At 46.2% G+C, this 144179-nt stretch overlaps 2 protein-coding genes across 5 annotated transcripts in view; both read right to left on the reverse strand.

The window, feature by feature from the left end:
* Window positions 1-1187, reverse strand: part of LOC143802541 (uncharacterized) — a 2378-nt gene extending 1191 nt beyond the window's left edge. Inside the window, exons 1-3 of the mRNA XM_077281337.1 lie at window positions 1044-1187; window positions 443-558; window positions 169-315 (exon numbers count right to left, since the gene is read on the reverse strand). Coding sequence (XP_077137452.1) covers window positions 169-315; window positions 443-558; window positions 1044-1139 — 359 coding nt within the window. The 5' untranslated portion in view covers window positions 1140-1187. The remainder of the gene's footprint in view (window positions 1-168; window positions 316-442; window positions 559-1043) is intronic.
* A 6204-nt stretch (window positions 1188-7391) lies between these two features.
* Window positions 7392-89919, reverse strand: CGN (cingulin). Of its 4 annotated transcripts, none has more exons than XM_077255372.1 (22): window positions 89811-89919; window positions 25758-26854; window positions 25596-25678; window positions 25450-25519; window positions 25227-25322; window positions 24969-25111; window positions 24407-24542; window positions 23905-24117; window positions 23505-23653; window positions 22329-22470; window positions 22031-22243; window positions 21729-21941; window positions 21423-21629; window positions 21052-21309; window positions 20799-20969; window positions 20555-20716; window positions 19994-20083; window positions 19211-19294; window positions 14084-14202; window positions 13821-13929; window positions 13568-13731; window positions 7392-8348 (listed from the first exon to the last, which is right to left on the reverse strand). In XM_077255372.1, exons 2-22 carry the CDS (start codon window positions 26841-26843, stop codon window positions 8213-8215), a joined length of 4044 nt encoding a protein of 1347 aa, XP_077111487.1. In that variant the 5' UTR covers window positions 26844-26854; window positions 89811-89919; the 3' UTR covers window positions 7392-8212. The 4 variants fall into 4 exon arrangements, with proteins under 4 accessions (XP_077111487.1, XP_077111507.1, XP_077111496.1 ...); XM_077255392.1 differs by lacking the exon at window positions 89811-89919 and adding an exon at window positions 31306-31368; XM_077255381.1 differs by lacking the exon at window positions 89811-89919 and adding an exon at window positions 26961-27098.
* Between the last annotated feature and the right edge of the window lie 54260 nt (window positions 89920-144179).

Consider the following 144179-nt stretch of genomic DNA (forward strand, 5'->3'; position numbering starts at 1 on the left):
ATATCTGTCAACATTGTGGCGCAGTGGCAGCATTATGGGGGCAGGCACTGGCAGCATTGTGGCGCAGTGGCAGCATTATGGGGGCACTGTGGCATTAACTATGGGGGCAGTGTGTCAGGGAGTATGTGTGTAAAAAAAAAAAAAGAAAAAAGAAAAAAGGCCTATTACCGCAAGGTGATGAGCAGCCTTTCCTCTGCAGAGATTGATCTTCGCCTGACCGTGTGTTCATAGCTGAGGTGTGGAGCCAGAATTATCAGAAGGCGATCAAATGCCTGAATCGTAAGCCGGCAAAATTGGATAAATTTCTCCGGATAACTGAATAATAATAAAAAATATATATATTTTAAACACACAGATATAATGTAACACAACATTGTATAACAGCAATAAAAAAAAATAAATGAACACAGCTGACAATATATCTTTTCTCCCTATATCTTACCTCCTTAAATCTTGGTAAAGGACATGGAAGTGTCCCTTTTCCTCACGCTCATGAATAATGGGATGAACCCACATCCGTTTTGGATGTCTTCTACTCCTTCTCCTCCGAGATTGCTCCTATGGGAGAATATAGTCTTTATTATTACATGGTACTGTACAATGCATGGAAAATCGCTGCTAAGGCTACTTTCACACTTCTATCGGTACTGGCCCCGTCGCAATACGTCGGGCCGACGTACGTTGTGAAATAACTGCACGACGTGGGCAGCGGATGCAGTTTTTCTACGCATCCGCTGCCCATTCTGCAGTCCGGGGAGGAGGGGGTGTATTTTCTGCCGCATATGCGCAGTCGAAAATGACGGACGCGATGCACAAAAAAGTTACATGGAAGGCATTTTTGTGTGGCAATCCGTCGCCAATACAAGTGTATGGGAAAAAAACCCATCCTGCAAGCACATTTGCAGGATCCCTTTTTTTCCCCAAAACGAGATTGCAACGGAGCTCAGACGGAAGTGTGAAAGTAGCCTAATCTACAGCATCAGAAACGCTGCATATCCGCAGCCTAATCCGCAAAGTGTGCACATCTAATGACATTCTCTTACCTGCTCGCTGTGGTGGTGCAGCAAAAGCAGTGCCGTCAGCAACAAAAGATGGTTTTGTTGTGGGGAAAGACGCCAATGGGGCTGAACGTGCGGCATGTTGAATGCAACAAGAAGGCAAAATGGAGAAGAGGGGTTGGAACAGGAAATGACCTCATGAGAGCCTTTTTTTTTTTTTACCAACTTTATGTGTGGTTAAAAACGCTTTAAAAACGCACAAAAAAAGCATGCGGCTTTCCTGGGAGTGATGTCACGTTTCTCTCAGGAAAAATCTGCACACATTCCTGGAAGTGTGCACATAGCCTAAGGCTCAAATGATCCCTTTGCCAGTGATAGAGGAGCCTTTCCAGAGGATCGCGGTGGACATTGTAGGCCTGCTGGCTGTCCCCAGCAGCTCTGGAAAGCAATACGTCCTCACCGTGGTAGACTACGCTACCCCGTACCGAGGCAAAGGCTCTGTCCTCAACTAGGGTGGATAAGGTGGCGGATGCACTGTTGGTCATCTTTTCACGGATAGGATTTCCCAAGGAGATGCTTACCAACCAAAGGACCCAATTCATGTCTCACCTAATGGAGGCCCTCTGTGAGAAAATGCAGGTGAAGCGTCTGGTATCGAGCGCATATTACCAACAGACCAATGGTTTGTGTGAGCGCTTCAATGGTACCCTCAAACAGATGCTGCGCATACTGGTTGAGACCCAAGGATGCAACTGGGAGCAGTACCTCCACACCTGCTATTCGCTTACCGAGAGGTTCGGCATGCCTCAACAGGGTTTTCCCCCTTCGAGCTCCTGTATGGCAGGCGAGTCCATGGACCCCTTGGGTTGGTTAGGCTACTTTCACACTAGCGTCGGGCCGAGGTCGGGGGCAGCGGATGCATTTTTCCAGCGCATCCGCTGCCCCATTGTGAGGTACGGGGAAGTGCGGGGAGGTGGGGGCGGAGTTCCGGCCGCGCATGCGCGGTCGGAAAAAGCGGACCGTCGGGAGCAAAAAAACGTTACATGTAACGTTTTTTGCTCCCGACGGTCCGCCACAACACGGCACAACCGTCGCACGACGGTTGCGACGTGTGTCAATGCGTTGCAAATGCGTCGCTAATGTTAGTCAATGCAGAAAAAACGCATCCTGCAAGCACTTTTGCAGGATGCGGTTTTTCGGCAAAACGACGCATTGCGACGTATTGCAGTTAACGCCAGTGTGAAAGTAGCCTAAGGGAATCCTGGGAAGAAGAGCCGAACCTTTCAGAAGTGTCCATCATAGATTGTCATGCGCCTCCGTGACAAAATGCAGACCTTGACGCAGTTGGTGCAAGATAACATGGCGCAGGCCCAGGCTGATCAGAAGCACTGGTATAAACAGAACACCCAGGAGCGGACCTACCAGGTGGGTCAAAAGGTGTGGTTGCTGGTCCCCGTACCAAAGGAAAAGCTTCAGGCATCCTGGGAAGGCCCATACGTCGTCCATCAACAGCTCAACCCAGTCACCTACGTGGTCACGCTTGACCACGCTCGGGGTAGGCAAAAGGCCTTTCACGTCAATATGATGGCTCATCACGAATGTGAAGACTGCATCCTACCGGTCTGCAAACTGCCCAAAGACGAGGAGGAAAACCCCCTCCTGGACATGCTGACTCAAGCCAAGGCCAGTGGGTCCAGAGGACATAGAGGTAAGCGCCTTGCTAACCAAACCCCAGAGGTTGCAGCTGCGAACCAGGCTGGAACCCTTCCAGGCCGTGTTCTTCAACCAGCCTGGAAGGACTGAGTTAGCAGTCCATGAGGTGGACATTGGGAATCATACCCCACTACAGCAAACACCCTACGGATCTCCGACAAGGTGCAGCAGGTTATGCGCCAGATCGATGAGATGTTACAGCTGGGGGTGATTCAATGGTCCAAAAGTGCATGGGCCTCCCCTTTAGTCCTTGTGCCAAAAAAGATTGGACCACCTGGTTCAGTGTGGACTACAGGGGGCTCACTTCCTTCACAGCCTCGGACGCGCACCCAATGCCGCGCATTGAGGAGCTGCTTGAGTGGTCAGCTGGCGCAAAATATTTGTCCATAATTGATTTGATTCGGGGATACTGGCAGATTCCCCTGAGCCCCGAGGCGCAGGAGAAATCCGCCTTTATCACACCCTTTGGACTGTACGAGTCCACGGTCATGCCATTCGACATGAAGAATGCCCCTGCCACTTTCCAGCGGATAGTCAACCACCTGCTTCAGGGACTGGAGAAGTGCGCGGTGGCGTACATGGATGACATTGTCATCTTCAGTCTCTCCTGGGAGGAACACCTGCAGCATCTCGAGAAGGTGCTCCGGTAAATTCACTAAGCAGGCCTGACAATCAAGCTGGGAAAGTGCCAGATGGGCATGAGAGAAGTCCTCTACCTGGGGCACTGGGTAGGTGGGGGCTCCATGAGGCCAGAGCCTGGGAAAGTAAGCAATCGCGTCCTGGCCCACTCCCAGGACCAAAAAACAGGTCATGTTCTTCCTGGGTACTGCAGGGTACTATAGGCGCTTTGTACAGAACTATAGTAGCCTGGCAAAACCGTTGATGGACCTCACCAGGAAGAAGCTACCCCAAACAGTCAACTTTATGGGCTTTAAAAACAGCCCTGTGCAACTCTCCCATGTTAAAAGCAGTCGACAGCAGTCGAACATTCCTGGTACAGACCGATGCCAGTGAGTTTGGCCTCGGCGTTGTGCTCAGCCACGTCGACTCAGGGAACCAAGAGCACCCCGTGTTGTACCTGAGCTGGAAGCTTCTACCGAGGAAAGTGGCCTATTCCACCAATGAGAAGGAGTGCCTGGCAATGGTCTGAACCCTGCAATGTTTGCAGTCCTACCTGTATGGTGGCACCTTCACTGTGGTGTCCGACCACAACCCTCAGTGCTTGTTACAATCCGTGTCTGGTACCAAAGGAAGGTTACTGCGCTGGAGCCTTGCCCTCCAGCAGTACGACTTTACAGTCAAACACAAAACGAGCAGTGAGCATGGCAATGCAGATGGGTTGTCCCGTTGGGGGACGAACCTGCTGATGTGCGCATGGAGGAGTACCGAGAGGTCCTGCCTCTGTAGCGCAGTCTGAAAGAGGAAGGTGTCATGATAATGTAAATATGCCATATTCTGAGTATACTTCTAGAAGGTTCCATGGCTTTACAGACACGCTTTCTGACCCCCCCCTCCCCTCTGCATAGAAAACTCTTCTAGCTACACACTCTGTGCAACTTGATACCAGTGTGCAGCAGCCCCCATTGAGTAGTTTATGGCCTTGAGCTGGCTGAAGGCAGTTGTGGTAACGTGCTATTTTGTTCATGTAAAAACTTAATAGTAGAGCATAACTTGACCCCAATTAGTGATAGAGATATAAGGTACATATTCTGAATGTCTACCGAGAGATCTATAACCCACTGAAGTCTCTAGGATCCAAACCCAATGAAATTCAAGGAACGGATTTCTCCGTAAGCAGGTCATGTATCCACTTCGTGTTTATACTTAAATGAACCCCCATGTCATGCTGAGCATAATGATGATTGTCTTTTTTCTATGAGGTTCACCCTAAAAGATATGAGTAATAGCAGGATTTCATATCTTTCAAGAAGGGAGGTATTCAGCCACCCAGTGAGGTCAGCACAGGGGGAGTGCCTTGGTTTTGGGCACAGGTATAAGATAGTGGGAGGTCATTTTGCACAAGTCTCCAGGGAGCTAGCTGAGAGACGCTCTGCGATGCATTTTGATGCATCGCCCCTCCCCCACACCGCATGGTCTGCCATGAAATGAAATGACCTAAGCAACTGTTTTTTATTCCGTTAATCCCTTTTTTTTGCAATTGTCTGTACATACGATAATTGTCTCATTTTGAAATATCTTTTATATTGGTTTTGTAAACAGTGCCTAACCTTTTTTTTGGAGTAAAATTTATAATTTTTACTTGCGTTGTTTTCCTTGCTCTAAAACTAACCCTAAAGCCTCTGACCTAAGCCATTGCTACTAATTGGGTGGGCTCCTGACCCGTTATTAAATAAAAATAGGAGATGGTGGCAGCGGAAGTGTCCTGAGCTTTTGGGGAAACTGGCAGCGACGAACGGCGTTGATAATTACTGGTCCCGCCCGAGTGGGAGTAGTTATATCGCCCTTACTGCAGTGTGCCCAATAGCCAGTACATAGCTAGGCAGCCTTTCTGGCGACTAATTATCCTAGGTGCAGTTCACTGTCTGAGCTGAGAGTAAGGAGGGCGCCAGAGAGCTGCGAGTTCCAAACCGGAACTGGGAAGTGGGATATAAATAAATCCCCTTCAGAAAGTAACTGGGGGCAACCAAAACAACCCCGGTTCATGACATCTCCCCTGATCACTAGTGATGGATAGGAGGCATTCTCATTGATGTCACCACTGATCACTAGTTATGGATAGGCGGCATTGTTAGTGATGTCACTTCTGATCCCTAGTGATGGATAGGAGGCATTCTCAGTGATTTCACCGCTGATGTCTAGATAAGGCATGATGGGTTAGCGCTGGACTGTATAGTGTTAAATTGCAGTAAAGTAGCTCTAGATGTGTAAAACAGAGACCGAACCATTAAGGCTATGTGCACACGCTTTGGATTTTGCTGTTGATCTGTAGCGGATTCGCAGCAGTTTTCCATGAGTTTACAGTACCATGTAAACCTATAGAAAACAAAATCCACAGTGCACATGCTCAATTCTTTGTGTGGATTTCACAGCGGTTTACACCTGCTCCTCAATAGGATTCCGCAGGTGGAATCCGCACAAAAACCGCGGTAAACCCACAGTGCAGATTTCCTGCGGATTTCCCAAAATCGGTGAGGAAAAGTCCACAGACAATTCCTCAACCTGTGCACATACCCTAAGTGTTAAGTATGTAGTAAACCAGAACACACAAAAAAAATTTCATACAGAAAGTATAGTTATTTACTTTGAGCTCTTCATTTGACCAGTAATTTATAAATTTATTTTTACATGTAATATTTTTCACTGAATTTCTCTTATAAAGTCTACATTTTTCACATCTTTTGTTTTTTGATTTTACTAAAAAGAAAACAAACCAAAAACTATTTTTATATTTATTTCTTTTCATCACATTTTTTTGAGGTGATGTAACCCAATAAAAAGCAATTTCGGCCTCCCTGTCTTCCATGCCCAATCTTGCGCTAACAACTCCATGATGGTAATGTACCGTATTTTCCGGCGTATAAGACGACTGGGCGTATAAGACGACCCCCCCAACTTTACCAATTAAAAAATAAAATCTTCTTAAAAGTCGGGGGTCTTCTTATACACCCTATGTCGTCTTATAGGGCCGGTGAATATGTGCCTTTTGGGGGGGGGGGGGGGGGGGGGAGTGATCCTGATGACGACGAGGGGGCGTCTCACAGGAAAGTGAGTATCCCCCATTACCTTATCATAGCGCTGCAGCGTGGGGTCTCTGCTGGGAGCGGCGGCTGCTGTGCTGTGGTGCGGTGGCTCCTCTTCTGCAGTGTGGGGCCTCTGTGCTGTGGGGTGGCGGTGTATCTTTATGCAGTCGGGGCTCCTCCGGCATCTCATTAAAGCCTGGAGGCCCCGCCGGCAACTCCATCGGTACAATGCGGTGGCCTCCGGGAAAATGGCCGCTGCTCAGATTCAGATCTCGTCCCGAGATCTCGGGAGACGAGATCTGAATCTGAGCAGCGGCCATTTTCCCGGAGGCAGCTCAATAGGTGCGATGCAGTGGCCTCCGGGAAAATGGCCGCTGGGGGCTGCGCATGCTCAGATTCAGATCTCGTCCCGAAATCTCGGGACACGAGATCTGAATCTAAACAGCGGCCATTTTCCCGGAGGCCACCGCATTACACCGATGGAGTTGCCGGCGGGGCTTCCAGGCTTTGAGATGCCGGAGGAGCCCCGACTGCATGAAGATACGCCGCCGCCACCGCCCCACAGCACCAGAGGCCCCACACTGCAGAAGAGGAGCCGCCGCACCACAGCACAGCAGCCGCCGCTCCCAGCACAGAGACCCCACGCTGCAGCGCTACGATAAGGTAATGGGGGATACTCACTTTCCTGTGAGACGCCACCTCGTCGTCATCAGGACCACTCCCCCCCCCCCCCCCCCCCACCATATACACCCGACGTACAAGACGACCCCCCGACTTTTAAGAAGATTTTCAGGGGTTAAAAAGTCGTCTTGTCCGCCGGAAAATACGGTACATATAGATCGGCTGCCCCAGGTCAGGGCTGAATCACTTGTTTCATATAATGGAAATGCTCTATTCCTGGCCTGGAAGAGAGAGGACTGAAAAATACCAAACATTATGCATTATCTGTACACAGCCCAGGCTTTCTGAAGAACATGTGTCATCACCATGTAGACAAGCAGCAGGCCTTTATTTTATGGTGAATTATACAGAGAACATCATATCCCATTATATAAATCATTACTGTGTAGAGAAGACAAGCCACTCTTCTCAGAAACACCATGCATGCAGAGGGGACGAGACACCCAAGATGAGCAAAACATGCAACTCCTAAGTGAGGATATTGACCTGGTGATATATATATATATATTTCATTTACATGTCTTTGCTTCTTAGGGAATGGAGAGATCGATACACTATGGGAGTGTTCTTACCCCATCACCCATACAGTTATTTGTGACCTCTGCCATATAATAACATGGATTGTACAGTCATTCCACACACTCCAACACAAAATTACAAACATGCAACACATGTGACTCGGATTGGAAAATTTAAGTACAGACAGTAAATGAGGATCCTCTAGTCTCTACTCAGTCATTAGCGCAGTGGTACTGAGGCACGCATTGGAAGGAGCTGGACACATGGCATCTAGCACCTTAAGAGGTCCCTACTGAGGCACAAAGGATCAGATGTAGGGCCAAACGCAGCTGGACGGGCTCCACAGTTGTACAGTGCGGTTACAGATCAGCAGTGTCCATAGACTCAGGGCTCTGGCTGCAGTGGAAATACTTCCCGGAAGGCACAATGGGCTACATTCTCCATGCACCGGCCCAGCACAATGACCAGCTGTTGGAGGTGCAGTAACATTCAGAAGGGACCAGTCTCCTTCTCCAGGCTTCATGTAATGGTTAGAAATCAACAAGGCAGCACAGCGGTTGGGGTCCTGTCCAGCAGTCTAGCTGGTCTTCTAGCACATGGTTAACACGAACTGGTTTGGAGGTTACTCTCAGTGAGAAGTGAGGTTATAGAGCTGGGATCATATGATCTATCAAAGTCACCATCAGAGCTGAGGTCATCATCATCATCATCTGCGGCAGGATGGACTGGCTTACGCCTGTGAAAAGTCACAGAAGTGAATATTAGGAGAGGACATGAAACCACTATCTCTACCAGGATGTCCTGCATCCAACACCTACAGTTTCCACTGGCCTCGTATGTGGGGCATTTAACGGGATATCCGGGACTTTGGGGGAAAAAAAAAGAAAAAAGGCATACAGTTGCAAACAGGGGCAATTACATGCCTGTTGTACCCAGCGGCAGTAATAGACAGCTCCTGCCAGAGATTCAGCTACTCCCTGTCAGAGCAGCAGTTTCTCTTCCTGTTGACAAGGTGTCATGCTGATTGACAGCTAGCTTCCCCCAATTAGGCAGCGGGTGTCGGCTGTCAACCAGCATAACACCAGTAGTCCTGCCCCGTCAACAGGAAGAGAAACTACTGCTCTGACAGGGAGTAGCTGAATCTCTGGCAGGAGCGGTCAATGACTGCCGCTGGGTACAACAGACACGTCGTTGCCCCTGTTGGCAACTATAAAAAAAAAAAAATAGCATAAAGTGCCAGATATCCACTTTAATGACCTTGATCAGGAGGTTACCCTATTTTTTGGAAACTGAAACCTTTGTAAACTAACACTTGCATTTACTCTTCTGAAAGATGCCAGATAAGCGTTCAGTAAAAGTAGTTAAAGGGAACCGGTCAGCAGAATTGTGCTCAGTAACCTACAGACACTGTCAGGTTGGTGCTGTTATACTGATTAACATGATACCTGGTGATTAAATCCATCTTGTGGTTGTTGTGTAATCTGTATTTGCAGTTTTCAGTTAATGAGATTCTGGCGCTCCAGGGCGGTCGGTGCTGGGATCTGCAAAAGGTAGGGCTGTAGGCAGGGCTTTATGTGGTGCTCTGCTTACATACGCATCCTTATTAAGGGCTTATGACAGGTTACTGATCCATCAGTCACCTGTACCCTATTTTACATACTGTATAGGTTATTGTTTTGGGGGGTTGGGGAGAATTACATTTAGCATGCCAGCATTGTAGCATGATCAGAACTATAATAGCCATATTTTCATTTTAGTCAAATTTCTTTAGAAAGAAAAATAAAAACTTCTTTCTCAAAATGGTGCTGGCTGAAGGCACCTGCACGATGAATGTAATTTTTTTCCCCCTCAAATAACATACAGTATGTAAAATAGGAGGCAGGGCAGTGAGGGATCAGTGACCTGTCATAACCCATACAGATGAATATGTAAGCAGAGCACCACACGAAGATCCCCATAGGCCACCCCAGAGTGTGAGCATATCATTACTCAAAACTGAAAATAAAGATTATACAACAACCACAAGACGGATTTCATCACCATGCATCATTGTAATCAGTATAATGGCGCCGACCTGACACTGTGTGTAGTCACTGTGTACAATCCTGATGACAGGGGCACGCTAAGTGGCAGAGAAGTTAGGATGTGTGTGGTCCTTTTTTTCACTCAAATGTTTTTTTATTAAAAATAAAAGTCCAAAAAAACATTTCACATTAAGACATAAATTTCCATTTTCCCCACTCTTACACCCCCCCCTTACCCAACCCGCCCCCCTCATTCCCTTTTAGACAGCTCACGCTTTCCTCTTAACATATCCTGTAGTATTATATACATTAACTATATACAATAACTTTTATTTGTAAACGAATACACCGTAAATATATAGGCGAACCCTCCTCAGGCCTAACTTCTCTTAGCCTCCTCTAGCCTAGTTCCAACCAAGGCGTCCACAATTTTTCGAACAGGCCCATCTTCCCTCTTTTCTGATATACACCCTTTTCCAGGGTAATGACCTGCTTCACATATTTAAGATATTCTCCCCTCGAGGGAGGTTCCGCTTTCATCCTATTTCTGGCTATGACCTTCCGAGCCATGTATAGTAGTCTGGCGATTGCTATTTTCAGCTTGTTATCCACAGCTATCTCTTCCACGTACCCCAGCACGCACACCAAAGGTTCTCTTGGAATTACACATCTGTATGCCCCTTCTATCCGGCTTACAACCACCAACCAAAAAACAGTCAATCTCTGACACAACCATAACATATGAAACATTCCAGCATTATCATTCCTACATCTAGGGCATTCCAAGTCAGAACTCAGCCTAGCTCTATACAGGACATCCGGGGATCTATACACTCTGTGTACAATATAAAGCTGGGAAAGTCTATATGGCTCATTCAGTGATAGTTTCGGTATCCATTCGAATACAGATTCCCACGTTTCACCCTCTAACCGACCCAGCTCTCATTCCCATTTAGCCCTCGCGCCAATCAGATATCTCAATAGGTGAGTGTGAAGTAGATCCTTATATAAAGATGAAATCGCTCCCCTCGTTGTCCCCACTCCACAGATGTAGTCTAATACTAAGTCGTTTTGAATTTGGAAACAATCTCCCTCATTCTGGGCCACAAAAGCATGCCGTACTTGTGCATATTGGTACCCTCCAGATGTCCTAAGACCATATTCCAACTGTAGCTGGGAAAAGGATTTCAACTCCCGTCGCTATAAAATCCGACAGGCATACCGGATCCCCCTGGCTTGCCATTCTGGTATATGTCCCATCGCCAAAAACTCCGGTAGATTATTATTAAACCACAGCGGAGAAAACCTGGTCAGACAAGTAACTCCGCGAATTTGTTTAACTCTCCCCCATACTTTATATATCAGAAATAATGTTGGGTATTTCTTCCCCAGTATCCCTAGGGATCCATCTTCCAGACACTGTTGCACCGGACTTCTCTTCACCACCTTTTTCCATCATAAGTTGTGCTACATTGGAAGACGACTCATGTTCCCAGCCCTTTAAATGCGGACATTGGGCCGCCAAGAAATATATTTCAGGTTTAGGTAAAGCCAAGCCTCCCGCGTCCTTAGGGTGTTGAACCGTCTCCAATCTAATTCGCGGGTGTTACCTCCCCCACACCAGGCCTCTAAATAAAGAGTCAATCAGTTTGAATTTTACACGTGGTATCCAGATAGGTGAGTTATCAAGAACATACAGTATCTTAGGCATCAGAATCATCTTAATGAGATTAATTCGGCCTACAACAGATAAATGCAACTTAGACCAAGCCCCTACCTTTGCCTTAAGAGTTCCCAGCACCGGTGTAAGATTCGTATGCAAGTAATTCGTGATCGGCAAAGAGATTAGTATCCCCAAATATTTGAATTTATCTGCTACTTTAAGTCTACCCCCTTCCATAGAATCTCCCAGCTCACCCCCTGCATCATCCACCATAAACAGAGTTGACTTATTCCAATTTATTTTAAGCCCCGACAAAGCACCAAATCTCTTGATGAGCCGAATTGCATTACTCAATGAATCATGAGGATCACTCAAGAACAGCAGTATATCATCCGCATAAAGCGCTATATTTTCCTCTATCGATCCATATTTAAACCCAGAGACATCGGTGGACTGACGTATCTTGGCGGCCACCGGCTCCACGGCTAAAGCAAACAAAAGAGGGGAGAGAGGACACCCCTGTCTCGTCCCTCTATGTAGCCTTATCGCATGAGAAAGCTTCCCATTCACTCTCACCCTAGCTGATGGTTGCGCGTACAATAGCTGAACCCAGGACACAAATTGTGGGCCGAAGCCAAAGCATTGCAATACCTGCCACAAGTATCCCCATTCCACAATGTCAAATACCTTATGGGCATCTAAAGAAGCAATAACTATGCCCACCGTTATCAGCCCCCAATTGTAAATGCAAAAAAAAGCCTTCTAAGATTGACTTCCGTGGACCAGTCTGGCATAAAGCCAGACCGATCTGGATAAATCAACCTAGAAATAACACCCGACAATCGGGCCGCCAACACCCCAGCCAGAAGTTTAACATCCGTTGTGAGCAAAGAAATCGGGCGATATGATTCAGGCAGTCATAGATCTTTATCTTCCTTCGGTATTACAACTATTATGGCCTCCCTCATGGAGGCTGGAAGAATCTCCCCATTCCTAGCCTCATCCAAAACTACTCTTAATCTGGGTAGCAACACCTCCTCCATCTCCTTATAAGTTTCAGCTGGCAATCCATCTCATCCTGGGGCCTTACCTCTTGCCATGGCTCTTAAAGCACAACTTAGTACTTTGTCCGTGATAGGTCCCTCCAAACTTTCCCTATCCTCCTCACTCAGTTTAGGTAAGACCATACCTTCTAGAAATGCCACGTTCTCAGTCCCCGATGGGTCCACACCAGAAGAGTACAGATCCGTGTAGAAGTCCTTAAAAACCCTTAAGATCTCAGAGGTCTCCGACACTTTTATACCGTTAACAGGCTCTAGTGAATGTACGAATAGTGTACCCCTCTGGGCCGACGCAACCAGCGAGAGCATATGCCCCACTACCTCCCCCTCCTGGTAAAAGGGCTAGTCGTTGGAACTCTCTTCCTCCCTGCCCTTTCCAAAAGAATTTTATCCATATTATTCTCGGCTTCTCTTAACCATTTCACAGCCTCAGGGGAACCCAGTGTGGCCATCTCATCTTCAGCAATTCTCAGCCTTTCCCTTGCGGCATTCTCCGCCTGTTTTGATCACTGCTTACATCTACTGATGTCCCTGAACAGCAAGCCTCTCAAATATGCCTTCATCGTCTCCCATATAGTGGGTATGTCCGAGCTGCCCTCGTTAATCTCAAAAAACTCCTCCACCTCCCACTGTATTCCCTCCAAACTCACACTATTCAGCCAGTTAGGGTGAAATTTCCACTCTCCCCTATGCCATGCTTGTGTCCCCATTGGGGACATAACTCCACCTCTATCGGATTATGATCAGAGATCGCCCGTGGCAAGTATCTCACTTTTCCCACCATAGAATCAAACATATTGTTCCTGAGCGCCATATCTATTCTGGATAAAGTATCATGAGCCGGTGAATAGCAAGAGTATCCCCTCTGCCCCACGTGTCGCACTCTCCACAAATCAATCATACCGATCTCTCGAATATATGTTACGAACGGCGTAATATGGCTTTCCGACCTGTTTTGTGTATTTGTTTTTATCCTAGAAATCACCACATATATTGTTGAGGTCTCCAATAATTAAAAGCGGCATTGGATCTCCCCGACCAATCAATTCCAACGCTTCTCTAAGTTTTTTACTCGAATAAGGGGGAGGAATGTACATAGCCACCACACATATCAAAATACTAAGCATTCTGCATTTCACTACCACATACTGTCCATCCACATCAGCATACACCTTCAGCTCTTCAAAGCGATGTGTCTGGTTCTTACCGGGACTCTTTGTCCATGGATTTTAGGCGACTCTGGAGTTGCTCATTAATCTCATGCTGTTCTTCCAGCTCTCGTTGAGCTTTTTTCTTCAGCCCCTCCAGACGCTCGATCTCCTCCTCAGCCTCATCCACCTGTCTCTTCAGAGCCTTCACCCTTAAGTTGAGCTGAGAAGACCAAAGAGAATATAAGTATTATTACTCAGTTGTGGTGAGAGCATAATGTTACGGTCACTTAGTATGTATATGTGTCCTGCCTGGTCCTTCTGGTCATTGACTTGGAGTCTCTCGTCCTCCAGCTGAATGTTCAGCTCTTTCAGCTTCCTCTCCAGCTTACGGTTTGAGGACAGCAACGTGTTCTTCTCCCTGGGAAGAAAGGATCAAATCATAGATGCCAACAAATCAAATGATTTCTATCATAACCTTGTGTATCGGGAACCAAAGGGATTCACACTGTGCCAATAAGGAGGAAACTTCCTCTATTACTGAGCTACGCATCACAGTCTGGAGATGCCACTACCTCTCCTCCTGCTGCAAATGCTCTTGGAGCTCTTGTAGTTTAGCCTCCAGCTGGGACACACTGGAGCTGGGTTTCTGTTGCCCCTCAATTCCTGACAGACGGTTCTTCAAATCTTTATTCTGAAAGACAAATATTGGCAATTATATAATTACTACAAAAGCAAAGTAATCTGATCACATGGGCGCCATTCCACAAAACAGACTTCTGAACAATAATCATGTCCAGCAAAATGACATGCTATCGCATCGGGTGGTCGGTAATGTCACGATGGGGGCAGGCATGCAGCGCTGTTGTTGTCTAATGGCATCCTGTGATAAGCTAATGACTTTTGCATCAGGGGACGCATGTGCTTGACGCCTACGCCTATGTATAGTTTTTGTCCCAGTGATGGTGTTGCGCTTCAAGAGTCTCATTTGCCCTTTGTTGTCAGTCAATTGTCAATGTCAATGTCAGTATTGTCTTTTGCTTCCTCCCCTGCCCAGATGATGTGGTATACGCCGTACACGTCAGACACACTCACCCCTGTATCTGACGGAATACAGAACATACCACAGCTCCTGGGCAGGGGAGGAAGCAAAAGACAATACTGGCATTACAGCAGATCGCAGAGGATACATATTGTGAGGTAAAATATTTTTTAAAAACAGTCAGTGAAATATTTTACCTCACAAAATGAATCCACTGTGATTTGCAATTCTTTATGAGGTAATAACTCAGGAACACTTCAACGGATCCTAGCGGTTCTGAGACTGTTTTTTCGTGACATATTGGGCTTCATGTTAGTGGTAAATTTAGGTCGATCATTTTTGCGTTTATTTGTGAAAAAAATGATAATTTGGCTAAAATTTGGAAAATTTTGCAATTTTCAAATTTTGAATTTTTATTCTGTTAAGGCTACTTTCACACTAGCATCGGTACGGGTCCGTCGCTAAGCGTCGGCCCGACGTACCGACGCACGTTGTAAAATTAGTGTACGACGTGGGCAGCAGATGCAGTTTTTCAACGCATCCGCTGCCCATTCTGAAGTATGGGGCGGAGGGGGCGGAGTTCCGGCCGAGCATGCGCGGTAGAAAATGGCGGACGCGATGTAAGAAAAAACGTTCCCTTGAACGTTTTATCGTGACGACGGTCCGCCAAAACACGACGGATCCGTTGCACGACGGACGCGATGTGTGGCCATCCGTCGCTAACATAAGTCTATGGGAAAAAAACGCATCCTGCGGGCACATTTGTAGGATCCGTTTTTTGACCAAAACGACGGATTGCGATGCAAGTGTGAAAGTAGCCTAAACGAGAGTTATGTGACACAAAATAGTTAATAAATAACATTACCCACATGTCTACTTTACATCAGCACAATTTTGGAAACAACATTTTTTTTTGCTAGGAAGTTATAAGGGTTAAAATTTGACCAGCGATTTCTCATTTTTACAACGAAATTTACAAAACCATTTTTATTTTAGGGACCACCTCACATTTGAAGTCAGTTTGAGGGGTCTATATGACTGAAAATACCCAAAAGTGACACCATTCTAAAAACTGCACCCCTCAAGGTGCTCAAAACCACATTCAAGAAGTTTATTAACCCTTCAGGTGCTTCACAGCAGCAGAAGCAATATGGAAGGAAAAAATGAACATTTACCTTTTTAGTCAGAAAAACGATCTTTTAGCAACAATTTTTTTATTTTCCCCAGGGTAAAAGGAGAAACTGGACCCCAAAAGTTATTGTACAATTTGTCCTGAGTACGCCGATACCCCATATGTGGGGGGAACCACTGTTTGGGCGCACGACAGGGCTCAGAAGGGAAGGAGCGCCATTTTACTTTTTGAATGAGAAATTGGCTCCAATCTTTAGCGGACACCATGTCGCGTTTGGAGAGCCCCTGTGTGCCTAAACATTGGAGCTCCCCCACAAGTGACCCCATTTTGGAAACTAGACCCCCCAAGGAGCTTATCTAGATGCATAGTGAGCACATTGAACCTCCAGGTGCTTCACAAATTGAACCGTAAAAATGAAAAAGTACTTTTTTTTCCCATAAAAAAATTTTTAGCCTCAATTTTTTCATTTTCACATGGGCAACAGGATAAAATGGATCCTAAAATGTGTTGGGCAATTTCTCCTGAGTACACTGATACCTCACATGTGGGGGTAAACCACTGTTTGGGACACGGCAGGGCTCGGAAGGGAAGGAGCACCATTTGACTTTTTGAATGAAAAATTAGCTCCAATCGTTAGCGGACACCATGTCGCGTTTGGAGAGCCCTTGTGTGCCTAAACATTGGAGCTCCCCCACAAGTGACCCCATTTTTTGAAACTAGATCTCCCATGGAACTAATATAGATGTGCGGTGACCACTTTGAACCCCCAAGTGCTGCACAGAAGTTTATAACGCAGAGCCGTGAAAATAAAAAATAATTTTTCTCTCCTCAAAAATTATATTTTAGCACACAATTTTTTATTTTCACAAGAATAACAGGAGAAATTGGACCTCAAAAGTTATTGTCCAGTTTGTCCTGAGTACGCTGAGACCCCATAAGTGGGGGGGAACCACTGTTTGGGCACACGTCGAGGCTCGGAAGGGAAGTAGTGACGTTTTGAAATGCAGACTTTGATGGAATGGTCTGCGGGCATCACATTGCATTTGCAGAGCCCCTGATGTGCCTAAACAGTAGAAACCCCCCACAAGTGACCCCATTTTGGAAACTAGACCCCCCCAAGGAACTTATCTAGATATGTGGTGAGCACTTTGATCCCCCAAGTGCTTCACAGAAGTTTATAACGCAGAGCTGTGAAAATAAAAAAATCATTTTTCTTTCCTCAAAAATTATGTTTTAGCAAGCAATTTTTTATTTTCGCAAAGGTATCAGGAGAAATTGGACCCCAATAGTTGTTGCCCAGTTTGTCCTGAGTATGCTGGTACCCCATATGTGGGGGTAAACCACTGTTTGGGCGCACGTCGGGGCTTGGAAGGGAGGGAGCACCATTTGACTTTTTGAACGCAAGACTGTCTGGAATCAATGGTGGCGCCATGTTGATTTAGAGACCCCTGATGTGCCTAAACAGTGAAAACCCCTCAATTCTAACTCCAACACTAACCCCAACACATCCCTAACCCTAATCCCATCTATAGCCATAACCCTAATCACAACCCTAACCCCAACACACCCCTCACCACAACCCTAACCCCAAACACACCCTTAACCCTAATCCCAACCCTAATCCCAACCCTAACCCTAATCCCAACCCTAACCACAACCCTAACCATAACCCTAATCTTAACCCTCTTTCCAACCTTAACTCTAATTCCACCCTAACCCTAAGGCTATGTCCCCACGTTGCGGATTCGTTTGAGATTTTTCTGCACCATTTTTGAAAAATCCGTAGGTAAAAGGCACTGCGTTTTACCTGCGGATTTACCACAGATTTCCAGTGTTTTTTGTGCGGATTTCACCTGCGGATTCCTATTGAGGAACAGGTGTAAAACGCTGCGGAATCCGCACAAAGAATTGACATGCTGCGGAAAATACAACGCAGCGTTTCCACGCGGTATTTTCCGCACCATGGGCACAGCGGATTTGGTTTTCCATAGGTTTACATGGTACTGTAAACCTGATGGAAAACTGCTACGAATCTGCAGCCAAATCCGCACCGGATCAGCAGCCAAATCCGCACCGTGTGCACATAGCCTAATTCTAACCCTAACCCTAGTTCTAACCCTAACCCTAGAGGAAAAATAAAAGTAAATACATTTTCTTTATTTTATTATTGTCCCTACCTATGGGGGTGATAAAGGGGGGGTTCATTTACTATTTTTTTTATTTTGATCACTGTGATAGGTTTTATCACAGTGATCAAAATGTACCTGGAATGAATCTGCCGGCCGGCTGATTCGGCGGGCGCACTGCGCATGCGTCCGCCATTTTGGAAGATGGCGGCGCCCATGGACAAGACGGACGGACACCGGGAGGCTCGGTAAGTATGAGGGGGTGGGATCGGAGCACGGGGGGAGCGGACGGGGGGAGCGGACAGGAGGACGGAGGGGAGTGGACAGGAGGACGGAGGGGAGTGGACAGGAGGACGGAGGGGAGCGGAGCAGTGTACAGGACGGAGGACTGAGGAGGAGATCGGTGACGGGGGAAGATCAGGGTTTCCAGCCATGACCGATGATATTGCAGCATCGGCCATGGCTGGATTGTAATATTTCACCACTTTTCACAGGTGAAATATTACAAATTGCTCTGATTGGCTGTTGAAAGTGAAACAGCCAATCAGAGCGATCGTAGCCCACGGGGGGGGGGGGGGGGGGCGAAGCCACCCCCCCTGGGCTGAAGTACCACTCCCCCTGTCCCTGTAGGTCAGGTGAAATTGGAGTTAGCCCTTTCACCCGACCTGCAGGGACGCGATCATTCTGTGACACAGCATATGCGTCACAGGTCGGATTGGCACCGACTTTCATGACGCATACGCTGTGTAACAGGTCGGGAAGGGGTTAAAACTGCGTATGAGCTTCTCCTGTACACAGATGGCGGCAGTCAGTGAATCATTTGGCTGATCCCGGTGGCGGCGTGTTCGCGACAGTGTTCCTCTGGTGGTACCGCGCAAGAGGCTGAGTGAGTGTGTGTGCGAGTGTGTGTGAGTGTAAAAGTGTGAGACAGTGAGTGTAAAAGTGTGTGTGTGCGCATGAATTGCGTACGGCGTATAGAGGTTGGTACCAGCAGCAGTTTCCCTATTGAGACACCAATCACTTGGGTGTCCCAATATGGCGGTCGGTGAACTTCCTCCACTTTGAATTCTGGGATACGGTGACATCTGGACAGAACAGGAAATGAAAACATTACAAGGCAATTATATAAATAGATGGGGAATAATACCCTGGGAACAGGGACTTATCACATGACTCTTTCTGGTATGGATCACTCTCCGCAAACTACAGGGATATGAGATTTCTCTCACTTCCAGACATAATATCACATGCAGATGTGGTGACACGACACTTGTAACAGATTGTTCTGCATTCATGACTAAGTCATTTCCAGTGCACTGCTGCAATTTGCAAGTGGAGTCAAGTTCTAAACTTTTAGGTCTAAAAAGTTAACATGCAACGCCGTGACAGATAAAGCCACTACCTGTCTCTCCAGGGAGATCTTATCACACTCCAGGTCTTGACGTCTGGTCCTCTCCTGCAGGAGCTCTGCTCGTAACTGCTCCATCTGTTGACATGGGTCAAATGAAGCATCACCAACAGGAAAGGAAGAATTGCCAGAAAAAAAAAAAAGAATAAGGCAGAGAAACATTGTGTAGTCTATCAATTACTCTTCCTCCGAAGCCAGCCCCTTTCCCCTCGTGGGTGTTATCCTACTCTCCGCAGCCTAACTCTTGCTCCTTCATGGTAACGTTTTCCTCCACAAGCCCAATTCTTGCCCTCCCTGGGTAACATATAGCACCGTAAGCGCATACTTAATTTGTCCCTTCCAAGGGGCCATCTAGCATACAGGTTTAATATACAAATTGCTAATAGATTCAAATCTACAAATGAACCTGGAGAGCTGAATCTGGTATTTGACCAGTTGGAGCGATCTCATGTTACAAGGAATTTCTGGATTAACAGATGTAAAGGTTGTGCTGGGTGTACAGAGCAGGTATGGTGTTATGTTATAGTTCAAGCGTCAGCACACAGGACAAAGACCTATATTTGCTTGAGTTGAAATTTGCCATTTTCCTGTACTTGTGAAGGAAGAATAAGGAACTCCTTATGTTTTGGATACTGTCACCACCTGATGTTATTTCTTGAACTATTCTGAGGATTGGGGGTCTTCTTGTTGTGGCATACGTGAACATTTGGACACCACATGACTCAGGTGTGGTGCAGTCCTACATGCGTATCCATTTTGTACTGCGGCAGCTATTACCTGGTCCCGGCAGCGCTTAATCCGATCTGTGAGGAGCTCTACAGAGTTCTTCTCCTCATCGAGCTCCACCTCCAGACGCTTCATCTTGTCCTGTGCAGAAAAACACTGTTCTATAGAGCGGTTTCCTCACAATCACAAGGCCAGATCTGGGAGCACTAGTCCTATGTCTACCAGATACAGCCATACAACTGTATGAAGGGCCTACTGAATGGCCACTGCCCTGGCAGGAAATACTACGGGAAAGGATTGTATGGCATTGCTATTTGGAACAATTGATTCTACGGTTACCGTTATGCGACTTATAAGTGGCCAGTTCTTTTGTTACGCAACTTCAAAATGTAGCTAAAATCTAGGTTATAAAGTTACGTTACAGTTTATACAGGAGGAGAGCCAAACAATCCTCATCCTGGATGCAACTAAACCCAAGCTGTGATACGTTGTGCTGCTGGGGGACACTGCTCTTCACACAATGTAACCATAGCCTATGATCTCGCACAAGGTCAGCACACTCCTCCCCAGAAATCTTCTCCAGTCCTAACCACATTACCCCCTCACACTCACCTCCAGCACTTTCACCTGTCGGGAACGGTCATCTTGGACTTGTTTCTTGGATTCAATGTCCTGCTCTAGGCTCTGGAGCCTCTGATTGACCAACTCCTTGTCCAGCACTGCGCTCTCCTTTTCTGCCTGGCTCTCTTGATGAGCTAGCTTCAGACGCTGCACCTGAGGATACAGTTACACATTATATTATTATGAGTACCCCCTGCTGACATACATCCACAATTGTAGACTGGCGGCGCAGTACCTCTTCCTGCAGCCTGTTGACATTAAACTGTAGTCTCTCTGCTTCAGCCGCTTTTTCCTTGGCTTGCTTTTGAGAGTCACTCATCTCCTTGCGAGCTTTTTCCTTATATTCTTCTAACTGCGCCTGCAAAAGCTCCAGAGAATCCCGGGACTCATGTGACATACTGTCCAGCTGAGAGAAGGGGCAGTGGTCAGGGAAACCTTGCTTATATTTCACACCTACTGCACATGCAGTGATCCTACCTGCCCTTTACCTGTTTGGTCAGTTTATCCATAGACTTGTCCAGTAGCCGCTTCTGATCTTCCAGCTCATTCTTGGTCTTCTTCAGCTGGTCCTTCTGCTTTATCTCCTCCTGGTAACACTCCTGCAGCTCCTCATATTCCAACGTCAGGCGCTTCAAGTTCCTCTGAGCCTCGTCTAGCCTGTTCTCCATTTCTCTCCTCGCTGTGGCAAACTCCTGACTCTGGTCTGTGGCTTCTCCGAGAGACTCCTCCATCTTCTTCCGCTCAGTCTCAAAGACAAAAAGCAAATATTTTACTACTATAAACAGCCTTGTGGAGTTAGCTTCTAATACTTCTTCCCCTCAATTAATCAGGGTACATGGTAAATAAAGGCTACACTTACTTCCATCCTGCCCATTCTATCTTTAAGTCGCGTCTCTGCCCTCTGGAGATCATCACAGAATGTCTTCAGCTCCTTCACCTGAGCTTCCAGTCCTAGGATCTTTCTGCGGAGATCATCGTTCTCATCACGGGTGTCTTGCAGGGTGGTCTCAATCACTTGGTGCATGTGCTCTGCATGAGCCTTCTCATCCTCTAGTTTTTTCTTAACCTGAAAATGGACCATCTACATTAATAATGTCCTCCAGAATCATCCTCTTCCTGTCATTTGATCCCATATCAGTCACATTGCATGGACATGGGTGCTCACCTTGAGGAGATTCTCATAGTCTATCTTGGTTTGTTGCAGGTCCTTATTGAATTTTTCACGCATCTTTTCTGCCTCACGGTCGTGACTAGACACTTCCTCCTTTAATGCCCCTTTCAGGGCGGATAGCTCCCGGTCTCGCTGGTATATAGAGTCCTCCAGCTGCTCCTTCTCCTGCATTAGAGGCTTTACTTTGTCCTGGAATTGCTGCAGCTCCTGTCAGAAACAATTGAGACCCACCACCATAAGCCAGGGTCAGTGGTGCAGTCACCAACTATGCTGCCAACATGTGCAACTCTTCTTACCCTCATGTGCTCATCATACTCTTTCTTGGATTCATGCAGCTCACGGTTGAACTGTTCGCGCAGTTGTTCTATGTCTTGGTCACGTCCAGACACTTCGTCCTTCAGAGCCCCTTTTAAGGCAGATAGCTCCCTATCCCGCTGGCGTAGAGTCTCATCCAGCCTTTGCTTCTCGTACATCAGCTGCTTCACCTGCTCCTGAAATCTCTGTAGTTCCTGATGGGGGTAAGGGATTAATCAGAACAAAACCCGATTACAGCATCCCTACCACATTACCAGACTGTATGAGGAAACAACAGACCCTTCTTGTGACCTCAGCTTCCTCGGCATCCACAGAGCCTTTCCTCACTTGGTTCAGCTCTGACTGCACCAGGGAGAAACGATTTTTCATCTCATTGAGCTCATCTTCAGACTCCTCTTTCTCAAGCTTCAACTGTAAAACCCTGAATCAAAGAAATTCATGTGAGAGGACCTAAAACTATAATCAGTTTACCCAGAACCCTGAGGTGATGACTGCTAAATCATTCCACCACTAATCACAGGCGGAGTAATGGAGAAGTCTTTTCTGTAACTTCGGAGCTGACAAACACCCAGCATCTTCTGTATTGACTCTTTGGAAGTCCCATTTACCACATCATTATGTAGCATTATGTGTTGGTTAGCGGGTTGTTCTGACTAATGGACAACTTAGTGACCCAGGGGGACAAAGAAGCTGTACACATAGGACCAATGGTCACCCCTTTCCACTTACCTGCAGGATGCTACAATGTCCTCCACCTCTGCCATCTTACTACACTTATCAGACCATGCAAGATATTCAGGCTTATGAATGTTTAAGTACCTAAATAAGACTTCACTCATGACAACCTTAAATGCTAACTTGTGCGGTAGGCAGCGTGAAAAAAATTTTTTTGTTCATTTGGTCTCCAACTTTAAAATTTTTTTATTGAACCTATATCTACCGCAAAGTGGGAGCAATTAATCATCTCATCCTGGGAAAAACAAACTGTCAGCGAACATGAAAAATGTTAAGTTCTGGCTCGATGAATAAAGCCACACAAAACCAAATGATTTATATAAAATAAAAAAAATTAGTTTTAGATCGAAAGTATACAAATGTAAAAGTATCACTGTAATCGCACTGATCCCACAGAATAAAGTTACCACTTAATGAACTACATGGTGAACGACACAGAATTCAGTGTGAAAAATGATATTATAGAAATAAATTCTATATATTCCAAAACAAAGTAATTGAAAAATACAACTCGCCCTGTAATAAAAAGTGCTCAGACAGTTACATCTACGGAAGAAAGAAAAGTGGACACTTATTGGTAAAAGGAAAAAAAGTACAGCTTTGTTTTTATGCTTAGCCAACAGCGAGCCAAGTTATAAAGTTATTTACTATCTGGATTCTGGAAGCCATGGATTACAGACCTTACACTGGGTCTCTGCCCAACCCCTTGTCATACTCAACTCCTCCTTTGTTTTGCGGAGGTCCTCTTTATTTTTCTGGAACATTTCCTTCCATTGGTTGATTTCCTCACTGCTTTCCTCCAGTTCTCGCTGCAAGTTCCTCACAACCTGATTTATTTTCTGCCGTTCAGACTCCAGGCTCAGTTGGTCCTGGGGGAAGAAATACAGGTGACTTCTCCTTCGGACACTGGACTGATACAGCCCAATGGAAAGGTGATTCACAGAACACTCAAAAATGAGAAAAGAGGAAGGAAAATGGAGATGGATGCAGAGTGAGGGTTCATGTATAGATGGCAGGGAGCAGAGGGTGAGCAGACACATGGCTGTGAAGTGTGCATAGCCACTGCAGCAGATCAAGCCATACATAGACTGGAAGGTGGGTCCCTGGCACTTTCTGGTACCTGGGATACGTTGTCCATATTTTTCCTTAGTTGCTGCACGTCACTCTGATACTGCTCCCTGACGCGCTCCAGCTCTTGGTCATGACTGGCCACCTCCTCTTTCAGCGCCCCCTTCAGGGCTGTCAGTTCCCGCTCTTTCTGTCTCAGTAGATCATCCTGCTTGTACCGAATCTGCAGAACTGCATCCAACTCTTCCTGCATTTCTTGCAGCTCCTAAAGGGGCGGAGGGAGTTTGGTGCAACCTAACACATGCAGAGGGGAATTTCATATTGGTGGGCCTGATTAGACCAGTCAAGGCCCGGAAAACAGGGGGTTGCTCATCTTGTCCACTCAGGTGATGGGGACAGTTTTCAGGATGTCTGGAGGCGACCTAAGTGCTCAGAATATTAATGACGATGCACAGGCTCTGTTTTAACCAGCAATGTAAAACAGGCAGCTCAAGCAAGCCAAGTTATGCTATAGAAAAGCTAAGGTGAAAGGGGCACCAGGAGACACACGTTACCTTAAGCAGAGAGTGCTTGTCCCCGGTGGCTCCCTTTACACGCATTTGGTTCACCTCTTTGACATCTTGAAATTTCCCTTCCAGGGATCTCAATTTAGTTTCTACCTGTTCTTTACTCATCCGCACTTCAATCAACCTGTGCAAGAGAGAAAATTCATTACACAGCTAAATACACAGACCGCAGCAGTAGGGAGTATAGGGGAGTGCTAAACCAAGTGTATCCAACCAAAAATTAAACCTGTATGATTAGCTCATGCAATATCCAGCATGAGCTAAAGACCTGTAGTACACTTGTTGAGATTGCAGGTGGCGCCACAGACTGTATATTCGGGGAGACATTTGTATTCTTTGCCATGAGCTCAGTTTTTTTTCCACTGCATAAAATATTTACCAGAAGATATAAAGTTATAAATTGACTTGCACAGTGAACTGAACCCATCCCAGAAACAGTAAATGCCTCTTTTCCACCTTGGTGGGTCAATTTAGGACATTACTAGAAAGTTTGAGCTATCTGGCTCCCCTCTCATTTACATAGAGAAGGACTACAGATTCCAGGACTTACTCCTGAGACATGGAGTTCAGTTCATTCTTTTTCTTTTCTAGAAGTTCCTTTAGCTTCCTACATTCTTCTACAGACTCCTCCAGCTGAATCTCTAGTCTCTGAGTTGAGGCCTTTGGATGAGAAGCTTCCTGCCTCATTCTTTGCTATGAAAAGAAAGATAGGAACGTTCAAGAGTCGATGAGAAATATTCAAGACTGTGCATTCATTTGGAAGTCTCCACAGCCAGAATGACTAGTGAGGGCCCATCTCAATTCTCACCTTCATTTCATCCTCCAGCTGCTGCTTAAGTTCAGACACTCTCATCTCCAAGTCCTTCTTAGAGTCCAGTGTTCTGGTGTCATCTCCTAGGGAGGCCTGCAGAGATATCACCAAATGTTACCAAAAGTAGTGGCCACCACGGCAGCCCACCATCTTGTAGCCACTTCTACTAAAGTCAGCTATAGTCTAAAAGGAAAACCCTTCTGGATTCTCACAAACTTACTTGGAAGGACTGAAGCTTTTCCAGGAGGAGACTGGTCTTCTTCCGCAGAAAGGCATCACTCTCATTAGACCTAAGTGGTTCAAGAAATGCATTTAGCATAGACACTTCTGAGACCAAATACCATGGAGTAAAAGACAAGTACAGACCCATCACGAAGGATGCTGTACACCATCTCACGAGTGGGGTCATCTTGCTGCTGGCCCTTCAGAAGATCTGGTGTGCTCTTCAACTAGTGACAAAAAATGAAAACATCAGTAAGCCACAGAGAATGATAACTATAGAGACATTGGCGCAACAATTTGTGATACCTGCAGCTCTGACTGCACTGTTTGCAGAGATTGAGGCAATGGATCTTCCAGAGTTTGTGCCAACCATTCTTTAGTCAGCCGTGTCTTGTTGACACCCTCCCTTTCTATGGAAGCTCTATCAAATGCCAGGTTGTCTTGGCGATGAATCTGCTGTACGCTCATTTCTGTGGTCTGCACTTCTCTATAGTCTGTGGTGCCCTGCCGAGACTTCCGTCCATCCAAACTTTGTGATCGCTTCCGCTCATCTTTCATGGCCTGGCTCCTTCTTGCTGTCCGTCCCCTCATTTGGACCTTGTCAAATTTATTGATTAGATCGTCCACAGAGGAAAGCGGCTTTGTATCTATGTCATCACTTGGCAGCTTTGGCGATGACGATGTTGGGAAGCCGTTCCTCCTCTGTAGTGAACCGGAGAAGGAGGTAGGTTGTTGACTAGTTGCCGGCTTATATTTACCAGTTGTGACCTCCCCATTGCTTGTCTTCTTCAGGCTTCCACGGCTGCCAGATGATTGGGAGTATGTAGTATCGAGGGTGGAGGATCGTTCACTGTAATGTCCATCATAGCCACAGGAGTCTTCCTGTTCTGCATCTAGTAAAGAGCCATGGGACTGGGACCTCCTGAGCTCCTCCCAGCGTGCTGGCTGTAGTGCTCGCGGCTTGCTGCGAGGTCTGGATGTTTGCTCCTCATCTGAGGTACTGCTGCACTGCGAGCCAGTTTGGTGGCATGACCTATTGCTATACGGGTTGTCTGGCATTTCTAACTCTGAACTATTAGAGTGGACGGTCCGGCTCGCCCTGGTGCTGAGTCCCTGGTACTCGGGCGTGGAGTTAGGTGAGGCATTTCCATAGGCACTGTTAGTTTTGATTTGAACCCCATATGAAGATTTAGTTTTGTCTCCGCTATTGAGAACCACAAAAGGCTGTCCGTCTATGCCCTGAACCCGGATTGCCACCCCGTAGGAGTCTTGCTTGGACCTTATACTCTTTGGCTTCCTGTTTTCTTTCAGGTCATCGATAAAACGGATCTGAACACCCTGGCCCACGGGTAAGTGCTGCTCGGCCATTTCTCCATGAACACGTCTTTCCATTCACCAAAGAACTGGAGGAGATGAAAATACAAGACAGTGAGAACCTGGGAAAATACTACAAAGCCCCTGTGTCCATCATAACATCTCTGTACATGTCAGACTGAGGAAAATCATTACCTTCATTAGCATAATCTCTGTCTGCGGACAAGCGTTACCTGCTCTGTCTGTTCTGCACAAGAATATAATAAGAACTGGCCTCTCATCGGAAACAGAAAACTAGGATATTAGAAAATGCAGAAGTACTCCAGATGCAAGGGCAACATAACAAAAGCCGAGGGGTGCAGCTTCACCCCTAGCACCATGGCTGCTGGATGGGGGAGTAGCTCAGTCCAGCCACAAACCGGGTGCGCTGCATTTTTCCCTGAATATATTTCTACGGCCTGTAACCTGGCGAGTTTTACAGCTGCATTCTTAGGATTCCCACATTGTGCACAGTGATCCACCAAAAGGAGTGTGCATTGTGGTTCATTTCTCTTACATCATGTCGCTCTGGCCCGTCTGGGCTCCGCGGAACACCACTGTCTGATGTAGTAAACATGTTCTCCAATGCTGCTGCGTTAGGCATTTTGTGTTTTTCATTATTCAGTGCCTATATACAGTAGCTCCCCCTATGGTAGGTGACGGAATGAAACAAGTGCAATGTCATGACAATAAACAAGGAGAGCGGTAATGAGCGCTGCACTACTTTCTGCTGCATCAGTCCAGATTCCTCAGCTCATTACACGACCCAGTTGTTTCCATGAGGCCTGATCGGTGAACGGCTGGCTGCGGAGGTTTCCATATAAATGTGCAGTACAGGGGGCTGCACGGCTGCTGGCAGGAGATAACATTCTGCCCACTTAAAGGGAACCTGTCACCTGAATTTGGCGGGACCAGTTTTGGGTCATATGGGCGGGGTTTTCGGGTGTTTGATTCACCCTTTCCTTACCCGCTGGCTGCATGCTGGCCACAATATTGGATTGAAGTTCATTCTCTGTCCTCCGGAGTACACGCCTGCGCAAAGCAACTGCGCAGGAGTGTACTCCGGAGGACAGAGAATGAACTTCAATCCAATATTGCAGCCAGCATGCAGCCAGCGGGTAAGGAAAGGGTGAATCAAACACCTGAAAACCCCGCCCATATGACCCAAAACTGGTCCCGACAAATTCAGGTGACAGGTTCCCAATAATAATAATCTATTTTTTTATATAGCGCTAACATATTCCGCAGCACTTTACAGTTTGCCTACATTATCACATGAAGTCATCTTTTCTCCTACCATCACGTAGCTTGAGCTAGAAAATAAATGACTGCAGCTTAGAAGGAGCAGGCGGCACAATGAGGACACGCCTGTGGAGCGAAGCACCACCCAACCCTTCACACTGACATGTGTATGGAGAATTGGTGCAGATCTGTGGCAACAAAATAACGGTGAAGTCATAGATGAAGGTGCCACTGTCTGCGGACATGCAAAGAACAGGTCAGGGGTGGATATTGGGCAGCTGCTGCAAGTACATGACCCACTTTTATACTTTGAATTCTATCATTTTCCAGCACAAACTTCCCATGCATGGTGTGTAAACAATCACCTGGTTCCTCTAGGCAAGGAGAATACGGTAAAGCTACAGTACAGGGAACACCAGGCAAGAGCCTCCGAAAACCATTTTACTCCTACCAAGGTGTCTGCTGGATGAATGCTTTTTGGACAATTGGTGAATAATCTTGTGTATGATCTATGGCCATCGCTGGAATTTTACCCTAATGGTGACATTGGGAGGCGACATGGGCAGAATGTTCTAGATTTCACAGGGAGTGCAAATGGCGTCAACTACAGCAAAAGTGTCCATTAATCTCGTACTGCAGAACGCAGCACATTCATCTTGTGTGAACATGCCTTTCAGGGTGTGGTTCACCATGGACTACACCAATACCTATTACAGTAGAAGGGTTTCACCAGATCTCATCCACACCCGAAAAAAATAAATTAATACCCCAGTTGAAATTGCACGGCAATCGTGGCTGATTAAGGCAAACAGCAGTCAAAGGCCAACTCCAGGAAAGTAATATATATATATAGTATATATATATAAAATCTCCCTATCCCAATTTGTCATCCTCGTCTTGTGCTCCATATGTTCATTTTTTCCATCTATATGAAATTGGTTTTTACTTCCAGAATTAAAAAAAAAATGTTTTCTATACAATTTCTGTGACTGCTGCAATGTGAATGGTGTAATTATTTCTTACCTTTCTAGATTTTTATTTATTTTTATTTTTTTTAAACAGTCGTCCATCAGCCCACGTGAGTTTCTCCTTGGCTTCATTTACAGCTTCACTTTTCTCTCTCTTGTAAACTTAGAGAACTATTTGCAGAAAACCGAGGATGACCACTGACTGTGTGATTGTACCCCAGCATTACCAAACTGATTTGAGGACAAAAAAATCTGTTTTTCAATTCAAGAAAAGTGTATGAGAAGTTACAGTCGGCATCCAAACACTGCAGGGGATTTTCCTCACTGACCTACTATAATTTAAAAGAAAAAAAAAATAAAAATACTCCCCTCAGCTGCAGATTTCTTTGCTCCTAGCAGGCTTTCCGTGCTTGTCACTGTACATCCTAGCATCCTATATAGCTGGAAGATAATTTGCAGCGCTTCAGAGCCACCATCAATGTCCCCATTGGGCTCACAATCGAAATTCTCCATTAGTATTGTCTTTGGCATGGGGGAGGAAGACGGAGAACCCGGAGTAAACCAGTGTAAAGACAGGGAACATCTTAACTCCAAGCAAAGGTTTCCCTTGTGGGATCTGACCTTAAAATTACCCAACAATGCTAATCATTGATGTAGCGGTTACGTTGGACATAACATGGCAGACCAGGATGCACAGAGACTGCGTTCATATCTTGTGTCCATACCAGAAAGATGTGTCCGTTCCACTGTCAGACATTACAATCAGTTGATTAAAAAGAAAATCATATTCTCGATTGTATAACGAATTTTTAAGATGGACCTAAAAAGACTGTTTCCTTTGGACCATGTGTACACCTTATCGTTTTAGAAATCAAGAAAACCTCTGAAATTTAGATTTTTTTTGTTTTAATAAGTTTCTTCTGATGAGTTTAAATTGTCCATCAGTTTCTTCATGAGCCAATTATACTGAAGGGTGTCAGATTTTTCCAGCTCCCCTTTGACCATCATCAATGTCAACTTTTAATTCCTTAAGACTGTTTCTTCATATGAAACATCAAATTCATCAATTTCAATGAACATTGTGCCAAAATAGTGTTTCAATCAGTCTCAAAAAAACAGTACAAGAACATGTACGTGGGGGATTTGTTAATACGCACACCACCGGGAATCATGCTCTTTTCAACATATTTCTTAATTGTGTCGTGGTCTCACCATGTACGCAACTCTTGGACAATTTTTCCAACCTCTGAAGATTGGTTAGTATGACTGTCCACATTATCATAGTAAATATAGGTAAACTGACTGAACAGCAATCTAGTCTGAACTGGTGCATAACCAAAAAAGACTTACATAGCAAATAGATCAATGGCTGCATTCCTTGCTTTAGTACATTTGAGTGCAGCCATTTATCTATTTGCTATGCAAGTCTTTTTTTGGTTATGCACCTGTTCAGACTAGATTGCTGTTCAGTCAGTTTACCTATATTTACTATGTACTATTTTTTCTGACTTGAACGCCCCGCCCTTCACCATGCTGTGATTTTAATTACATCCAAACACAGTTGGTTTCGACCTTCCTAGAAATGCAGGCTTTACCATGATATTAGCCATAGGTAAGTGTTCACACTAGGCAGTCAGGTCAGGGTCCCATCCGATCTGAGATTACCTTGACGTTTGGTGGATGGGCTCACATTTTTTGGCCAAATCTTGTGCTAAGCATCTCATGTGTTTTTTTTATAGATTTCACAAGCCATTATGCTATCCACATTTCATGTATCGCACATTTCCTTGCTTTAATACAGTTGAGTGCAGCCATTGTCCACATTATCAAACATTTTGTGCAAATTTGGCCAAACGTGAATCCGTAGCCATATTGTGGTTATTGTACAGTAAATGTTAGACTACCAACATATGTAACTTGGACAAGAGAGTGTAGCAGAAATGTTAAGTCAATAAATTAGAAGACTCATTGATGTTGACATAAACATCTCCCAAGTGCAAATGCCACACTTGGAATTAGCTCCAGACCTTTAATCTGATCCACCAATGATGGATTAACAAGGGAATAAACCCTTGCAACCCATTAAAGAGCTTTTGCGATATTTGTCCAACTACTTTTCATCTCTTTAAAAAGAGGCAGCATATTAAAGATCTAGAATTCTTAAACCCTTCCTTAATTCGCCTCTACAGCTGAAGTACCAATTACATTCCAAATTCTCAATACAGTCTCTGAAATGTGATTAAAAAAAAAAAAGAACTAAAATTTCCAGTAAGGAAGCAGGATAGACTTACATGTCTGGAAGGTGAAGGTGCGCCACACACACCTCGCTGACACATTCCTAGCACCAAGGCAGTCAATCATTAACCTGATTTTCTCCATACAGGAAGTGCTAGTAGGTCTCACCTCCACCTAGGTAAAACTGCTCAGTGGGTTACATATCCCTTTCACCAGCCAAAAGCCTGAAATGTCAATAAGAGGGAGGTTGCCAAACCACAGAAGGCAACACAAGGAGATCAGCAACTGGAGCTTGTGCCACGTCACAATCTCAAAAGCTGAGTGCAATGCAACATCTCGAAGATACAATCATACATTTGAAAACCTGATCGTGCCACTAAACAGTAGCTTGCGAAAGTATTCACCCCTTGGCATTTTTCCTGTTTTGCTACCTACCTCACAACCTGGAATTTCACGGTTTGTTTTTGAGGGCTTGCATCAGTTTATGTAAAGAACATGCCTACACTACAGCTGTTAACATTTACTTCTTTTTTTTTTATTATTGTGAACCAAACAAAATGGGGCAAAATAAATGAAAACTTCAGTATGTATAACTATTCAACCCCATAAAGTCAGTACTTTGTATAGCCTCCTTTTGCAGCAATTACATCTGCAAGTCGCTTTGGATAAGTCTGTGAGCTTTCCACATTTTGCCACTGGGATTTTTGACTATTCCTCAAGACAAAACTGCTCTCCAGCTCCTTCAAATTAGAGGTTTCCTCTGGTGAACAGCAATCTTCAGGTCTGACCACAGATTCTCAATTGTATTAAGGTCAGGGCTTTGACTATGCCACTCCAAAACATTTACATGTTTCCCACTTAAATCACTTTGGGTCATTGTCTGTTGAAAGAAGAACTTCCATCCCAGTCTCAAGTCACAGACTGAAACCGGTTTTACTCAAGAATATCCCTGAATTTCGCATAATTCATGTTACCTTTGACTCGTACCATTGTCCCTGACCAAGCTGATGAAAAACATCCCCGCACCATGATGCTGCCACCATGTTTCACTCTGGGAATGATGTTCTTAGGCTGATGAACTGTGTTGATTTGGTGCCTGATTAAGGCAAACAGCAGTCAAAGGCCAACTCCAGGAAAGTAATATATATATATATAGTATATATATATAAAATCTCCCTATCCCAATTTGTCATCCTCGTCTTGTGCTCCATATGTTCATTTTTTCCATCTATATGAAATTGGTTTTTACTTCCAGAATTAAAAAAAGAATGTTTTCTATACAATTTCTGTGACTGCTGCAATGTGAATGGTGTAATTATTTCTTACCTTTCTAGATTTTTATTTATTTTTATTTTTTTTAAACAGTCGTCCATCAGCCCACGTGAGTTTCTCCTTGGCTTCATTTACAGCTTCACTTTTCTCTCTCTTGTAAACTTAGAGAACTATTTGCAGAAAACCGAGGATGACCACTGACTGTGTGATTGTACCCCAGCATTACCAAACTGATTTGAGGACAAAAAAAATCTGTTTTTCAATTCAAGAAAAGTGTATGAGAAGTTACAGTCGGCATCCAAACACTGCAGGGGATTTTCCTCACTGACCTACTATAATTTAGTATGTATAACTATTCAACCCCATAAAGTCAGTACTTTGTATAGCCTCCTTTTGCAGCAATTACATCTGCAAGTCGCTTTGGATAAGTCTGTGAGCTTTCCACATTTTGCCACTGGGATTTTTGACTATTCCTCAAGACAAAACTGCTCTCCAGCTCCTTCAAATTAGAGGTTTCCTCTGGTGAACAGCAATCTTCAGGTCTGACCACAGATTCTCAATTGTATTAAGTTAAATTTTGGTCTCATCTGACCACAGCACTTTCCTCTATCCATTTTACACACAAATTGTAAGTAAAGGCTTTTTTCTGCCCAATGTTCCATAAAGGCCACCTTTATGGAGTGTACGGCTTATTGTGGTCGTATAGACAGATACTTTCATCTCTGCCTGGGAACTCTGCGGCTCCTTCAGGGTTACATTTTGCCTCTGTGCTGCCTCTCAGCTTAAAGCCCTTATGCCCGGGCTGAGAGTTTTGGTGGGACTCTTGGGAGGCTTGTTGAAGTACCATGCTCTTTCCATTTGATGATAATGGATTTGATGGTGCTCCGGTGGATCAGAGATCGGGATCAATATATAATTTTTTAGAACCCAACCCTGACTTGTACTTAACAACTTCGTCCCTGACTTGTTTGGAGATCTCCTTGGTCTTAATGGTGGTGTCTGGATAGTGGTGCCTCTTGTTCATGGTGTGGCAGCCTCTGTGGCCTTTCAGTGAATGTAAAGTGTACAGGTTACAGATTGCACACAGGGGGATGTCCTGTCTCTAAGCATGGGGACTTACGAAGGGAATGGATTGCGCCAGACATTTTTTTTAGGGGCTACATACAGGTGCTTCTCATAAAATTAGAATATCATCAAAAAGTTAATTTATTTCAGTTCTTCAATACAAAAAGTAAAACTCATACACTACCGTTCCAAAGTTTAGGGTCACTTAGAAATTTCCTTATTTTTGAAAGAAAAAGCATACTTAGTTACTTACCGATAATTTTATCTCTCAGAGCCCATGACAGCACCACGGAGAGAGGGGATCCGCCCTTCAGGGGCAGGAAACCTACAGGATAAAAAAGGCGGTACCTCTCCCTAGCATCAGTTGGTTTACAGAGCATCGAAGGTCCTCCAGGTTAGTGACAACAAAAATATACTTATATTGCTTAATAGGAGAACTCCGTGTCTATACAAAAAACACACTTCATACTATAGAACGTGCTCACCGCATACATGATGAGAGGGGGAATAAGCGGGTGCTGTCATGGGCTCTGAGAAATACCGTTATCGGTAAGTAACTATGCTTTTCTCAGTCCCCCATGACAGCACCACGGAGAGAATTACAGAGATTGTTGCTTAGGGAGGGACCACAGCCTGCAGAAGCCTTCTTCCGAAGGTTAAGTCAGACGAAGAGGCTAGGTCTAGACGATAGTGCCGGAAAAAGGTTGAAGGTGATGACCAGGTGGCCGCCTTACAGATTTGTTCTATTGATACCTCCGACCTCTCGACCCAGGAGGTCACCATAGCTCTTGTGGAATGAGCTTTCAGCCCCTCTGGAATTACATTTCCAATAGATGAGTGTGCCAAGGTTATCGCATCTGTTTTCCAATGTGCTATAGTGCTCTTGGAAGCCTTGAGTCCTTTCCTAGGTCCCTGAAAGCAGACAAAGAGACCCTTCCTTCTTATACCTCTGGGTGGACTCTAGGTACTGAACGAGACACCTTCTCACATCTAATGTGTGAAAACTTTCTTCTTCCCTATTCTTAGGGTTTGAGCAGAAGGAAGGATTTTCTCTTGGGACCTATGGAATCTGGATGCTACCTTTGGAAGATAGGCAGGGCCAGGTTTGAGGATAACTATCGTCCAGAATTTTTGTGAAGGGAGGACTCGCAGACAGGGCTTGGAGATCACTTTATTCTCCGGCTGACGTTAGGGCTATCAGAAGAGCAGTTTTAAGCGATATAGTTTTAAGAGGTATTGACTCTATAGGCTCGAATGGGGGATCTGTTAGAGCTGATAAGACTAGGTTTAGGTCCCAAGGTGGTAGCCTTTGAATAGCTAATGGTTTAGACCTGGCAGTGGCTCTAATAAATCATGTTACCCAAGGGTTGCCAGCTATATTTTCATTGTACAATGCTCCAAGAGCTATCTGTACCTTTAGGCCATGTGCACACGTTCAGGATTGTTAGCGTTTTTTTCGCGTTTTTTTCGCTATAAAAACGTGATAAAAACGCGAAAAAAACGCTAACATATGCCTCCTATTATTTACAAGGTATTCCGCATTTTTTGTGCAAATGTTGCGATTTTTTCCGCGAAAAAATCGCATAGCGGAAAAAAAAGCAACATGTTCATTAAAAATGCGGAATTGCGGGGATTCCGCACACCTAGGGGTCCATTGATCTGCTTACTTCCCGCACGGGGCTGTGCCCACGATGCGGGAAGTAAGCAGATTATGTGCGGTTGGTACCCAGGGTGGAGGAGAGGAAACTCTCCTCCACGCACTGGGCACCATATAATTGGTAAAAAAATAAGAAATAAAATAAAAAACAGTCCTATACTCACCCTCGATGTCCGGCGCTGTGTTCCCGCCTCTGTGCTGCACGCTGGCTGGTTCCTGTAGCTGGTGTGCGCTGAAGGACCTCGCCGAATGACGTCACTGTCCTGTGATTGGTCGTGAGCGGTCATGTGACCGCTCACGTGACCGGACCGTGACGTCACGGAAGGTCCTGTGCGCACACGCCAGCTAGAGAAAGAGGAACGGACGCCGCTGAGGAGATGTCTGGGTGAGTATAAGCATTTTTTTATTTTTTTTATTATTTTTAACATTCTATCTTTTACTATAGATGCTGCATAAGCTGCATCTATAGTAAAAAGTTGGTCACACTTGTCAAACGCTATGTTTGACAAGTGTGACCAACCTGTCAGTCAGTTTTCCAAGCGATGCTACAGATCGCTTGGAAAACTTTAGCATTCTGCAAGCTAATTACGCTTGCAGAATGCTAAAAAAACGCGAAAAAAACGGAAAAAAAACGCAAAAAAAAAAATGCGGATTTCTTGCAGAAAATTTCAGGTTTTCTTCAGGAATTTTCTGCAAGAAATCCGCAACGTGTGCACATACCCTTAAGGTACTTACTGACCGGTCCAGTTCTAGTCCCTTCTGTAGAAACTCCAAGATCTCAATAATTGGGACCCCATCCTGTACTCTTACCCCAGAGGTAGAAAGGATTTTTTTCGAGGTCTTGCCATAGATTTTAGTGGTGACGGTCTTTCTAATTTTCATTAGTGTAGAGACTAATTTATCCGAAAAACCTCTTCCCTTCAGAAGCGTTCTTTCAAAATCCACGCTGTTAGGTGGAGATTCTCTGACTGAGGGTGGAGCACTGGTCCCTGAGACAGAAGGTCTGGGAGATCCGGAAGAACCCAAGGATCGCTGACCGATAGCATCCTCAGCCAGGAGAACCAAGTTCTTTTGAGCTAGAAGGGAGCTATCAAAATTAGCCTTGATCTGTCCTCCCTGACCTTCCGCAGAACTCCTGGGATGAGGATGGTTGGGGGAAAGGCATATGCAAGATTCTGTGTCCAAGGGATCATGAAAGCGTCTAAGGCCTGAGGGTTCCCCCTTGGATCTAGAGAACAAAAGGCTTCCACTTTCCTGTTGTCGATATTAGCAAACAGGTCTATTACTGGAGTCCCCCAAAACTCTACAATCTGATTGAAAATGGACTGATTTAATATCCATTTGCCCTGTCTCAATTGAGTAAGGCTCAGGAAGTCTGCCTTCTGATTCTCTACTCCCCGAATATGCAGCATGGAAAGTGATAGAAGATTGGCTTCTACCAAATTGAAGATTTTGGAAGTGGTGTCCATTAGGGTTCGGGATCTAGTTCCCCTCTGGTGGTTTAGGTAGGCTACCACTACCCGATTGTCCGAGAATACTCGAACATGATGCCCTTGTAGAGTGTGTAGGAAAGCTGATAAGACATGGCCCACTGCCCAAAGTTCTTTTTGATTTGAGGATGCCTCATATTCCTGACTTGTCCATACCCCTTGAGTGACCTTGTTGCCCAGGTGAGCTCCCCACCCCGTGGGGCTTGCGTCTGTGATAACTATCTGAGATATCTCTATTACCCATGGGATTCCTTTTGACAGGTTGTTGGTATTCATTCACCAAACTAGGGAATGAGTAGTGGCTGAATCTAGAGTCATGTGACCCTCTAAGCGACCCCTTAGTGTAACCTGGTTTCTTAAAATGTCCCACTGGAGATCTCGTTTGTAGTTGTGCCCACTGAACTGCTGGTAGACAGGCAGAAAGGGAACCCAGTAGTGACATCGCCCCTCTTAATGTCATGGAGGGGTTTAAGAATGCCTTTGATACTAGATGCAGGTTTAGAAGCCAGCCTAGATTTATTAGGGTATTCATTACTCTGTCGCACTGTTGTCTGCAGTGCTGGGCAGAGTTGCTCACAATCAAAAAATCGTCCAAGTATGGAATTATCAAGATGTCCTGCTCTCTTAGATGAGCCATCATTTCCGTTATTAATTTAATAAATATGCGGGGTGCGACTGATATGCCGAAAGGAAGGGCTCTGTATTGGAATTCCCTTATTTCTCCTTTCATAGACACAGCTAGTCTGAGGAATTTTTGTGAGTCTTTGTGAATGGGGACGTGATAATACGGGTCGCTGAGATCCAATACGACCATGAAACAGTTCGGAAACAGAATTTTGATGGCTGATTTTATTGATTCCGTCTCGAATTTCTGATTCTGTACATAACTGTTTAACTTCCGTAAGTTTATTAATGTTCGGAAGGACCCATCTGGCTTTGGAACTAGAAATAATGGGGAGTAAAATCCCTTCCCTCTTTCCTGAGGAAGGACTTCCTGGATGACAGCTTTGTCTATAAGTTTCATTATTTCGTGATCTAGGGCTTCTTGTTGTTGGCGGGGGGGGGGGGGTGGGGGGGGGTGGAGGGGGAGGACCTCAGGGAAGTTACCACATAGTTTGGGGGAGGCAGGAAAGTAAAGTCTATCCGAAGCCCCAACTTAATTAGGTTTAGTATCCAGGGACTGGTTGATATTTTTTCCCAGGCCGGGAGGAACTGAGATAGCCTTCCTCCAACCCTGGAGGAGCTGTCACTTAGGGGTCTTTTTATCTCTTGAGGAATTACCAAAAAGAAAACCCCTGTCTCTTCTCTTCCCATCGTCCCATCTGTTCTGCTCCCTCGGGGGTCTTCTCCAAAAAAAATGTTCTACTCCGAAAGGACCATCTTTATTAATGGAGGGGCCAAATTAGGGAAATCTTTTTTCTTATCCCCCGCTTTTTTCAAGATAACATCCAGGGTCTTCCCAAATAGAAATTTACTTTCGCATGGTATTGAGCAGAGTTTCAATTTAGTTTGCAAGTCACCCGGCCAACTCTTGAGCCATAGTGTTCTACGGGCTGCATTCGAAAGGGCTGCAGATTTAGATGTGAGTTTGACTGAGTCAGCCGATGAATCCGCCAAAAAAGCTGCCGCGCCTCTTATCATATGGATGGATTCCAACACCTTACTCCTAGGTACCCCATCCTGCAGTTGCTTTTCTAAGTTATCCACCCATACCATTAGGGATCTAGAAGTACATGTGGCTGCTATGACTGGTCTCAAACGTCCCCCTGCCGATTCCCAAGCCCCATTAAGGAAGGTGTCAGCTCTTTTGTCAAGGGGATCCTTCAGAGTTCCCAAGTCCTCAATGGGGAGTGAAACATTTTTTGAGGCCTTAGCCACCGCAACGTCAAGTTTAGTGGCCTTATCCCATGAAGTGGAAGCTTCCTCCTCCTCAAAGGGATATTTCCTCTTAAGGGAGGGTACCGACGAGTTTATTCTATCTGGTTTCTCCCAATCTTTTTTGATTAGGGCTTGGATATTCTCGTTAAGGGGGAAAACTTTCTGCAGTTTTTGGCCTAACCCCCCAAACATTATATCCTGGACCGTCTTGTGAGGGTGAGGATCCAGTACTCCCATAGTAGGTCTTACTGCTTTCACCAGTGCATCTACTTCATCTAGGGGAAAACAGTGACGGCTCCTGCTTTCATCATCCGAGGAAGAGAGGGAAGCGTCCAGTATCTCTGAATCCCTACCCTCGGAACTAGAGGAATCGGTGTGGGAATAAACTATAGCTTCCTTCCTCTTGACTTTCTCCCCTTCTTTAAGGGACTTAAAACACAGTCTCGACTTCCGACTTGATTACAGATCTTAGTTCAGAGGCAAAGTTTGGGGTTTCCTCGTAGAGAATCCATCCTATACCGGAGTCGCAAAGCTTCTTATCCCAGGACTGTGGTAGGGATTTTTCGCACAAGGGGCAGGACCTGTGTTTTGTCTTTCCTTAAAATAAACAGAAGAGAGGAGACCCCAGTTATAACAGTGAACTTTCACGAAGCTCACTCACCACTCTGACGCAGCTGCAGGTACACCGGTTCCGGAGAAGGGGTAGTATCCTGCAATGTGAGTTCTGGAGATGGTAACTGGTTCACCACACTGGAGTTCTTGCTACGTTGTGTGGAAATGACTGCTGGACTGAGTACTTTGGTTGTCAGCAGAGGATCGTTTCCTCTGCACATCCGATTTCTGTCGCTGATGGTCGCGCTGCTGCGGCTGGAGCTTCTGGTTTGTAGTCCTCCATGGTATCACCTGGGACGGCATGCAGCAGGGAGCTCCACAACTCACCGCTTTTTAAAGCTTGGCGCCTATTACCAGCCCCTCCCCCGTCGCTGCGTTGCTGGGGAAGAATTTTCCTCTTTTTTTTTTCTCCTTACTGCGCATGCGTGCGCTGACCAGGGTCCCGGAAGTGCCGCTTTTAGATTTGGAGCGGCGGCCATCTTGGTGCACCCCGGGCACACACTGCGCATGCGCCCACCCCGAAACCAAAAGTTCTCACTAGTTCCGGCGAGTCCACCCAGGGTATACCCTGCTCCTCGTGTGCGCTGGCCAGGACTCAGAAGCCCCTCTCTCCTATCCGGAGCAGCGGACACGCTTTTCGACCCCCCCGTTCACCCTGCAGACCCATCAGTCCCAGCAGTGGCGGCTTCGGATACCATACCAGCGTGGCAAGGGCCTCCCTGCTGCCAGAACCCGGACTGGCCGGCTTCGAAATCCCTCGCTGATCTTCGGATGGCATCTTACAGGTAACAAAACCGAATAGGTTCCCAGTCAGGGACAGGAAACCAACTGATGCGGGGGAGAGGTACCGCCCTTTTTATCCTGTAGGTTTCCTGTACCTGAAGGGCGGATCCCCTCTCTCCGTGGTGCTGTCATGGGGGACTGAGAAAGCACAGTTTTCTCCAATTAAGCTAACATTAAGGCTATGTGCACACGCTGCAGAATTGCCGTGGAAATTTCTGCGGCAATTCCGCAATTCCTGCCACGGGTATATCGCATGCGGAATTGGCATGCATATTCCCGCTAAACACTAGCATTTTGCAAGCGTAATTAGCTTGCAGAATGCTAGCGTTTTCCAAGCGAACTGTAGCATCGCTTGGAAAACTGATTGACAAAAAAAAAAAAAAAAAAAGGTTATTCTCACCTTCCGATGGCCCCCGATCTCCTCAGCGGTGCACGCGGCGGCTTCCGTTCCCAGGGATGCTGTGTGCGAAGGACCTGGGATGATGTCACCGTCACGTGATCGCTACGTCATCCCAGGTCCTTCGCACACAGCATCCCTGGGAACGGAAGCCACCGCCTGCACCGCTGAGAAGTTGGAGGACTCTGGGGGCCATAAGAAGGTGAGTAGATCACGATTTATTTTTTTTTAATTTATTTATTTATTTTTTTAACAGTGATATGGTTTCCAGTCCATGGAGGAGAGTCCCCTCTCCTCCACCCTGGGTACCATCCGCACATGATCCGCTTACTTCCCGCATAGTGGGCATAGCCCCATGCGGGAAGTAAGCGGACCAATGCATTCCTATGTGTGTGGAATCCCCGCGATTCCACAAATTAATGAACATGCTGCGTTTTTTTTCTGGAATGCGTTTCCACTCAGGAAAAAAACGCAGCATGTGCATACAAAATGTGGATTGCATTCTTTTAATAGGATGCTTAATGTGAGCGGTTTTTTTTTTTTTTGCAGTTTTATCGCGTTTTTATAGCGAAAAAACGCGACACAAACGTGAAAAATCCGGAACGTGTGCACACAGCCTAAATGATTCAGAAATACACTCTATACTTTGTTAATGTGGTAAATGACTATTCTAGCTGCAAACGTCTGGTTTGTAATGCAATATCTTCATAGGTGTATAGAGGCCCATTTCCAACAATCATTACTCCAGTGTTCTTATGGTACTTTGTGTTTGCTAACTGTGTAAGAAGGCTAATGGATGGATAAAATACCCTTGAAAACCCTTGTGCAAGTATGTTAGCACAGCTGAAAACAATTTGGCTGATTAGAAAACCTATAAACCTGACCTTCCTTTGAGCTAGGTGAGAATCTGGAGCATTACATTTGTTAAAAGGCAAAGATCAGCTCACCTGCTCTCTAGTCCCACTGCGCAGATCATGCAGTGCTGCAAGTAGTATAAAGGTGAAGCAGAAGTCCAGTGTGGGCGATATCCATAAAAAAATAACTTTTATTCCATTTTCATTAAAAGCACACAAGTCCAAAATCCATCTTTATATCCAGAGACACAAAAACAGGTGATTCATACCAGTGACAGTCACAGGCTTAAAGTGCATTTAAAATCATTTTGACTGTCACTGGTATGAATCACCCGTTTTTGTAGTCTCTGGATATAAAGATGGATTTTGGACTTGTGTGCTTTTAATGAAAATGGAATAAAAGTTATTTTTATGGCTATCACCCATGCTGGACTTCTGCTTCACATTACATTTGTTGGTTTCATTAAAGGGAATCTGTCACCCCAAAAATCATATATGAGCTAAGGCCACCGGCATCAGGGACTTGATAAGCCCCCGATGTAACCTGAAAGGTAAGAAAGTTGGAATTAGTCCTACTGGTAATAGTGTTTCCAGGAGTCCATCATGACAGCACCACCAGGAGGTTGTCCTTCGTATCCTTAATAGGGACAGGAACACAGAAGAGCTTAAATAGCCCCTCCCCACCTTTCAGTGATTTTCCCAAGTACCACACCAGGATGGGTGCAACTCTATTTTATTGAACTTACTTTCTACACATGTTTACATCACATATCAGACAGGAAACTCAAGGGAGGGTATATAAGGGGTACGGTCATGATGGACTCCTGGAAACACCATTACCAGTAGGACCAATTCCTACTTTCCAGGAAGTCCCTCCTGACAGCACCACCAGGAGAAATACCAAATAACTCCTATTTTAGGGCGGGATTACAGCTTGGAGGACTTTCCTCCCAAATGTAGTTTGTTAGTTTGCCATAACATCCAACTTATAATGCCTACAGAAGGTATTTGATCTAGACCAGGTTGCAGCTCTGCAGATCTGGTCCATAGAAGACCCGGCGCTTTCTGCCCATGAAGCCGAGATTGCTCTCAACGAGTGCGCTTTGAGGCTTTCCGGTTGGGGTCTCCCCACTGAGACATAAGCTGCAGTGATAGTTGACCGAATACATCTAGCTAGTGTAGCTTTGGACGCCTTCTTCCCTCTGTTTCTTCCGGCCATCTGGATGAAGAGGTTAGAGTCCACTCTCCAACTGTTTGTTATTTCGAAATAGTGGAGAATCGTTCTTTTAACATCTAAAGCGTGAAGGGAACGCTCCTTGTCATTACTCTAATTTTGGCAAAAGGTAGGTAGAACAATCTCTTGACTCCTATAGGTAGGTAGAACAATCTCTTGACTCCTATGGAAGTCGGAAACCACCTTAGGAAGAAAGGCGGGATCCAGTTTTAGGATGATGCAGTCATCTTGTATTTTCAAGTATGGGTCCTTTATGGAGAAGGATTGAATTTTGCCAATACGTCTTACTGATGTTATTGCCACTAAAAAGAGGGCGTTTTAAGGGTTACTGCTCTTAAGTCTGCCTGATTTAGTGGTTCGTATGGTTCTTTACAAAGTTCGTTCAAAACCAGGTTGAGATCCCAGGGAGGTACTGTACTGCGAATTGTGGGCCTAAGCCGTTGGGTGGCTTTGATACATCTCATCGCCCAGGGATGAGCGGCTAGCTGGAAGTCATAGAAGGGAACTGAGAGCTGAAATTTGTACTTTTAAAGTACTAGGTTTTAACCCGTTTTCGAAGCCTGATTGGAGAAAGTCTAGGATTCTAGGAATATCTGGGCCCTGAGAGACAGATACAGGAGTTGTACTTTGTGAACAGAACTTTGTCCATATTTTCCTGTATATTGCAGAAGTCACCGGCTTCCTACTGTTCTGGATGGTAGAAATGACTGGATCCGAAAGACCTTTTTTTACCTCAAGATCTCTTTTTCAGGATCCAAGCCGTTAACTGTAGCAGGCCCGGGTTTTGATGAACTAGAGGACCCTGAACTAAAAGATCCGGTTTTGCTGGTAGATGGACTGGCTCTTCCAAGGACATCCATTTTAGTAGAGGAAACCAGCTCCTCTTGGGCCAGTATGGCACAATTAAGATTAGTTGTCTGACTCTCCTGAATCTTCCTTAAGACCCTCGGTATTAGCGCCAATGGAGGAAAAGCATAAGCCAGATTCATATTCCAATTTTGGGCTAAGGCGTCTATTCCTGACTGCCTGTCTCCTGGATTTAGGGAGAAGAATCTTCTTGTCTTTGTATTCTTCCTTGAAGCAAATAGATCTACTTCCGGGATACCCCAGTGTTGGGTTAACTGAACGAAGATGTCGTGATTTAAGGACCACTTTGTGGGACATAGCTTTTGTCTGCTCAGGAAGTCGGCTACCTGATTATCGGTACCTTTCGGGTGAACTGCTGTTATTGATTTTACTGTGAGTTCTGCCCAGGAGAATATGGTGTTTGAGAGATCCTGTAAATGATGATGTTTTGGACCTCCCTGATGTAGTAGGAAGGCTACTATTGTCGAATTGTCTGAGAAGATACAGACGTGTTGGTCTTTTAGCTCCTCTTGATATCTTTTTAAGGCTTCCCAAACTGCTCTGAGCTCTCTGTAGTTGGAAGACCTGTTGCGTATTGACACGGGCCAGATTCCTTGGGAGTAGTTTTCCTTCATATGTGCTCCCCAGCCCCTGAGGCTTGCATCCATAGTGATGTTCACGCATGGAGATGTTCTCCAGGGTCTTCCTTTCTCAAGGCTTGCCGTCTTGGTCCACCATGACAGTGAACTTTTGGTCTCCGTGGATAGGTGCACCCTGTTGTCCAGAGATGTGTCTTTGCCGTCCCATAGAGAAAGAACTTCCTGCTGCAGGTCTTGAATGATATTGACTCCCATTGAACGCTGGGAATGCACAATGTCATTAACCCCTGCACCCGCATGGCTTTTCTTATGGAGGTGTGTTTTTTTTCTCTGTAAAATCTGAATATCTTTTTTGATGGATTCCTGTTTGTGTTGTGGGAGATACGAATGTTCCAGAGTTGAGTCTAGAATCACTCCAAGAAACAACTTCCTGGTTTCTGGTTTGAAATTTGATTTTTTTTAGATTTATTAGCCATCCTACGCTTTAGGATTTACACGGTTGTCGTTAAATGATCTTCCATTTGTTGAGGGGTCTGCTATAAGCAGAATGTCATCCAGATAAGGAACGATGAGTATTTCTTTTTCTCTCAGAAAGGCCATCACTTCTGCTATAAGTTTGGTGACGATCTTGGGAGCGGACGAGAGCCCGAAAAGTAGATACCTGAACTGGAAGTGTTCTATGCGATCTCGGTTTTTTAAAGCAAATCTGAGATATTGTTGATGGGAGGCGTAGATGGGGACCTGGTAGTAAGCACTTTTTAGGTCTAGTGTGCTCATTACTGAGTTTTCCCTGATTAGAGGTACTACAGATTTGAGGGACTCCACCTTGAACTGTTTGTATTTTACCCACTGGTTTAGTGGTTTCAGGTTTATGATCGTACGATATTCTCCGCCTGGTTTCTTTATAGAGAACAGGCTTGAATAGTGTCCCCTGAATCTTTGAGAGTGGGGTACCGGGATAATGGCTTCTGACTGGAGAAGGTCCTGTATATCCTTTAGAAGTCTCTGGTGAACTGTCGGAGACTGGGTCTGAGTTAGACAAAATCACTGGCTGAATTCTATTCTGTACTCCTGTTTTATTGTACTTAAGATCCACGAATTCTGAGTGATCTCTTGCCAGCCCTGAAAATAGAATTAGTTCTTACCGGTAATCCGGTTTCTAGGAACCTTCCACGACAGCAGTATCGGAGGATGTCTCCCCGCCCTAATAGGGGACAGGAAACAAAGAGGTTAAATACCCCTCCCCTTCCTGCACCACCAGTGTTTTTTTCTGGACACAGTAGCATGTATAGTTACCACTTAAGTGCAGGAATCATTAAATAAATAAGATAGGGAGGGAAATTAGTGCGGTCGTGGAAGGTTCCTAGAAACCGAATTACCGGTAAGAACTAATTCTATTTTCTCCAGTCAGCTTCCACGACAGCAGTATCGGAGGGATACCAACCGCTAATTTCTTTAGGGAGGGACAACCGCTTGCAGAACGCGTCTGCCAAACGATAGATCCCTGTTGAAGTTGTGCCTATAGTGCCTGGTGAATGTATGGATTGACAACCAGGTGGCGGCTCTGCATATCTGCTCTGCTGATGCGCTTCCCCTCTCTGCCCAGGAAGTCGAGACTGAGCGGGTGGAGTGGGCTTTCAGTGAAGCTGGAGGTGTAAGCTTCTGAGAAGAGTATGCCAGGCTAATGGCCTGCTTAATCCAATTAGCGATTGTGCTTTTGGCAGCTTTCTTGCCCTTATTTCGTCCTGACCACTGAATGAACAGGTTTTGATCCAACCTCCAACCTTCCGTTTGCTGGAGGTAGAACAGGACCACCCTGCGGACGTCCAGGGTGTGAAAGACCTCTTTTGGATTAGAGGGATTTGGACAGAAAGAGGGTAATATGATGTCCTGATTTCTGTGAAAGTCTGAAGCTACCTTAGGTGTAAAGGAAGGGTCTAATTTGAGGATTATACTATCCGTAGTTATGGTCAGGAAATGGTTCCTGGAGTGATAAGGCCTGTAACTCCCCTATACGCCTGGCAGTAGTGATAGCTACCAGGAAGACAGTTTTCAGGGTCAAGATCTTTAAGCTGGAGACTGAAAGGAGTTCAAAGGGGTCCCCAGTCAGACCTTTTAATACCAGGTTTAAGTCCCAAGGGGGGGTATGGACCTGGAGTCTCGGACGGATTCTGGTTGCCGATGATATGAATCGTTTAACCCATCGGTGGTTTGCTAGATCCTGGTCAAAGAAAGACCCAAGAGCTGACACCTGAACCTTTAGGGTACTAGGTGAAAGCCCCAGTTCTAAGCCCTTCTGGAGAAATTGATGAATCTGTGCAATATTTGGGTTGAAAGGATCCGGTCTGCTTGGGGAACACCATGATGAGAATTTTTTCCATATTTTGCCATAAATGGCATTAGTTATTGGCTTCCTACTCTTCTGTAGGGTTTCGATTACTTCCTGCGAGAGTCCTCTGGCTTTCAGGATCTCTGCTTCAGTAACCAGGCTGTCAGCTTTAGTTTGTGTAGGTCTGGATGGGTCAGGGGACCCTGTTGAAGAAGGTCGCGTCCATGTGGAAGCAGAATCGGGCCTTCTAGACACATGCTTGTCAATGCGCTGAACCAGCTTCTTCCTGGCCACAATGGGGCTACCAGAATCGTTGTAACTTGATCCATCCGGATCTTCTGCAATGTTCTGGGTAGCAATGGTATTGGCGGAAAGGCATATGCCAGGGTAAACTCCCAGGGGTGGGAGAAAGCGTCCAGTCCCTGTGCCTCGTTTGAGGGGGTCAGGGAGAAGAAGGTGTTTGATTTTGTGTTCCGATTGTTGGCAAACCGGTCCACATCGGGAGTTCCCCACTTCTGGACTAGGGTTAGGAATACATCCTGGTTTAGGGACCACTCCCCTCGATGGAAGTCCCTCCTGCTGAGATAATCCGCCTGGGAATTGTCTAATCCCCTTATATGTACTGCAGAGATTGACAGAAGGTGATTTTCCGCCCAGGAAAAAATTCTTCCAGCAGTTACCTTCAGGCTCGAGTGTCCTGTGCCCCCTTGGTGTCGGAGATAGGCCACAGTGGGCATATTGTCGGACATCACCCGTACATGGTGACCTTGGATGATGACAGATGTGGCTCTTAGCGCCTCTTCCACTGCTTTCAATTCCCTCAGATTTGAGGAACTGTGTCTTACATCTGGGGCCCACAACCCCTGAAAGTGGGAGCCTTCTATCACGGCGCCCCAACCTCTCTGACTTGCGTCCGTTGTGAGTACTCTGAGAGGAGTTTGATCCCAGCTGAATCCCCTATGTAGATTTTGGTAGTTCAGCCACCATGATAGGGAGGATCTCACACGAGAGGGAAGGGGAATCTTCCTGGTTAAGGCCATCTGGTGTCCTCTTGAGTACGTCAGGATGTGTGATTGGAGTATTCTCGTATAGGCTTGGGCCCAGGAGACTGCTTGTATGCATGATGTCAATGAACCCAGGATTGACATAGAGTCTCAGAGTCGGGGTTTTTTGATTTCTGAACCTGGAGATCCTGTGGACAAGATCGGTGTGAGGGTCCTTGGGTAGAAAGGACATTCTCTTCTCCGAGTCTAGAAGGATTCCTAGGAATTTCTTCCGTGGAGAAGGCTGGAGCTCTGATTTTGCCAGATTCGGGATCCACCCGAGCGATCCTAGGATGTCGAGAACCCTTGCCACATCCTGATTGAGACGTGAAGCGGATGGGGCGATAAGAAAATCGTCCAGGTATGGAATGATACAGACCCCCTGTTGACGAATAAAGATTACCGCTTCTGACATGATCTTGGTGAAGACTCGTGGAGCAGACGAGACTCCGAACGGAAGAACATTGAATTGGTAATGGCTGATCCGTTTGTTTTGGGAAATCGCGAACCTGAGGAACTTCCTGTGGTCTGGGTGTATGGGCACATGGTAGTATGCGTCCCTCAGGTCCAGCGTTGCCATCACCCAGTCTTGACCGATCAGCGGGATTGCTGATCTGATCGATTCCATTTTGAATCTTCGGTATTTTATTACCCGATTTAGAGGTTTCAGGTTTATAATGATACGGTGTTTCCCGGAGGGTTTTTTCACCAAAAAGAGGTGGGAGTAGTGACCTTCTCTTATTTCCCGATGTGGTACATGGGAAATCACCTCCGCTTGAAGCAGGTTTAAGATATCCGGCATCAGAGATTCCCGAAGTCCTGGAGATTAGAGAGAAGTGATAGTCAGACGGTGAGGAGGAGGGCTCTCGAACTCCAATCTTAGGCCCTCCCGTATGGTATGCAGGACCCACGGATTTGTGGTGATCATCTGCCACTGGGAGAGGAATCCATCCCGAGAGATTACCTCCGACCGGAGAGCAGTCATTGCTTCTCAGAGGTCTGTTGAGGCTGGGGGACCAGGATATTTCTGGCTTTTCCTCCCTTGGGGTAACTCCACCGTCCCGATTTGCCCTTACCCCTGTAATTTTGCTGGGGGGTTTGGTCACGGGGGGAACGAAAAAAACGCTTTCTAGGGTTCCTTTGTTCCGGAAGGACTTTCTTCTTATCTGAAGCTTTGTCCAAGATTTCGTCCAGAACTGGCCCAAATACATAGTGACCCTGGAAAGCAATACCGCAAAGTTTAGACTTTGAGGTAATATCGCCTCCCCAGGATTTAAGCCACAAAGCCCTTCTAGCTGAATTAGTGAGAAAAGCTGATTTAGCGGCAACTCGTACTGATTCGGCGGAGGCGTCCGCGAGGAATCCAGTTGCCTTCTGGAGCAGAGGGAGAGAATTAAGAATCTCTTCTCTAGGTGTACCTTGTACCAGGTGATTCTCCAATGTACGCAGCCAGAGGAACAAGGATCTGGCTACACATGTTGAGGCCACGTTAGAGCTCAGTAAATTAGTTGAAGTGTCCCAAGATTTCCTCAATAAGCTCTCAGTCTTGCGATCCATAGGATCTTTCAGCTGGGAGGAATCTTCAAAGGGTAGGGCCGTTTTTTTGGTCACCCTTGACACTTGAACATCAACCTTGGGCATTTCAAAAAGAGAACAGTTTCCCTCAAGGGGAAAACGGTTCTTGAACTCTGATGGGACGTTTAACCCTTTCTCCGGAAGGCCCCACTCGTGGAGGATAAGGCTTTCGATATTTTCGTGTATGGGGAATCCCTTCGCAGACTTAGGTTTTAAAACCCCAAACATGTCATCCTGTACAGAATGGCCCTCCACCTCCTCTTCCACCCCCATGGTGCCCCTCACCATAGACACTAATTCCTCCAAATCCTCGGAGGAAGAGAGATATTTTTTATTGTATGATTTGGGAGCAGAAGTAGAGGCAGAACTCTCATTCTCCCAAATGTCCTCTGAATCTGAAGTATGTAATTCTCCCGAGTCAGAGTCAGACTACCGGGGCTGTCTTCCTTTTCTTAGGAGGGGGAGGCTGCGGTGTCGGAGGCTGGGAAAAGGCCGCCATGGAGGACTGAACCTCCTGCCTGATGAGAGTTCTGATGCTGTCCATAAGTGAGGGCTGTTCAGTACACAGAACATCATCTGTGCATGGCTGGCAGAGCTTCTTTTTATATGCGGAGGGAAGCTTAGACGAACAAGCAGCACACTTGCGGCTGGGCACCTTATCCTTCCTAGGGGCAGAGACCTTGTCTCCCTAAAAAGAGAGAGAAAGTCGGACCAAGTCGCTTAAATGTAAAAATGGACAGCAAGGGACATCATCCCACTACTTACAGCAGGAGGGTGAGCGCTGGGCTCTGCAGAAGCAGAGTGAAGGGGTTTGTCGCCGTCCATATGGTCAGAGGTCCTGACTACAGAGGGTCACAGACAGGAGGTCTTACCTGGAGGCTTCCCTAGCCAGGAATAAATAGAATACCTAGGCTCCCAGCGAGATTGGTGGTGCTCCTCCTCCTCGTTAGGGTCCGTTTGGGGGGGGGGGGGTCAGAGACGCCCGTCCATGTTGCCGCTGGATGTCCTGGGTCAGGACGCTGATCGGCGCGCACGGGAGCTGCGGTGTATGGCGCCGGGGAAAAACCGGAAGTTCAGGTGCACGTCACTTCCGGTGCGCGCACGCGCCAGCACCAGCAGCAGCGTGGAGGAAGGAGGATGCCAGTGAGCTGCAGGAGGACCCCGGAGCACCGCACTGCCCTGCTTTGCCTCCCGAAAGAGGTGCGGGTAGGGCGGGTGAAGGTCCCAAGTCGCGTGGTGGTCACGGAGATGGGAGCAGTCTGAAGGAGGAGGAGAGCGGAGCCCCCGACCTTGACTGCCCAGCTAGAAAGGTAACAGTGCTCCCGATCGCCGGCCACGGCAGCACTATCAGAGAAACCTCTTCATGCCCCATAGGGGACAGGAAAAACACTGGCGGTTGCAGGAAGGGGAGGGGTATTTAACCTCTGTTTCCTGTCCCCTATTAGGACGGGGAGACATCCTCCGATACTGCTGTCGTGGAAGGTGACTGGAGAAAATAGTATTGGAGTCTTCCACCCACTGCTCTGGCGTCATTGTTTGTTGGATCTTGATTTCTGATCCTGGAAGGTACCTCTACCACCTTTCGGGTAGCTCCACCTTCCACCTTTCCCCTTCCCTCTATAGTCCTGACTGGGATGGGAACGTGTCCTACGAAAGGGCGGCGTGTTTTTTTGTTTCTCTTTAGGAAAGCCCTTCTTTTTGTCTGCTGCTTTTTCAAGCAGCTCGTCTAATACTGGACCGAATACATGAAGGCCAGAGAAGGGTATTGAACAGAGTTTGTTCTTCGATTGTGTATCCCCAGACCATGACCTAAGCCAAAGAGCCCGTCTTGTCACGTTGGATAAAGCTTTTTTTCTTGCTACAAAACGAACTGATTCTGCCGAGGCGTCGGCCATAAAATCCATCGCCATCTTCAACAATGGTAATGATTTTAGGATCTCTTCTTTAGAAGTCTTATTGTTAATCTGGTCTTCTAGTTTTTCTACCCATAAGGACATTGATCTGGCCACTGAGGTTGCCGCAATGTTAGCTTTCATGATGGCTGATGATGCCTCCCAGGCCTTCTTGAGGAAATCTTCTGATCTTTTGTCCATAGGGTCTTTGAGAGCAGACAAATCTTCAAAGGGTATGGCAGTCTTTTTTGAGACCTTAGCCACTGGGATATCTACCATAGGCACAGATTCCCATACTTTGGTTTCATCTGGATCAAAAGGGAGTCCGTGTTTAAAACCTCTTGGGACTATGAATAATTTCTGTTATATGGTGATTTACTGGAAACACCCTGTTCCTGCAAGCTCTAAGCCCGCCAAACATTTCATCAGGAACAGTCAGAGGCTCTGTGGCTTCCTCCACCTTCATGGTGTTTCTGACAGCCTGTAGGAGTATGTCCGTGTTTTCAGAAGAGAATATATACCTCTTCCTCTCTTCTGGGAGCAAAGCTGAAGAACATTCAGCTTCCGCAGAATCCGATATAGGAGTAATTAGTCGAAACCTCTCCTTCTTCTGAGCTAATATCCTGCTCCCACCTGGGTTTTTTTAGGACGGGGGATTTCACCGGCATCATAGAAGATACTGTAGTCTGTACCTCCTCTTTGATCATAGCTTTGATGCTATATAAAAAAGGTCTGCTCTTCTTTAAGTAGCCCCGCCATACAGCCGTCACACAGTTTGTTAAGGTGTCCGACTGGGAGTCTGCTTGCGCATAAAGGGCATCTATTAGTCTTGCGTTTAGTTGCTGCCGCCGCACGCCTGGGCGCTTCCTTGTCCTGAAATAGACACATAAGAAGGCCCAGGAGTTTGTAGCTGACCGGCCCCAGGAAACCTTATTATGCATCTACTCACATGTTCTGGGGCGAGCTCTGAGGACTAGACATCTGGACGATTAGCACCCTCCATGCTTACAGGGTCAAGTGTGCTGTCAGCTGTACGTGTCTAAATAGTCTGCCTCACCTGGCTTAAAAACATCTGACACGTCCCCTCCTTCTGAGCTCAGCTGCTGCAGATTTTGGTGATTGCAGGTCCCAGCTGTACTGCACATGCGTAATATGGAATGCACGCTGACCAGCCTGTGACCTTGTTGTCAGCGCCACCATGCCCCCCCTTTACTCCAGCGATCCGCCCGGGTCCATTACGGCAGAAACCGCCAGCGTCGCTGAATCCGAAACTTAGTCACACCCCCCTAAGCAGACGCCGGCGCGCTTTCTCCGACGCGAAGCGCCGGAAGTGAGGGAGATAGCCCCGGCGCCGGAAGTCTCAGGGAGGCGCCGCCTGAAGGTCGGGGAAATGCCGCCGGCACTGGCCCACGTGGAGCCCAGAGCCGGGAAGCCAGACCCTGCTGCAGCAGCTGCTGCCTCAGAGCCCTTTACGAAGGGATGAGGCAGCGGATGGGAGCACAGAGCTCTACCTATAATACAGGAGGGACCTCCGTCGGTATCCTGCAATCTGTATGAGTCCCATCCATTGGGACTCCCGCGGTCCAGAGCCCCCTCCAGGAGGAAAGGACTGCCTTCGGGAGCCTCTGCTCCCCTACCAAATATCCAGGTACTCTGTCTTCTGGAGAGCACTCTCCTGCGTCTGTCCCTGATAGGGACAGGAAAAACACTGAAGGGTGGAGGTGGGGCTATTTAACCTCTTCTGTGTTCCTGTCCCTATCAAGGATACGAAGGACAACCTCCTGGTGGTGCTGTCAGGAGGGACATCCTGGAAAAACAGGTTATATTATACTCACCCAGGGGTGGTCCGCTGAGGTCTGGTCCGATGGGCGTCGAGGTCCGGGTCCGGCGCCTCCCTCCCTCAACAGGGCAAAGTACGCCTGCGCAGGAGCCACGGCAAGAAGAGTACGTCATCCTATGAAGATGGGAGGTGCTGGACCCGGACTGCGACGCCCATCGGACTGGACTGCAGCAGGACCGCCCCTGGGTGAGTATAATCTAACATGTTTTTCTTATCTTTCAGGATACATCGGGGGCTTATCTACAGCATTACAGAATGCTGTAGATAAGCCCCTGATGCCGGTGACCTTGGCTCATCTTCGATTTTTGGGGTGACAGATTCCCTTTAAACTCTCAAAATGGGCAGAAAAAAATGAGTTTCATGTGAAACTCGACAGTCTATTCTTGTTCTTAGAAATGAAGACTGTTCCATGCGAGAACTTGCCAAGAAACTGAAGATTTCCTACAACGGTGTGTACTACTCCCTTCAGAGGAGAGCACAAACCGGGTCTAACCAGAGTAGAAAGAGAAGTGGGAGGCCCCGCTGCACAACAAGACAAGTACAATAGAGTCTGTAGTTTGAGAAATCGACGCCTCACAGGTCCTGAACTGGCAGCTTCATTAAATAGTACACAAAAAATGCCAGTGTTAACATCTACAGTGAAGAGGCGACTCCGGGATGCTGGCCTTCAGGGCAGAGTGGCAATGAAAAAGCCATATCTGAGACTGGCTAATAAAAGGAAAAGATTAATATGGGCAAAAGAACACAGACATTGGACAGCGGAAGATTGGAAAAATGTGTTATGGACAGACGAATCCAAGTTTGAGGTGTTTGGATGACACAGAAGAACCTTTGTGAGACGCAGAACAACTGAAAAGATGCTGGAAGAGTGCCTGACGCCATCTGTCAAGCATGGTGGAGGCAATACGATGGTCTGGGGTTGCTTTGGTGCTGGTAAAGTGGGAGATTTGTACAAGGTAAAAGGGATTTTGAATAAGGAAGGCCATCATTCCATTTTGCAACGCAATGCCATGCCATACCCTGTGGACAGCACTTGATTAGAGCCTATTTCATCCTACAACAGGACAATGACCCAAAGCACACCTCCAAATTATGCAAGAACTTTTAAGGGAAGAAGCAGGCAGCTGGTATTCTATCTGCAATAGAGTGGTCAGCACAGTCACCAGATCTCAACCCCATTGAGCTGTTGTGTGAGCAGCTTGACCATACTGTACGCAAAAAGTGACCATCAAGCCAAACCAACTTGTGGGAGGGGCTTCTGGAAGAATGGGGTGACATTTCTCCAGATTACCTCAGCAAATTAACTGCTAGAATGCCAAAGGTCTGCAATGCTGGAATTGCTGCAAAAGGAGCATTCTTTGATGAAAGCAAAGTTTGAAGGAGAAAATTATTTCAACTAAATCTTTTTTTCAAACCTTGTCAATGTCTGGACTAGATTTTTAATTCATTTGGCAACTAATTTGATTAATAAAAGTATGAGTTTTTATGGAAAACACAAAATTGTCTGGGTGACCCTAAACTTTTGAACGGTAGTGTATATTTTATAGAGAGTCATTACAAACAGAGAGTGATCTATTTTTCACTTGTTTATTTCTGGTAATGATGATGATTATAGCTTACAGCCAGCGGCGTAACTTGAAACTCATGGGCCCCGATGCAAAAGCTCCAACGGGGTCCCCAAATATTTTAAATTTTTAATAGCAATAGTCTTTCTATAGGCCAAAGGGACTTTTGGGGCCCCTTAGGCTCCAGGGCCCGGATGCGATTGCAACCCCTGCACCTGTTGTAGTTACGCCCCTGCTTACAGCCAATGAAAACCCAAAAAGTCATTCTCTCAGTAAATTAGAATACTTTATAACATCAGCTTGTAAAAAGCCAAGGGGGGTGAACACCTTCACAAGCCACTGTATACCAGAGAGGGCAGTAGATACCAGAAAGGGTGCAAGATAAAATAAACCTGCATCAGACTTACAACCCTCAGCAATACCAGTGCAGAGCAGTCACCCAGAAACAGCCGTCACCAGAAGAGCGGCCCTCACCTCTACGCTGTGTAATCTGCAGCAAGGTAGAGTAGTGGATGTCACAGCCTTGGAAATCAGCGCCAGAGTCTGCACTTCCACGCACACTTCTACCACATGTGGAAGCTCTGCCAGCCTGGCGCACAACGCAGCTCAGGAGAGATTATTTACCGGCTCTTATTGACACAGCTCAGTGGAGCATTTAACCCTCACATCACAGCTCAGACTGCTCAGCTTACCCTAGCACCACAAAGACCACACAATGTGGCAAAGTGCAAGCTCTTAGGCCCCAGCATATATCAATCACTATAGAGTAAGAACTTCTCGGCAGAACCAATGAGTAAAGTGCAGGTTACTTCATACCAATCACTGATTAACCATACAAATCAAGTCCATCACGCCCTAGACCCAACAAGGCTACGTGGCAATTATTAACCCCTTTGCAACAGGCACCGTACTAGTACTGCACAAGTTGTGTCTCCCCCTTTGATGTGGTCTCCGGTGGTGAGCCCACATCTTTCCCGGCACACATCAGTTGTTTTGAACAGCTGATGTGCCCGAAAGTCACGGGAGGAATCGTGATCCACCCACGGCTATTAACCCGTTAAATGCCGCTGTCAAACTGACAGCGGCATTTAATGAGCGCTTCCACCCATCGGGCCCGAAATCCGCCCAGTGACCCAGTCACATGATCATGGGTCACCGATGGGTTTTAATGACAACCAGAGGTCTCCTGGAGACATCTATGGTTGTCACTACCGGCTTGCTGTAAGCGTAGCTTGGTGGTCGGCACGCATAGCAAGTGAGGTATTCTGCTATATATAGGCGAACTGATCATCATACCCTGTATGTAGCAGAGCCGATCGGGTTGTGGCAGCTTCTAGTCTCACATAGAGACTATTGAAGAATTCCAAAAGTAAAAAAAAAAAAAAAAGTTTAAGTCACCCCCGTTTCGCCCCATTCAAAATACAAAAAAAGAAAATAAAAAAATCAAACCTACACATATTTGGTATTGCTGCGTTCAGAACCGCTGTGTGTGTGTGTGTGTGTGTGTGTGTGTGTGTGTATGTGTATGTGTATGTGTGTATGTGTATGTGTGTATATGTGTATGTGTATGTGTATGTGTATATATATATATATATATATATATATATATATATATATATATATATATATATATATATATATATATATATATATATATATATATATATATATATATATATATATATATATATATATATATGTATATATATATATATATACTAGCTGTACTACCCGGCTTCGCCCGGGTTAATGACTGCTGTTAGCAAAATAGAATGTGTTAACAAAAATTTATTCTGCACACAAAAACCACAAAACAAATAGATAGAAATGTAATTATTAAAAGGCAAAAACTAAGCAAATAGAAGCATTTCACAACATATATTAGCTTTGTTATACTGAGAATGTCTTTGTTGCCTATATTAACCAATCAGAGCTCAGGTTAATTAACTGTAGCAAAATAGAAGCTGAGCTGTGATTGGTTGCTATTGGCAGCCTGATAAATCCCCAGCCAACAGGAAGCCCTCCCCCCTGGCAGTATATATTAGCTCACACATACACATAATAGACAGGTCATGTGACTGACAGCTGCCGTATTTCCTATATGGTACATTTGTTGCTCTTGTAGTTTGCTTATTAATCAGATTTTTATTTTTGAAGGACAATACCAGACTTGTGTGTGTTTTAGGGCGAGTTTTATGTGTCAAGTTGTGTGTGTTGAGTTGCGTGTGGCGACATGCATGTAGCGACTTTTGTGAGATGAGTTTTGTGTGGCGACATGCGTGTAGCAACATTTTGTGTGTTGAGTTGCATGTGACAGGTTAGTGTAGCAAGTTGTGTGCAGCAAGATTTGTGCATGGCGAGTTTTGCGCGTGGCGAGTTTTATGTGTGGTGCATTTTGAGTATGTGCAAGTTTTGTGTGAGGCAACTTTTGCATGTGGTGCAACTTTTGTACATGTGGCAATTTTTCTGTGTGTGCAAGTTTTGCATGAGGTGAGTTTTCCATGAGGTGAGTTTTGCACGTGTGGCGAGTTTTGCGTGAGCCTAGTTTTGCATATGGCGAGTTTTGCATGTAGCGAGTTTTGAGTGGTGACTTTTGTGTTTCGACTTTTATGTGGCGAGGTTGGTGTGTGTGTGTGGTGAAATGTGTGCTGAGGGTGGTATATGTGTTCAAGCACGTGGTAGTGTGTGGCGCATTTTGTGTTTGTGTTCATATCCCCGTGTGTGGTGAGTATCCCATGTCGGGGCCCCACCTTAGCAACTGTACGGTATATACTCTTTGTCGCCATCGCTCTCATTCTTTAAGTCCTCATTGTTCACATCTGGCAGCTGTCAATTTTCCTCCAACACTTTTCCCTTCACTTTTTCCCCATTATGTAGATAGGAGCAAAATTGTTTGGTGAATTGGAACGCGCGGGGTTAAAATTTCACCTCACAACATAGCCTATGACGCTCTCGGGGTCCAGACGTGTGACTGTGCAAAATTTTGTGGCTGTAGCTGCGACGGTACAGATGCCAATCCCGGACATACACACATACATACATACACACATTCAGCTTTATATATTAGATATACCTGTATGTAATCTCCTGTATATAGTATATACCTGTGTGTCATCTCACCTATATATAGTATATATCTGTGTGTCATCTCCTGTATATAGTATATACCTGTATGTCATCTCCTCCTATACATAGCATATACCTGTGTCATCTCCTCCTGTATATACTATATACCTGTAGGTAATCTGCTCCTGTATATAGTATATACCTGTGTGTCATCTCCTCCTGTATATAGTATATACCTGTATGTCATCTCCTCCTGTATGTAGTATGTACCTGTATGTCATCTCCTCCTCTATATAGTATATACCTGTGTGTCATCTCTCCTGTATATAGTATATATCTGTGTGTCATCTCCTCCTGTATATAGTATATACCTGTGTGTCATCTCCCCTGTAAATAGTATATACCTGTGTGTCATCTCCTGTATATAGTATATAGCTGTATGCCATCTCCTCCTGTATTAGCCCTCGTTCACACGTTATTTGGTCAGTATTTTTACCTCAGTATTTGTAAGCTAAAATGGCAGCCTGATAAATCCCCAGCCAACAGTAAGCCCACCCCCTGGCAGTATATATTAGCTCACACATACACATAATAGACTGGTCATGTGACTGACAGCTGCCGGATTCCTATATGGTACATTTGTTGCTCTTGTAGTTTGTCTGCTTATTAATCAGATTTTTATTTTTGAAGGATACCAGACTTGTGTGTGTTTTAGGGCGAGTTTCGTGTGTCAAGTTGTGTGTGTTGAGTTGCGTGTGGCGACATGCATGTAGGGACTTTTGTGAGATGAGTTTTGTGTGGCGACATGCGTGTAGCAACTTTTTGTGTGTCGAGTTGCATGTGACAGGTTAGTGTAGCAAGTTGTGTGCAGCAAGTTTTGCGCATGGCGAGTTTTGCGCGTGGCGAGTTTTATGTGTGGTGCCTTTTGAGTATGTGCAAGTTTTGTGTGAGGCAACTTTTGCATGTGTTGCAACTTTTGTGCATGTGGCAATTTTTCTGCGTGTGGCAATTTTTCTGCGTGTGCAAGTTTTGCGTGTGGCGAGTTTTGCACGTGTGGCGAGTTTTGCATGTGGAGAGTTTTGCGCGTGGCGAGTTTTGAGCGGCGACTTTTGTGTTTCTACTTTTATGTGGCGAGGTTGGTGTATGTGTGGTGAAATGTGCACTGAGGGTGGTATATGTGTTCGAGCACGTGGTAGTGTGTGGCGCATTTTGTGTGTGTGTTCATATCCCCGTGGTGGTGTGATTATCCCATGTTGGGGCCCCACCTTAGCAACTGTACAGTATATACTCTTTGGTGCCATCGCTGTCATTCTTTAAGTCCCCCTTGTTCACATCTGGCAGCTGTTAATTTGCCTCCAACACTTTTCCTTTCATTTTTTCCCCATTATGTAGATAGGGGCAAAATTGTTTGGTGACTTGGAAAGCGCGGGGTTAAAATTTCACCTCACAATATAGCTTTGACGCTCTCAGGGTCCAGACGTGTGACTGTGCAAAATTTTGTGCCTGTAGCTGCGACGCCTCCAACACTTTTCCTTTCACTTTTTCCCCATTATGTAGATAGGGGCAAAATTGTTTGGTGAATTGGAAAGCGCGGGGTTAAAATTTCACCTCACAACATAGCCTATGACGCTCTCGGGGTCCAGACGTGTGACTGTGCAAAATTTTGTGGCTGTAGCTGCTACGGTTCAGATGCCAATCCCGGACATACATACATACATACATACATACACACACACACACATTCAGCTTTATATATTAGATATATATATATATATATATATATATATATATATATATATATATATATATATATATATATATATATATATATATATATATATATATATATATATATATATATATATATATATCCTTCTCAAAAAATTAGCATATAGTGTTAAATTTCATTATTTACCATAATGTAATGATTACAATTAAACTTTCATATATTATAGATTCATTATCCACCAACTGAAATTTGTCAGGTCTTTTATTGTTTTAATACTGATGATTTTGGCATACAACTCCTGATAACCCAAAAAACCTGTCTCAATAAATTAGCATATTTCACCCGTCCAATCAAATAAAAGTGTTTTTTAATAACAAACAAAAAAACCCATCAAATAATAATGTTCAGTTATGCACTCAATACTTGGTCGGGAATCCTTTGGCAGAAATGACTGCTTCAATGCGGCGTGGCATGGAGGCAATCAGCCTGTGACACTGCTGAGATGTTATGGAGGCCCAGGATGCTTCAATAGCGGCCTTAAGCTCATCCAGAGTGTTGGGTCTTGCGTCTCTCAACTTTCTCTTCACAATATCCCACAGATTCTCTATGGGGTTCAGGTCAGGAGAGTTGTCAGGCCAATTGAGCACAGTAATACCATGGTCAGTAAACCATTTACCAGTGGTTTTGGCACTGTGAGCAGGTGCCAGGTCGTGCTGAAAAATGAAATCTTCATCTCCATAAAGCATTTCAGCCGATGGAAGCATGAAGTGCTCCAAAATCTCCTGATAGCTAGCTGCATTGACCCTGCCCTTGATGAAACACAGTGGACCAACACCAGCAGCTGACATGGCACCCCACACCATCACTGACTGTGGGTACTTGACACTGGACTTCAGGCATTTTGGCATTTCCTTCTCCCCAGTCTTCCTCCAGACTCTGGCACCTTGATTTCCGAATGACATGCAAAATTTGCTTTCATCAGAAAAAAGTACTTGGGACCACTTAGCAACAGTCCAGTGCTGCTTCTCTGTAGCCCAGGTCAGGCGCTTCTGCCGCTGTTTATGGTTCAAAAGTGGCTTTACCTGGGGAATGCGGCACCTGTAGCCCATTTCCTGCACACGCCTGTGCACGGTGGCTCTGGATGTTTCCACACCAGACTCAGTCCACTGCTTCCTCAGGTTCCCCAAGGTCTGGAATCGGTCCTTCTCCACAATCTTCCTCAGGGTCCGGTCACCTCTTCTCGTTGTACAGCGTTTTCTGCCACATTTTTGCCTTCCAACAGACTTACCATTGAGGTGCCTTGATACAGCACTCTGGGAACAGCCTATTTGTTGAGAAATTTCTTTCTGGGTCTTACCCTCTTGCTTGAGGGTGTCAATGATGGCCTTCTTGACATCTGTCAGGTCGCTAGTCTTACCCATGATGGGGGTTTTGAGTAATGAACCAGGCAGGGAGTTTTTAAAAGCCTCAGGTATCTTTTGCATGTGTTTAGAGTTAATCAGTTGATTCAGAAGATTAGGGTAATAGGTCGTTTAGAGAACCTTTTCTTGATATGCTAATTTATTGAGACAGGTTTTTTGGGTTATCAGGAGTTGTATGCCAAAATCATCAGTATTAAAACAATAAAAGACCTGACAAATTTCAGTTGGTGGATAATGAATCTATAATATATGAAAGTTTAATTGTAATCATTACATTATGGTAAATAATGAAATTTAACACTATATGCTAATTTTTTGAGAAGGACCTGTATATATATATATATATATAACACACACACACACAGTACAGACCAAAAGTTCCGACACACCTCTCATTCTCAAGGTTTTTCTGTATTTTATTGACTATGAAAATTGTACATTCACACTGAAGACATCAAAACTATGAATTAACACGTGGAATTATATACTTAACAATAAAGTGTGAAACAACTGAAAATATGTCTTATATTCTAGGTTCATGCCACCTTTTGCATTGATGACTGCTTTGCACACTCTTGGCATTCTCTTGATGAGCTTCAAGAGGTAGTCACTGGGAATGGTCTTCCAACAATCTTGAAGGAGTTCCCAGAGATGCTTAGCACTTGTTGGCCCTTTTGCCTTCACTCTGCGGTCCAGCTCACCCCAAACCTTCTCGATAGGGTTCAGGTCTGTTGACTGTGGAGGCCAGGTCATCTGGCGTAGCACCCCATCACTCTCCTTCATGGTCAAATAGCCCTTACACAACCTGGAGGTGTGTTTGGGGTCATTGTCCTGTTGAAAAGTAAATGATGGTCCAACTAAACGCAAACCGGATGGAATAGCATGCCGCTGCAAGATGCTGTGGCAGCCATGCTGGTTCAGTATGCCTTCAATTTTGAATAAATCCCCAACAGTGTCACCAGCAAAACACCCCCACACCATCACACCTCCTCCTCCATGCTTCACAGTGGGAACCAGGCATGTAGAGTCCATACGTTCACCTTTTCTGCATCGCACAAAGACACAGTGGTTGGAACCAAAGATCTCAAATTTGGAAGCATCAGACCAAAGCACAGATTCCCACTGGTCTAATGTCCATTCCTTGTGTTCTTTAGCCCAAACAAGTCTTTTCTGCTTGTTGCCTGTCCTTAGCAGTGGTTTCCTAGCAGCTACTTTACCATGAAGGCCCGTGAAAACCATTCCCGGTGACTACCTCTTGAAGCTCATCAAGAGAATGCCAAGAGTGTGCAAAGCAGTCATCAAAGCAAAAGGTGGCTACTATGAAGAACCTAGAATACAAGACATAATTTCAGTGGTTTCACACTTTTTTGTTAAGTATATAATTCCACATGTGTTAATTCATAGTTTTGATGCCTTCAGTGTGAATGTACAATTTTTATAGTCATGAAAATACTGAAAAATCTTTAAATGAGAAGATGTGTCCAAACTTTTGGTCTGTACTGTGTAGATAGATAGATAGATAGATAGATAGATAGATAGATAGATAGATAGATAGATAGATAGATAGATAGATAGCGAGAAAAAAGTAAAAACGTCAGATCACGTTTTCGAGATCACGAAAAATGGAGAAGTGACGGGTCTCGGGAAAATTAAGCTTTTTTTTTTTTTTTTTTTTTTTTTTTTAAAACAAAACTTTGGATTTTTTTTCCCTACTTACCGTATATACTCGAGTATAAGCCGAGATTTTGAGCCCAAATTTTTGGGCTGAAAGTGCCCCTCTCGGCTTATACTCGAGTCACGGTCGGCGGGTGAGGGGGAGAGGGCGCTGAGGCATACTTACCTGCTTCCGGGGCTCCTAGCGCTCCCCCTGCCCGTCCCACGGTCTCCGGGTGCCGCAGCTCTTCCCCTGTTCAGCGGTCACGTGGGACCGCTCATTAGAGAAATGAATATGGACTCCACTCCCATAGGGGCGGAGCCGCCTATTCATTTCTCTAATCAGCGGTAACGGTGACCGCTGACAGAGGAAGATGCTGCGGCACCGAAGACCAGCTGTCCGGGAGAAGGAGCGGGACGCCGGGAGCAGGTAAGTATGTCATATTCACCTGTCCGTGTTCCACACGCCGGGCGCCGTTCAGTCTTCCCGGCGTCTCTCTCTCCGCACTGACTGTGCAGGTCAGAGGGCGCGATGACGCATATAGTGTGCGCGCCGCCCTCTGCCTGATCAGTCAGTGCGGAGAGACGCCGGGATAGGACGTGAGGAGCTGCAAGCAAGAGAGGTGAGTATGTCATTTATTATTTTTATTGCAGCAGCAGCACAGCTTTCTATGGCACAGCTTTCTATGGCACATCTATGGGGCAATAATGAACGGTGCAGAGCACTATATGGTACAGCTATCGGGCAATAATAAACGGTGCAAAGCACTATATGGCACAGCTATGGGGCAATAACGGTGCAGAGCACTATATGAAACAGCTATGGGGCAATTATGAACGGTGCAGAGCACTATATGGCACAGCTATGGGGCAATAATGAACGGTGCAGAGCACTATATGGCACAGCTATGGGGCAATAATGAACAGTGCAGAGCACTATATGGCACAGCTATGGGGCAATTATGAACGGTGCAGAGCACTATATGGCACAGCTATGGGGCAATTATGAACGGTGCAGAGCACTATATGGCACAGCTATGGGGCAATAATGAACGGTGCAGAGCACTATATGGCACAGCTATGGGGCCATAATGAACGGTATGGAGCATCTATTTTTATTTTTGAAATTCACCGGTAGCTGCTGCATTTTCCACCCTAGGCTTATACTCGAGTCAATAAGTTTTCCCAGTTTTTTGTGGCAAAATTAGGGGGGTCGGCTTATACTCGGGTCGGCTTATACTCGAGTATATACGGTAGATAAAAAAAGAACCTAGACATGTTTGGTGTCTATGAACTCGTAATGACCTGGAGAATCATAATGGCAGGTCAGTTTTAGAATTTAGTGAACATGGTAAAAAAAAATACAAACAACCGTTTGGAACTGCACTATTTTTTCAATTTCACTTCACTTTGAATTTTTTTCCCGTTTTTGAGTACACAGTATGGTAAAAACAATGGTATAACTTAAAAGTACAACTTGTCCCGCAAAAAACAAGCTCTCACATGGCCATATTGAAGGGAAAAAAAAAAGTTATGGCTCTGGGAAGGAGGGGAGCGAAAAACAAATGCAAAAACGAAAATGGGTTGTGGCGCGAAGGGGATAAAACCGCCGTCGGCCCTGCCAAACAAATCAATGACAAAGTCTGTTGTGGTCTGCAGGACCTAGTGGAAGATGTATTGAGCAAATATCCTGCACCCGGGTGCTATGGCCAGGGACATTGTGCGCATGCAGAAATTACATAGACAACTTCACATACATTATGGCCTATACTAGGATCTAAGAATTAACAATTAGGGATGAGCAAACCCAAACTGGAAAGTTCAGGGGTCATACCAACACTGACTTAACTGTATGTCAGGTTTCCTGTTCAAGTTCGCCAGTCTAATAATACTTGTTGAAAGGCTTCAGCACAGCCAATCAACAAGCTTTAGCCCGTTTCTGCCATAAGGCGGAGTCACACTAGACCGTAATACGGACGAGTGCTATGCGATTTAAAAAAAAAAAAAAAAATCAAAATCGCATAGCGCTCGGCCCAATGTTAATCTATGGTGCAGCTCCCATCATCCGTTATTTTCTCAGCCGTATTCAGGATCCGAGTAAAATCGCAGCATGCTGCGATTGTCAGCGTATCTCGGCCCGAGACTCACCAATGCAAGTCTATGGGTGCGAGAAAAAAACGGATTACACACGGACCAGCAGTGTGACTTGCGAGAAATAAGCAGCGGTGTTCTGGATTGGATTGGATTAATAATGGATAGGTGTCATAATAGACGCCTCTCCATTATTAATCTGGCTTAATGTCACCTTACAATAGCAAAGTGACATTAACCCTTCATTACCCCATATCCCACCGCTACACGGGAATGGGAAGAGGGAGGCCAAGTGCCAGAATAGGCACATCTTCCAGATGTGCCTTTTCTGGGGTGGCTGGGGGCAGATGTTTTTAGCCAGGGGGGGCCAATAACCATGGACCCTCTCTAGGCTATTAATATCTGCCCTCAGTCACTGGCTTTACCACTCTGGCGGAGAAAATTGCGCGTGAGCCCACGCCAATTTTTTCCGCGATTTAACCCTCTATTTTACAAGCTACAGCGCACAAATTTTGCACATACACACTACTAACATTAGTAGTGTGGAATATGCAAAAAAAAAAAAAAGGGATATGAGATGGTTTACTGTATGTAAACCATGCCTCATATCATGTCGGGTTTGCGAAGGAGAAAGAAAAAGCTGGCAATTGAATTACCAGCTTCTCTGATATCTAGCGCTGAAATATATATAAATATATATATATATATATATACACACATATATATACACACACACACACATTGTATATATGTTTTAACGAACACTTGAGCACATAAATCAATTAGATGTCGGTTTTGCAAGCCTGCAAGAAAATCTCGCCATACGGATGTCACACGGATAAATTTGTGCTTCCCGGAGACCCTCAGAACGAGCCGTCCAGAGGGTCTCCTTCCTACCACCTCCTCCCTGCAGGCCCCGGATACAAGATGGCCGTGGGGCTCCTTCCGGGTCCTGCAGGGAGGTGGCTTGCAAGCGCCTACTGAGAGCAGGCGCCGGCAAGCCTCCTGCACTGCTTATCAAATCGCTGATCTGACACAGGGCTGTGTAAAAAGTGTCAGATCAGCGATCTGTCACTATACTGTGATGTCCCACACTGGGACAAAGTGAAAAAAATAAAAATAAAATTACATGTGTTAAAAAAAAAAATTATATATATATTGTATATATATATACACAGCTGTGTATACTCTGCACTCCTCGCCTGTGGGAGTGCTGTCTTGAACACACTTTTCTAATAGTCTGAGAAATAATTGGCATAACCCGTCTAGTTGTCATTTCAGGCCAAAGAATTTTTTTTTTTTTCAGGACCGCTATGTTTTTTTTCTAGTACTGCTGCAAATGAATAAATGTACTATTCTGCCATCTTTTTGTGAGTAGAGTTTACAAAATAACTTTGAAAAATGAGGAGAGCATCAAATAAAGGATGTGGCCGAGGTGGTGCTGGTGTAGCTGCTGCTGGTGTAGCTGCTGCTGGTGTAGCTAATGGAGGGAGAAGACGTGGTCATTCTGTACCTGCTAGCGCACAATTACAACATCTTCTTCTGGTGCATGCAGGTAACAGGAAGTTATGCATCCTTTCGTAGGCCCGAATACTGCTGCATGAATGGTGAAGCCACAAGATGTTGAAAAGGTGTTCTATTGGATGGCTGAGAGTGGCTGCAGTTCCTTCACATTATCTTCCTCCTGGTCCAGTGCAGAAAGTGCACAGTTGGCACCTGAGAACCTCAGTCATCTGGCTTCCACCTCAGCCCTTGACAAATCAGCCAAGCAGTCCGAGCCCCCAGTCATGCGGCAGTCTCTTCTTTTTACTGACTGATGGCTGGGGTTCCATGGCCTATCCACCTGCCTCTGCTCCAGAAATGGAAAATACTGAGTGCACTGATGCCCAACCACTTGTTAGGGTGGATGATGAATACATGGGAGGGCTAGTGCACACGGTGAGTGGACCACCACAGCACATGTCAGATGATGACAAAACTCCGTTGCCAACTGCAGCGACTTTCTGCAGTGTGCAGACTGGCAAGTAGGGCAGGGTTAATGAGTCAGTGGAAGATGATGCGGGGGAAGATGGGACCCTAGACCCCACATGGCCATCCTTGTAACTTGTGCATATCAAAGGAAGAGGAGGTGGCCAAGGTGTACCAGCAGCACAGCAAAAAGAGGGAGCAGGGTGTAAACATACAGCGGGCGGGCCTTAGTCAGTACATCTACAACCACTGCGCCCCGCTGCTATAAGCATAAAGACAGCTCAAAAGATTTCCCTGGCATGGCAGTTCAAGGAATGTGCAGCCGACAATGGACAGGTGGTTAGCACTCTTACCCTCAGACCCTTAAGCAAGGCATAAATGTTCTGAACTCGAGTGTCACATGTATGACGAGGCATCTGAAATCCAAGCACTAGGTGCAGTAGAGTAAAAGCCTTAAAAACCATGACATCTGAGCCTCCTCCTACTCCCTCTTCTGCTGCAGTCTCAGTCTCTTCCTCCCAATCAAGATCAACAGAATATTCTGCGCCATGCTCTGTGAGTGACATGTGTAAGCTGCTAATGTAGGGGACTGTGCCCCATGGTCTTTGGGTGAAATTTCTAAGTTGCTAATGTAGGGGTACTGTTCCCCATGCTCTGTGGGTCAAATTTGTAAGCTGCTAATGTAGGGGTACTGTGCCCCATGCTCTGTGGGTCAAATTTGCAAGCTGCTAATGTAGGGGTACTGTGCCCATGCTCTGTGGGTGAAATTTCTAAGTTGCTAATGTAGGGGTACCTGCACCAGATCAGCAGCAGAAAGAACGACCACTAGGGAGAGCAAACAATACACTAGATCAGCAGCAGAAAGTACGACCACTAAGGAGAGCAAACAGTGCACCAGAACAGCAGCAGAAAGTACGATCACTAGGGAGAGCAAACAATACACCAGATCTGCAGCAGAAAGAGCGACCACTAGGGAGGGCAAACAATGCACTGGTCTATGGGTGATCACGACAGGATTCAAACCTGGTCTACCGATAGCATGACTTGTCACCCACTGAAGACAGAAAAAATGTATAGAAAGAGTAAATTCACTGGAGTCAACTGACATTCTCCACAATATTATACAGGAGGGTCTTTAAGCTACATTCAGAGAGGATTTCGTGGGGTTCCTGAGATATAGATTATATATACATATATATGGCTCACAATTCCTTTCGCTCCCATGAGACTGGTCATGAGTCACCATGAATGTTAGATGTGTAAGGAATTTGCCCAGGCCTTACTGATAAAGGACTGAAGTAATAATATATCTATACTCCACCCATTACCCTGCAACATGAGAACAGGGGAGGAAGGAATACTCCACATTGCTGTACATCTGCACACAGTGCAGGCCTCCAACACAGGCAGCTCTGGGGTTAAACTAAAGCCCCCCTCCACCTGCAGAACACAATAGCTCCACCACTGCCAAGTACAGCTGGCAATCAGAGGGCAAAGTCGGGCTCCTGGCCTTATATTGCGGATACTCCTATGAGACATTACTGTTTACACATCAGATGGAACAAAAATCTTATGTACAACTCCCAACATTACCACAGGGAGCCCCAAACATGGTGACAACTGACACGGACCCCCAGTACATGGGGGCTGGTGGTTCTTACCCAATGAGATGTAGTGGTCTCCAAAGTTGGTAATAAGAAGGGAACCAGTCCTAACCAGACTTCTCTGATCACCATTTATCTCTAATGGGCACACCGAAAGACACCATCTGGAACTGGTGAAGAGCAGGGACGCCCATAGTCACCTTACATTGTTGACAGAGCCTGACGACAAAATGGCCAACTTTCATCTTATCGTCATAAGCATCTTCTTTACCGTTGGTTTATTTGGGGGAACTCATGATCCGCAAGAAACCCCCATTTGGGAGTACAGAACAAACTGCAGTAAGTACAATAGGTCCCCTAGAAATGAGTACCGACAGCCTGCACCCCATACATGAGTGCTGTGGGCGAGGCACCCTGTGATTATAAATCCACCCATGACACACGAGAACACATCCGCTCATCACACTGTGGGGTGCACGTCTGCTTTAGAATAAACTTATTAGCGAGGGTGCCCCATGTTTACGTCAGGACTCCTCTTTTTTGGGAGGGGGCGATATTCTGCTGAGAAGTCTGCCGTGGTGAAGTGTGACCAATATACACAGGCTCTCCTTGTTCTTACTACCTCGCCTGGAAACTTGCAATGGGCGTTCATCTGCTCCTAATCTAGCATTACAGAAGGAATAAAAAAAAACAGCAGACGAAGGACGAACAGACAGGATGGAGCAAATTGTCTGTCAGCTGCTCCATACAACGGCGTATTGCCGCACAGATCATCTTGATCACATGGGATCCTGGCAAATGACCCCTGACCATGCAAGCTGGTATTACTAACAAAACACAATGGTAACGAGCGAAGACCACTAACATATTTATGGGATGATTGGTAGAACGAGGGCGACACAAAGTCCACAAAGATGAAGGTGACTGGCACTTGTCGTAAATGAGGAAACTGTACGGAAGAACAATCACAGTACAATCATTCGCCTCATGCAGTTTGCACAGCATCGGCAGCAGGTCCTGCATATACGATATGGCGGCGCACTGCTGGCTGGTATGTTTACAAGGAGCAATGATCTGGATGAGCGATCCCATAAATGCCAGCTCTGCTGATCGATGTCTTTATGCCATACTACAATCTAATCACCCCATAAAAGGTTACAGTGACAACCGCACATAAACCAAGCGCAGATCGACATTTCGGAAACAGGACTGACGCTGCCGAGAACGACGAGATTTTGTGCAGCACAACAGAACATATGACCCAATGAAGAAGTATTTGCACATCCATTCATCGGCAGCCTCTTTAGGGTTTGTAACCTAAAGATCTATTATTTAACAAAAATAAAAAAAACAATTGTGATGTCTTTTCTTGTCCAACCTCTTCATTTACATACTCCATTGAAGAATAACGTTTACACACAGATAGATGACAGACAGATCTATAGAAAGATATTAGATAGTGCCGTGTATTGAGGTGCGAGACTCGTGCGAGTTTCTCGCAAGTGTGACACCGGCCTTAGGCTTCTTTCACACCATCGTCGGCCCGACGCACGTTGTGAAAGTAATGCCCGACGTGGGCAGCGGAAGCAGCTTTACAACACTTCCGCTGCCCCATTGTAATGTCCGGGGAGGAGGGAGCGGCGTTTCGGCCGTGCATGCGCGGTCGAAAATGGCGGACACGACGTGCAAAAAAAAGTTACATGTAACTTTTTTTGTGCCGACGGTCTGCCAAAACACAACGCAACCGTCTCACGATGGTTGCGACGTGTGGCACTCCGTCGCAATGCGTCGCTAATGAAAGTCTATGGAGAAAAAACGCAACCTGCGGGCAACTTTGCAGGATGCGATTTTTCTACATAATGATGCATTGCGACGTGCGTCAAACGACACTAATGTGAAAGTAGCCTTAAACACAATATCTGTTTAATTAAAAAAAAAAAAAAAAAAAAAAAAAAAACTGGCATGGGCTACCGTGCAATTTTTTTGAGCCAGAGGGGGAAAGCCAGCGACTGGGGGCAGATGTTTATAGCCAGGGAAGGGTTAATACCTATGGATCTTCCTAGGCTATGAATAGCAGCCCGCAGCTGTATATTTAGCTTTTACTGGCTTGGATTGTGACATTAAGCCCGGTTAGTAATGGAGAGGCGTCAATAAGATACTTATCCATTGCTAATCTTATAGTAGTGAAAGAGTTACAGACACAGCCAGAAAAAAGTATTTTAATATTTTTAATTTCACCATACTTGCAACCACGCCCAATTCCCAGAAGCCATCGATCACCTGCAAAAAATAATAAACCAACAGTATACTCTGTGGTCCGATGTAGTCCAATTAATAACGAGTGTCCCACGACGATCTCCCCTATAGAATAGTGACATGAGGAGATGTAATGTTCTATAGGCCTCCAGTGACACACTGACAGGAGACAATGGCTCCTGCAATGTTATTACTGAGGCTTCAATGGCCTCTCACTTTACGGCCCTGCTGTGTGAGAAATTTCCCACACAGCAGTGCCGCAAGTGACAGTATGAACTCCACACGCACAGCGGCGGAGGGATACAGTGCGGAAGGATACCTTCCGTCATTGTATCCCGGAGCCCCTGGAGAGCGGTCGCATCTGCTGATGTGATGCTCTCCATGGGAAATCGTCGTGGGACACAATTTATTACATCGGATCAGGGAGTATATGGTGGTTTATTATTTTTAAATGTTTACAGGTGATCAAGGGCTTCGGGGACAAGGTGATTGGTGAGTATATACTGTATGTTGTATGTACTATATGTGTATGTGTCTACTGTATGTGTGTCCCATCATCCGGCTACCTGTCAATGTAGCAGGCATAGCCGGAAGGGACTAGTAGTCCCATGGGACGATGCCTGCCTACACAAAACACCCACGCACACACAGCCCCGCACACCTGCACATCTTCGTCCACACACACACACAGTCTCTGCCCACACACTTCACTTTCCTCCCAATCTGCAGCGTTTCTCGCAGGCAACTCCGCAGCAAATCTGTAGATCTTTTTTAAACCTGCGGTTTTGCTGCGGATTTGCCTGTCACAATGGAAGTCAATGGGTGCAGAAACGCTGCAGATCCGTAAAAACAATTGACATGCTGCGGAAAATCAAACGCTGCGATTCCGCGCATTTATGTCCGCAGCATGTGCACACCAAATGTAAATTTCACATTGACTAACATTGCTTGTGCACTACACTGCAGATTTGATGCAATTCCGCGCATCCAAACACGCTGTGGATCCGCAACGCGTGCACATAGCCTTACACTGCAACATTACCTTGAGACGATAAGCTGGGAGCGTAGATGGATAACTAGGCCCCTGAACAAGTAACCAGGATGGAGCAGAGGCATCTGGTGAAGCGTGGCCATTCCAAGTCCGACCTGTGCAGCCAGACCCAGAGGAGTCAGGCCAGTGCAGCCAGACCCAGAGAGCTCCCTTCAGTCCGTCCTCTGCAGCCAGACCCAGAGGGCTCCCTTCAGTCCGTCCAGTGCAGCCAGACCCAGAGGGCTCCCTTCAGTCCGTCCAGTGCAGCCAGACCCAGAGGGCTCCCTTCAGTCCGTCCAGTGCAGCCAGACCCAGAGGGCTCCCTTCAGTCCGTCCAGTGCAGCCAGACCCAGAGGGCTCCCTTCAGTCCGTCCAGTGCAGCCAGACCCAGAGGGCTCCCTTCAGTCCGTCCAGTGCAGCCAGACCCAGAGGGCTCCCTTCAGTCCGTCCAGTGCAGCCAGACCCAGAGGGCTCCCTTCAGTCCGTCCAGTGCAGCCAGACCCAGAGGGCTCCCTTCAGTCCGTCCTCTGCAGCCAGACCCAGAGGGCTCCCTTCAGTCCGTCCTCTGCAGCCAGACCCAGAGGGCTCCCTTCAGTCCGTCCTCTGCAGCCAGACCCAGAGGGCTCCCTTCAGTCCGTCCTCTGCAGCCAGACCCAGAGGGCTCCCTTCAGTCCGTCCTCTGCAGCCAGACCCAGAGGGCTCCCTTCAGTCCGTCCTCTGCAGCCAGACCCAGAGGGCTCCCTTCAGTCCGTCCTCTGCAGCCAGACCCAGAGGGCTCCCTTCAGTCCGTCCTCTGCAGCCAGACCCAGAGGGCTCCCTTCAGTCCGTCCTCTGCAGCCAGACCCAGAGGGCTCCCTTCAGTCCGTCCTCTGCAGCCAGACCCAGAGGGCTCCCTTCAGTCCGTCCTCTGCAGCCAGACCCAGAGGGCTCCCTTCAGTCCGTCCTCTGCAGCCAGACCCAGAGGGCTCCCTTCAGTCCGTCCTCTGCAGCCAGACCCAGAGGGCTCCCTTCAGTCCGTCCTCTGCAGCCAGACCCAGAGGGCTCCCTTCAGTCCGTCCTCTGCAGCCAGACCCAGAGGGCTCCCTTCAGTGCATAAGATTTGTGTGCTGTATATACAAGCGTACGCAGCAGAGACCCACACGGGGCGTACCCGGACATTCACTGCACCCCCTGCCCTCACCAGCCCACAGGGGGGCTGGCGAGGGCAGGGGGTGCCAGTAGTCAGGGAAGGCCAGTAGTCAGGGAACATTGCATGGACAGGTACTTGTTGTCAGAGAATATGGCCTTACACCCAGGCACAGTAGTGAGGCCGACAGGACAGACTGGACCGGCTGCTGCTCCACACAAGGAAGGTGACTGCACCCTGAAGAACGCTCCTGGGAGGGATCATATGGCACGGGATGGGCCAGTTTCACTCCACTGCAATTAGTTTCACTGCTGGGACACGCAATAGAGGAAGCGCCTGATTCGTAGCGGCTCTTAACCTCTTCCTGCCTGTCTGACTGCAGTGCTAATCAATAGGCTGAGTGGCAGGAAAAGTAGTGCGCCCCCTGAACCACATTTCAAATGCGGACCACCTCCAGACACATCTGGTGCTCCTAACACGCATGTGTTGAACGGGCTGCTGATAACGCAATGTGAACCTGGCCTAAGGCTGTGTGCACACGTTGCTGATTTTTTCGTGTTTTTTCGCGATAAAAACGCTATAAAACAGCAAAAAAACAGCATACAATATGCATCCCATCATTTAGAATGAATTCCGCAATTTTTGTGCACATGATGCGTTTTTTTCCGTGAAAAAAACACATCACGGTAAAAAACGCAGCATGTTCATTAATTTTGCGGGTTTTTTTTGCGGATTTCCCACTATAAAATGCATTGGGAAATGTCCGGAAAAAAACGCACTAAAACCGCACCAAAAACGCATGCAGATTTCTTGCAGAAAATTTCAGGTTTTTCTCAGGAATTTTCTGCAAGAAATCCTGAACGTGTGCACATAGCCTTACACTTCCACTGCAGCGCTGGGGTCTTTGGTTCAAATCCCACCAAGGACAACATCTGTAAGGGATTTGTATGTTCTCCCCGTGTTTGCATGGGTTTCCTCCTACACTCTAAAGACATACTGACAGGGATTCTAGATTGTGAGCCCCAATGGGGACAGTGATAATGTCTGTAAAGCTGTGGAATTAACGGCCCTATATAAGTGAATAAATAACATGCTGTTATAGGCTGGATACTATGAGGATCACCGGCCCTTTAAAATGTGGCAGAATCTTTCCTTCTTGTGAATGACATGACAGCCCTGCACTCTGCATACCGGGTGTGTGCACAAGAGGGACAGGGTCTATATGATGTCAGCCAGGTATAGGGGGCAGCAAACCGCTCCATGTGCTGCAGAGGGGGAGGTGACACGCAAAACCTTGCCTCCCTCCCTGTAATTCATTCCTGAGGTTTGCATCTATAGCGCCAATATATTCTGTAGCGTATAACGTCGTCCTCCAGCCTCTTATGTGCAGGCCAGCGGAGGCTTCATGGCGTCTGCACAGGATACATAATAAACCATCAGTATGGGAGGTGTACCTCATTGATCAGCGGCAGTACTGATGAATGTGCAGTGGACAGGTGGGGGCACTGCAGACACTGCCATATACAGCGTCACATACTGACACCCGAAACACAGGCCCTGCACCCAGTGACACAAGACAGGAAAGCGACACGCAACATATATACGTGTTCATATAAAATCTCCAATGGAAGAGCAAAATAATAACATACAAGATATAGAACAGGTGTAATACACAGGACCGGGGGTCTAATAACCTATAGCACAGCTGTAATACACAGCACAGGGGGTTTAATAACCTATAGCACAGCTGTAATACACAGGACCGAGGGGTCTAATAACCTATAGCACAGATGTAATACACAGGACCGAGGGGTCTAATAACCTATAGCACAGATGTAATACACAGGACCAGGGGTCTAATAACCTATAGCACAGCTGTAATACACAGGACCGAGGGGTCTAAACCTATAGCACAGATGTAATACACAGGACCAGGGGTCTAAAACTATAGCACAGGTGTAATACACAGGACCAGGGTGTTATAACATATACAGTGCTGCTCACCATTATTGGCTCCCCTTCATTTTTTTCATAGACTGTACAATATCTTCAGAGATAAATGGAAATGTATCCGTTATATCGTCAGGATTTTTGATTAGTGGTCCAGAGTAATACCACAATAAAACATTATTTTTCATCTTGTACGGTATGTCGTAATTTCAAAGAAGAAACAGAATAAACTTCATGTGCAGCAATAAAGGCACTCCTATTTAATACTTGGTTGCACACCCTTTGGCACTGATAACAGCCTTCAAGTGTTTCTTGTAGCCAACAATAAGGGTAAGTTTACACAGGACTTTTTTGCTGCTTTTTTTACGCTAATTTTCAGCTGCTTTTTACAGTACCAGCAAAGCCTATGAGATTTCAGAAATCTCATGCACACACATTGGTTTTTTGTTTGATCAGTATTTTGTGCTTTGCTGCGTTTTTTTTTACATAGAGCATGTCACTTCATTCAGCGTTTTTGCTGCGTTTTTTCACCCTTTGACTTGAATGGGTGTTGAAAAAAACGCAGCAAAAACGCAGCAAAAATGCAGGTATCATTATTTGCTGCGTTTTTGCTGCTGAAAATCGAAGGACATTAGCCTGGAAAAAGAGAAAAAAACACACACAAAAAACGCACCAAATATGCAACAAAAACGCACCTATAAGCAGCTGAAAATTAGCATAAAAAAGCAGCAAAAATACGCAGCAAAAAAGTCCTGTGTGAACTTACCCTAAGGCTTTTGCACTTTTGCTGGTATTTTCTCCCAAATGTTTGCAGGGTTCATTTTCCCAGTGGCAGATTTCAGCTCACCCCTAAGATTTTCAATGGGATTGAGGTCAGGACTCATTGCTGACCATTTTAAACAATCCATTTTTTCCTTTTTCAACCGTTCTTGTGTACCTTTGGATTTGTGCTTTGGGTCATTGTCTTGCTGGAGTACCCATGGTGTTTGACTCAAACCAAGTTTTCTTACACTGGGTAGGTCATTTCACTCTAAAATCTATTAATAATTCTCTGATTTCATGATTCCTGTGATATAGTCAAGGCCTCCAGTACCAGATGCAGCAAAGCAAACCCACATCATTATGGATCCTCCATCATGTTTAATTGTTGGTAGAGTGTTCTTTTCCTTATAAGCTTCATTGCATTGTCTGTAAACAATCAGTTTATTTGCAATGCCAAAAAGCTCTATTTTTGTTTCATCTGTCCACAGAACATTTTCCCAGAAGGATTGTGGTTTGTTAAGGTACTGTCACGGGGTCCTTCTCCGGTACCACACAATCAACAGAGCTAGAGCATAGTAAACAATTCCAAGACCTTTATTTAGGCAAAAATACGAAAGGTCCATACACGATCCACCACACAAAGGATAAAATAGTCCAGAATCCGAATGCAGTTCAGTAACAGGATAACAGTCCAACAATCCAGCAGACAGAGGATAGCATAGTCCATATACTCTTCTTTCTCTCTGAGATGCTGTGAACACATCATCATTCCACACAGGACTGATCTGTGTCTCACCTCCCTGATATTTTTAAGCCTCCCTCCTCATTCACAGGTTAGGAGAGGGAAGGTCTCAGGGGCTCATTGTTTGAACAAGCTAGGTCAACATGTCATTAGCATATTAGCAAACAATATAGTACTGTGGGGGCTGATATCAGATGGCAGCAACAGCCATTCATCAATTAGCAAATAACTCCTGAAAAATATAGTTCTTACCGATAACGGTATTTCTCTGAGCCCATGACGGCACCACGGAGAGAGGGGATCCGCCCACCAAGGACAGGAAACCTACAGATAAAAAGGCGGTACCACTCTCCCGCATCAGTTGTTTACTAGAGAACGATGGGAGACTATGGAATAGCGTATTAGTTTTAACATTACTTAACTTAATTGAGATACCGCGTGACTTAATCATATAAATAGCCTATGGCACTGTTAGTGTGCACACCCATAAGTGAAGGGAGGGAATGTACGGGTGCCGTCATGGACTCAGAGAAATACAGTTATCGGTAAGAACTATATTTTTCTCTGACGCCCATGACGGCACCACGGAGAGATTTGCATAGATTGTACATTCAGGGAGGGACCACCGCTTCCAGAACCCTTTTACCGAAGGTAAGGTCTGAAGAGGAGATAAGGTCCCATCTATAGTGCCTATAGAATGTAGATGGTGAGGACCAGGTAGCAGCTCTACATATCTGCTCAATTGAAGCTCCGGCCTTCTCCGCCCAAGAAGTTGCTACTGCTCTCGTTGAGTGAGCCTTGACATCTCCCAGGACGGACATTCCACTTGATGAATATGATAGGCTGATGGCATCCGTGATCCTTCTCGCCAAAGTGGCTTTGGAGGCTTTTTTCCCCTTCCGAGGACCCTGAAACACACAAAGAGAGAGGCATCCGCCCTACTCTCTCTGGTGGCTTCTATGTAATGCATGAGGCATCTCCGGACAGCTAGTGTGTGTGTGTGTGTAAGGATTCTTCCTCCTTGTTTTTAGGGTTGGGACAGAAGGAGGGAAGAGATATCTTTTGAGTTCTATGAAACTGGGATGCTACCTTCGGGAGGTATGCTGGGTCTATTTTGTGAACAACCCTATCCTCCAAGAACTGTGTGTGGAGAACTGTGGATGTAAGATCCAAGTTTAAATCCCAAGGAGAAGTAAACCGAGAGAAGATGGGTCTAGACCTGGCCAACACTGATGAACCTGGATATCCCCCCCCGATTCCCAGCCTGGTCGTAATTGTACAGGGCCCTTAAAGCCAAGACTTGAACTTTTAAAGTATTTGTGGCTAGCCCCTGTTCCAACCCCTTGGTCAGAAACTCTAAGACAGCTGTTATTGGAAACTCCCTCTTCTAACTTGGAACCTGAAAAGAAGTTCCTCCAGGTTTCCCCCTCCCCCCACCCAGCAGTTTGGTGGTTCCTATATGGTCTTCTCCACTCCTGGAAACATTCACAATCAATATTATGGTTAATATTCTGAGGAGTTGCACCAGTGAAGTCTGGGTGACCAGCCTTTTGACCATTGCCACATATTAGGGCTCAGAGTACCGGTCCCCGACCACCTGCACCATATTTCCACGAGGAGGGGACTTGGAGAAGCAACATGTGCCTGTTCAGACTGGATTACCCAGTCATGCACCGCGGCATCTGCTTGCGTCATAGGGGCGCGCACTCAACCCGCGCGTGCGCACTAGCCTCCGGTCCTGGACTGCGGGAAGATCAAACCAATAACAGTTAGTACATGGATAATGGCAGAGCATTAGGATGTACACACATTACTCATCTAGGAGATCACGTCTATTCCGAATCCTTAGGTGTCTAAACCCCAAGCAAGGGTTGGATATTATTGTAACTAAGGAATACACAATCCGGCAGTTAATATTTCCTGACATTACCAGAGTTGGCCTTCTCATTAGAAGTACTGAAAGGGAAACGTGGATCATCACTCCTATTTTACTGATATTACACACATATACATATCCTAAAAGGCAAGCTTGTCAGTGTTATTTATCCACCCAGACAGCCAAGGAGGGAGAAGCCATACTCTATGGCTAGAGAAAAGCAGGTTTCTTCCCACCAGGAAGGTGCTCATTCGCCACAAGGTACCAAAGGCAGACATGCCGTCCCTGGTAACCATAATACAATAGACTTATGGGACGAGAATCTGTCTACTGGATGTTAATCAAGGAAACTAGCCTGATTGTCACGTGGAATTGGGAAGGATTCTTTCCTTCCACCTCTTGGTATTCTCTGCTCCCAGGACAGGAGTATGTCCTTTTATAGGTTGAGAAAACTGTTCCATACGCCAACGATACGATGTGCAGCCATGCAACAAGGCATATAGTCCATGAGCCAAGAACCAAATTTGACGATATCGGTACCAAGCGGAGTGACTAATTCTCTTTGGTATTTTTAGGTAGATGCATGTCTGTAGTTTATTTTTTGATATGATAGCCCTTACATATACGTAGCTTATTAACCCCTTCAGCCCTAGGCCTATTTGTACCCAAGTGCCTAAGCCAATCTGACCTGTGCCACTTCATGGGCTAATAACTTTGGAACGCTTTCACCTATCCAAGCCATTCTGAGATTGTTTTCTCGTGACATATTGTACTTCACGTCAGTGCTAAATGGGAGTCAATATATTTTACCTTTCTATATAAAAAAATGCTAAATATTCGGAAATTTTGGAAAAATCGGCAATTTTTTAACTTTGAAATTCTCTGCTTTTTACAAAAATACTGATACCCCCCATAATAGTTATTAATTTACACTCCCCACATGTTTACTTCATATTGGCATCATTTTGAAAATGAAACCTTATTGTTTTACGACGTAATAGGGCTTATAGTTTTATGCGCAATTTTTCACATTTACAGCAAAACCCACTTTTCAAAGGACCAAGTCACTTCTGAAGTCACTTTAAGGGGCTTACATAACAGAAACCACCCATAAATTACCCCATTTTGCAAACTACACCCCTCAAGCTGTTCAAAACTCATTTTTAAAAACTGTTAACCCTTTAGGTGTTCCACAGGAATTTTAGCAGAATGAAGGCGAAATTTCAAAATTTCATTTTTTTTCCAGATATTACATTGTAATCCAATTTTACCTGCAACCTAGCAAGGGTTAACGGCAAACCCAAACTTGGTTACCCTAATTCTGCAGTTTATAGAAACACCCCACATGTACTCGTAAACTAAAGTATGGGCACACAGCACAGCTCAACACGGAAGGAGCGCTATGTGGTTTTTGGGTGGCGGATTCACTGGAACAAAGAAAGTCCTGCCAGATGTAACCAAGTCGAAGAAAAGAAGCATAACTCTGACAGAATTAATGCTACCGATATACAATGTTGGGCAGCGGGGAGAGCCACCCAGGATTGAGACTTCGAATGTTAACACTACCAAGGAGGTCCAGGATTCAAAAACCAAAAACCATATCTGGCTTCTGGCTAGAATGTCAGACCATGAGGATCAGACCACCAGCAGTTGGACTGGGTTCAACATAAAAATCCGCAGCGACATTGTAGTGGCCCAGGACACTGTAAGCTACCTGCCCACTATCAATGCTCCTGCAACAGCCATGTCCACTGTGAATGAAGTCTTGGAGCAAACACATGCCATCATGCAGACCCTGAAGCTTAACAGAATTGTGTGTGTGTTTGATCAAGCACTCTATGCCAAAGCTGCCGAGGTTATCTGGAAACAGGAGAAGTTCAAGAACATTATAATTAGAATGGGTGTCTTCCACACAATCTGTAATCTCCTCTCTATCATAGGGAACAGATTTCAGGATGCAGGCCTTAGAGATCTGTGTGTTGAATCCGGTGTAATCGCTGAAGGATCAGTGTCTGGAGTGATGGACGGCCGGAGGTACAACAGAGCAGTGAGACTACACAAGCTGGTCTATGAAGCACTTATGAGGCTTGCATGGAAAAACTTCCTTCCATGGCTAGAAGAAAACCATGCAAGGGACCTTCACCATCTGGATGAAACACTGAAGAACATCACAAACTTTCGCATCAGTGTGTCGCAGGGATCCTTCGAAAAGCTCTTGGATAATGAATCTTGCACACTTACCCTGAAGCTCTTTCAAGTTTATCTTGAGACCCTCAGAAATGAACAACTCTCAGCATTCTGGATGTCATACTTGGACATGGTCGAGACCATGCTGGCCCTGGTTCGAGCTTCAAGAGAAGGCAACTGGATGCTTCACCTAGGAGCAATCCGACAGATGATACCATGGTGTTTTGCCTATGACAAGGTCAACTATGCCCGATACCTAACCTATTACTATGCCACAATGTCTCGGCTGCCCATAGAACACCCAGAGGTCCATGAATACTTCATGCAAGGTGGCTTTTCGGTCCAGATCGGTAGCAAGAATCCTTTTGGACGAATTCCTGTGGACCAGACCATTGAAGAGACAATCAACAAAGACACCCAGACACCAGGGGGCACAAAAGGCTTCAGCCTCAAAGTTGGAGCTGTTTCCAGGTTCTACCTGACATCAGAGTACCGCAGTATGTACTTGAGGCAGCTGAGGGCCCTGGTAGGCCAACAATATACTGACTTCAGCCATTCAGACCTACAGGTGTCTAGGATTAGAAGAGATGAAGCCGATGTCCAATCTTTCGTTCAACTGCTGGAGACAGGTTGGGTGAACCCCTTCAACAAAGAGCATAATGGTGAACTTATCAGTTTGTCAACAGCGACTGTAGCACCACCAGATGTAGCCAAAGACCTTCAAGGGGCATACAGTATAGGAGAGGATGCATATCAAACATTCAAGGATGAGCGTTTGGGTACCGATAAGCCAACTACATTGTTTCATGACAAGATGACGAAGAACAAACTTAAAACGTTCTCTAACATCCAAATGAAGACACGCAGACAAGGTCTTGGCAAGGAGGTAATTTTGAAGGCTGACAGAAACCTATTTGGCCAGATGATACTTGTAGCTGAGAACAGAAAGCTACAAATGAGTGATGTCTTGACTCATCCCCTGGGTCCATTGCCATGGGCACTTGCCAATGGTGATGGGTCTATCCGCAAGACCAACAAGGCTGCCCTCGCAAGGGAGTTGGAGAGGAATGCTCGTCCTGCAGAAGTGATCCCCGAGCCCTCTGCAACCATCATTGATGGGATGAGCCTGGTTCAGAAACTGAAGGGAAACAATGCAACATTTGGCCAGCTAGCAGGCACAGCAATGAGTCGCGCTATCCATGAGGGTGCTAAGAGCAAGCGCATTGATATTGTCTTTGACGTCTACAAGGAGACATCCATCAAAGATACAGAAAGAGTCAACAGATATGAAGGCACAGGGATCCATTTCAAGAACATTCAACATGGGCACAACATCCAGCAGTGGAAAAAGCTTCTAAGTAGTTCCTCCAACAAGGCAAGTCTCATAAAGTTTCTGGTAGAAGAATGGAAGGCGAAACACCACAGGGAGAAGCTTGAGGAGAAGGAGCTGTATGTCACATGTGAGCAGCTCTGCTTTAAGATCACCAAAGAACAGTGGGAAGAGGCTGCTGACCTTAAGTCAAATCAAGAAGAAGCAGACACACGCCTCCTTCTCCATGCTCTTCATGCAGCAGAATCTGGTTACAAGTCGGTCATCATCACTTCGGAGGATACTGATGTCATGGTCCTGTGTCTGGGCATGTGCCACAAAATCCCATCCCACCTGTTCCAGAAATGCGGTACACAGAACCGGACAAGATTCCTGGATATCACCACTCTGAGCCGAACATTGGGAGGCAGCGTATGTGATTCATTGATTGGTATGCATGCATTTACAGGCTGTGACACCGTCAGTGCATTCGCTGGCCGTGGGAAGATGACGACACTCAAGCAGTTGAAGATGAACAAGACATACCAGGATGCCTTTCAGGAAGTTGGTCGTTCATGGGAAGTGTCTACCGAACTTTTTGAGAAGTTACAGGAAATCACCTGCCACATGTACCTGCCAACTACCCAAACAACTGAGGTAAACAGGCTCCGTTATCAGCTGTTCTGTGCCAGACGTGGAGTGGTAGAGTCAAGTCAACTCCCTCCTTGCCAGGACTGCCTTTTCATGCATGCACTGCGTGCAAACTACCAGGCTGCGATCTGGAGGAGAAGTCTGCAGAGCCAGCCATGGGTTGCAAACCCAACAGACTGCGGTTGGATGATAGATAACGACGGAAAGCTTGTTGTCAAGTGGATGCAAGGGGCACCAGCACCAGAAGCTATTATACAGCTACTGTCCTGCAAGTGTGTGCGGTCATGTGAACTTCCTCAGTGTACTTGCCTCAGCAATGGCCTGAAGTGCACAGACATGTGCAGATTACAGACATGCCAGAACAAGGGTACTGAAGACGAGCCAGTAGAACAACAGTCAGATTCAGAGTCCGATGTTGAAGATATTATGGAGTAACATATATATATATATATATATATATATATATATATATATATATATATATATGCACATGACATGTTCAGTGTGTATTTACATAACTTGGATTAAATTTTGTTACAAATACTACATCTAGTCACTCCGGGTGGTACCGATATCGTCATATTTGGTTCTTGGCTCATGCTAAAATTCCTGTGGAACACCTAAAGGGTTAACAGTTTTTAAAAATGAGTTTTGAACAGCTTGAGGGGTGTAGTTTGCAAAATGGGGTAATTTATGGGTGGTTTCTGTTATGTAAGCCCCTTAAAGTGACTTCAGAAGTGACTTGGTCCTTTGAAAAGTGGGTTTTGCTGTAAATGTGAAAAATTGCGCATAAAACTATAAGCCCTATTACGTCGTAAAACAATAAGGTTTCATTTTCAAAATGATGCCAATATGAAGTAAACATGTGGGGAGTGTAAATTAATAACTATTATGGGGGGTATCAGTATTTTTGTAAAAAGCAGAGAATTTCAAAGTTAAAAAATTGCCGATTTTTCCAAAATTTCCGAATATTTAGCATTTTTTTATATAGAAAGGTAAAATATATTGACTCCCATTTAGCACTGACGTGAAGTACAATATGTCACGAGAAAACAATCTCAGAATGGCTTGGATAGGTGAAAGCGTTCCAAAGTTATTAGCCCATGAAGTGGCACAGGTCAGATTGGCTTAGGCACTTGGGTACAAATAGGCCTAGGGCTGAAGGGGTTAATAAGCTACGTATATGTAAGGGCTATCATATCAAAAAATAAACTACAGACATGCATCTACCTAAAAATACCAAAGAAAATTAGTCACTCCGGGTGGTACCGATATCTGGCCCGGCTCATGGACTAATAAAAGTAGGAAGGTCTAACCCAGAGGCAAAAAAAGGCACCAAGCCCGAAGTACTATGAAGCACAGAGGCACTATGACACTAATGATACCCCCTGAGGCACAGGGGCACAGAAGCAATATGATGCAATAAGATGCCCGTAAGCACACATTTTGATGCAGAGGCGCTATGAAGCCCTGATGCAATATGAAGCAAAAAAGCACCACGATGCAATACAATGCATAAACGCAATATGAAGCACTATGATGCGACATGATGCAATACGATGCAACATGATGCATAGAGGCACTGTGAAGCACTATGATGCAATATGATGCACAGAGGCACGCAATATAATGCATAGAGGCACTATGATGCACAGAGGCATGCAATATAATGCATAGAAGCACTATGATGCAATATGATACACAGAGGCACTCAATATGATGCATAGAAGCACAATAATGCAATATGAAGCAGAGGTACTCAATATGATGCATAAAGGCACTATAATGCAACATGATGCACAGCGGCACTCAATATGATGCATAGAGGCACTGATGCAATATGAAGCACAGAGGCACTCAATATGATGCATAAAGGTACTATGATGCACAGAGGCTCTCAATATGATGCATAGAGGCACAATGATGCAATATGAAGCACAGATGCACTCAGTATGATGCATAGAGGCACTATGATGCAATACGCGCAGAGGCACTCAATATGATGCCTAGAGGTACTATGATGCAACATGTTGCACTCAATATAATGAATAGAAATATTATGATGCAATATGATGTAGAGGCACGCAATATAATGCATAGAGGCACTATGATGCAATATGATGTAGAGGCACGCAATATAATGCATAGAGGCACCATGATGCAATATGATACATAGAGGCATGCAATATAATTCATAAAAGCACTATGATGCAATATGATAGACAGAGACATGCCATATAATGCATAGAAGCACTATGATGCAATATGACGCACAGAGGCACTTAGTATGATGCATAGAGGCACCCTGATGCAATATGACACACAGGGGCACTCAATACGATGCATAGAGGCACCATGATGCAACATGTTGCACTCAATATAATGCATAGAAGCACTATGATGCAATATAATACACAGAGGCACGCAATATAATGCATAGAGGCACTATGATGCACAGAGGCATGCAATATAATGCATAGAAGCACTATGATGCAATATGATACACAGAGGCACGCAATATAATGCATAGAGCTACAGTCATGCTTGAAGATGCCAAACAGGCCCACAGTTACAAGCAAAAGAGCAATTTCTCAGAGATCCGGATAAGGCTACTTTCAGCGTTCTCTGCGCCGCACAACGGGGGCAGCGGATGCATTTTTCCAGCGCATCCGCTGCCCCATTGTGAAGTGCGGGGAAGTGCGGGGAGGTGGGGATCGTCGGCAGCAAAAAACGTTACATGTAGCGTTTTTTGCAGCCGATGGTCCGCAACAACACGGCACAACCGTCGCACGACGGTTGCGACGTGTGTCAATTCGTCGCAATGCATCGTTAATGTTAGTCTATGGACAAAAAACGCATCCTGTAAGCACTTTTGCAGGATGCGTTTTTTGACCAAAACGACGCATTGCGACGGAGGACAAAAAACGCTAGTGTGAAAGTAGCCTAAGCCTCCACTCTGAATAGTACATCTCATTTGTCAGACTGACCCCACCCGAAGGAGCTAACTAATGAGCCGCAGCTGAAGGGCAGTCTTCATGGAGACAAAGTGCTCCATCAACACCATGTGTCCTCCCAAGGCATAGAGTAGTTAAGTTGCAAAGAAAAGTGAGACACCTGTTTATCAAACAAAAAAACAAAAAAACAAAAAAAACAAAAAAAAAAATGAAAAACATGCTTCCAAAAGTCACTCTGAAGTCCAATCATAAGGCTCCGCGCAGACAAGACATGCAACTAACTTAAAGGGAACCTGTCACCTGAATTTGGCGGGACCAGTTTTGGGTCATATGGGCCCATGAGATCCAGAAAACCAGCCTGTTGCCTGTCTCGTTCCTCTTTGCCGCCTCTCCCCACACACCCTAAAGGCCCACTGCCCCAGCAGTGGTGCCTCAGGATACCACGCCAGCCGAGGCAGGGAACCCCCGCCGCCTGGATCAGTCTGGCCTGGCAACAGAAGCCGCAGTGGCTTGCCAGCCGGTGTTGGCGCAGAGTGCCTCCACTGCGGGAGGAAGCGGCTCCACCCAAGAGCCTTGTCCGCTCACTGGTCTCTGTGGCTGAGGGACCCCCCTAGGAGGGTTTCAGCCCCGGGCTCAGCTCCGGCATTCTCTGAAGATTCTGGGAGAGGCAGCATGCGGCTTTTTTTTTTTTTTTTTCACGCTGCACACCGGAGGCCCCGGCTTTTGCAGCTTGCAGGCTCACGCTTCAGGAGGGAGAGTGCCACTCTCCCCGCAACCACAGAGGGACCCCCCTGGATGTTTATCGCTGCTGCAGCATCTTACCCGAGGAGGTGGCCGCGAACTCCATGCCACTTCCCCCGCACACCCTAGAGGCCCACTAGCCCCAGCGTTGGCGCTTCGGGTCACCACACCAGCCGAGGCCGGGGGACCAAAGCTGCCCGAGTCGGACTGATTGGCCCCGGAATCCAACGATGTCTTCCTGTTGGTAAGCTGTAGGTCTCCCATCAAGGACAGGAAACCAACTGATGCGGGAGAGTGGTACCGCCTTTTTATCTGTAGGTTTCCTGTCCTTGGTGGGTGGATCCCCTCTCTCCGTGGTGCCGTCATGGGCGTCAGAGAAAATAAATTAAATAGAAATATACACAAAAATGATACCCACATAGCATATCACACCATCACAGGTACTCTTTGGCAAAGATCGGTTGTTCCTTTTTATGCGTTTTCTCCAGCAATGGTTTCGTCCTTGACCTTCGCCCATAAAGTCCTGCTTGGATTAGCGTGCGGCGTATGGTACTTGTTTAAACCATAACCCCAGACTGTTCCAGGTTGGCCTTCATGTCATTGGATGTTTGATGTGGGTTTTTTTTTGTTTTTTTTTTTTACACCATTCGCACCAACCTTCAAAGACAGCTCTTGTCAATCTTCCTTTTTCCCCTACGTCCATGGAGGTTCTTGACGGTTTCATGCTTGGCAAACTTCTTAACATCGTACACTGCTGAAACTGGGATACCAAGGTTTTTGAAGATGGCCTTATATCCTTTGGAAGTCTTGTGATTGCTAATAATTGCAGTTCCGATGTCCTCAGACAGCTTCTTTGCCTTCACCATTGTGACAAAGCCATCATTCATTGGCCCATTCATGTCACATGGGCACCGACAAATAATTAGAGGTGATTCTAATTTGTGATATACCACAGGTGAGCCAATTTGTGTTTCCATACTAACCACTATAGGACCAGGGGGGGTGGAATAACCTATAGCAGAGGTGTAATACACAGGATCCTGGTGGAATAACATATAGCAGAGATGTAATACACAGGAGCGGGGTGGAAGAACCTATAGCAGAAGTGTAATACAGAGGACCAAGGGCCTAATAACCTATAGCACAGCTGTAATACACAGGACCGTAGTGGAGTAACCTATAGCAGAGGTGTAATACACAGAACAGGGGTGGAATAACCTATAGCAGAGGTGTAATACACAGGACCAGGGGGCTAATAACCTATAGCACAGCTGTAATACACAGGACCAGATAGTAAATAACCTATAACACAGCTGTAATATACAGGACCAGGGGGCTAATAACCTACAGCACAGGTGTATTACACAGGACGGGGGTCTAATAACCTATAGCACAGCTGTAATACACAGGACCGAGGTGGAATAACCGATAGCAGAGGTGTAATATACAGGACCAGGGGGCTAATAACCTATAGCACAGCTGTAATACACAGGACAAGGGGACTAATAACCTATAGCACAGCTGTAATACACAGGACCAGGGGGCTAATAACCTATAGCACAGCTGTAATACACAGGACAAGGGGACTAATAACCTATAGCACAGCTGTAATACACAGGACCGAGGTGGAATAACCTACAGCAGAGCTGTAATACACAGGACCAGGGGGCTAATAACCTATAGCAGAGGTGTACTACACAGGACCTAGGTGGAATAACCTATAGCAGAAGTGTAATACACAGGACCAGGGGGCTAATAACCTATAGCACAGCTGTAATACACAGGACCAGGTGGCTAATAACCTATAACACAGCTGTAATACACAGGACCAGGTGGCTAATAACCTATAGCACAGCTGTAATACACAGGACAAGGGGACTAATAACCTATAGCACAGCTGTAATACACAGGGCCGGGGGTCTAATAACCTATAGCACAGATGTAATACACAGGACCAGGGGGCTAATAACTTATAGCACAGCTGTAATACACAGGACCGAGGTGGAATAACCTATAACAGAGGTGTACTACACAGGACCTAGGAGGAATAACCTATAGCAGAGGTGAAATACACAGGACCAGGGGGCTAATAATCTATAGCAGAGGACCGAGGTGTAATACACAGGACCAGGGGGCTAATAACCTATAGCAGAGGTGTACTACACAGGACCTAGGAGGAATAACCTATAGCAGAGGTGAAATACACAGGACCAGGGGGCTAATAACCTATAGCACAGCTGTAATACACAGGACCAGATAGGTTATTTACTATAACACAGCTGTAATATACAGGACCAGGGGGCTAATAACCTACAGCACAGGTGTATTACACAGGACGGGGGTCTAATAACCTATAGCACAGCTGTAATACACAGGACCGAGGTGGAATAACCTATAGCAGAGGTGTAATACACAGGATCGGGGTGGAATAACCTATAGCAGAGGTGTAATATACAGGACCAGGGGGCTAATAACCTATAGCACAGCTGTAATACACAGGACAAGGGGACTAATAACCTATAGCACAGCTGTAATACGCAGGGCCGGGGGTCTAATAACCTATAGCACAGATGTAATACACAGGACCAGGGGGCTAATAACCTATAGCAGAGGTGAAATACACAGGACCAGGGGGCTAATAACCTATAGCAGAGGTGTAATACACAGGACCAGGGGGCTAATAACCTATAGCAGAGGTGTACTACACAGGACCTAGGAGGAACAACCTATAGCAGAGGTGAAACACACAGGACCAGATACTAAATAACCTATAACACAGCTGTAATATACAGGACCAGTGGGCTAATAACCTACAGCACAGGTGTATTACACAGGACGGGGGTCTAATAACCTATAGCACAGCTGTAATACACAGGACCGAGGTGGAATAACCTATAACAGAGGTGTAATACACAAGACCTAGGTGGAATAACCTACAGCAGAGCTGTAATACACAGGACCAGGGGGCTAATAACCTATAGCAGAGGTGTACTACACAGGACCTAGGTGGAATAACCTATAGCAGAGGTGTAATACACAGGACCAGGGGGCTAATAACCTATAGCACAGCTGTAATACACAGGACCAGGTGGCTAATAACCTATAGCACAGCTGTAATACACAGGACCAGGGGGCTAATAACCTATAGCACAGCTGTAATACACAGGACCAGATAGTAAATAACCTATAACACAGCTGTAATATACAGGACCAGGGGGCTAATAACCTATAGCACAGCTGTAATACACAGGACCGAGGTGGAATAACCTATAGCAGAGGTGTAATACACAGGATCGGGGTGGAATAACCTATAGCAGAGGTGTAATATACAGGACCAGGGGGCTAATAACCTATAGCACAGCTGTAATACACAGGACAAGGGGACTAATAACCTATAGCACAGCTGTAATACACAGGACCAGGGGGCTAATAACCTATAGCACAGCTGTAATACACAGGACAAGGGGACTAATAACCTATAGCACAGCTGTAATACACAGGACCGAGGTGGAATAACCTACAGCAGAGCTGTAATACACAGGACCAGGGGGCTAATAACCTATAGCAGAGGTGTACTACACAGGACCTAGGTGGAATAACCTATAGCAGAAGTGTAATACACAGGACCAGGGGGCTAATAACCTATAGCACAGCTGTAATACACAGGACCAGGTGGCTAATAACCTATAGCACAGCTGTAATACACAGGACAAGGGGACTAATAACCTATAGCACAGCTGTAATACACAGGGCCGGGGGTCTAATAACCTATAGCACAGATGTAATACACAGGACCAGGGGGCTAATAACCTATAGCACAGCTGTAATACACAGGACAAGGGGACTAATAACCTATAGCACAGCTGTAATACACAGGGCCGGGGGTCTAATAACCTATAGCACAGATGTAATACACAGGACCAGGGGGCTAATAACCTATAGCACAGCTGTAATACACAGGACCGAGGTGGAATAACCTATAGCAGAGGTGTAATACACAGGATCGGGGTGGAATAACCTATAGCAGAGGTGTAATATACAGGACCAGGGGGCTAATAACCTATAGCACAGCTGTAATACACAGGACAAGGGGACTAATAACCTATAGCACAGCTGTAATACACAGGACCGAGGTGGAATAACCTATAACAGAGGTGTACCACACAGGACCTAGGAGGAATAACCTATAGCAGAGGTGAAATACACAGGACCAGGGGGCTAATAACCTATAGCAGAGGTGTACTACACAGGACCAGGGGGCTAATAACCTATAGCAGAGGTGTAATACACAGGACCAGGGGGCTAATAACATATAGCACAGCTGTAATACACAGGACCGGGGTGGAATAACATATAGCAGATGGATTCGGTATGGTATAACAGACAGACGAGTAATATTACAATACCGAATATTATGCACGTGACAGTACGAATACACGCCGCACCGGTCCCATCTCCACTCCTCAATACCCCGCAGCCCTCTCCCCGGCCTCACAGCCCTTTCCGCCTCTCACCTCCAGCGCTCCTGCTCCGGTCTTCTCCAACCTGCCACTGGGCTGCACCTCCATCCACATAGCTCCCCTCCCTGTAACCCCGCCCCACAGAACACCGGTACCAATGACCAGCCTCCAACCTCTGTCCCCACTCCCTTCCATTCCTCTCACTGGTGGAAAGCAGAGGAAGGCGGAGGCAGAAGGTGAGCTCACGCACAACAACCTGAGGCAGAGAGGCTTCAAGTCACGTGATGAGCGCCATGTTTCTGGTTGTCAAGCAACCATCGTTTGGTGACAATCACCTGTCCGTGACTCTGATGTAGCAACCGCTGCACCGATCGCCTGTGGTGCACTAAGAGGGAGAACATATCCTGGAGAGATACTATCCATGTGCGGGAGGGAGCCAGTGTGCCCCCTCTTTCCTTCTGTCACCTCTCTGCGTGGTTGTCCTTTCCTGTGACAAATTCTATCCTGCCACACCAGACACAGCACAGTCAGCCCTGCTACACCAGACACAGCACAGTCAGCCCTGCTACACCAGGCACAGCACAGTCAGCCCTGCTACACCAGGCACAGCACAGCCCTGCTACACCAGGCACAGCACAGTCAGCCCTGCTACACCAGGCACAGCACAGTCAGCCCTGCTACACCAGGCACAGCACAGCCCTGCTACACCAGGCACAGCACAGTCAGCCCTGCTACACCAGGCACAGCACAGTCAGCCCTGCTACACCAGGCACAGCACAGCCCTGCTACACCAGGCACAGCACAGTCAGCCCTGCTACACCAGGCACAGCACAGTCAGCCCTGCTACACCAGGCACAGCACAGCCCTGCTACACCAGGCACAGCACAGTCAGCCCTGCTACACCAGGCACAGCACAGTCAGCCCTGCTACACCAGGCACAGCACAGCCCTGCTACACCAGGCACAGCACAGCCCTGCTACACTAGGCACAGCACAGTCAGCCCTGCTACACCAGGCACAGCACAGTCAGCCCTGCTACACCAGGCACAGCACAGCCCTGCTACACCAGGCACAGCACAGTCAGCCCTGCTACACCAGGCACAGCACAGTCAGCCCTGCTACACCAGGCACAGCACAGTCAGCCCTGCTACACCAGGCACAGCACAGCCCTGCTACACCAGGCACAGCACAGCCCTGCTACACTAGGCACAGCACAGTCAGCCCTGCTACACCAGGCACAGCACAGTCAGCCCTGCTACACCAGGCACAGCACAGTCAGCCCTGCTACACCAGGCACAGCACAGCCCTGCTACACCAGGCACAGCACAGCCCTGCTACACCAGGCACAGCACAGTCAGCCCTGCTACACCAGGCACAGCACAGTCAGCCCTGCTACACCAGGCACAGCACAGTCAGCCCTGCTACACCAGGCACAGCACAGCCCTGCTACACCAGGCACAGCACAGCCCTGCTACACCAGGCACAGCACAGTCAGCCCTGCTACACCAGGCACAGCACAGTTAGCCCTGCTACACCAGGCACAGCACAGTCAGCCCTGCTACACCAGGCACAGCACAGCCCTGCTACACCAGGCACAGCACAGTTAGCCCTGCTACACCAGGCACAGCACAGTCAGCCCTGCTACACCAAAGCACAGCACAGCCCTGCTACACCAGGCACAGCACAGCCCTGCTACACCAGGCACAGCACAGTCAGCCCTGCTACACCAGGCACAGCACAGTTAGCCCTGCTACACCAGGCACAGCACAGTCAGCCCTGCTACACCAGACACAGCACAGTCAGCCCTGCTACACCAGACACAGCACAGTCAGCCCTGCTACACCAGGCACAGCACAGTCAGCCCTGCTACACCAGGCACAGCACAGTCAGCCCTGCTACACCAGGCACAGCACAGTCAGCCCTGCTACACCAGGCACAGCACAGCCCTGCTACACCAGGCACAGCACAGCCCTGCTACACTAGGCACAGCACAGTCAGCCCTGCTACACCAGGCACAGCACAGTCAGCCCTGCTACACCAGGCACAGCACAGTCAGCCCTGCTACACCAGGCACAGCACAGTCAGCCCTGCTACACCAGGCACAGCACAGCCCTGCTACACCAGGCACAGCACAGCCCTGCTACACCAGGCACAGCACAGTCAGCCCTGCTACACCAGGCACAGCACAGTTAGCCCTGCTACACCAGGCACAGCACAGTCAGCCCTGCTACACCAGGCACAGCACAGCCCTGCTACACCAGGCACAGCACAGTTAGCCCTGCTACACCAGGCACAGCACAGTCAGCCCTGCTACACCAAAGCACAGCACAGCCCTGCTACACCAGGCACAGCACAGCCCTGCTACACCAGGCACAGCACAGTCAGCCCTGCTACACCAGGCACAGCACAGTTAGCCCTGCTACACCAGGCACAGCACAGTCAGCCCTGCTACACCAGACACAGCACAGTCAGCCCTGCTACACCAGACACAGCACAGTCAGCCCTGCTACACCAGGCACAGCACAGTCAGCCCTGCTACACCAGGCACAGCACAGTTAGCCCTGCTACACCAGGCACAGCACAGTCAGCCCTGCTACACCAGACACAGCACAGTCAGCCCTGCTACACCAGGCACAGCACAGTCAGCCCTGCTACACCAGGCACAGCACAGTCAGCCCTGCTACACCAGACACAGCACAGTCAGCCCTGCTACACCAGGCACCACCCATCTGGACCACCCAGGGTTGCTCGACACTCATCAGTAAACAAGACTGTTTCAAAATTAGTCTTCATGTATGTCTGGGCCCACTGCAACTGTTTCTGCTTGTGAACACTGTTTAGGGGTGACCAAATAGTAGGTTTATGAACCACAGCAAGCCTTTGAAGGATCCTACACCTTGAGGTTCGAGGGACTCCAGAGGCACCAGCAGCTTCAAATATCTGTTTGCTGGTCTGTAATGGCTTTTTAGCAGCTGCTCTCTTAATCGGATGAACTTGCCTGGCAGAAACCTTCCTCATTATGCCTTTATCAGCACAAACATGTCTGTGCTCAGATTCAGCCACAAATCTCTTAACAGTACGATGTTCACGCTTAAGTTTTCGGGAAATACCCTATTTTTCGGACTAAAAGACGCACCGGACCATAAGGAAAAAAAAAAAAAATGTTTCAAATGGGGGTATGTCTTACAGTCCGAATTCAGCTTACCAGTGAAGGGATCGGCACAGGTGGAGAAGTGGTCACAGGGGTCTTTCGGTGGTCCAGGCTGGTGCGTTGGCCTCCAGGAAATCCCATCCCAGGCTGGTGCTCTGTGCTTGGGCAGAGGTGGAGGCTCTGTGCTCCGGAGCAGGGGCTGTGCTCCGGGGCAGTGGCTGGGCTCCGGGCTGTGCTGCAGGCAGGGGCTGTGCTGCGGGGCTGTGGCAGCGGCTCTCTGGGCTCAGTGGGGGCTCCGACAGCATTTCGTCAAAGCCCAGAGGCCCCCGCTCATCCGGCATGTTGCGGTGGCCTCCGAGAACATGGGCGCCGGAAAAATGGCCACCGAGCCAGCGCACGCTCAGATTCAGATCTTGTTGCTGAGATCTCGCCCCGAGATCTCGGGAGACGAGATCTCGTTGACGAGATTTGAATCTGAGCGTGCGGCGGCCATTTTCCCGGCGCCCATGTTCTCAGGGGCCACCGCAACATGCCGGATGAGCGGGGGGCCTCCGGGCTTTGACGAAATGCCGTCGGAGCCCCCACTGAGCCCAGAGAGCCGCTGCCACAGCCCCGCAGCACAGCCCCTGCCCACAGCACAGCCACAGCTGCACCAGCATGGGAAGGGAGGCTGCATCGGGACCACCGCCGCCGCTGCCGCATAATTTGTAAGTATATTCCAACTACAAGACGCACCCCCATTTTCCCCTTACATTTTTGGGGAAAAAAGTGCGTCTTGTAGTCCGAAAAATACGGTATCTAATATTTTCAACCCTTGACCAATGCATTGCACCATTTGATGCTTTTCGGCAGCAGAGAGATCCTTTTTCTTTCCCATGTTACTTGAAAACTGTGGCCTGCTTAATAATGTGGAACATCATTTTTAAGTAGTTTTCCTTTCATTAGAATCACCTGGAAAACTAATTATCACATGTGTTTAAGATTGATTTCAGTGATCCATTGAGCTCTGAGACATAACACCATCCATGAGTTTATTTGAAAAACAAAACAAATCTTTATGACACTTAAATCCAATCTGCATAATAATTTGGAACATGTGTAGTGTTAAATCCACAAATCCTGAAAAACCAACAGTCCTTTTAGGGCTAATTCGGGGTTATATAGACTGCAGTGCTAGGTAGGCAGGGGAGTCTATGTGCGCATATCCACATCAGTGCAAGGCATGTAGGCACTGTAAGTATATAGATCTCACTGCATACATCAAAAGGCTCCATTACTGTCTGCTGCTGCGTATTTTATATATACTGTGATGCAGTGACCCCTGTAACAGGTAGGGGGCGCTGAATGGTCTCCCCAGTATGCACACAGAGGTGTATTGAGGCCATGAGAGTGCATGGCAGTTGCATGCATGGCTGTGGTAATAAGACAAAGTCCGGCATTGTGATGAATGGACGATATGTGTGTCGCGGAGGAGAAGACTCTGCGCTGCCAGCCTGAAGCGATGTGGTTTTCTGGGACCTATAGTCCCACAAGTATGTTGCATGTTGTGTAATAGTCAGGGGAGGTTTGGCAGGGCTAGTTATGTGAGATGGGCGGGACAAACTAGCCACACACCCACACTCCCACCCAGGGGAGTGGTTAAAAGGTATATAATGTGACCAGGGTGTGGGTCACAGGGATCGCTGTGAGTTTCCTGTTTGAAGCCTGTGTTGGAAGACCTGGGAGGAGGCTTCCTGAAGAGCACATGGTGGGGCTTCAGACCTGGTGGCCTGGGGTGTTGGACTAACGTCCTGAATAGCACCCGGCCAGGCCATATGCTGGTGTTGGGAGGTCCTGGGAGTAGGACTGGATCCATAGGGGAAGCTACCATCCTTCAGTGGGTCTGGACTGACTAAGATATGCCGCACAGGTAAGTTGGTGATTCCCGTGAGGCAGCTTTCCCGGAAGAGAGGACTGACAAGGAGTCAGCAGGTGGAGCTGGAGCTCCCGTCAGGTACCTGTACAGACTGTTGGTACTTGTGATATGAACTGTGTGGTAACCCACGGCAACTGGTCAAGGGAGGACCAGTGTGTTTAGTTGCTGCAACCGTAATGTCATATGTTGGTGCCTGTTGTGCTCCATGGACATCAATCAACTGTATGGCGTGTGGTCACCCACGATAACTGGACACAGAGGTTCAGTGTGTTTAGTGACCGCGGTTTCAAAGCCGTATACTGTTAATGTGAAGATTGATGCAAAGACTGTTTGCTTATTGTTCATATTTCTATGGTTTATGGTGCAATAAACCATATAGACAGTTTTGTTTGAAAAAAAACGTGCCTAAGTGCTTGAATCCCGTGCCAAGCGAGTGTTGCCTAAGTGCTTGAATTCCGTGCCAAGCGAGTGTCTCCCAATACACTCAGTAAGAGCAATCTTACAATGCCTAGCTGCAGGTATCCGTGGCTAGGATTTCTTTTTGCACTTTTTTTGCATACCTGCTAATTTTATTACAAAGCAACCCATAGCCCCCTTTTTTCTACATTTATTTGCTTGGTCACACTGCAGACTACAGCCAGGTCATTTAAATGAATTTAAGTGAAAATCTAACAATTTAAAACGTGTTTTTTTTGTCACAGGCATCAGATGTGACGCGTGTGGGGTCAGGCAAGCGCATTCCTGCAGCAAAGCATTACACAGCTAAGCATAAAGACGCCGCCGTTATTTCAATGGCAGTTAGTCACTGCAGGAGTCAGGACCCCACTCTATGTCTCTGTCTCATTTGGGTATGTCTGCTGTGTAAGCACTTGGTATTACTTGGACCTAGCTTTTCTATTAACCCATCTTAAGGTACCTTCACACGAAACGACTTTGTAACGATATCGCTAGCGATCCGTGACGTTGCAGCGTCCTCGCTAGCGATATCGTTTAGTTTGACACGCAGCAGCGATCAGGATCCTGCTGTGATGTCGCTGGTCGCTGAATAAAGTCCAGAACTTTATTTGGTCGTCCGATCGCCGTGTATCGTTGTGTTTGAAAGCAAAAGCAACGATACCAGCGATGTTTTACACTGGTAACCAGGGTAAACATCGGGTTACCAAGCGCAGGGCCGCGCTTAGTAACCCGATGTTTACCCTGGTTACCAGAGTAAAAGTAAAAAAAAACAAACAGTACATACTCACCTGCGCGTCCCCCAGCGTCTGCTTCCTGACACTTACTGAGCGCCGGCCCTAAAGTGAAAGTGAAAGCACAGCGGTGACGTCACCGCTGTGCTGTTAGGGCCAGAGCTCAGTCAGTGTCAGGAAGCAGACGCTGGGGGACGCGCAGGTGAGCATGTACTGTTTGTTTTTTTTACTTTTACGCTGGTAACCAGGGTAAACATCGGGTTACTAAGCGCGGCCCTGCGCTTAGCAACCCGATGTTTACCCTGGTTACCCGGGGACCTCGGCATCGTTGGTCGCTGGAGAGCGGTCTGTGTGACAGCTCCCCAGCGATCAAACAGCGACGCTGCAGCGATCGGCATCGTTGTCGCTATCGCTGCAGCGTCGCTTCGTGTGAAGGTACCTTTACTCCTTCAGCATGTTTACATATGCCCTTACAGTGTTTGCTCCACTAATCCTCTTCGCTATCACAAACCCCAGCACTCTCTAACCTAATAATCATCTCCCCTTCCCTCTTATCTCCCCACCTGTCCTCCTCTGCTGACCTGCTCCTCAACCTCAAATCTGTCCTAATAAAACAAGCCTCCCACTCTTTCTCCCACCTGCTCTCCCTTTCTCTGCTCCTCCTCACTGCTGGAGACATATCTCCCAACCCTGGACCCCCACAGTTCAAACCTCCCATTACTACCCCCTCCTATCGCTCCCTATCTAATATCAGCTACTGCAATCTTTCCAACATAAAACCCGTGCCCCTGACGCCCACCCCCCTGCTCCAACTCTCTGGAGCACTCTGGAATGCCTGCTCAATCTGCAATAAGCTTCATGTGATTCACAACCTTTTTCTCTCTCTCAATCTTGCCTTCCTCGGCCTCACAGAAACATGGCTAACACCCTCTGACACCGCTTCCCCTGCTGCGCTGTGATATGGAGGCCTCCACTTCACCCACACCCTTCTCCCCAGCAACAGACATGGTGGAGGAGTGGGTCTTCTCCTTTCTTCAAACTGCACCTTTAACACAATCGCACCTCTTCCCTCCCTTATCCTCCCCTCCTTTGAAGTCCACTCTGTCCGTATCTACTCTCCCTCCAACCTCCAAGTGGCCGTCATATACCGACCTCCAGGCCCAGCCACTGCCTTTATTGACCAATTCTCCACCTGGCTTCTTCACTTTCTCTCTGCTGACATTCCCACCATCATCATGGGTGACTTCAACATCCCCATTGATACCCTCCAGTCAACAGCCTCCAAACTTCTGTCCCTTACTTCATCCTTTAGACTTACTCAGTGGTCCTCCGTAGCCACCCACACAGATGGACATACACTAGACCTCATCTTCACCCGTCTCTGCTCTCTATCTAACTTTACCACCTCCCCTCTCCCTCTATCCGACGACCATCTGCTCACCTAATCATTCCTGTCCTCCTCACCGGTCACCCATGTCCAGCAACATGCGCACCTCCGCAGAAACCTTGCACACCTAGACTCCCACACACTCTCTGACTCCATCCTACCACTGGCATCCATATCCTCACTCCACCACACAGGCAGTGCCGCTGCTTTCTACAATGCCACTCTCGCATCAGCTATTGACACGGTTGCCCCTCTCGTCCATGGCAGAGTGCGACGTATCAATCGATAATATTGGCACAATAACGCCACTAAAAAGCTTCGGCAAGTGTCCAGGGTTGCAGAGCGGCGTTGGAAGAAATCACACTCGCAAGATGACTTCACTGTATTCAAACAAGCAACACTCGCTTTTAAATCTGCTCTTACCTCTGCTAAACAGGCCTACTTCACAACCCTCGTATCTTCCCTATCCTACAACCCCAAACAGTTATTCAAAACCTTTAACTCCCTCCTCCGCCCCCCACTGTCCCCTCCAACCTCCCTCATCTCTGCTGAGGACTTTGCCACACACTTTAAAAATAAGATTGACCAGACAAGTCAAGTCTTCATTGTTCAACCACCACAACCCCTTTGTATACCAGACCAATGCCCAAATCCCATAACCTCCCTATCCAACATCACTGAAGGGGGGCTTAATTGTCTCCTCTCCAAATCGCACCTCACCACCTGTGTGCTATCCCATCCCTAACCCACCTCATCAACGTATCACTAACTTCTGGCACCTTCCCACCTGTTTTCAAACATGCCACAATCACGCCTAGCCTTTAAAAGCCAACCCTCAATCCAACTGTTATGTCCAGCTATCGCCCAATATCGCTGCTCCCATTCACTTCCAAACTCCTGGAGCAGCACGTCCACTCTGAACTTTCCTCCTACCTCTCATCTAACTTACTCTTTGACAATCTACAATCTGGTTTCTGCCCCCATCACTCAACTGAGAGAGCCCTGACCAAAATCACTAACGACCTACTTACCGCCAAAGCTAACGGACAATACTCTGTACTCCTCCTTCTAGACTTGTCCTCTGCTTTCGACACAGTTGACCACTGCCTCTTACTACAGATCCTCTCCTCCTTTGGCATCAAAGACCTCACCCTATCCTGGATCTCCTCGTACCTTTTCAACCGCACATTCAGCCTCTCCCACTCCAGCACTACCTCCTCATCCCACCCTCTCTCTGTTGAAGTCCCCCAAGGCTGTGTTCTAGGACCCATACTCTTCTCAATCTATACACTTGGGACTGGGACAACTCATAAAGTCCCATGGATTCCAGTGCCACCTCTATGCTGATGACACTCAGATCTACCTCTCTGGCCCAGACGTTACCGCTCTGCTGTCCAGAACCCGGAGTGTCTATCAGCCATATCCTCCTTCTTCTCCTCTCGCTTCCTCAAACTCAATGTAGACAAATCTGAACTCATCATCTTTCCTCCATCCCATAGATCATCCTTACCTGACCTATCTATCGCAATTAACGACATCATGCTTTCCCCAGTACCAGAAGTCCGCTGCCTCGGAGTAACCTTTGACTCTGCCCTGTCCTTCAAACCGCACATCCAAGCTCTGTCGCCTCCAGCTCAAATATCTCCAGAATCCGTCCTTTCCTCAACCGTCAATCTACTAAAATGCTTGTGCATGCCCTCATCATCTCCCGCCTTGACTACTGCAACATCCTTTTCTGCGGCCTCCCTGCTAACACCCTTGCACCTCTCCAGTCCATCCTTAACTCTGCTGCCCCACTAATTCATCTCTCTCCTCACTACTGCTCTGCTTCCCCCCTCTGCAAATCTCTTCACTGGCTCCCATTCCCTCAGCATATCCAGTACAAATTACTAATGCAGCGCCCCCACTGCCGCAGGGCCGAGGGGTACTCGGTACCGGGCCTCTGAGTCTCTGCTCTGGGGGTTGTCACGGTGGCTAGGCCCGGTCCGTGACCCTGCTGAGGGGCGCCCAAATAATAGGGGGTGGATGGTGGTGTCGTTATGGTCTGGTGAAGTGCCGGTCGCGGTAAATAACGAGGACACCAGGTTGCAGTCTCTTTACCTCTTTACTGAAGGCTTCAGGATCCTCACTCCGGAATACGTTTAACCGGGCTGCGCAAGCCTGGCCGGTCCAATGGCACCTCCAGAGTTCCCTTTGCAGGTGGAAATCTGTGCCTACCTTCTAGCGCTTGTGTGTTGTAGTCCTTCCCTGCTAAGCACCACGGGATAGTCCTCACAACTGTTGTGTCTGTTTCACGTGTTCCCTCACAACTCGATTCTGATGTTCTTCCACGTCCCCCAGATCTTATGGTTAGGACGCACCCGTATGACGGGGAGGCTCGGAGCTCTTCCGGGACTCTAGCGTCGCCCCACTCCTGTTGTTACCCCCCTTGTGTCTTCCTAGGTCAATTGGGTGAGACAGCCCGCCTATAACTGACTGTCCTGCCGTAGGTTTGAAGTTTGGCCTGGAGCTCTATACTTCCTCGGCGTTCCGGCCACCGGTTATGCGCCTCAGTAGGATGTTGCCTCGTCTTACAGCACGACTCCTACTGGTATTCTCCTTGTTGCGTTGATCTCGTTTCTCACTCAGCACAATAAACCTCGCTTCTTGTCCTTTCTTGGGGTACCGCCGCTATATCGTGCAGGCGCGGTCCCGTAACGTTCTCTTTGGTTGCTAGGCCTCTGTCAGGATCCCACCCCTGACAGGGACCCCTCTGAATCTTCCCCTACAACACCCTCTGCCACAAGGTGTTGCCTGGTTCCAACCCAGTCAGCTTTCTCACTTAACTTCCTGCCTAACCCCCAGTTTTACCAGATTGTGAGGAGTGGCCTAATAAATAGAACCCTTAGCTCCCCCTGGAGGCCAGACTGTGAAATGTATTGGTGTCTGTGATACCTGGTCAGATGTACTCCTTCAGTGCCATCAGACGTACCATAGCCCCCCTTAGCGGCGGAGCAACAGTACTGCAACGACCAGGACTCTGGGGCGCTGCACTCCCCCCGGTTAAATCCAGTACTCCTGGACTGGGAAGAAAGCAACAATACATGTCAGCAAAAAGACATACAATTTTTAAAATGCAAGTACAAGTAAACTTTTTAACAGAGCTTCCCTTTATGGGAGGTGAGGACACTTGAACGTTTCAAACATAGTTAAATACTTTAAATAACTTTTCTTACCCAACCGGGTATTCTACTAAGTGCAAAATCTTTGAACAATAATTTAACACTGCCTTTAAGGACGTACTCGCTGGATCCACTAAAGACCTTCTTATAAAACATTATAAGGCTAATCAACTTTTATGCATTCTCCTTCTTTACATCTGCAGGACTGCCTGTCCTAACTGCTCCAGACCTACTGCCTCTCCTTTCTGTTACAGGACCGCCCCTTTCTGCCCGGGCCTACTGTCCTTCTACTACTATACACAGTATAGAACATATCATCCATCTTTCAGTTCGGATTACTGAGCCATCTCTGTTATGACCCCAATGGCGAGGGTCTCAGAGGAACGTGGAAGTCTGCAGAATACAAAAATCCAGCTCATAGGGCAGTGGTAACTGGGTTGACCATATATCTACTCCTAACGCCAACACTAGAAGTAGCCGGGGATCATTCCTACGTTGATTCTAGATGACACGCTCCAGCCGGAGAATCTAGCTACCCCTAGTAGAGGAAAACAAAGACCTTTCTTGCCTCCAGAGAAGGGAACCCCAAAGCTGGATAGAAGCCCCCCACAAATAATGACGGTGAGGTAAGAGGAAATGACAAACACAGAAATGAACCAGGTTTAGCACAGAGAGGCCCGCTTACTGATAGCAGAATAAAGAAAGGTAACTTATATGGTCAACAAAAACCCTATCAAAATCCACACTAGAAATTCAAGAACCCCCGAACCGTCTAACGGTCCGGGGGGAGAACACCAGCCCCCTAGAGCTTCCAGCAAAGGTCAGGATATAGATTAGGAACAAGCTGGACAAAAATACAAAACCAAAACAAATAGCAAAAAGCAAAAGGCAGACTTAGCTGATATAACTGGAACCAGGATCAGTAGACAAGAGCACAGCAGACTAGCTCTGATAACTACGTTGCCAGGCATAGAACTGAAGGTCCAGGGAGCTTATATAGCAACACCCCTAACTAACGACCCAGGTGCGGATAAAAGGAATGACAGAAAAACCAGAGTCAAAAAACTAGTAACCACTAGAGGGAGCAAAAAGCAAATTCACAACACATCTCTGTATGGCTCCTAAGAGGACTCACCACTAACCCCTACGGGTTCACTTCCTGTCCTCATTTTCTAGCACATTATTAAACATTTTCTATTAAATAAAACATTAAACTTCCTTCATTACTTTCTTACTGACATGTATGCAGGACGCTATGTCTACCCCTACGGGTCTGCTGCATCTTTCTTCTAGCTTTCACCTTTACAGGACTTTATTTCAGAGCACATTACCTGTCATGAATCCCCAATGGCTAGGGATAGCACAGGACAAGCAAAGTACAAATAAATAACGGACGAGCTCTAGGGTGATGGAACCTGGGCTGACCGCTGCCCTACGCCTGACAAACGCAACTAGAGATAGCCAGGGAGCGTGCCTACGTTGGTTCTAGACGCCACGCACCAGCCTAAGAGCTAACTAGTACTGCAGAGAAACTAAAGACCTCACTTGCCTCCAGAGGAATGAACCCCAAAAGATATAGTTGCCCCCTCACATGTGTTGACGGTGAAATGAGAGGAAGGCACACACATAGAGATGATATATATAGCTTTAGCAAATTGAGGCCCGCTGTAAACTAGAAAGCAGAAAGATACAATAGGGGACTGAGCGGTCAGCAAAAAACCCTAATCAAAAAAACCATCCTGAGATTACAAGAACCCATGTGCCAACTCATGGCACATGGGGAGAACCTCAGTCCACTAGAGCTACCAGCTAGCATAGAGACATAATAAGCAAGCTGGACAAAAAACCAAACAACTGAAAATCAACACTTAGCTTATCCTGAAAGATCTGGGAGCAGGTAGGCAGGAACCAAACAGAGCACATCTGAATACATTGATAGCCGGCAAGGGAATGACAGAAAGGCCAGGTAAAATAGGAAACACCCAGCCTCTGATGGACAGGTGGAAACCAAAGGCCGCAACCCACCAAAGTCACCCAGTACCAGCAGTAACCACCAGAGGGAGCCCACAAACAGAATCCACAACAGTACCCCCCCCTTGAGGAGGGGTCACCGAACCCTCACGAGAACCCCCAGGGCGATCAGGGTGAGCTCTATGGAAGGCGCGGACCAAATCAGTCGCATGAACATCGGAGGCGACCACCCAGGAATTATCCTCCTGACCATAACCCTTCCACTTAACCAAATACTGGAGTTTGCGTCTGGAAACACGAGAATCCAAGATCTTCTCAACAACATACTCCAATTCTCCCTCCACCAGCACCGGAGCAGGAGGCTCAACCGAAGGAACAACGGGCACCTCATACCTCTGCAACAACGACCGATGGAACACATTATGAATAGCAAACGATGCTGGGAGATCCAAACGAAAAGATACAGGGTTAAGAATCTCCGAGATCCTATAAGGACCGATGAACCGAGGCTTGAACTTAGGAGAAGAGACCTTCATAGGGACAAAACGAGAAGACAACCACACCAAATCCCCAACAAGAAGTCGGGGACCCACGCGGCGACGGCGATTAGCAAACTGCTGAGTCTTCTCCTGAGATAACTTCAAATTGTCCACCACCTGATTCCAAATCTGATGTAGCCTGTCCACCACCACGTCCACTCCAGGACAATCCGAAGACTCCACCTGACCAGAGGAAAAACGAGGATGAAACCCCGAATTACAAAAAAAAGGAGAGACCAACGTGGCAGAACTAGCCCGATTATTAAGAGCAAATTCGGCCAGTGGCAAAAAAGCAACCCAGTCATCTTGATCAGCAGAAACAAAACACCTCAAATAAGTTTCCAAGGTCTGATTAGTTCGCTCCGTCTGGCCATTCGTCTGAGGATGGAATGCAGACGAGAAAGACAAATCAATGCCCATCTTGGCACAAAACGTCCGCCAAAATCTAGACACAAACTGGGATCCCCTGTCAGAAACGATATTCTCCGGAATCCCATGCAAACGAACCACGTTCTGAAAAAATAAAGGGACCAACTCAGAGGAGGAGGGCAACTTAGGCAAGGGCACCAAATGAACCATCTTAGAAAAGCGGTCACACACAACCCAGATAACGGACATTTTCTGTGAAACCGGGAGATCAGAAATAAAATCCATGGAAATGTGCGTCCAAGGCCTCTTCGGGATGGGCAAGGATAACAACAACCCACTGGCCCGAGAACAGCAAGGCTTAGCTCGAGCACACACTTCACAAGACTGCACAAAGGTACGCACATCCCTAGACAAGGAAGGCCACCAAAAGGACCTGGCCACCAAGTCTCTAGTACCAAATATTCCAGGATGACCAGCCAACACAGAAAAATGGACCTCGGAGATGACTCTACTGGTCAAATCATCCGGGACAAACAGTCTTTCTGGTGGACAACGATCCGGTTTATCCACCTGAAACTCCTGCAATGCACGTCGCAAGTCTGGGGATACGGCGGACAATATTACCCCATCCCTAAGGATACCAGTAGGCCCAGAGTCTCCAGGAGAGTCAGGCACAAAACTCCTGGAAAGAGCATCTGCCTGCACATTCTTTGAACCTGGCAGGTATGAAACCACGAAATTGAAACGAGAAAAAAACAACGACCAACGAGCCTGTCTAGGATTCAAACGCCTGGCAGACTCAAGGTAAATGAGATTCTTGTGATCAGTCAAGACCACCACACGATGTTTAGCACCCTCAAGCCAATGACGCCACTCCTCAAATGCCCACTTCATGGCCAAAAGCTCCCGATTACCCACATCATAATTGCGCTCGGCGGGCGAGAATTTTCTAGAGAAGAATGCACATGGCTTCATCACCGAGCCATTAGAACTTCTCTGTGACAAAACCGCCCCCGCTCCAATCTCGGAAGCATCAACCTCAACCTGAAAAGGAAGTGAAACATCTGGTTGACACAACACCGGAGCAGAAGAAAACCGGCGCTTAAGTTCCTGAAAGGCCTCCACGGCCGCAGGAGACCAATCAGCAACATCAGCACCCTTTTTAGTCAAATCAGTCAAAGGTTTAACAATACTGGAAAAATTAGCAATGAACCGACGATAAAAATTAGCAAACCCCAAGAACTTCTGAAGGCTCTTAACAGATGTAGGTTGTGTCCAGTCACAAATAGCCTGAACCTTGACGGGATCCATCTCAATAGTAGAAGGAGAAAAAATGTACCCCAAAAAAGAAATCTTCTGGACTCCGAAGAGACACTTTGAGCCCTTCACAAACAGAGAATTGGCCCGCAGAACCTGAAACACCTTCCTGACCTGTAGAACATGAGACTCCCAGTCATCAGAAAACACCAAAATATCATCCAAATACACAATCATAAACTTATCCAGATATTCACGGAAAATATTGTGCATAAAGGACTGAAAGACTGACGGAGCATTGGAGAGTCCAAAAGGCATTACCAAATACTCAAAATGGCCCTCAGGCGTATTAAATGCGGTTTTCCACTCATCACCCTGTTTTATCCGCACCAGATTATACGCACTGCGAAGATCTATCTTAGTGAACCACCTAGCCCCCTTAATGCGAGCAAACAAATCAGTTAATAATGGCAATGGATACTGATATTTGACTGTAATCTTATTCAGAAGGCGATAATCTATACAAGGCCTCAGGGAACCATCTTTTTTTGCCACGAAAAAAAAACCTGCTCCCAGAGGGGACGAAGATGGACGAATATGTCCCTTTTCCAAGGACTCCTTAATATAATTCCGCATAGCAGTATGCTCTGGCAGTGACAGATTAAATAAACGACCCTTAGGGAACTTACTGCCAGGAATCAATTCTATAGCACAGTCACACTCTCTATGAGGAGGGAGCGAATTGAGCTTAGGCTCCTCAAAAACATCCCTATAGTCAGACAAAAACGCAGGGATCTCAGAAGGAGTAGATGAAGCGATTGAAATCGGAGGTGCATCACCATGAACCCCCTGACATCCCCAGCTTAACACAGACATTGTTTTCCAGTCCAGGACAGGATTATGAGTTTGTAACCATGGCAGACCAAGCACTAGTACATCATGTAAATTATACAGTACAAGGAAGCGAATCACCTCCTGATGAACGGGAGTCATGCGCATGGTCACTTGTGTCCAGTACTGCGGTTTATTCATAGCCAATGGTGTAGAGTCAATTCCCTTCAGAGGAATAGGAACTTCCAGAGGCTCCAGACTAAAACCGCAGCATTTAGCAAATGACCAATCCATAAGACTCAGGGCAGCGCCCGAATCCACATAGGCATCGACGGAAATGGAAGACAGTGAAAAAATCAGAGTCACAGACAAAATGAACTTAGACTGCAGAGTACCAATGGCAAAAGATTTATCAACCCTTTTTGTGCGTTTAGAGCATGCTGATATAACATGAGCTGAATCACCACAATAAAAACACAATCCATTTTCCCGCCTATAATTTTGCCGTTCACTTCTGGACTGAATTCTATCACATTGCATAGTTTCAGGTGCCTGTTCAGAAGACACCGCCAACTGGTGCACGGGTTTGCGCTCCCGTAAACGCCGATCAATCTGAATGGCCATAGCCATAGACTCATTCAGACCTGTAGGCGTAGGGAACCCCACCATAATATCCTTAATGGCCTCAGAAAGACCATTTCTGAAGTTTGCAGCCAGGGCGCACTCATTCCACTGAGTAAGCACCGACCATTTCCGAAATTTTTGACAATATATTTCCGCTTCATCATGCCCCTGAGAGAGGGCTAATAAAGCCTTTTCAGCCTGAATCTCCAGGTTAGGTTCCTCATAGAGCAATCCCAGTGCCAGAAAAAACGCATCCACACTGAGCAATGCAGGATCCCCTGGTGCCAATGCAAATGCCCAATTCTGAGGGTCGCCCCGCAGGAAAGATATTACAATCTTGACCTGTTGAGCAGGGTCTCCAGAGGAGCGAGATTTTAAAGAAAGAAACAATTTACAATTGTTCCTGAAATTCAGGAAGGTAGATCTATCTCCAGAAAAGAACTCTGGAATAGGAATTCTAGGTTCAGACATGGGAGTGTGAACAACAAAATCCTGTATGTTTTGAACTTTTGCCGCGAGATTACTCAGGCTGGAAGCCAAACTCTGGACATCCATGTTAAACAGCTAAGATCAGAGCCATTCAAGGGTTAAGAGGAGGTAAGAAGCAGCTAGACAGCAATTAAGGGCTAGGCAGCAAAACTCTGAAGGGAAAAAAAAAAAAAAAAAAAATTTCCCTTAAACACTTCTTTTTCTCCTGCTTCAGCCCAAACAATTAACACTTTGTGGGCCGGCTATACTGTCATGAATCCCCAATGGCTAGGGATAGCACAGGACAAGCAAAGTACAAATAAATAACGGACGAGCTCTAGGGTGATGGAACCTGGGCTGACCGCTGCCCTACGCCTGACAAACGCAACTAGAGATAGCCAGGGAGCGTGCCTACGTTGGTTCTAGACGCCACGCACCAGCCTAAGAGCTAACTAGTACTGCAGAGAAACTAAAGACCTCACTTGCCTCCAGAGGAATGAACCCCAAAAGATATAGTTGCCCCCTCACATGTATTGACGGTGAAATGAGAGGAAGGCACACACATAGAGATGATATATATAGCTTTAGCAAATTGAGGCCCGCTGTAAACTAGAAAGCAGAAAGATACAAAAGGGGACTGAGCGGTCAGCAAAAAACCTTAATCAAAAAAACCATCCTGAGATTACAAGAACCCATGTGCCAACTCATGGCACATGGGGAGAACCTCAGTCCACTAGAGCTACCAGCTAGCATAGAGACATAATAAGCAAGCTGGACAAAAAACCAAACAACTGAAAATCAACACTTAGCTTATCCTGAAAGATCTGGGAGCAGGTAGGCAGGAACCAAACAGAGCACATCTGAATACATTGATAGCCGGCAAGGGAATGACAGAAAGGCCAGATAAAATAGGAAACACCCAGCCTCTGATGGACAGGTGGAAACCAAAGGCCGCAACCCACCAAAGTCACCCAGTACCAGCAGTAACCACCAGAGGGAGCCCACAAACAGAATCCACAACAATTACCAACATTTCTTACAATCAACTAGTTAGTTACATTTAACTTCTTCTTTCAAGACATTATTGCCATTTAACCATCTTAAGGCAACACTGTTCATAAGTGCAATATGTGAACATCCCCTTTAAGAGGGGACCAAGTCTCTATGAGGTAGTGCAACTTCTCAAGCTGCAAGTCTGTTCGCAGTAAGGACTCCAGTAGTGCTTCCGGGAACAGTTTCTTCGCAAAGAGTCCTTTCTTTTATAAAACCAGTAGAGGGCACCTTTAAGAAGGTCAATCACCAATGTCCCAAAATTATGTAGCTGGCACTTCTAAATGCAATATAATCACCGATAGTTACCCCAAGGAGTAACAATCATGAAGAGATCCAGAGTAACAGTAATTAAAGTTTTTATTGGAAAAATTTATAAAATGCATAAAAATGCCCAAGCACCCTAACATAAGGTGGAGGCTAGGTGCAATACATCATTAAATTATATCAATTGCAAGGTGGTGATGTCATCATGATGTACATATCTCCGTGCATATAGGTTGCATATAGGCTGCCTAAGCATGCCGACAGTGTATAGACAGTACCAATGTACAAAAATCAAACATCAAAATCAACAATCCCAGTAGTATCTACCTGCAGGCTGCACCACTCTCCACCTCACCCCAACGTGCGTTTCGCACCGAGCTTCTTCCGGGGGCGTGTCTGGAGTGGGTAGGTGCGGGGTTTTTAAAGTGACCATCTGCCAATGGCAGGGAATATCTATGAGCATGTGACCGGGAGTAGCGTGGGGTCGTAACCTGGTTACCTGACAACAATCGGCGCCTGTACCGCCGCCTGCTTCCTGAAGTAAAGATCACTTCCGGACCTGCGCTCCCTGGAACGCCCGCTGGTACGCAAGTCATCCAGATCTGAGCGCATCCGGAACTGAGCAGGGCAGGAGGCTGGCGCATGCGCACAGTCAGGGAATCAGGACATTACGCCACCAGTAAATAAACAGTTGGAAACATATAAAGGACAATGTGGCAGGCGAAAGGGAAGGAGGAATCAAAATCAAGACATTATGCCGTCAGTAAATGAACAGTTAGGAACATATAAAGGACAATGTGGCAAGCGAGAGGGAAGGAGGGGGAAAGAGAAGGAGGGGACCGGGGTATCTATATACTATAACAGTGATATTCCATATTGCTTAAGATTATTTATATAAACCCTCCGCTGTTGAGAAATGATAAAATAAAATAAAGTGTCTTGGTGCCCATCATTAATAAACAATAGTTATTATATAGTAGAGTTTATGTGCATAACCTTATAAATTGGTGTAAAGGTATCCAGTGAAAGACGCCGATTATTAAAGTGACATGGTGCATATCTATATTGCCACAGGACCTCCATCATGTTTAAGGGCCCTTATACAGGTGCATGTATATTAGTGCTTAATTTACCAGACATATATACATGTCCATATAGACATGTACATCCGGCATTACAAATAATGTGCAAATTTGAGCAGAAATTAAGAATTAAAGTGACATAGTGCTATACCATACTACGTGACTCATAGAGATAAAATGCTGAATCCTCTATGGTAAATTATTAGTGAATACGTATACTATCCTGATGCACGATATCTAATATATCCCAGGACTAATGTGGACATAACCGCCGAAATGTCCATAGAAAGTGCCATGAGTGAAGACAAACTCCCTTATATATAAATACCGATTTAATATAATATTAAAAAAGAAATCCTATTAAAAATTACCCCCAATGGGGTCAATATACTTATTGGGGTAAATAAACCTATTTCTTCTATACCCAAACATGTATCTATAAATGCCCTCTATTCCCTACCACCCCTCAGCCCTAAACGGAGTCATCTTATATCACATCTCCCATACAGAATTTTCCAAATGGTGCGGTAAAGGGGCATAAAAAATACCAGGCAATTCAAATTACAATGTTATACATTAAAAGTGGAGCATCTGTAAGTTGCCAGGGCAATCCATCCGTTGTTGTAGAGAGATGAGTTCTTTAGCCCCACATCATACGATGAATTCCCGTCCTCATAAATCCTCTTTGGTGTCAGATGTATTCTTCCCGATACCCCACTAGGAGGAGACCTCCTCCATAGTAGAGCCCGATAACGCAAAGGACCACCTCCCAAGTGTCACATACTCCTAAGAACTAATGAAAAGCAAGGTTAAAATCATATAAAATCAGACTTATACATCAACAAAACCCCAACCCCATCCCATAAAAGGATATCTCGCAGAAATATAGAGGAACGTGTCTAAATTACGCATCCATCTACAGGAACGAGGCAAATCCTAAGGTCTCATTAAGGCCTTGGGGGGTCATGGCCCCCAGCCTATAGATCCACCTACTCTCTAATTGAGCCAGGACCCTGCCCAGGTCTCCGCCCCGTATATCCGTGTTAATTTGGTCAATTGCCTTAATTTTTAGGCCTGTAGACTGTCCATCATGGTATTTTTTGAAATGCCTAGGTAATGTTTTTAAGGTGGTTTCATCCTCCACCAGCCTTGCTTTACTAATCTTTGACGTGTTCTCTTGTTCTAATTTTGAGTTCCCTGGTAGTTAGCCCTATATATATCTTCCCACATGGGCATTGGGCCTGATAAATAACCCCCCGGGAATTGCAACTCAAATGTTTCCTGATTTTGTATATTCTTGTTCCGTCAAAGTTACAGAATTCTGTAGATCTAATGTGATTAAGGCATCCCTTACACATACCACAGGGAAAAAACCCTTTTCGTTCTCCACCTACCGGTCTGGCGGGTCCTGGCTTGGGGCAACGTAATGGCTTCGTACTAAAGCATCCTTAAGATTCGGAGAGCGTTTTGCCACAAAAGATGGAGCTGGAGGTAATGCCTGTTTAAGGATGGGATCTACCATCAGTACTCCCCAGTGTTTCCGAATGATATTAGTCAGCGTTTGCCACTGGCAGTTGTGTGTTGAGATGAATCTCACCTGTTTATCTTCCTTATCTCTCTTTCCTTCCATCTGTCTGTATAGTAGTTCATTTCGAGTGCTTCGTTTCGCCCTCATATATCCCCTCTTGATGTATCGGGCACTGTATCCTCTTGCTTCGAACCTACGTGTAAGGTCTTTGGCTTGATTTTCAAATGAGGTATCCTCCGAGCATATTCTCCTTAATCGGAGAAACTGTCCGATGGGAATCCCTCTGATGGTTGACCTGAGGTGAGAGGAATCAGCTTGTAGGAGCGCATTCGTGGCCGTAGGTTTCCTATATACGTCGGTGCTTAAATGGCCATCCTGTGTAACCTTAATCCTCAAGTCCAAAAAATCCAAGTCCCTGCCGGTACGGAATGTTAATTTCACATTAATATCATTACTGTTTAGGGTGTTCATAAACATTTGCAGTCCTTCCAAAGTACCCTCCCATAAAAAGAGAATGTCATCAATATACCTCATCCAGTTGTGAACATTGTTCACATCCTGGATGAGGTCTCCCTGAAAGATATTTCTTTCCCATGCCCCCAAAAATAAATTGGTGTAAGCCGGGGCACAAGACACCCCCATTGCCGTACCCTGCATCTGAAGAAAAATATTGTTGTTAAATGTGAACACATTGTGATGCAATATGAATTCCAACAAAATTAATACAAGGTCGGCAATGGGGGGATGAACACTACTGGACTGGAGAAACCATTTTGTGGCCCTAATCCCATTCGTATGACGAATAGACGTATACAGCGCCTCCACATCCGCTGTGACCATAATGGTATTTTCCTCCACCTGTAGTTGATCAATGCGCTGGAGGGCCGCTGTGGTGTCTTTGATATATGAGGGTAACATTGCAACTATCGGTTTTAAGACATCATCTACAATATCCGATGCTATTTCACATAATCCCCCAATACCTGCGACTATGGGTCGTCCGGGTGGATCCAACAAGTCTTTATGTAATTTCGGGATGATGTAGAACGTGGGGAGCCTTGGATGTAATTTCTTTATAGTATCCAACAGTTTCTTAGAGATGGTACCCTCCATGAATGCTTTCTCAAGGATATTTACAAGTTTGTCCTGGAAGGAAGGCAAAGGGTTAAACGTCATTTTTCGATAGCATATCGTGTCCCCCAATAATTTATTAGCCTGCTTCTCGTACATCTGACAATGTTCACAACTGGATGAGGTATATTGATGACATTCTCTTTTTATGGGAGGGTACTTTGGAAGGACTGCAAATGTTTATGAACACCCTAAACAGTAATGATATTAATGTGAAATTAACATTCCGTACCGGCAGGGACTTGGATTTTTTGGACTTGAGGATTAAGGTTACACAGGATGGCCATTTAAGCACCGACGTATATAGGAAACCTACGGCCACGAATGCGCTCCTACAAGCTGATTCCTCTCACCTCAGGTCAACCATCAGAGGGATTCCCATCGGACAGTTTCTCCGATTAAGGAGAATATGCTCGGAGGATACCTCATTTGAAAATCAAGCCAAAGACCTTACACGTAGGTTCGAAGCAAGAGGATACAGTGCCCGATACATCAAGAGGGGATATATGAGGGCGAAACGAAGCACTCGAAATGAACTACTATACAGACAGATGGAAGGAAAGAGAGATAAGGAAGATAAACAGGTGAGATTCATCTCAACACACAACTGCCAGTGGCAAACGCTGACTAATATCATTCGGAAACACTGGGGAGTACTGATGGTAGATCCCATCCTTAAACAGGCATTACCTCCAGCTCCATCTTTTGTGGCAAAACGCTCTCCGAATCTTAAGGATGCTTTAGTACGAAGCCATTACGTTGCCCCAAGCCAGGACCCGCCAGACCGGTAGGTGGAGAACGAAAAGGGTTTTTTCCCTGTGGTATGTGTAAGGGATGCCTTAATCACATTAGATCTACAGAATTCTGTAACTTTGACGGAACAAGAATATACAAAATCAGGAAACATTTGAGTTGCAATTCCCGGGGGGTTATTTATCAGGCCCAATGCCCATGTGGGAAGATATATATAGGGCTAACTACCAGGGAACTCAAAATTAGAACAAGAGAACACGTCAAAGATTAGTAAAGCAAGGCTGGTGGAGGATGAAACCACCTTAAAAACATTACCTAGGCATTTCAAAAAATACCATGATGGACAGTCTACAGGCCTAAAAATTAAGGCAATTGACCAAATTAACACGGATATACGGGGCGGAGACCTGGGCAGGGTCCTGGCTCAATTAGAGAGTAGGTGGATCTATAGGCTGGGGGCCATGACCCCCCAAGGCCTTAATGAGACCTTAGGATTTGCCTCGTTCCTGTAGATGGATGCGTAATTTAGACACGTTCCTCTATATTTCTGCGAGATATCCTTTTATGGGATGGGGTTGGGGTTTTGTTGATGTATAAGTCTGATTTTATATGATTTTAACCTTGCTTTTCATTAGTTCTTAGGAGTATGTGACACTTGGGAGGTGGTCCTTTGCGTTATCGGGCTCTACTATGGAGGAGGTCTCCTCCTAGTGGGGTATCGGGAAGAATACATCTGACACCAAAGAGGATTTATGAGGACGGGAATTCATCGTATGATGTGGGGCTAAAGAACTCATCTCTCTACAACAACGGATGGATTGCCCTGGCAACTTACAGATGCTCCACTTTTAATGTATAACATTGTAATTTGAATTGCCTGGTATTTTTTATGCCCCTTTACCGTACCATTTGGAAAATTCTGTATGGGAGATGTGAAATAAGATGACTCTGTTTAGGGCTGAGGGGTGGTAGGGAATAGAGGGCATTTATAGATACATGTTTGGGTATAGAAGAAATAGGTTTATTTACCCCAATAAGTATATTGACCCCATTGGGGGTAATTTTTAATAGGATTCCTTTTTTAATATTGTATTAAATCGGTATTTATATATAAGGAAGTTTGTCTTCACTCATGGCACTTTCTATGGACATTTCGGCGGTTATGTCCACATTAGTCCTGGGATATATTAGATATCGTGCATCAGGATAGTATACGTATTCACTAATAATTTACCATAGAGGATTCAGCATTTTATCTCTGAGTCACGTAGTATGGTATAGCACTATGTCACTTTAATTCTTAATTTCTGCTCAAATTTGCACATTATTTGTAATGCCGGATGTACATGTCTATATGGACATGTATATATGTCTGGTAAATTAAGCACTAATATACATGCACCTGTATAAGGGCCCTTAAACATGATGGAGGTCCTGTGGCAATATAGATATGCACCATGTCACTTTAATAATCGGCGTCTTTCACTGGATACCTTTACACCAATTTATAAGGTTATGCACATAAACTCTACTATATAATAACTATTGTTTATTAATGATGGGCACCAAGACACTTTATTTTATTTTATCATTTCTCAACAGCGGAGGGTTTATATAAATAATCTTAAGCAATATGGAATATCACTGTTATAGTATATAGATACCCCGGTCCCCTCCTTCTCTTTCCCCCTCCTTCCCTCTCGCTTGCCACATTGTCCTTTATATGTTCCTAACTGTTCATTTACTGACGGCATAATGTCTTGATTTTGATTCCTCCTTCCCTTTCGCCTGCCACATTGTCCTTTATATGTTTCCAACTGTTTATTTACTGGCGGCGTAATGTCCTGATTCCCTGACTGTGCGCATGCGCCAGCCTCCTGCCCTGCTCAGTTCCGGATGCGCTCAGATCTGGATGACTTGCGTACCAGCGGGCGTTCCAGGGAGCGCAGGTCCGGAAGTGATCTTTACTTCAGGAAGCAGGCGGCGGTACAGGCGCCGATTGTTGTCAGGTAACCAGGTTACGACCCCACGCTACTCCCGGTCACATGCTCATAGATATTCCCTGCCATTGGCAGATGGTCACTTTAAAAACCCCGCACCTACCCACTCCAGACACGCCCCCGGAAGAAGCTCTGTGCGAAACGCGCGTTGGGGTGAGGTGGAGATTTGTGCAGCCTGCAGGTAGATACTACTGGGATTGTTGATTTTGATGTTTGATTTTTGTACATTGGTACTGTCTATACACTGTCGGCATGCTTAGGCAGCCTATATGCAACCTATATGCACGGAGATATGTACATCATGATGACATCACCACCTTGCAATTGATATAATTTAATGATGTATTGCACCTAGCCTCCACCTTATGTTAGGGTGCTTGGGCATTTTTATGCGTTTTATAAATTTTTCCAATAAAAGCTTTAATTACTGTTACTCTGGATCTCTTCATGATTGTTACTCCTTGGGGTAACTATCGGTGATTATATTACCTTTAAGAAGGTGCAAACTATTTACAAGGAGTTTGTAATCATGCAGTGTTCATGATCCAGCAGTTCTTTGTAACATTGTGGAACAAAAGCAAAAAATAAAAATAAAAGCAAAAATAAAAAGCAATAGGGATCCCGGGTAAACTAAGGGATCCCTTTAAGAATAACCCTAGTCGGGTATTAGCAGCAAAAAGCAGGGAAACAAGCAGTTAACTATTTACATATCCATGGCATCGAGGTTTACTCTCGCTCTGGCGGCCGTAGCTCCGCATAGACTTCGCTCGGCAAGGTGATCGGCGAGATCGGGGCCTTTAAGAAGTGCTCCATACCCGTGGCCCGACCCCAGGGTGTAAAGCGCCGGAGTCTATAGGTCCCTGTTGTGAATTTGGTTTCTGGGCTCCCCCGGTGGTCACTGGTGGTACTGAACGTGTGTTTGTCATCTCCTCTGTTCACCTGTTTCCATCAGGATGTGGGAGTTTCTATTTAGCCTTGCTCCACAGTCATTTCTATGCCGGCCAACAATGTTACCAGAAGCATTTCTGTTGCATGTTCCTGCACCTAGACTACTTTCAGCTAAGTTGGATTTTTGTCCTAAGTTTGTTTGCATTTTTGTTCCAGTTCTCTGTGTTTGAATATTTCTGAGACTGGAAGCTCTTGTGAACTGAAATTGCCACTCTGGTGTCATGAGTTGATATTAGAGTTCTAAAGTAATTTCAGGATGGAATTTTGAATAGGGTTTTCAGCTGGCCGTGAAGTCCCCTTTTCTGTCTTCCTTCTATCTAGTAAGCGGACCTCAATTTTGCTAAACCTATTTTCATACTTCGTATGTCAATTTCCTCTGAAATCACCGACAATATTTGTGGGGGCTACTGTCCGCCCTTTGGGGAAAATTTCTCTAGAGGTGAGCCAGGTCTGTATTTTCCTCTGCTAGGGTCAGTCAGTTCTCCGGCTGGCGCTGGGCGTCTAGGGATAAAACGTAGGCACGCTACCCGGCCACTTTCAGTTGTTGTGATAGGTTTAGCTCACGGTCAGCTCGAGTTCCCATCTTCCAAGAGCTAGTCCTTTTTGTATGCTCAACTATGTTCTCTGTGTGTTGAGAACCATGACAGTTTGGCCGGCCGAGGGTTAAAATAATTGGCTGAAGAAAGGAGTAAATTAGAAGTCTGCAGAGAATTTTTTTTTTTTTTTTTCTCCCTGAGTTTGCTTCTCTGCTTATACTGCAGCCTTCGTCTCTCTCTCCTTCTAATCCTTGAATGGCTCTGATCTCACCTGATTAAAATGGATCCTCAGAGTTTAGCTACTGGTTTGAGTAATCTCGCTAATAAGGTTCAAAGTTTACAGGATTTTGTTATTCATGCTCCAATATCTGAACCTAGAATTCCTTTACCTGAATTTTTCTCCGGGGATAGATCTCGCTTTCAGAATTTCAAACATAATTGTAAATTGTTTTTGTCTCTGAGATCTCGCTCCGCTGGAGATCCTGCACAGCAGGTCAGGATTGTAATTTCCTTACTCCGGGGCGACCCTCAGGATTGGGCATTTGCTTTGGCACCAGGGGATCCTGCGTTGCTCAATGTGGATGCGTTTTTTCTAGCTTTGGGGTTGCTTTATGAGGAACCCCATTTAGAGATTCAGGCTGAAAAAGCCTTGATGGCCCTGTCTCAGGGTACAGATGAGGCGGAAATATACTGCCAAAAATTTCGTAAGTGGTCTGTGCTTACTCAGTGGAATGAGTGCGCCCTGGTGGCGATTTTCAGAGAGGGTCTCTCTGATGCCATTAAGGATGTTATGGTGGGGTTCCCTGTTCCTGCAGGTCTGAATGAGTCCATGACAATGGCCATTCAGATTGATCGGCGTTTGCGGGAGCGCAAACCTGTGCACCATTTGGCGGTGTCTACTGAGAAGGCGCCAGAGAATATGCAATGTGATAGAATTCTGTCTAGAAGCGAACGGCAGAACTTTAGGCGAAAAAATGGGTTATGCTTCTATTGTGGTGATGCAACTCATGTTATATCAGCATGCTCTAAACGTACAAAGAAGGTTGATAAGTCTGTTTCAATCAGCACTTTACAGTCTAAGTTTATTCTATCTGTGACCCTGATTTGCTCTTTATCGTCAATTACCGCGGACGCTTATGTCGACTCTGGCGCCGCTTTGAGTCTTATGGATTGGTCCTTTGCCAAATGCTGTGGTTATGATTTAGAGCATTTGGAAGTTCCTATACCTCTGAAGGGTATTGACTCCACGCCATTGGCTAGTAATAAACCACAATACTGGACACAAGTGACTATGCGTATTAATCCGGATCACCAGGAGATTATTCGCTTTCTTGTATTGTATAATCTACATGATGTTTTGGTGCTTGGATTGCCATGGCTGCAATCTCATAACCCAGTCCTCGACTGGAAAGCAATGTCTGTGTTAAGCTGGGGATGTCAGGGGACTCATGGGGACGTACCTTTGGTTGCCATTTCGTCATCTGTTCCCTCTGAGATTCCGGAATTCTTATCTGATTATCGTGACGTTTTTGAGGAACCTAAACTTGGTTCACTGCCTCCGCACAGAGATTGCGATTGTACAATAGATCTGATTCCGGGCAGTAAGTTTCCAAAAGGTCGTTTATTTAATCTGTGCCTGAACATGCTGCTATGCGTGAATATATTAAGGAGTCCTTGGAAAAGGGACATATTCGTCCTTCGTCATCTCCTTTAGGAGCCGGCTTTTTCTTTGTATCTAAAAAGGATGGCTCTTTGAGGCCGTGTATTGATTATCGGCTTTTGAATAAAATCACGATTAAATATCAGTACCCTTTGCCATTGCTTACTGATTTGTTTGCTCGCATAAAGGGGGCCAAGTGGTTCTCTAAGATTGATCTTCGTGGGGCGTATAATTTAGTGCGAATTAAGCAGGGGGACGAGTGGAAAACCGCATTTAATACGCCTGAGGGTCATTTTGAGTATTTAGTAATGCCTTTTGGTCTTTCAAATGCCCCTTCAGTCTTTCAGTCCTTTATGCATGACATTTTCCGTGAATATTTGGATAAATTTATGATTGTGTATTTGGATGATATTTTGATTTTTTCGGATGACTGGGACTCTCATGTCCAGCAGGTCAGGAAGGTTTTTCAGGTTTTGCGCTCTAATTCCTTGTGTGTAAAGGGTTCTAAGTGCATTTTTGGGGTTCAAAAGATTTCTTTTTTGGGGTATATTTTTTCCCCCTCTTCCATTGAGATGGATCCTGTCAAGGTTCAGGCTATTTGTGATTGGACGCAACCCTCTTCTCTTAAGAGCCTTCAGAAATTCTTGGGCTTTGCTAATTTCTACCGTCGATTTATAACTGGGTTTTCTGATGTTGCTAAACCACTGACTGATTTGACTAAGAAGGGTGCTGATGTTGCTGATTGGTCCCCTGCTGCTGTGGAGGCCTTTCGGGAGCTTAAGCGCCGCTTTTCTTCCGCCCCTGTATTGCGTCAGCCTGATGTTACTCTTCCTTTTCAGGTTGAGGTCGACGCTTCAGAAATTGGAGCTGGGGCGGTTTTGTCGCAGAAAAGTTCCGACTGCTCCGTGATGAGACCTTGCGCGTTCTTTTCTCGTAAATTTTCGTCCGCGGAGCGAAATTATGATATTGGTAATCGTGAACTCTTAGCTATGAAGTGGGCTTTTGAGGAATGGCGTCATTGGCTTGAGGGGGCTAGACATCAGGTGGTGGTATTGACCGACCATAAGAATTTGATTTATCTTGAGTCTGCCAGGCGCCTGAATCCTAGACAGGCGCGCTGGTCGTTATTTTTCTCTCGGTTTAATTGTGTGGTTTCATACCTACCAGGTTCTAAAAATGTGAAGGCGGATGCCCTTTCTAGGAGTTTTGAGCCTGATTCTCCTGGTAATTCTGAACCTACGGGTATCCTTAAGGATGGAGTGATTTTATCTGCTGTTTCCCCAGACCTGCGACGGGCCTTGCAGGAGTTTCAGGCGGATAGACCTGATCGTTGCCCGCCTGGTAGAATGTTTGTTCCTGATGATTGGACCAGTAGAGTCATCTCGGAGGTCCATTCTTCTGCGTTGGCAGGGCATCCTGGAATTTTTGGTACCAGGGAGTTGGTGGCTAGGTCCTTCTGGTGGCCTTCCCTGTCACGAGATGTGCGAGGTTTTGTGCAGTCTTGTGATGTTTGTGCTCGGGCCAAGCCTTGTTGTTCTCGGGCTAGTGGATTGTTGTTGTCCTTGCCTATTCCGAAGAGGCCTTGGACTCACATCTCGATGGATTTTATTTCTGATCTCCCTGTTTCTCAGAAGATGTCTGTCATCTGGGTGGTGTGTGACCGTTTCTCTAAGATGGTCCATTTGGTTCCCTTGCCTAAGTTGCCTTCCTCATCCGAGTTGGTTCCTCTGTTTTTTCAAAATGTGGTTCGCTTGCATGGTATTCCGGAGAATATCGTTTCTGACAGGGGGACCCAATTCGTGTCTAGATTTTGGCGAGCGTTCTGCGCTAGGATGGGCATTGATTTGTCTTTTTCGTCTGCTTTCCATCCTCAGACTAATGGCCAGACCGAGCGAACTAATCAGACCTTGGAGACTTATTTGAGGTGTTTTGTCTCTGCGGATCAGGATGATTGGGTTGCCTTCTTGCCCTTGGCGGAGTTTGCCCTCAATAATCGGGCTAGTTCTGCCACTTTGGTTTCTCCTTTCTTCTGTAATTCGGGGTTTCATCCTCGTTTCTCTTCCGGTCAGGTGGAGCCTTCGGATTGTCCTGGAGTGGATGCTGTGGTGGAGAGGTTGCATCAGATTTGGGGGCAGGTGGTGGACAATTTGAAGTTGTCCCAGGAGAAGACTCAGCATTTTGCCAACCGCCGTCGTCGTGTTGGTCCTCGTCTTTGTGTTGGGGATTTGGTGTGGTTATCTTCTCGGTTTGTCCCTATGAAGGTTTCTTCTCCTAAGTTTAAGCCTCGGTTCATCGGCCCGTACAAGATATTGGAGATTCTTAACCCTGTGTCCTTTCGTTTGGACCTCCCTGCATCTTTTTCTATTCATAATGTCTTCCATCGGTCATTGTTGCGCAGGTATGAGGTACCTGTTGTGCCTTCCGTTGAGCCTCCTGCTCCGGTGTTGGTTGAGGGTGAGTTGGAGTACGTTGTGGAGAAGATCTTGGACTCCTGTGTTTCCAGACGGAGACTTCAGTATTTGGTCAAGTGGAAGGGCTACGGTCAGGAGGATAATTCTTGGGTGACAGCCTCTGATGTTCATGCCTCCGATTTGGTCCGTGCCTTTCATAGGGCTCATCCTGATCGCCCTGGTGGTTCTGGTGAGGGTTCGGTGCCCCCTCCTTGAGGGGGGGGGTACTGTTGTGAATTTGGTTTCTGGGCTCCCCCGGTGGTCACTGGTGGTACTGAACGTGTGTTTGTCATCTCCTCTGTTCACCTGTTTCCATCAGGATGTGGGAGTTTCTATTTAGCCTTGCTCCTCAGTCATTTCTATGCCGGCCAACAATGTTACCAGAAGCATTTCTGTTGCATGTTCCTGCTCCTAGACTACTTTCAGCTAAGTTGGATTTTTGTCCTAAGTTTGTTTGCATTTTTGTTCCAGTTCTCTGTGTTTGAATATTTCTGAGACTGGAAGCTCTTGTGAACTGAAATTGCCACTCTGGTGTCATGAGTTGATATTAGAGTTCTAAAGTAATTTCAGGATGGAATTTTGAATAGGGTTTTCAGCTGGCCGTGAAGTCCCCTTTTCTGTCTTCCTTCTATCTAGTAAGCGGACCTCAATTTTGCTAAACCTATTTTCATACTTCGTATGTCAATTTCCTCTGAAATCACCAACAATATTTGTGGGGGCTACTGTCCGCCCTTTGGGGAAAATTTCTCTAGAGGTGAGCCAGGTCTGTATTTTCCTCTGCTAGGGTCAGTCAGTTCTCCAGCTGGCGCTGGGCGTCTAGGGATAAAACGTAGGCACGCTACCCGGCCACTTTCAGTTGTTGTGATAGGTTTAGCTCACGGTCAGCTCGAGTTCCCATCTTCCAAGAGCTAGTCCTTTTTGTATGCTCAACTATGTTCTCTGTGTGTTGAGAACCATGACAGTCCCAGGAAGAGGGGGTGCCGCGACGGGGCCTATCAGCAAGTCTTCTGCTGGCGGGGCAGGGTCGTTCCTCATACCTGCTTCAGATGCGGTCCCTCCGGTGCCGATCTGCTCTGTCTCCGCTGGGATCTGGAGCGCTGGTTGCAGGGCCTTGCGCTGCGGCGTTGTCATCTCCGTTTGCAGCATCTCGCTTTCCGGCAGGGCCTTGCTTTCTGGCTTCGGAGCGCTGGAACTTCTTTCCTGCTCCGGACCAGACGAGGCTGCCAACAGACGTCTGATGAGGCTCCCGATGAAGGTCTTCTTCCACCCGGCCTCAGTGCTCAGCTGCATCCGCCGGAGTTGGTCGCCGAGCTCATCCACTCCGGCCCCACGCTCCGGCTCTGGGTGACTCGCCATGGCGTCCTCCATGTCGCTCACTTCTTCTTCCTGGTCCTTTTCCCGCTCTCTCCTTCGTGGGCGGTTTCGCTTTCGTTGTCTCCGCCCCCCATTGAGGATCAGGAGGCGGATCTCGGCTGCTGACGGACACGTCCTCAAGGGGCAGAAATATTTAGACTGGGCGGCCATTGTCTTTCGCGCTCTCCAGCTTGTCTACGCCCACTCCACGCCCTTCTTCTTCTCCTGCGCTCTCCTTAGTGCTGTAATGGCGGCGGTTTTGGCGGGAACTTCTGGCGGCAAGTGGCAATACAGTCTTTGCAATAAATCACAGTCCAAGCACAACAAATCACAATTCCAAGGCACACATGACCTGATTCTTCAGGCTTAAGTAGATCCTGTTCGTGACGCCAAGTTTTGCAGCGCCCCCACTGCCGCAGGGCCGAGGGGTACCCAGTACCGGGCCTCTGAGTCTCTGCTCTGGGGGTTGTCACGGTGGCTAGGCCCGGTCCGTGACCCTGCTGAGGGGCGCCCAAATAATAGGGGGTGGGTGGTGGTGTCGTTATGGTGTGGTGAAGTGCCGGTCGCGGTAAATAACGAGGACACCAGGTTGCAGTCTCTTTACCTCTTTACTGAAGGCTTCAGGATCCTCAATCTGGAATACGGTTAACCGGGCTGCGCAAGCCTGGCCGGTCCGATGGCACCTCCAGAGTTCCCTTTGCAGGTGGAAATCTGTGCCTACCTTCTAGCGCTTGTGTGTTGTAGTCCTTCCCTGCTAAGCACCACGGGATAGTCCTCACAACTGTTGTGTCTGTTTCTTGTGTTCCCTTACAACTCGATTCTGATGTTCTTCCACGTCCCCCAGATCTTATGGTTAGGACGCACCCGTATGACGGGGAGGCTCGGAGCTCTTCTGGGACTCTAGCGTCGCCCCACTCCTGTTGTTACCCCCCTTGTGTCTTCCTAGGTCAATTGGGTGAGACAGCCCGCCTATAACTGACTGTCCTGCCGTAGGTTTGAAGTTTGGCCTGGAGCTCTATACTTCCTCGGCGTTCCGGCCACCGGTTATGCGCCTCAGTAGGATGTTGCCTCGTCTTACAGCACGACTCCTACTGGTATTCTCCTTGTTGCGTTGATCTCGTTTCTCACTCGGCACAATAAACCTCGCTTCTTGTCCTTTCTTGGGGTACCGCCGCTATATCGTGCAGGCGCGGTCCCGTAACGTTCTCTCTGGTTGCTAGGCCTCTGTCAGGATCCCACCCCTGACAGGGACCCCTCTGAATCTTCCCCTACAACACCCTCTGCCACAAGGTGTTGCCTGGTTCCAACCCAGTCAGCTTTCTCACTTAACTTCCTGCCTAACCCCCAGTTTTACCAGATTGTGAGGAGTGGCCTAATAAATAGAACCCTTAGCTCCCCTGGAGGCCAGACTGTGAAATGTATTGGTGTCTGTGATACCTGGTCAGATGAACTCCTTCAGTGCCATCAGACGTACCATAGCCCCCCTTAGCGGCGGAGCAACAGTACTGCAACGACCAGGACTCTGGGGCGCTGCACTAATACTGACCTACAAAGCCATCCATAACCTGTCTCCCCCATATATCTCTGAACTAATCTCCCGATATCTTCCCTCACGTAATCTCCGGTCCTCCCAAGACCTCCTTCTCTCCTCCACACTTATTCGCTCCTCATCCAACTGCCTCCAAGACTTCTCCAGACTATCCCCCATCCTCTGGAATTCTCTGCCCCAACACGTCCGACTATCAACCACATTCGGATCCTTCAGTCGGAACCTGAAAACCCATCTCTTCAGGAAAGCCTACAGCCTGCACTGACCCCGCTGCCTCCTCATCACTACCAGAGATACTGCCTCACCAACATCTGAGCTCCTGCAACCCTCAACCTATTGTCTCCTTCCCCACCATCCTGTAGAATGTAAGCCCGCAAGGGCAGGGTCCTCGCCCCTCTGTATCAGTCTGTCATTGTTAGTTTGTTTACTGTAAGTGATATCTGTAACTTGTATGTAACCCATTCTCATGTACAGCACCATGGAATCAATGGTGCTATATAAATAAATAATTATAATTATGTGAGTGCGCAGAAAATTCTGGCCTTTTTTATTGCTACTATAGTATTTTTTGGAGTGCCTTACAACATTTTTGGACACCACTTTGCTGACCAAAAAATCTTTAGCTGGCCCAAAAATATTAATCTACAGTTATATTTTTTTTTTTAGTGTCATAGCCTACTTGATACAAGTTTGCTGGGTCCAAAAAAATAAAGGCCACCTTTTGATCAGTCTGTTATCTCCCTCAGATGCCCGGTCTATCTGTGGTCTCCAAATACTTGTTTTTCAGGCATGCATTCCACTTTTTTGTCTGTCTGCTACTCTTGGTCTATACAGTATCAATATACCTAATTTGGACGTGTCCGTGTGTCTGTGCACAATGAGTCATCGACAGCTAAACAGCAACTTAGGAATCCATAGTTACTACCACTAGAAGCTAACTGCCTGGGCGTAACCATGGATACCTAAGGAGAGGAGCTCTCCCTTGTGGCAAGTTAAGGCATAAGCCTATTTTGCAACATTCAGGCAATACTGAGGCAACAGTGCGAGGCAAGATTGCAAATATAGATCAAATTAATCGCGCTGCCGCACATAGAGAAGCGAATCGCATACGGATGCGTAACCTGCGTCTTAATGAAACAGAAGATGAAGGAAATTGTTAAAGAACTGCTGATGCAGCCTGACACAGGGCGGTGTCAGGACTCTGAACATTTTTTATTACCTTTTGTGCATTACTGCCCTTTTCCAAGATGGCGTCTTTGGTCTCATGTGCACTGTGTTTTCCTGCTATAAAACTCCACCCCAGCCTTCAGTCTGTGCTAGAGTATTCTGCTTTGCATCCAGCTCCTGACCCTGGTGACTCCCTGGCTATATACCTGCTCCTGTGAACCTGTGTGGTGATCCTGCTACTCTGCTCTGAGTTCCTGCTGCATACACCAGTTTCCAGTAATCCTCCTTCATCTGCTGCTCGTGTTTACTTCCATCTGCATTTGCTGGACATGTAAGCTGTTGCTGCTCTGCAAAAACCTGAGACTATTACCCAGGCCTCCCTGGTTGAGCTAAGATATTATTTGAACTGCCTTATAAGCATATCTATCTGTGTTTGGACTAAAACAAAGACTTATTCGTGTCAAGTATCCTCAAGAATAACTGTGCTTCATAGACTTTCTGCTTGATTGCATTTTCCTCTGAAGTTTCCTATAGACTGCTAAGCTGCATTTAATATTTACACCAAGTGTTGTGGACTTGAGTTTCTCTCTGCACCTGTTTGAATCACCGTATGATAATATAGACTTTACCACTTATAAAACTGTGTCCTGTAGTTGTCTTGTTCCATGCAAAGAGTCTCCTGAGTTATCCCCTATAATTATTACAGGATACTCTAGCCTCAAAAGAGGAGACTGCTGGAACAATGACTGCAGAGAGCAGATTAGAGCAGGTGTTTTCCATAATTAGATCACTGTAGAAAGATGTGGAAGGTCTGCAAAAGAAGTTTGGAAGCTTTGAACACAATCAAGTGTTTGGACAGACTTTGCAGGACTTAAGCACCCGCATGGCAGCCCAGGAAAACAAACTTGCTGGCATAGAGTCCCAGTATGGACGGGCTTTTCAGGACATAAGCACGGAAATAGCTGCACAAGCGACTTTACCCTCTGGGCAACTGCCACCAGCTAACCCACCTAAGTTGCCCCCATTCAGATTTAATGGTGATTGCGACAAATTTCGTGGCTTTGTGAATCAATGTATGCTATATTTTGATGTGCATGCTGACCGTTTTCCTAATGATAGATCCAAAGTATTGTGTGTAATAATGCTGCTGACCGCACGAGCCTGGGCGAATCTGATGATTGAGTCTCATGACCCACGGTTAAATAACTTGGATGATTTCTTGGCAGCTATGGCATTAATGTTTGATGACCCTAATTGCCGGGTAACCGCTGAATCTGCTTTATTGTCTTTACGCCAGGCTAAACGTTCTGTTATTGAGTATGCTACTGAATTCAGGAGATTAGCGGTAGATACCAATTGGGACAGTTATGCACAATTGTCTATTTTTAATAGGGGTCTGTCTAGTATTGTAAAATATGAACTAGCTCGCTCTGAGTCACCACAAGAGCTAGAGACATTTATACAGCATTGTGTGCGCATTGACATTCGCCTTACTGAGCGTAGGCAGGAGAAGGTTGCTGCATATAACCGTATTTCTAACTTTTCCCTTCCTTCCAAAGAGCCTGCAGGTAAAACATCTTGGGAGGAGGAGGAGGTGCCCATGCAAATTGATTCCGTTCAGAGGCGTGAGATCAATGAGCGCCAGGAGCATCGCCTTCGTGAAAGTCTATGTTTCTACTGCAGCCAGTCTGACCACTTCTTGATCAATTGTCCTAGATGGCCTAACAAGGTGCCAGCAGCAGTAGGGGAGTATGACAACTATGATGATGAATCTGACATATCTGAATGTAGCCTGCCTTTAAACGCTGTATTCCATTCACTTTCTATGACTTCACCCCCCAAGGAGCTTAAGGAAAAGAACTCTCACTGTTCTCTCCCTATTAAGATCCTGTGTTCAGGACAGTGGATTTCCAGTGCAGCTATGATTGACTCTGGTGCAGGTGGCAATTTCATGGATATCGCATTTGCCAAGGAACATGGTATTGAAATTCCGCAAAGAGCCTCTCCAATTACCATGGAAACAGTGGATGGGTCACCTTTAATCTCTGGGCCTGTGGATCAGGAGACCGTACCCCTTGAAATTTTGTTGGAGCCTAATCATCAGGAGCAACTTTCTTTCTTGCTAATTTCTTCTCATTTTCCTGTGATTTTAGGCAATCCTTGGTTGCATTCTCAGAACCCAATTATCAACTGAGAGACCAAGGAGATTCTTTCCAACAAGGAGCAACTCAGCGTTAACAGAAGCTGTCCCTGAGTCCACGGCTACGGAACCACATGTACAGGTATTTTCTTTACCTCCAGCATATAAAGAGTTCTCTGACCTCTGTGACAAGAAGAATGCAGATCAGCTTCCTCCACACAGGCATTATGACTGTCCAATTGAGCTGCTTCCTGGGGCAGCTATTCCTTTTGGTAACGTATACCCTTTGGCGGCACCTGAGCTCCAAGCCTTAAAGGAGTATATTGATGAAAATCTGGCCAAAGGCTTCATACGTCCTTCTTCCTCACCAGCAGGGGCACCTATATTTTTTGTAAAGAAGAAGGATGGGACCCTGAGACCCTGTGTTGACTATCGGGAACTCAATAAGGTAACCGTACGAAACCGTTACACTTTGCCTCTGATTCCCGAATTACTGGAAAGAGTCCGCCATGCTAAGGTGTTCTCTAAACTGGATCTTCGTGGGGCTTATAATTTGGTGCGTATTCGTCGAGGGGATGAGTGGAAGACAGCATTCAGATGCCGGTATGGACACTTTGAATCTCTTGTGATGCCCTTCGGGCTTTGTAACACCCCTGCAACATTTCAACACCTTGCTAATGACATTTTCAGAGATTTGTTGGATCTGTTTGTGGTGATCTATTTGGACAATATACTATTTTCTGACTCTCTACAGGAACATGAAGAACATGTCAAAACTGTTTTAAGATGTCTGAAAGAGAACCATCTGTATATCAAGCCGGAGAAATGCGAGTTCCATCTTTCTGAGATACAGTTCTTAGGTTATATCATCTCTCCCCAGGGGCTGAACATGGAATCGGGCAAGATTCAGGCTATCCTTCACTGGCCGGTACCCAAGAACGTTAAGGAGGTCCAACGTTTTATTGGTTTTGCAAATTTCTACAGACGCTTCATTCGAAATTTTTCTGATATTGACCGTCCCATTACTTCCTTGACAAAGAAGGAAAAGCCCTTTAAGTGGTCATCACAGGCTCAAGAAGCTTTTGATCGGCTTAAGATCTGTTTCACATCAGCACCGCTGTTGATACTCCCAGATCCAACACTTTCTTTCATTGTGGAAGTGGATGCTTCTGATAATGCTTTGGGGGCTATTCTCTCCCAAAGAACTGGAGAGAAGGGTCTGCTACATCCTTTTGCTTTCTTTTCCCGTAGACTAATCTCAGCAGAGAAGAATTACGACGTGGGAGACAAGGAATTGCTGGCTATTATTGCGGCTTTCATCTACAAGGAGCTGCACAACAGATCATAGTGCTAACTGGCCATCGCAATTTAGAGTTCCTTAGATCCGCTAGATGTCTTTCTCCTTGTCAGGCTCGTTGGAACTTATTTTAAATCAATTTAACTTTGTTATCTCGTACCGTCCAGGTTCTCATAATGGGAAGGCTGATGCTTTATCCCGAATCCATGCTGCGGATTCCGTACCTGGAGCCCCGTCCAAGACCATTCTATCTGATGCTAATTTCATTGGAGTTATCCACGATCCGGACTTGTGGAAGGAGTGCAGGGAGGCCTATGACGGTGATGTATTTCTGGCCAACCCACCTGTGGATATTAATCTTGTCTTTAAGGGTGGCATGTGGTTCAGAGATCGACGTATCTACGTCCCTGAGGTCGTCCGTCTGCACATCCTCAAGTTGGTACATGACTCCAAGTTGGCTGGTCACAGGGGGGTACAAAAGACACAAGAGTTACTGAGCCGATTCCTCTGGTGGCCAACTTGCCTGAAGGATACCAAGGACTATGTTCTCTCTTGCGAGGTATGTGCTCGTTACAAGACTTCTCATGTGGCACCTACAGGTCTTCTACAACCATTACCTGTTCCGTCCCGCCCTTGGGGATCTATATCAATGGACTTTATTGTGGAGCTGCCTACATCTGGGGGCATGAATATAATCATGGTGGTAGTTGATCGCCTGACTAAAGCTGCTCATTTTGTTCCGTGCACCGGCCTCCCCTCAGCTAAAGATACAGTGAACTTGGTTATACAGAATGTCTTTCGGTTGCATGGGGTTCCGGATGAGATCATCTCTGACCGTGGAGTACAGTTCACTTCAAGATTCTGGAAGGGGTTTTGCTCTTCACTCAATATTAATGTCTGCCTCTCTTCCGCTTACCATCCCCAGACAAATGGTCAGACTGAGCGTACCAACCAGATGCTGGAACAATATCTAAGATGCTATGTCAGCCATCTCCAGGATGATTGGTTGGAATTGCTGCCGTTAGCCGAATTTTCATATAACAATTCTCAGAGCGCCTCCACTAAATTTACACCTTTCTTTGCCAATCTGGGTTATCATCCGTGTATCTTACCTAGGTCTCCAATTAATTCTCCGGTTCCAGCAGTGGAGTAAAGGCTGACTGCGATGAGGTAAAATCTGGAGGTTCTGAAGGAATCCCTGACCACCGCTCAAGAACGTTATAAGAGATCAGCTGATAGGTTCCGTAGACCTGCACCCATGTTCAAAGTAGGAGATTCCGTGTGGTTAGCAACTAAGAATCTGAAGTTAAACGTTCCTTCACAAAAACTTGGACAGAAATTCATTGGCCCTTTAAAGATCAACGGTATTGTGAGCTCTGTGGCCTGCCGGCTAAAGCTGCCTAGGAGTATGAAGGTACATCCAGTTTTTCATGTATCTTTACTAAAGCCTGTTTCTCCTAATACCTTCCAGGGACGTGTTGTGCCACCTCCGCAGCCTGTGGTGATTGATGGACAAGAACAATTTGTGGTGGAGGAAATTGTTGATTCCAGGATTCGCAGGAATCGGCTCCAATATCTGATAAGATGGCAGGGATATCCCCCGAGGAAGACTCTTGGGAACCTGTGAAAAACCTCAATGCCCAACAGAAGATTTCTCGTTTTCATCAGAGATTCCCTGAGAAACCAGGTCCAGGATCGTCCTGAGGCCGCTTCTAAGGAGGGAGTAATGTCAGGACTCTGAACATTTTTTATTACCTTTTGTGCATTACTGCCCTTTTCCAAGATGGCGTCTTTGGTCTCATGTGCACTGTGTCTTCCTGCTATAAAACTCCACCCCAGCCTTCAGTCTGTGCTAGAGTATTCTGCCTTGCATCCAGCTCCTGACCCTGGTGACTCCCTGGCTATATACCTGCTCCTGTGAACCTGTGTGGTGATCCTGCTACTCTGCTCTGAGTTCCTGCTGCATACACCAGTTTCCAGTAATCCTCCTTCATCTGCTGCTCTTGTTTACTTCCATCTGCATTTGCTGGACATGTAAGCTGTTGCTGCTCTGCAAAAACCTGAGACTATTACCCAGGCCTCCCTGGTTGAGCTAAGATATTATTTGAACTGCCTTATAAGCATATCTATCTGTGTTTGGACTAAAACAAAGACTTATTCGTGTCAAGTATCCTCAAGAATAACTGTGCTTCATAGACTTTCTGCTTGATTGCATTTTCCTCTGAAGTTTCCTATAGACTGCTAAGCTGCATTTAATATTTACACCAAGTGTTGTGGACTTGAGTTTCTCTCTGCACCTGTTTGAATCACTGTGTGATAATATAGACTTTACCACTTATAAAACTGTGTCCTGTAGTTGTCTTGTTCCATGCAAAGAGTCTCCTGAGTTATCCCTTATAATTATTACAGGCGGCCAGAGGAAGAGAAACGAATGAAGTAACTGAATCGGTAGAGCATCTAATGCTGTACGACAATGAGCAACACGCAATGCCCAAAGTGATACACATATTTCACTTGCTTTTCATTCATACATTCCACTTTTTTTGTCTGTCTGCTACCCTAGGTCTATACACTTTTTTGTGGTTAACATTTTTTTAAAAACTCCAGGCCACATATTGGAACAGTCTGTTTCTCAGTCAGATGCCCGGTCTATCTGTGATCTCCAAATACTTGCTTTTCAGGCATATGTCACGATAATGGGAATATGCCATGTTTTGAGTCTCTACCTAAAAGTTCCATGGCTTTCAGACACACGCTGTGGGCCTTTCTGACCCCCCCCCCTCTAACCACTGTGCCTGAGTGTGTAACCCAAACCCCTCATTTCCCTTCTCCCTCAATAATTTATATGGATCTATGCTGCAGGCAGACAAGTCTCCCTACCCTACTCATTCCTCCTCCCACCTGGTACAGTTTAAAACTGGTATAGAAAGCCTGAGCTTCTATTGTTCTTTCAAGGTTATATATATTGGCACGATCAGGGCTAGAGATACAAGAATTATATATTGCGGATGTCCGTCGAGGGATCTATAACTCCCTGAAATGTTAATCCCATTTTATTTGTAATTGTATTGTACATATGATATTTGTCTTCAGGCCACATATTGAAGAGTGTGGTATCTCCGTCAGACTCCTGGTCTATCTGTGCTCTACAAATAGTTGCTTTTCCGGCCTACATTCCACTTTTTTGGCTGTCCGCTTAGTGTCCGTGGTATCGACAGGGTGCATCAGAGCATCAGGGGTGGCGACCTCAAGAAAACATTGGCCCAGATGGAATGTCGCTGGATAGCATCCATGGGGACCATGTCACCTTACAGGCTGAATGAGAAGCTCTCTTTTTTGCCCTTTCTGTGATAAGATGTATGGGTATATATTTTTTTTCAGCTATGGTCAAGTGTTCATTCTCTCCAATATTTGCATTTTTAGCTTTTTTGTTCTTCTTCTGTCTCCCTTGCTTTTAATTGGTTGCTGTTTATTTATTTTCATTTTTTATGTTCATATTTAGTGTATTTGGATTGGATTTTTGTCAGTGTAATTTCATCATTCAAGGGACTCTCTGTCAATTCGACCCATCTCAGTACCACTTGTAGCGTTTTGCCTACTACGTGTCTTGGGGGACACTCGCTTGGCACGGGATTAACGCACTCAGGCACAGTTTTCTTATAAAAATACAGTCTCTTAGGTTTATTTCACAACATTATCAACCACGTCCTCAGGAACTTGGTAATTAGCAACAGCCTGAACACCGTCTGTACATATTCAGCTTAACCACAGTCCCTCACTGACCCCGGTCAGCAAAACACACGGACCCCTGTCCGTTACCTGTTGGCGACCTTCCCAGATGCCTCTTATCCTCAGAGGTGTCCCATAAAGTGGAGTAAACAGTGTCTCTTTTTTTCTCTCTGACCCCGGTCAGCATAACACAGATCCCTTTCCATTACCTGTTGGTGCCGCACAGGTTCTCGGATACCTCTTAGGCTACTTTCACACTTGCGTCGTACGACGCATGAGGAATTGCGTTGTTGCGACGTACCGACGCAAGCAGTGAAAGCGCCGCAGAACGGGGGCAGCGAATGCTGTTTTTCAACGCATCCGCTGCCCCATTGTGAGGTTCGGGGAGGAGGGGGCGGAGTTCCGGCCGCGCATGCGCGGTCGGAAATGGCGGACACGACGCACCAAAAAACGTTACATGCAACGTTTTTTGGTGCCGACGGTCCGACGCAACACGACGCAATGCGTCGCTAATGTTAGTCTATGGAGAAAAAACGCATCCTGCAAGCAATTTTGCAGGATGCGTTTTTTAGCCACAACGACGCATTGCGACGTGCAGTGCACGACGCAAGTGTGAAAGTAGCCTTAGTAATAATAATAATCTTTATTTATATAGCGCCAACATATTCCGCAGCGCTTTACAGTTTAAAAGTTTCGAACACAACAGTCATAAGTAACAATGTTAACAATACAATAATAAAGCAAAATAAGACGACACTGCTCGTGAGAGCTTACAATCTACAATGAGGTGGGGGAGATACAAAGTACAGGTGTGTATTTACAATGATGTATTTACAATGATGGTCCAGCCATCTTCAGGGGGTGGGGGATTGATGGAGATAGTGAATGGGCTACACACACACAAACATAAAATTAGTTTAATTAGTTAATGTGGAAGGCCGCTCTGAACAAATGTGTTTTGAGCGAGCGCCTAAAACTATGCAAGTTGTGGATGGACCTAATATCTTGGGGTAGAGCATTCCAGAGGATTGGCGCAGCACGGGAGAAGTCTTTGAGTCGGGAGTGGGAGGTACAGATTAGTGCAAAGGTTAGTCGAAAGTCATTTGCAGAGCGCAACGGTCGGCTAGGTCGATAGACCGAAATGAGGGAGGAGATGTATGGGGGTGCCGCACTATGGAGAGCTTTGTGGGTGTTGTGAATTCTGCTTTTGGGCTCCCTCCGGTGGTTGTAGGTGTGTTGTGAATTTGGATTCTGGGCTCCCCCGGTGGCCGCTTGTGGAATTGGACTTGTCATCCTCTTTCCTGTTTCACCTGATTCCATCAGTAGTGGGTGTCGCTATTTAAGCTCATTTCTCTGGTGGTTTCTTGCCGGTCAACAATGTTATCTGATGCCTCTCAGTGCTTGTTCCTGCTTCTAGACAACTACTAGATAAGTTGGACTTTTGTCCATGTTTTGTTTTGCCTATTTGTTCCAGTTCACAGCTGAAGTTTTGTTACTGTGTCTGGAAAGCTCTCGTTGATCAGGGATTGCTACTCTGGCGTTATGAGTTAATGCCAGAGTTTAAGGTAATCTCTGGATGGTGTTTTGTTAGTGTTTTTCTGCTGACCATGAAAGTATACTATCTGTCTTCTGCTATCTAGTAAGCGGACCTCAAATTTGCTAAGACTATTTTCCTGCTGCGTTTGTTGTTTCATCTGAACTCACCGTCATTATATGTGGGGGGCTACTGTCTTCTTTGGAATATTTCTCTAGAGGTGAGCCAGGTCTTTCATTTCCCTCTGCTAGCTATTTAGGTCTTAGGCCAGAGCTGGGCATCTAGCGATAAATAGGAAATGCTACCTGGCTATTTCTAGTTGCGCGGCAGGCTTAGTTCATGGTCAGTATAGTTCCATCTTCCGAGAGCTTGTCCCTCTATAGGCTTGCTATGATCTCTGCCTGCAGAGATCATGACAGTTTGACCGGCCCATAAAGTGTTAAAGACCCAGGTTGAGAAAGGAGAGTTATAAGAAGTCTGCTGGAATTTTTTTTTTTTTTTTTTTTTTCCCTCCAGTCTGCCTTGCTGCAGTCTTTTTTCTCTCTCTCCTCCTAATCTCTGTATGCTCTGTGTGCACCTGACAATAATGGATCTCCAGAGTGTAACTGCGGGTTTGAATAATCTCATCACGAAAGTACAAAATTTACAAGATTTTGTGGTACATGCTCCGGTATCTGAGCCGAGAATTCCTTTGCCGGAGTTCTTCACAGGGAATAGAGCTAGCTTCCAGAATTTCCGAAATAATTGTAAGCTTTATTTGTCCCTGAAGTCTCGTTCAGCTGGAGACCCTGCTCAGCAGGTTAGGATTGTGATTTCCTTGCTCAGGGGTGACCCTCAAGATTGGGCCTTCTCATTGCCAGCAGGGGATCCTGCGTTACGCGATGTGGATGCGTTTTTTCTGGCCTTGGGCTTGCTTTATGAGGAACCTCATTTGGAACTTCAGGCAGAAAAAACTTTGATGGCACTATCTCAGGGGCAAGACGAAGCTGAAGTTTTCTGCCAAAAATTCCGTAAATGGTCTGTGCTTACTCAGTGGAATGAGTGCGCCTTGGCGGCAACTTTCAGAGAAGGTCTCTCTGATGCCGTTAAGGATGTTATGGTGGGGTTCCCTTTGCCTGCAGGTCTGAATGAGTCCATGACAATGGCTATTCAGATTGATAGGCGTCTGCGGGAGCGCAAACCGGTGCACCATCTGGCGGTGTCTATGGAAAAGACGCCAGAAAGTATGCAGTGTGATAGAATTCTGTCCAGGAGCGAGCGACAGAATTTTAGACGGAAGAATGGATTGTGTTTCTATTGTGGGGATTCTACTCATGTTATATCGGCATGCTCTAGGCGTACAAAGAAGCTTGATAAGTCTGTTTCCATTGGCACCATTCAGTCTAAGTTTATTTTGTCTGTAACCCTGATTTGCTCTTTGTCATCCATTGCCACGGACGCCTATGTTGACTCTGGCGCCGCTCTGAGTCTTATGGATTGGTCCTTTGCCAATCGTTGTGGTTTTGATTTAGAGCCTTTGGAGACTCTTATTCCTCTGAAGGGGATTGACTCCACCCCATTGGCTAATAATAAACCACAATACTGGACACAAGTAACCATGCGTATCAATCCGGATCACCAGGAGATTATTCGTTTCCTGGTGCTGTATAATTTACATGACGATTTGGTACTGGGATTGCCATGGTTGCAGTCTCACAACCCAGTCTTGGACTGGAGAGCAATGTCTGTGTTGAGCTGGGGATGTAAGGGTATTCATGGGGACGTACCTTTGGTTTCTATTTCGTCGTCCATTCCCTCTGAAGTCCCTGAGTTCCTCTCTGATTATCAAGACGTCTTTGACGAACCCAAGCTTGGGTCGTTACCTCCGCACCGTGAGTGCGATTGTGCCATAGATTTGATACCGGGTTGTAAATATCCAAAGGGTCGTTTGTTTAATTTGTCTGTGCCGGAACATGCTGCTATGCGGGAATATATAAAGGAGTCTTTGGAAAAGGGACATATTCGTCCATCTTCTTCTCCCTTGGGAGCTGGGTTTTTCTTTGTCTCAAAAAAAGACGGCTCTTTGAGACCATGTATTGATTATCGGCTTCTGAATAAGATCACTGTTAAGTATCAATACCCATTGCCATTGCTTACTGATTTGTTTGCTCGTATAGAGGGTGCTAAGTGGTTCTCTAAAATTGATCTTCGTGGGGCGTATAATTTGGTGCGGATCAGGCAGGGGGATGAGTGGAAGACCGCATTTAATACGCCCGAGGGCCACTTTGAGTATTTGGTCATGCCTTTTGGTCTTTCTAATGCCCCTTCAGTTTTCCAGTCTTTTATGCATGATATTTTCCGCGATTTTCTGGATAAATTTATGATAATATATCTGGATGATATTCTGATTTTTTCTGATGACTGGGACTCTCATGTCCAGCAGGTCAGGAGAGTTTTTCAGGTTCTGCGGTCTAATTCTTTATGTGTGAAGGGGTCTAAGTGCGTTTTTGGGGTCCAGAAAATTTCCTTTTTGGGGTATATTTTTTCTCCCTCTTCCATTGAGATGGATCCCGTCAAGGTGCAAGCTATTTGTGACTGGACTCAGCCCTCCTCTCTTAAGGGTCTTCAGAGATTTTTGGGCTTTGCCAACTTTTACCGCCGATTTATTGCTGGTTTTTCGGATGTCGTTAAACCACTGACTGATTTGACCAGACAAGGCGCTGATGTTGCTAATTGGTCCCCTCATGCTGTAGAGGCCTTTCAGGAGCTTAAGCGCCGTTTTGCCTCTGCCCCTGTGTTGCGTCAGCCTGATGTGAATCTGCCTTTTCAGGTTGAGGTTGACGCTTCGGAGATCGGAGCTGGGGCAGTGTTGTCGCAGAAAGGTTCCGACTGCTCCGTCATTAGGCCTTGTGCCTTCTTTTCTCGCAAATTTTCGCCCGCAGAGCGGAATTATGATGTTGGGAATCGGGAGCTTTTGGCCATGAAGTGGGCGTTTGAGGAGTGGCGCCATTGGCTCGAGGGGGCTAGGCATCAGGTGGTGGTATTGACTGACCACAAAAATTTGATTTATCTTGAGACTGCCAGACGCCTGAATCCTAGACAGGCGCGCTGGTCTTTATTTTTTTCTCGCTTTAATTTTGTGGTGTCATACCTACCGGGTTCTAAGAATGTTAAGGCAGATGCCCTTTCTAGGAGTTTTGACCCGGACTCTCCTGGTAATTCTGAACCCACAGGTATCCTTAGGGAGGGAGTAATTTTGTCGGCCGTTTCTCCTGATCTGCGGCGGTCCTTGCAAGAGTTTCAGGCGGATAGACCGGATCGTTGTCCGCCTGATAGACTGTTTGTTCCGGATGATTGGACCAGCAGAGTCATCTCTGAGGTACATTCTTCTGCATTGGCAGGTCATCCCGGAATTTTTGGTACCAGGGATTTGGTGGCAAGATCCTTCTGGTGGCCTTCTCTGTCACGAGATGTGCGAGTCTTTGTGCAGTCATGTGACGTTTGTGCTCGGGCCAAGTCTTGTAGTTCTCGGGCTAGCGGACTGCTGTTGCCCTTGCCTATTCCTAAGAGGCCTTGGACACACATCTCGATGGATTTTATTTCAGATCTGCCTGTTTCCCAGAAGATGTCTGTCATCTGGGTGGTCTGTGACCGTTTCTCTAAAATGGTCCATTTGGTTCCTCTGCCCAAGTTGCCTTCTTCTTCTGAGTTGGTTCCTCTGTTTTTTCAGAATGTTGTCCGATTGCACGGTATTCCTGAGAATATTGTTTCTGACAGAGGTACCCAATTTGTGTCTAGATTTTGGCGGGCATTCTGTGCTAGGATGGGCATAGATTTGTCTTTTTCATCTGCTTTTCACCCTCAGACTAATGGCCAGACCGAGCGGACTAATCAGACCCTTGAGACATATCTGAGGTGTTTTGTCTCTGCTGACCAGGATGATTGGGTTGCTTTTTTGCCATTGGCAGAGTTCGCCCTCAATAATCGGGCCAGTTCTTCCACCTTGGTGTCCCCGTTTTTCTGTAATTCGGGGTTTCACCCTCGATTTTCCTCCGGTCAGGTGGAATCCTCGGATTGTCCTGGAGTGGATGCGGTGGTGGAGAGATTGCATCACATCTGGGGGCAGGTTATGGACAATTTGAAGTTGTCCCAGGAGAAGACTCAGCGTTTTGCCAACCGTCATCGTCGTGTTGGTTCTCGGCTTTGTGTTGGAGATTTAGTGTGGTTGTCTTCTCGTTTTGTCCCTATGAGGGTCTCTTCTCCTAAGTTTAAACCTCGGTTCATCGGCCCTTATAGAATATTGGAGATTCTTAATCCTGTTTCTTTCCGTTTGGACCTCCCTGCGTCCTTTTCCATTCATAACGTTTTTCATCGGTCGTTATTGCGCAGGTATGAGGTACCTGTTGTACCTTCAGTTGAGCCTCCTGCTCCGGTGTTGGTTGAGGGTGAGTTGGAGTACGTTGTGGAGAAAATTTTGGACTCTCGTGTTTCCAGACGGAAACTCCAGTATCTGGTCAACTGGAAGGGTTACGGCCAGGAAGATAATTCTTGGGTCAATGCATCTGATGTTCATGCTTCTGATCTTGTTCGTGCCTTCCATAGGGCTCATCCTGGTCGCCCTGGTGGATCTGGTGAGGGTTCGGTGCCCCCTCCTTGAGGGGGGGGTACTGTTGTGAATTTGGATTCTGGGCTCCCCCGGTGGCCGCTTGTGGAATTGGACTTGTCATCCTCTTTCCTGTTTCACCTGATTCCATCAGTAGTGGGTGTCGCTATTTAAGCTCATTTCTCTGGTGGTTTCTTGCCGGTCAACAATGTTATCTGATGCCTCTCAGTGCTTGTTCCTGCTTCTAGACAACTACTAGATAAGTTGGACTTTTGTCCATGTTTTGTTTTGCCTATTTGTTCCAGTTCACAGCTGAAGTTTTGTTACTGTGTCTGGAAAGCTCTCGTTGATCAGGGATTGCTACTCTGGCGTTATGAGTTAATGCCAGAGTTTAAGGTAATCTCTGGATGGTGTTTTGTTAGTGTTTTTCTGCTGACCATGAAAGTATACTATCTGTCTTCTGCTATCTAGTAAGCGGACCTCAAATTTGCTAAGACTATTTTCCTGCTGCGTTTGTTGTTTCATCTGAACTCACCGTCATTATATGTGGGGGGCTACTGTCTTCTTTGGAATATTTCTCTAGAGGTGAGCCAGGTCTTTCATTTCCCTCTGCTAGCTATTTAGGTCTTAGGCCAGAGCTGGGCATCTAGCGATAAATAGGAAATGCTACCTGGCTATTTCTAGTTGCGCGGCAGGCTTAGTTCATGGTCAGTATAGTTCCATCTTCCGAGAGCTTGTCCCTCTATAGGCTTGCTATGATCTCTGCCTGCAGAGATCATGACATAGGTGGTAATGCAGTTGTCCCTGAGTTGCAGTCCTGGCCAGGTGTATCTGCTGATTGCAGTTCCGACTGGGGTATTTAGGCGTGCAGGATTCATTAGTCCTTGCCAGTTGTCCATGGTTGTTGGGAGGTTTTGGTCCTGGTTTGGTTCCTTCTGCCTTCTGCCAAATCAGCAAAGATAAGTGTCTGGTTTTGTTTCTGTGGCACACATGCTGTGTGCTTAATAATTCTGTGCTATTCAGTGTTTTTTTTCCAGCTTTGATTGTGTCAGTATTTTCTCAGTCTTGTTGGATTCTCTGGAGTGGCAGATATACATTCCATGTCTTTAGTTAGATTGTGGAACTTTTTGTATTATCTGCTGTGGATATTTTTGGAAGGGTTTTAATACTAACCGCTTAGTATTCTGTCCTATCTTTCCCTATTTAGCTAGAGTGGCCTCTTTTGCTGAATCCTGTTTTCTGCCTGCGTGTGTCTTTCCTCTCCTACTCACAGTCAATATTCGTGGGGGGCTGCCTATCCTTTGGGGTTCTGCTCTGAGGCAAGGTAGTATTCCTATTTCCATCTATAGGGGTATTTAGTCCTCCGGCTGTGTCGAGGTGTCTAGGGTTTGTTAGGCACACCCCACGGCTACTTCTAGTTGCGGTGTTAGTTCAGGTTTTGCGGTCAGTACAGTTTCCACCTACTCCAGAGAAAGTTCATGCGGCTCCAAAGTCACCGGATCATAACAGTACAACTGGCCAACTATGAGTTAAATGCATCTCAGAAGAAGGGAAGAAAGGTGTTGAGTTATTTTTTTTCTGCAGTTTGCTTTGCCTTTTCTTCCCTCTTTTTCTCTGGGTGGCTAAGGAGTCTTGTGTTAGTATGGATGTTCAGGAATTAGCTTCCCGTGTAGACCAGCTTGCTGCTAGAGTACAGGGAATTTCTGATTATATTGTTCAGACTCCTGTTTTAGAGCCGAAGATTCCTACTCCTGATTTGTTTTTTTGGTGACAGGTCCAAATTTTTGAGTTTTAAAATCAACTGTAAACTGTTTTTTGCTTTGAGACCTCGATCCTCTGGGGATTCTATTCAGCAGGTTAAAATCGTCATTTCCCTGCTGCATGGTGATCCACAGGATTGGGCATTTTCCCTGGAATCTGGGAATCCGGCTTTGCTTAATGTAGATTCCTTTTTTCAGGCTTTAGGACTATTATATGATGAACCTAATTCTGTGGATCAAGTGGAGAAGACCTTGTTGGCCCTATCTCAGGGTCAAGAGGCGGCAGAATTGTATTGTCAGAAATTTAGAAAATGGTCTGTGTTGACTAAATGGAATGATGATGCTTTGGCTGCAATTTTCAGAAAGGGTCTTTCTGAATCCGTTAAAGATGTTATGGTGGGGTTTCCCACGCCCGTCGGTCTGAGTGATTCTATGTCTTTGGCCATTCAGATTGATCGGCGCTTGCGGGAGCGCAGAACTGTGCGCGCTGTGGCGTTGTCCTCAGAGCGGAGTCCTGAGCCAATGCAGTGTGATAGGATTCTGTCTAGGACAGAACGACAAGGAGTCAGACGTCAGAATAGGTTGTGTTATTATTGTGGCGACGCTTCTCATGTCATTTCAGTCTGCCCTAAAGAGACAAAGAGGATCGCTAGTTCATTTACCATCAGTACTGTACAACCTAAATTTCTGTTATCGGTGTCCCTGATCTGCTCATTGTCATCATTTTCTGTCTTGGCGTTTGTGGATTCAGGCGCCGCTTTGAACTTAATGGACCTTGAGTTTGCCAGGCGTTGTGGTTTCCCCTTGCAGCCCTTGCAGAACCTTATTCCTTTAACCCCTTCACCCCAAAGCCTGTTTTCACCTAAGTGACACGGCCAATTTTTAGAATTCTGACCACTGTCACTTTATGAGGTCATAACTCTAAAACGCTTCAACGGATCCTGGTGATTCTGACATTGTTTTCTCGTGACATTTTGTACTTCATGATAGTGGTAAAACTTCTTCGATATGACTTGCATTTATTTCTGAAAAAAAAAAAATTGTCGAATTATGAAAATTTAGCAATTTTCAAACTTTTAGTTTTTATGCCCTTAAATTAGAGTTATATCTCATAATATAGTTAATAAACAACATTTCCCACATGTCTGCTTTACATCAGCACAATTTTGGAAACAGAATTTTTTTTTGTTAGGGAGTTATAAGGGTTAAAAGTTGACCAGCGATTTCTCATTTTTGCAACAAAATTTGCAAAACCATTTTTTTTACGGACCACCTCACACTTGAAGTGACTTTGAGGGTCTATATGACAGAAAATGCCCAAAAGTGACACCATTCTAAAAACTGAACCCCTCAAGGTACTCAAAACCATATTCAAAAAGTTTATTAACCCTTCAGGTGCTTCACAGGAATTTTTGGAATGTTTAAAAAAAAATTGAACATTCAACTTTTTTTTCACAATTTTTACTTCAGATCCAATTTGTTTTATTTTACCAAGGGTAACAGAAGAAATTGGACCAAAAAAGTCGTTGTACAATTTGTCCTGAGTACGCCGATACCCCACATGTTGGGGTAAACCATTGATTGGGCACATGGCAGAGCTCAGAAGGGAAGGCGCGCCATTTGACACTTCAATGCAAGATTTGCTGGAATTGAGATCGGAACCCATGTCGCAATTGGAGAGCCCCTGACGTGCCTATGTGGTGAGCACTTTGAACCTCCAAGTGCTTCACAGAAGTTTATAATGTAGAGCCGTAAAAAAAAATTCATATTAATTTTCACAAAAAATGATCTTTTTGCCCCAAATTTTTTATTTTCCCAAGGGTAACAGGATAAATTGGACCCCAAAAGTTGTTGTGCAATTTGTCCTGAGTACGCTGATACTTCATATATGGGGATAAACCACTGTTTGGGCGCATGGCAGAGCTCGGAAGGGAAGGAGCGCCATTTGACTTTTCAATGCAAAATTGGCTGGAATTGAGATCGGAACCCATGTCGTGTTTGGAGAGCCCCTGACGTGCCTAAACAGTGGAAACCCCCACAAGTGACACTATTTTGGAAAGAAGACCCCCCTAAGGAACTTATCTAGATGTGTGGTGAGCACTTTTAACCCCCAATTGTTTCACTAAAGTTTAGAATGTAGCGCTGTGAAAATTAAAAAATCATTTTTTCTTTCCACAAAATGATGTTTTAGCGCGCAATTTTTTTTTCCCCAAGGGTAACAGGAGAAATTGGACCACAAAAGTTATTGTCCAATTTGTCCTGAGTACGCTGATACCCCATATTTTGGGGGGAACCACTGTTTGGGCGCACGGCAGAGCTCGGAAGGGAAGGAGCGCCGTTTGAATTGCAGACTTAGATGGATTGGTCTGCATGTGTCATGTTGCATTTGCAAAGCCCCTGATGTACCCAAACAGTAGAAACCCCCCACAAGTGACCCCATATTGGAAACTAGACCCCCCAGGGAACTTATCTAGATGTGTTGTGAGAACTTTGAACCAACAAGTGTTTCACTACAGTTTATCTCGCAGAGCCGCGAAAATAAAAAAACAATTTTTTTTCCACGAAAATGATATTTTAGCCCCCACGTTTTTATTTTCCCAAGGGTAACAGGACAAATTGGACCCCAAAAGTTGTTGTCCAACTTGTCCTGAGAACGCTGATACCCCATATGTTGGGGGGAACCACTGTTTGGGCGCACAGGAGAACTCGGAAGGGAAGGAGCACTGTTTTAGTTTTTCAAAGCAGAATTGGCTGGAATTGAGATCGGACGCCATGTCGCGTTTGGAGAGCCCCTGATGTGCCTAAACAGTGAAAACTCCCCAATTCTAACTGAAACCCTAACCCCAGCCCTAACCCTAGCCGTAACCCCAACCCTAGCCCTAACCCTAGTCCTAACCCTAGCGCTACTTTCACACTGGTGTTTTTTTGCATACGTCGCAATGCGTCGTTTTGGCGAAAAAACGCATCCTGCAAAGTCATCTGCAGGATGCGTTTTTTCCCCATAGACTAACATTAGTGACGCATTGCGACGTATTGACACACGTCGCAACCGTCGTGCGACGGTGGCGTCGTGTTGTGGTGGACCGCCGGCAGCAAAAAACGTTACATGTAACTTTTTTTGTGCCGACGGTCCACCATTTCCGACCGCGCATGCGCGGCTGGAACTCCGCCCCCACCTCCCCGCACCTCACAATGGGGCAGCGGATGCATGGAAAAACAGCATCCGCTGCCCCCGTTGTGCGGCGCTTGCACAGTATGCGTCGGTATGTCGGGCCGACGCAGCGCGACGGCCCCGTACCGACGCTAGTGTGAAAGTAGCCTAACAGGAAAATGGAAATAAATATATTTTTTAAAATTTTATTATTTTTCCCTAACTAAGGGGGTGATGAAGGGGGATTTGATTTACTTTTATAGCGTTTTTTAGCGGATTTTTATGGTTGGCAGCCATCACACACTAAAAGACGCTTTTTATTGCAAAAAATAGTTTTTGCATCACCACATTTTGAGAGCTATAATTTTTCCATATTTTGGTCCACTGAGTCATGTGAGATCTTGTTTTTTGTGGGACGAGTTGACGTTTTTATTGGTACCATTTTTGGGCACATGGCATTTTTTGATCGCTTTTTATTCCGATTTTTGGGAGGCGGAATGAACAAAAACCAGAAATTCCTGAAATTCTTTTAGGGGGGGAGTTTATACCATTCCGCGTTTGGTAAAAAGGATAAAGCAGTTTTATTCTTCGGGTCAGTACGATTACAGCGATACCTCATTTATGTAATTTTTTTATGTTTTGGCGCTTTTACGCCAGAAAAACTATTTTATATAAAAAAATAATTGTTTTTCCATCGCTTTATTCTGAGAGCTATAACTTTTTTATTTTTCTGCTAATGATGCTGAATGGCAGCTTTTTTTTTTGCGGGACAAGATGACGTTTTCAGCGGTACCATGGTTATTTATATCCGTCTTTTTGATCGCGTGTTATTCCACTTTTTGTTTGGCGGTATGAGAATAAAGCGTTGTTTTTTGCCTCGTTTTTTTTATTTTTTTTTTACGGTGTTCACTGAAGGGGTTAACTAGTGATATAGTTTTATAGGTGGGGTCGTTACGGACGCGGCGATACCAAATATGTGTACTTTTATTGTATGATTTATTTTTTTTTTATTTCGATAAAGAAATGTATTTATGGGAATATTTTTTTTTTTTTCTTTTATTTAGGAATTTTATTTTTTATTTTTTTTTTACACATGTGGAATTTTTTTTTTTACTTTGTCCCAGGGGGGGACATCACAGATCGGTGATCTGACAGTGTGCACAGCACTCTGTCAGATCACCGATCTGACAGACAAGGGCAGAGGCTTGCCGGCGCCTGCTATTAGGAACTCTGCAGGCGCCGGCAAGCTAGGGCATCTCATGACCCGGAAGGAGTCCCGCGGCCATCTTGGATCCGGGGACTCCTTCCAGGTCACCGGAGCAGCGCGATCTCATCGCGCTGCTCCGGTGGGAGAGCGCAGGGAGCTCCCGTCCCTGCGCGATCCCCCTCTATACCGCTGTCACTATTGACAGCGGCATCAGAGGGGTTAAATGCCCGCGATCGGCGATAGCGCCGATCGTGGGCATTGCTGCGGGGTGTCAGCTGTCATATACAGCTGACACCCGCACCCGATCACCGCGGCGCTCAGCGTGAGACCGCGGTGATCGGGGCGCCGTACTAGTACTGCGGCTGGCACTAATGCAGTGCCGGCAGCGCAGTACTAGTACGGCGCATGTCGGGAAGGGGTTAAAGGGCATTGATGCTACACCTTCGGCTAAAAATAAGCCCCAGTTTTGGACACAGGTGACCATGCGCATGGCGCCAGCCCATCAGGAAGATTGTCGATTTCTGGTATTGCATAATTTACATGATGCTATCGTGTTGGGTTTTCCGTGGTTGCAGGTACATAATCCTGTGTTGGATTGGAAGTCTATGTCTGTGACTAGTTGGGGTTGTCAGGGGGTTCATAATGATGTTCCTTTAATATCCATCTCCTCTTCTTCCTCTTCCGAAATTC

The sequence above is a fragment of the Ranitomeya variabilis genome, chromosome 1 (genome assembly GCF_051348905.1).
Source record: "Ranitomeya variabilis isolate aRanVar5 chromosome 1, aRanVar5.hap1, whole genome shotgun sequence".
NCBI lineage: Eukaryota > Metazoa > Chordata > Amphibia > Anura > Dendrobatidae > Ranitomeya > Ranitomeya variabilis.

What these genes read in the sequence shown, in the direction of transcription:
- CGN (XM_077255372.1), bottom strand. Translation starts at nt 26,843, where the DNA reads ATGGAAAGACGTGTTCATGGAGAAATGGCCGAGCAGCACTTACCCGTG. An exon ending in TACAGCATCCTTCGTGATGG is followed by an intron (nt 25,520 to 25,595) that starts GTCTGTACTTGT and finishes TGAACCACTTAG; the next exon opens with GTCTAATGAGAGTGATGCCT. An exon ending in AGTATGATGAGCACATGAGG is followed by an intron (nt 21,942 to 22,030) that starts GTAAGAAGAGTT and finishes TGTTTCTGACAG; the next exon opens with GAGCTGCAGCAATTCCAGGA.